This window comes from Castor canadensis, chromosome 16, assembly GCF_047511655.1.
Source record: "Castor canadensis chromosome 16, mCasCan1.hap1v2, whole genome shotgun sequence".
Lineage (NCBI taxonomy): Eukaryota > Metazoa > Chordata > Mammalia > Rodentia > Castoridae > Castor > Castor canadensis.
This window is the reverse complement of record NC_133401.1, coordinates 70810088-70954266: the sequence shown is the minus strand read 5'-3', so window position 1 is coordinate 70954266 and position 144179 is coordinate 70810088. Positions and strand designations below refer to the sequence as shown.

The 144179-nt window shown below is 37.3% G+C and overlaps 1 protein-coding gene and 3 pseudogenes across 1 annotated transcript; 3 read left to right on the top strand and 1 right to left on the bottom strand.

Moving 5' to 3' along the window:
• Nucleotides 1-9321: 9321 nt before the first annotated feature.
• LOC141417948 (olfactory receptor 2Y1B-like) lies at nt 9322-27868 on the bottom strand (annotated as a pseudogene).
• Nucleotides 27869-45973: 18105 nt separating this feature from the next.
• On the top strand, nt 45974-57155 carry LOC141417947 (butyrophilin-like protein 8; annotated as a pseudogene).
• A 251-nt stretch (nt 57156-57406) lies between these two features.
• LOC109678581 (butyrophilin-like protein 3) lies at nt 57407-103504 on the top strand. The gene is made up of 6 exons (XM_074057409.1): nt 57407-57526; nt 59219-59245; nt 89431-89560; nt 99978-99998; nt 101794-101820; nt 102395-103504. Exons 1-6 carry the CDS (start codon nt 57407-57409, stop codon nt 102928-102930), a joined length of 861 nt encoding a protein of 286 aa, XP_073913510.1. The 3' UTR covers nt 102931-103504.
• A 15815-nt stretch (nt 103505-119319) lies between these two features.
• LOC109678580 (butyrophilin-like protein 8) overlaps nt 119320-144179 on the top strand; it is a 479331-nt pseudogene continuing 454471 nt past the window's right edge.

Sequence of the window (144179 nt, the reverse complement as noted above, 5' to 3'; positions counted from 1 at the left end):
CTGTAGAGCAGTTGTTAAAGGTAATTCTCCAGAGAAGGGAATAAGGCCAGAAGGAAACTTGGAACACCAAGAAAGAAGGAAGAGCAATAGAAATAGTAAATATCTGAGTAAATAAAATACATTACCCTAAACATATCAATTAAAAGACAGATATTGTCAGAGCCAAAATATATATAATACCTAACTGTACTTGAAAAAAACCACCTCATGTAAAATACAATTGTATAAATAAGTTAAAGTACAAAGATGGAAAGTATGCCTAAATAAAAGAAAAACTGGTGTGACTATATTAATATCAATTAATATTAGACAAAATAGACTTTATTATTTGACCTCTATTTTTGTGGAGTGCCAGGGATGAAACCCAGAGCCTTGTGCCTGCTATACCATGCTCTACCATAGAGCCACATCCTAATATAGATGTTAGAAGAAAGAAAATTACCAGGGTTAGTAGGATGGTATAAAATCAGAATTTTTTTAACTCATCAAGAAAACATAAAAATCTCAAATGTGTATACACCAATAATAAAGTTCAAATATCATGATTACTTTAAAAATATAGGAGGAATACTTCCCAATTTATTTCATGCAATCAGCACTAAACTTCTACCAAAACTAAACAGCTATGAAAAAAAGATGCAGAGCAATATATTTTATTAGTATGGAAATGAAAAACCTTCAACAAAATCTTACCAGATTGAATTCAAAATATATAAAATAATAATACACCATAACCAAGATGGATCCATCTCAGGAATAGAAGGCTGTTTCAATGTTAAAAAATGAATCAATCTAATTCATTTTATTAAGTGTCTATTAGAAGACCTGAGAAAATAACCTTTAAGGAGGGAAGATTTATTTGGACTCACGTTTCAGTCCATTGTCACTTTACTCTGTTGTTTCTGGGCTATGGGTGGGAAGAATGTCATTTTTGGGTATCCTGGGCATAGCCGAACTGCTCACCTCATATTGGCAAGTAAGCAAAGACAGAGAAAGAGGGGAAGAGGCTAGAGAAAAATTTACTCTTCAAAACCAGATCCACAGTGACTTTCATTCTCCAAAGAGACTCCACCTCCTTCATTTCCAAAACTTCCCTGTCGCCCATTAAACTGTGAATTCATCAATGGATTAATCCAGACCTCTAATGATCTGATCACATCCCATGCCCTCCCTGGCCTCTGAACACTGTTTGCTGGGAACCGAGCCTACAGTACTTGAGTTTTCCAGGGACATTTCATAACCAGATCATAAAGAGTCCAAGAAGAAAAGACATCTGATAACATCAATTGATGAAAAAAAGTGAACAAAATACATAATCCCCCATGACAATGACATTATAGGAGAACTTACTCATTGTCATAAAGATTTCTGCAAAAAATGTCCTAACAGATAACTTTACATGCAATGGTGAAAGGCTGAATGCTTTCCTGCTAAGATCAGGAAAAAGGTAAGGCTATTCAGTATCATTACTTTTATTCAAAATCCTATTACACATCTACTACAACTACACAAGAAAAGGCAATAAAAGTTATGTAGATTTGAAAGAAATATGACTCTCTTTATTAAGAGATGTCATCATTTAGAACTGATGAGTCTATGTGTATATATAGACACACACACATAGACATATATGTGTATGTATACACACACACATATATATGTGTGTATATACTTATACCTACATATATAGCAAAACTAGGGTTTGAATTTAGGGTATGTCCTTGCTAGACAGGTCTTCTACCACTGAAGCACCTTTTTGCTTTAGCTGTTTTTCAGATAGGGTCTCCTGTTTTGATTGAGGCTGGTTGAGTTGAGATCCTCCTACCTATGGTCCCCTATGTAGCCAGTAGCACAGGTGTGTTCCACCACTCCCAGCTTATTCACTGCCATAAGAAATGTATATTTTAACCCTGAACTAATTCTAACTGTTCTCTGATGTACTCCTGATAAAATTCCAACAAATTTTTGATAGAATTTTAAAGAAACAAAGATCCCCAAAAAAAGAAAAGAAAATTTTGAAAAAAGAAAAATGTCATGTCTACAGAATTGGGCTGCAAAACTCCAACATATTGTAGAACTATGGATTCAAAAACAAAGGGAGTTAACAGAAGGAGAGAAAATGTACCAACAGACCCAAAGAACCACCAGAAACAGATCCATGCATATATGGAAATTTGGTACATGACAAAGTCCAGATATTTGGGGAAACCTTGGTGCTCTAGTAAATGTTGGTGAGAGAAGAGATTTTTTCTGGTACTGGGGGGAGTGGGAGGGGTTGGCTCAAGTGGTAGAGCACCTCTCTAGCAAACTTGAGGCCCTGAGTTCAAACCCCAGTATTGCAAACAAGAGAGAGAGAAAGAGAGAGAGGGTAAATGAGAGAGAAATTATCTAAAAGGAAACAAAAACCAAGTTGAATCCAACTATAATATATTGGGGAACTTTTAAATGTTACAATGTACCCCCAATACAAGAATAATAAAACAAATAAGTAACTATAAAATAAAATAAAATTAGAATTCAATGTTCAATAAAAAATAGAAAAAAATAAAAAGAGAAAATATGAATGGTAGAATAAGAAAAGGAAAGCCTCTTTTCAGCATTTTTAGGAAGTCTAACAGAATCAGACAGATTGTGCTTTCACACAATGGGAATGAAGACTGCTGTGTTAGGTATAAATTGTGGCATGTCTAAAATAACATCTAAGTGTGGATTCAGTAATAAATAATGCCTCCCCCCCACACACACAAGAAAAAGAAAAGTATTTTTCTTAGACTCTATGAGCATTCTCAGATGAGCTTTAAGACATCTGGGAAATCTTTCTCTACTTTATTTAAGAGGGTGGGACCTTCTGGAAAAGGTCTGACTATGTAAAGCTTCTCCCCTCTGGGTGGAGGAAACTGCCCATTAACCAACCCCACCCCACCCGAGCCAACTCTGCAATGGTCTGATCCAGCATGAGAGTTCCAGGCAGAACTTTGAGTGTTGTCTGTTGAGTCTCAGCCAGGCCTTGGCAACAGCCAAAGCAGCCTCGGAGCCATGGATGGGCCCAAGACTGTCCATCAGATGTACTTGGGGCTGGTCCTAAAGGAATTTTGCGGGGTTGTGACAGCAGATCCTGAAGAACCGAGACCAAAGCCCTGTGATTTTCCATGGGAGCTAGTGATATATGTAGCTATTATTGGACTTTTTTCTATTCTGTTGGTTTTGTGGAGAAGTTTTGAATCTGTTCGAAGCTGACTTTATGCAAGAAGAGAAAAACATCTTGCTGGGAAGCTTTCTGTACTAATTGAAGAAAAATGTAAGTTACTTGAAAAACTTAGTCTTCTTCAGAAACAGCACGATGCCTTAGAGTCATCTTTAAAGGATACAGCATATGCAAAGTTGGAAATATCCAAGTCCAAACTCCAGGAAGTTCTCCTTCTAGGAAACCAGCTGATAGAAGAGAAATCTAAACATTGTAAACAAGTTGAATTGAATGTGGAAATGTCAAAAATGATACATTCCCTGGAGGATGAGTCAAAACATCTCAAATCAAAAGTAGCTAAAGCCAAAATAACCTTAAGAATACTTCAGGTCAATGAAGCACATCTTAAGAACTCAACAACAGATGTTTTTAAGGAAAATGCCAAACTTCAAGAAAACTGTAAGCAGCTTTTATGAGACACTGACGCACTCAAGGAACAAGTGAGTAAACTTAATAAACAGAAAATTAAAGTTGAAGAGTCTGTGGCACATGCAGAGCAACTTGTAAATGCCAAGGAAGATCACATCAGGTCTCTAACTGAATGCTTGCTAAAGACAAAAGTCTGGGCTATTCTTGAAGAACACATGACATATAATAGTCACTTGCAATCAGCAATGAAGAGTGGATCAGGAAATGGTGCTCTCTTAGATAACCAGACAGAAGAATCTTTGTGAAAGCTGATATATGCTGTGAAGTTAAATGGTTCTCTAAAATCCTTAGAACAAGAAAGGAACCAAGTTTATACACAGTTGTGTGATGTTGAGAGAGCAAGTGAAGATCTTACAAAGTGTATTAAAAATGTCCAGTGCAAACAAGAAATTTTACAGTCTGAAAATACACAGTTGGAAGTTGAGAATAAGAAACTTTGGCAGAATATTAAAGAAATTAAAGAACTGTATGAAGAGATTGGAATGAAATTCTACAGGAAATTTATTGCAGAGGATCATTACCAGCGAGACCTAGAGAGGAAAGTTTCCAAAGCAGAAGAGAAGATGAGACAGGCAGCTGACGACCTAGCAACCTATAAAAATGCAGCCAGAGAGCTCAAAGAAAAATTGGAGAGAACCAATCATTATTATGAAAGGCAGATTGTTTCCTATGAACAAAAAGCTGACTTTAATTCATTGGAAGCCCAGGCTGCTGACAAACAACTCAAGTATTTTAGGAAAGTCAATGCCAGCAAGAGACAAAAGTTACTTAAAATGCATTTGGAATTTGAACATTTAGAGAAATGTGGTATTTCAAACGCAGCATGTGGCAGAGAGCATTTTCCATGTGATCCCTCACCACTGGGTAAACCTTCTTCAGAAAGGAGAGCTTTCCTGTCTCCTTCAGTTTTCTTGGAAGGTCCATTCAGATGTCCACCTTTTCTTCCTGAGGGAGGACAAGGCTCAAGAAGCCCAGAGAATCCTGTAGAGCATCACATTAGCAATGAAAGAAGACAATCAAGCAATGATAGGGTGACTGGCCCTCGTAGAGCACCTCCTGAGACTGGGTCCCTGTCTCCTCCATGCAATCGGGATAGAAGAATGATGGTCCCTCCATCAGATCAACCGTGTACTGATCCAGCTCTTCCTCCACAGAGATATATTTCATATGTGCCTGTTTCATCTCTGCCTGTTGAAAGGAAAGTAGTGGGTCCTGGTTTGGCTCCTCCTGTCCGAGGTCCATTCTTCCCAGTGGTTCCAAGCCCTGGACAGTATTTTGTCCCAAGGGATTACCGTGGCCCACCGTATCCTCCAGTTCCAATGAGAAGTGTCCATTCTTTGGGGTGTTTCCCAGTCATCTTCCCCCAAGATCTGCATATCCTCCCCGCTGTAGCCACATTCTTGAAGTAGAAGTGAGTTTTCTTTAGGGTTGATTCAACTTTCAGATGATCCTGCTGCTGAAGCTTTAGAACGATAAGAAGAGACTTGGCAGTGTTTTTAGCTCTTTGCATAACTTTTGACTTCTTTCTTGTTTTCAGTTTAAATGAACTGCTCTTACTTGGTCATTATTATTTACCTTATATTTAAGATTTAATACAAGTAAAATTCTCCAGATAGTATTGATGGTATTTTATGAACAGGTGATTTAAATAGGAATCTTATTATTTTATTTCCATTCTATTTTACTTAGATAGTGTATTTAATTTTCATTTTGTTCTAGATACTATATTTATTTTAACTTGATTATTTAATCCACTATTACATAAACAATAATTGGAGAGTTATGTATGAAATCTTGCAATGAGCTTCTCAACTCCAAAGGTTGTATATTTATGTCAACATGCATTTACTATAATTTTAGACCACTGTAAAAGTAAGGTCTATTTAATTCTTGTGACTTCTCTCTCATTTTCAGTTTAAATTACTACTGTTATTTAGTCATTCTATATTACATTATATTGAACCTTAATAAAATTTTCTTCTCAAGATAATATTTTATAAATATGTGATTTAATGTGAATTTATTTAGATATATTGATTTTCATTTTATTCTAGATAATGTAACTATTTTAATCTGATTATTTGATCTACTATTACATAAATAATCATTAGAGTTTCATGACTATAATCTTGCAGTGGGGCTATTTAAAACTCCAAAAGCTTTGTGTCTTTATGCCAAAAATGTATGTATTGTAACTGTAGACCAATGTGAAATAAAATCTGTTTTGAAAGTAAAAAAAAAACTCAAGTTGAGTCAAGGCCTAAATGACTTTCAGAAAAGCATAGAGGACATTTTCATGGTCTTATCTTAAAGGTATATGTTTTGATAAAATTCAAATCATCAAGGAAATGATTAGTATTAAGGCCTTTGGGCACACATGCAAACACACTCATTCCTCATGAGTAGTAAAAATCAAGCTAGAGATAAGAAAGTACAATGTACATAACAAATAAAGAGTTAAAAAAAAGTCAGAATGCGATGTGCAAGCTTCAGATCTTTCACAAAGAACAAACACTCTAGTAAAAATGGAAAAAAATAGATGATTCCAAAGTAAATTTTAAATAAACAATGTAAGCAGGTCATCCTCCTTGCTCATAATCAATGAAACACAATTTAAAAGGACAAGATAAAAATTCAGACCCATTAGATTAGCAAACATTTAAATGTTTGTATATTTTCCCATTTTTTAGGAATAAAACAAGCTACAGAAACTTTATCTTTCAATGTTGAAGAATCTCATTCCCTCTGAACCAGGGCGTTACTCTGTGATAATCTGTAGAGAAACTCCTACACGCAGGCACAAGAGCTAGATACAGATATGTGCATTGCCACAGTGTCTGAAGAAACAATACAGTAGTGTGTTCTTCAAATGTAATGGTGAATGTCGATGCCAATGAAATTCTATATAGCAATTAAAATGAATAAACTCCCAAATCCTTCCCCTCAGGGGAAAGCCATCTCAGGAGACCAGAGACACACACTTTTACTTATTGCTCATTTCCTCATATTTATCCCTTTTGCTGTATACTTCAGTACAGTGTGGGAAAGATTTTCACATTCAGAATCCAAAGGAATTTCATTTCAGCTATGGTTTGTATTAACCACTAATTTCTTGTTCACAGGTAATTTACGACATCATTCTGTGTTTGTGACTTTAGAGTGTCCATTGGACTTTTTACTATATGTAAGTGATGAAATAAAGATAAAGTTGTGAGACATACTCAAATTTCATCCTGGACATTAGAATAGGCCAGGAGGCATTAAAGTATGTAAAATAACCCAGACATTGAAATTTAATGCATTAGCCCATGTGTGCAGCATTTTTAAAAGTCATTATTACAGAGATGAAGAAGAAAACAGAGAATAGGGAGTTATCAATCAAAGGATACAAAGTAGAGTATATGTAGACCAAACAAAAGATCTAATGTACAAAATGAGGACTGTAGCAAGTGAAGTTGGGTTATGTTGGGTAATTTGTTTAGTGGGTGGATTTTATTCAACACTTTGGATCAAAACAGTGTGATGAGGATATATTCTGTGAAATGATAGCACATTAATTAGCTTCACCATAGTGATGACTATTGTCTCTATGAAATCATGAATCATGCTTTGAACTTCAAATATACACAATAAATTTATTTAAAAAATTAATAATGTAAAAAAAAAGAACAAGCAAAGGAGGTCTTAATATTCTAGTACATGCAGGGAAGTCACCTTGGACTACCTCTGTCACATTGGCAATGGAAGGGGCCTTGGTCTGCTGGGTCATTATAGAGAATGACCACCTCAGATGATCAGTTAGTCACTGTCCTGATGAGAAGCTCCAGTGAGACTCGAGGGAGTGCAGTTTTCCAGGAAAATGCAGGCTCCCTCCTACAAGACAGGAGTTGAAAGGTCACGACTATGTGCCCAGCAATTCCAGCTGCCTCTTAAAAGTGCTATAATAGGAGATGTGATAGCACAGTCAGCCCAATCTATTAAATTCTGTTCTGTATGTTCAAATAATGCCTTTTTTCCATTAGATTATACATATGATTGAATTATTTATACCTTGGCATTAATGGGTGCAGAGAACTAAATACATTCATTTCCTATGGTTTACTTCCTTGAACTAATAAATATATAAATATGGATTCCTGGGTAGTTGTAGATGGGTAAGGTTTGGAGTAAAATAGATTCAAATCCTGACTCACCACTTAGTATCTGTGTAATTTGAAATAAGTTAACACAAAGAAATCTGTTGGTCTCTTGAGAAATTAAACTAATGAAGAAAAAGATGAAATGTAAAAGGTAGAAAAATGTATATCTCTGTGTGTCAGCAATAATAAAGGTTCAAGAAATTAGAGCTATCATTATGGGTTATATTATATATTTGGAAGAGGAGAATGTGGCCTGTAAGCAAAGAATGAAAAACTCAGGAGAGTCTAGCACACTAGCCAGAATTGACCAAAGCAAAGCTATGAAGTACATTTAATTCCCTACCAATCACCTTTTGTTCCTACCTAAATCTCCTTCCACTAAGAATTAACACTCAGAAAAAGAAAAATGGGATCATTTGCAGTACTGGTTCCATTTAGGGCTTTACAAGCCCATGTCTCAGCTTCACCCTATATTTGATACATGAACTTTAAAAGTTGTTTAAGTCACTTGAACTTCTATCATGAATAAGCAGAGAATATAACAAAACTAACTCACTACGCTGTTGTAGGATTAATGAGTTTTGCAAAACAATTTTTGAAGTATTAAAGAAATAGAGTGATTGCTATTGACATAAAAGATGATTCACTCAATGTGAAATTAATGGAAACTACAAAAGGTTATTTTAAAAGATACATGCATTTTTGACATGAAACTGTTGTTTAAGCACATTGAATGAAATGGTAGAGTTGTATTTCTGAAACCAGTCTTCACACTTTGCTCTAATGATTCCTGTCCTTCCCAAAACAACACTCTTCTCTCTCTCTCTCCCTCTTTCACATACACACACACACACACACACACACACACACGTGACACTCTAAACTACTTTTTTTCCTATATCACTTGTTTGTGAGTCATTGTTCTACCATTTCTTCTCTCCTTGCTTCTCTTTTACTGAGAATTCCTTCTTTATAATACCCAGCAGCAAGTCGTGACACTCTGTAATTCATGAGGAATTAATGGCACTATTTACTGAATGCATCCCTAAAATTTTCGCTTTTTGCCTCTGGTAGCTAAATGGCATTCATGTGTGAAACTCTGCATGTTCCATGAGATACCTCTCATAGAGCTCAAAATATCATAGAAGGGTCACCACTGTAAGAGACCCTAAAAGGGGCCCTGAGATTTAAGTGGGCCTGGCGAGGGTCATAGGAAGTTGGAAGAGTAGGTGTCAACCTACTCTTTGTGTCTTGTCTTTTGTCATAGCATAATGTACAATGCACCATGCTAACATGGAAAGCTATTGTGATTCTGTATTAATGCTCCTTTGACTCTAAGGTTTGTCTAGAACCTAACCCTACTCTTCACAAATGGGCACAATGCATGCAATTCCCAAGCATTAATCTGTGGTACAAATCAATACTCACTCACATTGATCATAGACACTGAACTTGAAAGTGTATCTACACATTGCAACTTGTCACTTTCAACCAAGGAAGGCACTAAATATCTGAAGCCTTCTGAGGATCATTTTCTATAATTGACTGCCTTGCAAGGATAGGAAGGTTTTCTAAGTGTTAGATCTATTATAGAAATGTTCACTGGCCCTCCTTCCCCTCCTACCCTGAGTCTCTGCCTCTCCCTCGTCCCTTCCCCAGAGCTCCCTTTACACCCTTGTTTCTAAACATATAAATGAGAGGATTGAACACGGGAGTGATTGTAGTATAAAAAAGGGTAGAAACATTCCCTTGCTTTCACAATAACTACCCTTGGGTTGTAACCATGGATACATGGCTGAGCTATAAAGCAGAGAAGCCACCAGGAGGTGAGACCCACAAGTCCCAAAAGCCTTTCTGTGCCCAGCCACTGACTTGAATTTCAGCACTGCCCTGGAAATGTGTGCATAGAGTCTGGAAGTAGTGCTCCTGGAATAACAACAACTGTGACTCAAGCCACAAATTTTTGGCCTCAGCTCCTTCCGTCTCCTCATAAGTCAACGTCAGGAATACAGGCACGTCACAGAAGTAATTCAGATGATAGCCACGGGGAACCATGGCCATCATGAGGCTTGTCTGAATCATACAGTTCACAAGGCCTCCTGACCAGGAAACAATGGCCAGTGAAAAGCAGAGATGAGGGTTCAGAATGGTCATGTAGTGGAGTGGACTGCACACAGCAGCATAGCTGTCAAAGGCCATCACCACCAAAAGATACTCTCAGTGGAACCGAGGGCCAGGACAAGAAAGAGCTGGGCCACACACCCTCCATAGCTGATTGCTTGGTCATGTCCCTGAAGGTGGATTAGAAGCTGGGGCACTGTGCCTGTAGTGTAGCAGAGGTCCAGGAAGGAGAGGTAGCAGAGGAAGAAGTACATGGGTGTGTGCAATCGAAAGTCCAGATGTGAGAGAGTGATGATGGTTGTGTTGCTATTATCAGAATAAGTTCAAATTGAGGTCAGTCTGAGAAGCCCCCCAAAATGAAACCCTGCCCTGAACTTGTGTTCAATGTTCCTGTAGCCTTTCACCAGCACAAAGAGCAGAAGACAGTTTAATGCCACCTATGAAGAGCACAGATGAAAACACCGTTCCCAGTATTCCTCAGTAGACATAAGACAGGCACTTTATTATGTATTTTGATATTCACTTCTGTTCAGTCTTCTCCTTTACTCTTCTTTAAATGGCTAATTTCTGGATTAGGAATGAGGTTGTCTTTGTTTGAATCTGACAGCTCTGCTGCATTTGTATCCAGGACTTTAGAGAGGCACCTAAATCCTGTGGATGTGTTTTTCAATGTCTGAAAGCAGGGATGTAGTTCCTCCTTCATAGGATTGAGATGAGGACCTAACCCAGTTATGTGAGAGCTGCTTTTAACAATGTAAGGTGTAAAAATGTAGCATTAGTAATCGCTTTTGCTCCTCTTCTTGGTCTATTAGGTAATTTATTCCAGATTTTCATCCTGCTTCACAGGACTAGGATCACAAGCTTGAGCCCACTGTGCTATTTACTTCCTTCTGTTCAGTGCATATGGTCAGTGCCCCCATCCTCACAACCTCATTCATACCAGCTGCTTCTCTCAGAAAGGACAGACTAGAGTGTCGATTCATAGTTTTGGGGGAAAAGTTAGCAACAAAAATCTTCCTCATGATGAGTGAGCACAACTTTATCCCCCACTTTTTCAACTGACAAAACTATTCAATCCCACAGAAAAACCTGTTCTCTGCTTTCTACCCAAGATGTCTTTGTAGTTTCTTTTTAGATCTTGTCCACTCACCAAAATATTTTTTACATGTCAGTCTCTGAGCTTCTCAGTGTGGAAAACAAGTTGAATATATATATATATATATATATATATATATATATATATATATATATACACCTACACACACATATATATACATATGTATATAACAAATATTAGCTCTCCTTTTATGATAGTGAAAAGTGCTAAATTAATGATACTTTCATTCACGGCACATAGTAACTCAAATTTCATTTTATGAAATATTTGACTCTCCATCAAATCTCATAAAATTTATTTCCTTTAAGAAACCTGCAGATTAACTGCTAACCAACTTTAATAAATATGTTAGGGACACAATACTGCTGTCCTAAAAATGTTTGTATTTCTTGTTACAAGAAATCAAAATAAGATATATGTAAATATCAATGAAAGTTAAAAAGAAACTAGTAGATGACAAAAGCCCAGAATATGTTTAGTATAAAACATTTTTGCTTATTTAGCTAATTTCCCTTTTTGACCAGTTTACTGAACAATGAATCAATGATGGAGTCAAAGCCTTAGAGTCCATATGTGGTCCCTAAAATCAGCTCCACAATAGACTTGCTGTGTCACCTGTTCTGAAATATTCACATCTGTGAATCTCAGTTTACTAAACTGTGAAACAAAGAAAATAACTTATCATGAGATATTTTGAATGATATGAGATATTTTTATTGGTAGGAGATATTATGTGATATTTTGATTGACTATTAACTAATGAGATATTTTCATTGATGATATAATGCATTATGTAAATTATAAGAAAAAACAAATTGCCTTTACTCACTTTTATTCCTTTCTTTTATTTTATCATGTTTACATTTACTTACATGTGTATACATTGTTTGGGCCACCTCCTCCCTCTTCCTGACCCCCACTCCCCCACTTGGTGGCAGAAATTGTTCTGCCCTCTTCTTTTCCAACTTTGTTGAAGAGAAAACATAGGAGATAATAAGAAAGACATAGTGAGACTGCTCTTCCTGTCACTCCAATTGGGGTTGTGCAACTATGGTTTTGATAGGCTAGTTGGTGGTCTAATTGAGTGATTTCTTTCCTTGATTTAATTTTTGTGTTGTGACTGACTTCATTGTTAACTGGGTTGATGTGCTCTTTCTATCCCTGGCCTGGAAGTATAATTTAGCAATAACAAATTCACAAGTTCAATGCCAGACCAGCTGTTTACATATTATATAGAAAACCCTTTGATGATGATATCTATAAACAGTGGGAGTTGGGGCTGGAAATGGTTATTAGGTTGTTTATAATTTTGGGGAATTGGTAAAGGTGGCACTCAAAAGGGGGTTGGGAAAAGGGGTGGATGGGTAGGGGAAGAGGTATGGGGCTGCTGAGTTTTGTAGCCCTTGTGTGTGTTTGGGTGTATTTCGGTTGTTGTAGTGAAGGGTGCTTGTGTCAGGGATTGAATGGGGCTGGGGTTGTGTACAGTTGGTGCAGTAGTCTAGTCAGTGGGTTGTGATTGTTTAGGAGGGAGGGGTAGTGTGGTGACAAGTTGGGGGAGGGCAGAGGTGGGAGGTGAAAATGGAGGAAAGTGTGGATTAGAAGGAGCAGAAAAAGTAGTTGGAGAAGAGAATAGATTATAGTACAGGAGAAGTTTGGAGAGAAATGGCCTGCTTTTTTCAGTGCAGTCTAGGGAGGAATTCCATGGGCTAGCAGTCCAGGATGTCACAGAGTTTGATTCTGATTGATGGTTTGTCTTCTGCTTGTAGGGAGGCAAAAAGAAAAGAAAAGAGAAAAGGTGGTATGCTTTTTTTCCCAGGGCTGGACATGCCTTGCTGGCTGTGCCACATGGGATTTTTAGGGCTGTTACCTGCAATTAAGGGCTGATTTCAGGGTCAGTCTTTGAATTTTGTCTGCACCTAATGTGATGGCAGTTATTATTTTGGCTGGGAGCAATCAGAATTACACAGGTGAAGCTCTGATGTCTCAAGGAGTTTTCTGGGGTCACGGAACTTATGATTTCTTACTCCCTACGTTTGCTGCCATCTTGGATCTCCTTGCTATAGTGACTTTAGTACCTACTGTGCTTACAAGGAATGGTCCACATTCCTTGGGTCAGTGCATTTACTTCATGGTCTGATCCTGGCTAGTCTCTTATCTCATTTCACATCCTTTTCTTCTTGCACACACAGTCTAGAAATACCAAATGCTAGTAGGTAGTTCTTGGAAGCACTAGGCATATCCACTCCTGATTCCATGGTTTTTATTTGCAACTTTGTCTGGAATTCTTCTCTGTGTCCTCTATTTGTCCAGCTATAGAGCCACATTTATGTGATAAAGGGTATCAATGTCACCTCAAGGAAGCTATGACTTCTGCTAAAAGTCATGCATTCTCTTCCTGTGAGTAAGAGAGAGAACAAGAGGTAGACAGAAGGATTGTTTTGTGGATGGGCTTGGTGAACCTGGGTTAGGACACCTTGGGATATGACCTTTGTTTTAACTCTTTCTCTGTTCACTCAGCAGAGATGGGCTCAACTCCTCTCATTTCCATTGTGGCATACATTGGTAGAGGCATCCAGCTACTCTGTCAGTCTTCCAGTTGGTTATCCCAGGCCATAGTGAATTGGAAAGGTCCAGAAAGTCTTGAACTACCTGCTTGCTTCACAGCGGAAATTCTGGGATCATATCCTTTTCCATGCAACTCACTGACCAGAGCCCAGAAATGAAATCCAGAATGTTGATAGAAAGTGAGATGAAAAGGGGCAAGTACTGTGTAGCACTTTGGGGAAAAGATTACTTCAGGATTGTTTATTATTATCTTATTTAATGATTAGGTTTCAAAGTAAAGTAAATGAGGTATAAAAAGAAAGAATAAACATTTGTTTAGGTGGAAACAGAATAGCTTACCGTTCTTAGGATTAGAATTAATTATTTTCTTCACCACAAGATCACCCCCATTGGATCTGATTAAGACAGACTGTTTAAGAGGTAGAAAGGGGAGTGAAAAAGAGTGTGATGGGGGGAATATAAGTATCTTATATGTTTGTATTAAAGTAGAATAAAGAAGTTAATTAAATTGATTTTAAAACAAGGAAGAGGGCCGATAAAGAGTAAGACAGAGGTAAAACAGTTGGCAAACATGACCAAAGCACTTTATACATGTATATGGGGATGCACACTGATCACTTTGAATAATTAAGTACACAAATATCTCTCCATGGAGATAATTATAGTTATAATTATAGTTATAATTATCTCCATGGAGAGATAATATATATAAAACTTAAGAAAACTAAATTTCGAATCAAGAAAAAATATTGGCTACTCATTTATATAGAAAGTCATTAGTCTATGAAACAGAATAGAATAAAAATGTAATTTCAGGAATGATTTAGAAAGTAATAGAACAATTAGTGCTAACCCAAATATTCCAGTAATTACAATCAATGTGAAGAAGCTCAATTTTCTAGTTAAAACACAAAATTGTCAGGTGGGATGAAAATGACCAGTTATTGTACCCATAATACAAAAGATAAAACACATGAGTTACTTATTGAAACATAAAAGGGAATAAATATTTGAGACAAATAGTAATCAAAGAAAAACTGTAAGCCATATATTGTCACAAAATTTAAGAAAAATTACTATAAATGGAATTATTTTATAAATATGAAAAGTTAATTTACCAGAGAAATAGAAACAGTTTAAATATAAGTAAAACTTATATGTTTAACATACATAAGGCATGGAAATAGAAGGAAAAATTGGCAAATTGTGTCTTCCAAAAGTGGTTAGGTAAACATAAAGTTAACAAGAGTATTGACAATTTGAATTGTAAATAAATCAGCCTGAACTAATAATCATTAAAAGGCTGCATCTCAAGAAATTTTTTTTGCATTGTTGGAGATCAAACCGAGGACCCTATATATGCTAAGCAAGCACTCTACCACTGAACTACACCCCATAGCCCTTAAAACATTAATTGAAAGCACAAAGGGAACATTTACAAAATTTCACTATATATACAGCACATAAAATGGTTTTCAGGGGCTGGCAATGTGGCTCAAGTGGTAGAGTGCCTGCCCAGCAAAGATGAGGCCCTGAATTCAAATCCCAGTACTACCAAAAAATGATTTTCAGATATTTTCCAGGATATACTGACATTGAGACAATTCTCTCTAATCTCAATAAATAAAAATAAGTTAAGTTGCAATAAAAATAACTTAAAATTATTATATGTTTCAAAAGATAGGATCATTGAATGTATCCCAATGGCAATTAGAAAATTCTTAGAACTGAATGGTAATTCAATCACAATATATTTTAATATGTAAAGTTAAAGTAGTTTTTTAAGTCGAAAGTATACTCTTAAATGTCATATTAGAAATGAAAAGGTTGAATTTTATCTGTTCAATTTTGATATTTACCACTGAACAAACTGTAAAACAGAAAGAAGGAAGTGAAAAGGAGAATGGTTTACAGAAATAAAAGGACAGTGCAGTTTAACAGTTAAGGTTCCATGTCTTGATGTATTGTACATTAAGTAGCATAGGAAATAACTTGGAAGTAAAACTAAATGCAGAGATACAGCAGAGAGTGCATTGATTATACTAGGCAAGTGCATACCACTGACTTACATCCCTACTCCCATTCCAGAATTTATGTGGCAGAGAAACTGTTCAAGAATTGTCTAGAAACAGCCAAATCAAAGCAAACTGAGAGTCTATTTAGTATATCAAGACATGTTCTATGGCTGTGATGACTGTGCCTGTCAGAATTATGGGCACAGAGACAGACAAGCGGACCAATGGCATAGAACACACGTGCAAGCCTAAACAGAAACTTGATGTAGATAGATTGACACTGTGAGTGTGTAAGGAAAGTCCATTAACAAATAATGTAGGTACACTTGTTCATTTAGAAGAAAATGAAATAGAACCTGTACCTTATTCAGATAGAAACATAAAATCTAAATAGATCAAGACTTACTCAGAAATCCAAAGGTGTTTATTTCTTTGATTTTTGTTTGTTTGTTGCAATAGGGTCAGGCTGTGTAGCCCAGGATGGCCTTGAATTTGCAATCCATCAGCCTCAGCCTTTCCAGTTCTGGGATTACATGTGTGGCCAGAAATGCAAATTGTTAATGTATAGAAGAAATTGTAGAAAAACATCCTTGGGAGGCAAGAGGATTCCTTAAATGTGAATTGCATGGCCTTTGCAGTTAAACAAATGTTGAGATCTGACTCTGTTTTTCAGCAGAATTTTTCCAGACTTCACACTATTTAAAAGGTTCTATTGTGCTGGTGATCCTCTGCATTACTGCCATGGCTGAATATACCATTTGAGAGAGGATTTTATTCTCCAAATCCTTGGGTAAGTGATGGAAGGAGGCCAGAAGGGAGTGAGGAAAAGAGAGAGGCAGGGAGGGAGGGAAGGGAGAAAAGGAGGGAGGAAAAAGAGAGAGAGAGACAGAGAGAGAGAGAGACAGAGAGAGAGAGAGAGAGAGAGAGAGAGAGAGAGAGAGAGAGAGAGAGAGAGGGAGAGAGAGAGAGAGATTGAGAATGTTCCTGGCTGATTCATGATACAAAAGGGCCAGGGTCAGGCCGTACTCCCACCTTTCCAACTCAGGCAATTTCCTCCTGATATCCTCTATCATTACAACCACAGGATCCTAGACTTCCATTCTCTCTGCAGTGTGGATGATCCTGGTATCTTGTTTGATTCCAGATAGAGATGCTCAGTGTAAGGACCGAAGATTTGGCACAAAGGAAATTTCTAGGCGTGGTTCTGTCATCCAAAGTCCCAGCTTGTTCCACCAGAGCTATGAGCCATGTTTATATTTTTACTTTAAATATTACTCTGCTAAACACTAAATGCTCTGTTTGTGTTTTAGGAAACATTTGGAAAAAAAGTGTTAGTACCTTGCTATGCTTGGACCCTTTCATGCACAGTTCTCCTGGGGCCTAGGTGGTTTGAGCCAGCTGTTCTCTATTGTGTTTAACACTGGACAGTAAGGTTGAGTGAGGACTGTAGTCGGTTTGCTTTAACCATTTGTTAAGAAGAAAACAATCCTTAGATATCTGAGAGCATTTGTAAAAGGCATAAGATTCATATGATCTAAAGAGAACACAAAGTATTTTGACTTTAGTATGCAAATCTAGGTGTAGAAATATTCTATACCTCCTACAAATTTTGCCTATCGTTACATTTCATGCAGTAAAAGTCAGTAAGTTTTGTGTGAGCTCTGAGTATGTGTCAACCCAGATGCTGAGGAACCTTGTGGGGTGTCTTCTTTCACTCCCTCGAGCCTTTCTTTATTTAGTTCTGAATCAACACTGAATATTCTGCTTTCTCTTTTAGGGAACACCCAAAAATCCAGGATAAACTGGGTAAGAGTATTGTCACTTGCAGAACTCTCTTCCCACACGTTCACCTTAGCCTTGGTTTGTGATTTTATTCCATTCTGTGCTTTTGGTTTCAGATCAGAAAGACTATCACAGACAGGAAGGTAAGAGAAGCCATTCCTCCTCATCCTCCATTTGTCTCTTCCTTTTGTGTCCTTGGGTTTATGAACTCTTACACCTGAGGCCCATGGTTACTAAAAATGCAACCCTGTCTTCAAAGTTGTTGAGACTCTGAAGTTGTTTGTAAATCATTAATGAGGCAGAGTTTGAAACCAGGTCTTATTGGCCTCAGCAAATGTCTATTGAGTCAGTGTCCCGAAATGGGTAACCACCTTGGTCTCTCTCTTCTCCTGTTTCCTGCTTTTTACAAGAGTAATGACATGCCTGCTATGTCTGCTTGCTTTCAGAATGAATGGAAGCCTGTAAACATGCAAGAGCCAGGGATGATGTGATGGCAGTTGGACAAAGTCTTGGATGGGCACAGGAGAAGGAGATGATGATTAACAGATATGGGGTTGCTGAGTGACACTGAGCCACACAATCTGCATATGATGAATCTGTGATTCACCCCATGGTGCATCTCCCCCCAGACATACTTCTCAGCCCAGATCTAACATGCAAGAAGATCAGTAGGGCTGGGAATCACCAAGTTCCAGGATGTTGAGGGCACTAGAGTCCAGACTGATGGACAGGTTAAAAGTTGGGTGGGAATTGATAGATGGGAAGACATTGGATAGTAGAGTCATTGAGATCTCCAAACATCAAATAATGGATTTTTATTTAGGGACAATGGTGGGATCAGGGTGATACACAAGCTATGACCTCATAGCTAGACTTTCAGTGTTACTAAGTCCCCAGGCAATACTAGAGATGCAGGAAGGTTCTGAAAGGGCAGCTTCTAATGGAGACTGCATCCTAGACCTCACCTAATACCATCCTGAAACAGTGTGCTATGAGAACAGGTGACCTGTGAGCCTAGTTCAAGTTTCTTACCCTCACAGTAACATATTCCTTTTGTTCTTTCCCTAATGTGACTAGTGGAGTTGATGCTGGAGTCAGATGCAGCTCATTACCCAGCTTGACATTTCTAATATGAGAGCTGTACTTTCCTACTTGGAGAAAAGATTTTTGAGAATGTGTGTGGTGACTTCTCAGGGTTTCCAAGCAAGGAAACATTCCTTGGAAGTGACTGTGGGACACAATAAAATGTGGTTGCTTGGGAGTGTGCCAGTATAGTGTGGACAGGAAGAAGCAGTATGTGAATTTGTGTTCAGTCAGAGGATTCTGGATCATTGGATAAGAGTCAGAAAACTGGTGTGCTGAAAACAATCCTAATAGAATCTGTCTCTCCCTAAGAAACAACTCCACATGAGTGGGTAAATTCCTGGACTATGAGATGTGACACTCTTGATTTTTAATATGGATGACCAGTCCCTCATTTATACTCTGACACATCAGTTTGAAGGGTTACTGAGACCCTACATCCAGCATAATCCAAATGATGAGGAAAATGTGACTCCCATTTTCACCTGTCCAATGTCTCAGAGAGAGAAACCTTTTTTTCAAAATGTCTCCATACCATCCCCCACAGAAATAGAACCCTTCACAAGAGTGTTCATTCCCTTCATCTGTGGGAAGATGTCCAGAAAGAGTCACACTTCACACTCTCCTTTAGGTATTGAGGTTTCTTTACCAGACCCAGAACCTTGCACAGCCAGCAGAGGTGGGTTTTAGAAAAGAGGATGCTGGCCCATCCATGTCAGGGATTGTGGCTATCTTGAGGTATAGAATAAAGTTAGACATAGGATTTAGTTTGTGAAAACTCATTTGAGCTAAGAGATGTTGGATGAGTCTCATGCTTCTTACTTGTTAGTTGGAGACAGTGATTCCCACCCTAAAAAAATCACAGTGAAGTATAAAGAGAAAACAAATGTGCATCATGCTTGCATTTTCTCAGTGAGATAATGTTTACTAATCATGTATTCATAAATTATATTTACTCTAAATGACTTCTACCTCACATTAATAAATTTTCAAATAACCTGTGGTGTAGGTATTAAGCATTTATTCTGTGCTAGGCTGAAGAATTGAAGAAGGGTGAGAATTTCCTAACCCATTCTGTAAGATCCACATTAATGATACCCAAAGCAGCCAAAGACATTATAAGAATAAAAAACAAAGCTACATATTAATATCCCTGATAAATATTAATACAAAATTGCTTAGTGAAATTTAATTATCATATTTAACAATATATTTGCCAGATATGGTTGTAAACACCTAAATTCTAGAACCTGGAGGGCTGAGGTGTGAGGATCATGAGTTCCAGAACAGCCTGGGCTCTGTGGCAAGATTCTGTCTCAAAAAAAAAAGTCAAAAGGAAGGAAGGAAGGAAGGAAGGAAGGAAGGAAGGAAGGAAGGAAGGAAAGAAGGAAGGAATGAAGAGAAGGTACAATCTATTCAAGGACATTGAATCACTACTGAGTTTGATTAATCCTGATATTACATAATTGGTATAGTAATAATCAATACCAGCCAGTATAATTCACCACATTCCTAAGCAAAATGATACAAAAACACTTGAATGGCTACTAAGGATATTTTATTGAGGGAAAAAATTATTATACACTGTATGATACAGTTGTAAAATATTCTCAAAATGTAATGAAAAGAACAGATAAGTGGTTGACAAAGGTTGGGAAAGTAGAGGGTGGATGCTAATACAGTGAGGAATCATGAAGAGACCTTTTATGGTTAGGCATCCATATTTTGATCAAGATGATAGCTATGATCTATATATGTAGTAAAATTGTATAGAAATGCATACATACAGACATATACACACACAGCATGAATGAAGAAGCTGGTGAAGTCTACCTAAGTATTGTGCCAGTGTTAATTTTCTGCTTTAAATAATATACCATGGTAATGTAAAATATTATCACTGGAGGGTATTTGGGACTACAGTTTTTGAAACTATCATATCAATGTTTAAATAAAATTTAAAAAATTTCTTGCAAACCGACATTGTCTGAAAATTAAATATTTATTGGAAAAAGGGATTTTATTGGGATACAGGCTATTAAAAAAGTATTAGTAAACCATTTCAGAGATTTAACTAGTGCAACTCACATAAAACAATAATGAAACAGAGGTGTCTGCATAAAGGAGGAGTAGGATGTCCCCCCACCCCTTCTCCCACAGAAACCCCAAGATAAAAAGGATATGTGGATCAGAATGCCTCTCTGAGAGCTCTAGGGTCCATTTTAGAATCTATTGCATCCAGGTCATCATAAAACCAGGAAAGGGTTTTAGTGAGAGTGATAGGAAAATTCAGATGGTTTGTACATTCACCTGTGTCCCTCTCCTTATCCAACCTCATGCAGTGAAATTGGGATGAAGTGAACACACTGGAGATATTCCCTGAGGATGAAAACAAAAGACTAGTTGGTGAGTCTCACATTCTAGCATGTCCAGGAGATAGCCACGGTATTGGTTTCTCGATGACCTGACTTGGAGTGCTGAAGGGATGGTCAGCATTGCTTAGAAAGTGCTGAAAAGAGGAAGTGGTAGCAGGATGGTGGTAGTGTAGGCTGCTTTAAACATTTGTTCTCACACAGAGACACTACTTAACAATGTATGAACCAGAACACATGTGCGAGCTCTAGAGAAATATTGAAAATCTCTATCACCTAGACCAATGTAAAATCAACAAAATATCCTGGTGAAAGGAAAACTTTAGAGTATTTCACACCCATCTATGCCCACATGCACCATTGCAAAGTGTTGTGTCCCACACAGTGGGACTCCTCAAACAGGATGGAAATGAAAGATGGGCCCTGCATACATTGTTCTGGCTCACTTGAGGGGCAGCTCAAGTGACTTCTTTAGCTCTTGCTTAAATCAGAGTGTTGCTGGGACTGCTGGCATAATTTGGACCTCCACTCCTCTAATTATACATAGATTGATCCTGTTTCCAAATAAGGTAACTTTCTGGGGTATTTGGAGTTACAACTTCAACACATGTATTTTGAGGAGTAAATAATACAACTCATACTCCTACTTTCTGCCAAAAAATAGAAAGATAGCGCTCTTTATGAAATGATAGGAGCCAGGTGCTATAATGCCAGTCTGTATTCCTAGCTACTCCAGAGGCTAAGGCAAAAGGATCTCCAGAGCTCAGGAGAGTTTAGGCCAGCCTGCGCAAAATACTGAGGCCTGGCCTCAAAAAATACAAGAAAATCTCTAAGATGCATAATTGGTAAAGTAATTAACATGCTGTTGGTGATAGTAGCACATGCCTATATTCCTAGAACTTGCGGAGCTGAGGTAGTTAAGAGTTCAAGACCAGCCTTGATTACATAACCAGACTCATTTTCAATAGAACAAAGGTCAGATAAGAATGTGTGAAAGAGCATGAATGTATTTATGTACATTCATTTTAATCAGTCCCTAATAATTTGCACCTGAAATCACTAACATAGCTGCCTGTGGGTAAGTACCTGTGTTACTGGAAAAGAGGGGTGCGAAGGAGATTTTTCAGTGTATATCCTTCTTCTACTCCTTGCATTTTGAACCAGGGGTATATACTATGTACGTATTCTATGTATGATCTGCATATGATGAGTCTGTGATTCACCCCATGGTGCACCTCCCCCACACATACTTCTCAGTCTACATGTAGCATACAAGAAGATGAGTTGGGGGTGTGGGCAGGTGGAGAATCACAGATAAGGCTCCAGGAAATTGAGGGCATTAGTGACTGCACAGGGTGCGGAGCTGATGGAGAGTTAAATAAAGTTGGGAAGAAATTGATAGATGGGAAGAAATTGAATCATAAAATCCTTTGAGGTCTCACAAAACAAATAATCAATTTATTTTTAGGGACTGTGGTGGGTCAGGGTGATACACAAACTGGGATCTCACAGTTAGACTTCCAGTGTTAGTGAGGCCCCAGGGAACACTAGAGTTGAGGGAAGGTATGGTTTTAATGGGGCACCTTCTAACAGAGACTGCTTCCTAGATCTCACCTAATACCATCCTGAATCAGTGTGCTATGAGATAGGGTGACTTCTGGGTCCAATTCCAGGTCCTTTCTCTCACGGTAACATATTCTCTTTCTCTTTTCCCTAATGCAACTAGTGGACTTGACTCTGGACACGGCTCACCCCAAGTTCTATATTTCAGATCTGAATGCTGTATTCTATAAGGATATTCTTCAGTGTGTTTCTCACATGGGAAGAGATTTTTGAGAATGTGTGTGGTGGCTTCTCAGGGTTTCTGATCAGGGAGACATTGCTTGGAAGTGACAGTGTGACACAATAAAATGTCATGCTTAGGAGTGTGCAAGGATAAGCATGCAAGGAAAGAAGCAATAAGTGAATTTGATTTGGATGGAGAAGTATGTTGGGAGAGGTGCACAATGGGGTGAATCACCAATTCATCATATGCAGATCATGTAGCCCTTGGTATCACTCAGCAACCCCATGTCTGTCACTCATCAGCTCCCTCTTCTGTGCCCAAAAAAGACTCTGTCCCCCGTCACCCAGTCATCCCTTGGTACCTACATGTTTCCAGGCTTCACCCACTCGAAAACAAGCAGACAAAGCTGTCAAGTCATTACTCATGTGGAGACCAGGAAACAGAGAGAGGGAAGAGAACAAGTAGATTGCCATTTTTGGACATGGACTCAAAAGAAATTAGATGAAGCCAATAGAACGTCTTTTCAAATGTGCCTCACCCAGTATTTATTGACAGCTTTGGAATCTTGGCAATCGAAAAGCTCATCACAATTTTTCATTTTTTTATTGTTGTTGTGTGAGGGTACATTGTGGCATTTATAAAAGTTCTTACAATATATCAAATATGTCATAGTTGAATTCACACCCTCCACCATTTTCCTTTATTCTCCTATTCCCCGATTCCTGGAATAGTTTCAACAAGTATTATTTTTCCATTAACATCCATATGTACATTCTATCTGCATTGTATTCACCCTCCCATGCCCTTTCCCCACCTCCTCCCTGCTCCCAGTGGTACTAACCCTCCCACCCCAGTTAGGACATGTTCTACCCTCCTATTCTCTGATTTTGTGAAAGAAAGCAAAAATGACATTTTTGTTTAATAATGATAGCTACACAGGACAAGGTTGTATCTTTCAAGGATCCATGGCCTCAGGTATAAAAGTTCATATGCCCAGGACATAAAAAGAAGAGATGAATGGGGAGTGAAGAGGATTGGCTTCTCTCCCCTCCTGTCTGTGAAACTGTCACAATTCTAAAACACAGAAGAGAATCAAATCATAAGCAGAACCAAGCAGAGTGTGTGGAAGGAAAAGTTCTTCAAGTGACAATGCTCTTACCCAGTTTACGCTGGATTTACCCTGAAAGAGATAGTAGACTATTCTGTGGGGATTCAGACCTGGATCAAGGCTCAAATAAACAAGGACGTAGAGGGAGACACCCACAGGTTCCGCAGCTTTCTGGGTCCTCACACCCTCAGAGTGCTCAAGAAATCTACTCTTCTTCTACTGCATGAAATGTAACAGTAGGCAAAATTTGTAGACAGTTGTAGAATGTTCCCAAATCTAGATTTTCACCCTAAGCCAAAATATTTTGTTTTCTCTTTAGAGCACATAAATCTTTTGTCTTTAACAAAAGCTCTCAGACATCTAAGGTTTGGTTCCTTTTTAAAGAATGGCAAAAGCAACCCAACTGATGCCATCACTCAACACTTGTGTCCAGTGTTAAACACAGTAGAGATCTGATGGGTCAAACCAACTAGGCCTTGGGAGGACTGTGTATGGAAGGGTCCACACATAACAAGATACTTACTCATTTTTCACAAATGTTTCCTAAAACACAAACAGAGCATTTAGTGTTCAATACTACCAGAGTAATGTACAAACTACAAACACAAACATGGCTCACAGCTCAGAGAGACAAGCTGGGAGTGTGAATGACAGGGCCTCTGCTAGAACTCTCCCTTTGTGCCAAATCCCCATTCCCTATACTGAGCATCTCTATCTGGAATCAAACAAGATAGCCAGATGTGAAGGATAGAATTCTGGGATCCTGTGGTGGTAATGATGGAGGATATCAGGGAGAAGTTGACTGAATTCGGGAGGTGGGATTATGGGATGCACCTCCAGGAGGAGTGTCACCTTCAAGAAAGAGAATATTGACTCTTGGGGATGAAAACTCATGGCTGAATATTACTTCCTCTTGTTCACTTTTACATATATGCACATGTATGTGTGTATATATATTATATATACATATGTATATATGCATATACATGTATATTGATCTTTTCAATTATACTAAACCCTTTTGCATGAATTTTTTTATGACCCTCAGAGTATTTTAGCAACTCTATAGCTTCTGAAAGTCATTCTTTCCCACATCTAGGTCCTCCATAATGTAGGAAATGCCTTGATGATGTTTCTTTGAGGGAGTTATTTCAGGTAAACAGAAATGAGGTTGAAGCTGATCCCTGTGGACAAGATGATAGGGATCTGGAGCCCAGGGTTGTAAGAACAGATCCAAGAAATCAAACTCCCTGATCCTGACACTCTATAACCATAAGTCATCCATGAACCTTTCTATCTCTCTCTGCCTCTCTCTGTCTCTCTCTGTCTCTCTCTCCCTCTAATTCCCTCCTTCCCTCCCTCTATCCCTTCACTCCCCTCTCATTCTCTCTTTTTCTCTCTCCCTCCCTTCTTCCTTCCCCTCCTCCTTTCCTTACTTACTCAAGGTTTTGAAGAATAAAATACACTTCCAAATGAAAAGAACAAATCCAGCAATGAAGATGAACACCAATACAATAGAAGGCAGGTACCATGGTCAATTCTGGAAAAATGCCTCTGAAAAACAGTCTGAGACCTCTTAATGTTTGTTTAACTGCAAAGGCCACTTGATTTTCATTTAAAGAATCTTTATTGCAAGGATATATTTATATCAGTTCTTCTATATGCTAAAAGTTTTCCTGCTCTCTAACTAAATCTTCCATTCATCCCTGCTGTCTCTGGTTTCCAAAGCATAAGATTATCCCACTGGGACACATCCATGGCCCTTGTGCTCATGTTGCTTTTCAGTCTCCTCCATCTGGGGTCAGGTAAGCTATCCAGGACAGACTCTTTCTGTCCACTTCTTGTTGACTAGCAGTTTGAGTTCTTTACTAGCCATTGCAGAGCAATGGGGTAGGTGCATCTTTGTTATTTCTATTTCCCTGACTTCTCTTAGTTCAAGCTGGAGTTTAGCAATATCAGGGACTGCAGGAGGCATGGGCCAGTGGGAAGGATTCAGGCATATCTAAGAAATGCTGTGTGTGGAGTGTTGAAGAGAGGTCAAAGTAGTGGGGAAGGAAATTACTTGTTCTCAATGATGAGGTCTGAGGGTTTAAGCAAGGAAGGCCTCTAGAATATCTCGCTTGCTGATTTGGATGCCTGGGTGAGAGAAGACACTTGAGGAAAAGACAATGGTCAAACTGCAGGCATGCTGAGATAGAAACACTTGTGATATGTAACCAGAGGGTAGGAAAGATGTCCAGAATTTGACTCAGAATCTAGCTTATTTGGGGTAGAAATCCAGTCTTCTTTCTCCTCCCTGTTACCACTAAAAATAAAACCTACTTTATAATGCATTATGTAGTTGATTGTTTAAAAAAGGAAGTCTGAGTATGCAAAGGTATCTGGGCAGTCAGTGCTCAGCCGTATAAGGTTCGTCTGAGTCTTCCTTCCCTGTGTGAAGGATCCATCCATTGCCTGTCTACCTATGCCTGTTTTGCTAAACAACAGTGAGAAAATGGGAACAAAGGCATTCAAAACTTACTCAACATAACAACAGTATGACTATAATTCACAATAACCTATTACATTTTTTATGAAAAACTGTAAGAGAAGACCACAAATTCTCCAATCACAAGTTAATTTTACAGAGAAGTAATGTGAATTTTCCTGATATATAGCAATTATATTAAATTGTCACACAATACCCCATAAAGATACATATTTAAAATTCTAAAAATTAATTTTAAAACATGTGCTGACTTATTAGCCTATATTAATTATACAAAGTAACGGGTTTCATTATGATATTTTCATACATAAATGTAGCATACTTTGATCACATGCACTCCTTTATTACCCTTTTCTCTCCCCCTTTCCCTTTTGCATTCCCACATTCATAATTGTTCCCCTTTTACTTTCATGTACTTTTGCCCTATAAGTTCCACATATGAGAGAAAAACATGACATGTGTCTTTCTGATACTGGATTACTTCTCTTAGCATGCTGATCTCCAATTCCATCCATTTTCCTGGAAATAATACAGCTTAATTCTTTATGGCTAAATTAAACTATTTTGTGAATATATATGACATTTCCTCTATCTACACACCTGTTGATGGGCTTCAATAAAAAATATGATATAAAATGTTGGGGATGTGCCTTAAGTGTTAGAACACTTGCCTAGCAGGCTCAAACCCTGAGTTCTAAACACCAGGAGTAACAAAAATAAAAATAATACTAAAAATGTATGTTTTCACAACAAAATCTACATGTTATTATTAAGAGTGCCTCTCATCTAACTTCATTCTCACTCATTTGCTGGTGAGCTTCTCTGCTTCTGTGCTGTTTCAGGAGAGACACAGCAGGGAAATGAATACAGAGACAGAAAGCCTTCATTTTTAACATTCCCCTTTCCTCTGCATTTGAGCTTTTGGCTCAGAACTTCTCAAAGTGTTTGTTTGTTATGACATGGAGCTCATATCACTTTCCTGACAGGACCGTTAGAGGACTGCGTGAAGTTTACATAAAGATCCCTTGGTGCATTGTTCAACATCAGTTTTTTCTAGGGCTCCTCATTTAAAGAGACAGTAAAACACTTGAAAATGCTGCTACAGACAAGGGAAATGACAAGTGCAGCAAGGGCAGCACACATGGCTTAGATCGAAGATTCCAAAGGAGATCCAGTGACAAGGGATGTTCCATAGGTAATGGATTTAGGAGATGATCCTAAGAAATGAAATGAGAGGGTGGGAGAGTGAGCCTGAAGGCATGGAGGGTGTGCTAAAGAGCAAGCTGCAGCTGACAGCAAGAAGGCCCTTCTAGGGAACCTTTAGAGGAATAGTTTAGACAGTGGCTAAGAATCATCTCAGTGAGAATGAGGCAGGAATGGGAATTCATCTGTTGCCTCCCATCATGTTAAATCTCTGGACTTCGGAGTTTCCATACCCGTGGGTCACTAAGTTCCAAATGTTGGAGGAGGCCCTCAGCAGGGGAAGGGGAGAGTCCAATTTCGTAAGGTGGAGTTGTCAGCAGGTGTGGGGCTTGTCCATCCTCCTGCAGGGAGCTCAGATTCTGCGTGCATATTAAGAAGCAGGGCTCAGCCTCTGCTAGTTCAGGTTTTTTGGTCATAGACTATGCTACAAGGTCAAAGTTGATCTAATAACCATCTCCTTCAAGAATGTGTGAAAATCATTTCAGAAAAATATATAAAACATAGTTAAATGAGAAATAATTAGTGATAAAATTTTTCACTTATTTTGGAATTAACATATAAAACCTATTCTTGTGCACCACCTACACTTAGATGCATAAATTCATCAATGACTCCTTATGAATTAATCGAGAGAAAATGTTGCAAGTCAAAGAGATTGTGTACAAAGAAGTTGAAGGCTGTGGGCCCCCACCATATGTGAGCTCTCTAAAAAGGAATTTATTACAGAGTAGTAAGTGTGATTTAAGCCAGGAAAAATTTTTTAAATGATCATCAAACAGATGAGCAAGGGAAAAAAGAAAATGGCACTCACCATTCACACTTGAACCCTTGTTTGTGAAGCTCATGCTCTGTGTTGGATATGGGATCAATGATGAGCAAAACAGGACCTGTCCACATGGAGCAGAGAGATGTGCAGGGAAACCCTCAGAAAACAAATCATCATCACTCTTGACACCAGATGATGAGGAAAGTTTAAAAATGGAGATGAGAGCCAAGATGTATCAAGAAAATATGAACAAAACAAAGGTAAGGCATGTCAGTAAAGGATTAAATCAAACACTATTAAGGCCAAAATAATGAACTAGAAAGCTCTTATTACACAAGTGTAAAAGTGCATGTTGTAGAAAGTTTATGTCACAGTTTGAATGCACCAAAAGAGACATCTCTGAAATAAGTATTGGAAAATTTCCTTGTTATAGTGTATAGTACATCTTGCAGATGTTGACAGACCAAGTAAACAACAAAATATGGAAGCATCAATGCATGTTTGACTTACATTCAGAGTAGGATGTACATTATATACATTCTCCTTGTATCCATAAAATATTTACAAAACATACTCACGTTTGAAGGAAACTAATTTCCCAAAACTGGAGATTTATGGTCATACCAAACCTCATTGTATCATTAGAAGAGGGATGGTTGCTAGTTTTAAGTAAAGATGGAAAATGGGCTGTTGTGAATTTTAATGAGGCAGATATTAGGAGGAAGAGAATGTGGGTACAGAATCTCCTCTAGTCAGTGGGTCTGCATTTGCAAACTGCCTTCATTCATCTGCATGACAGTTTTACTGGAGCATAGTTTTTCATCTTGAAAATGGGAATATTAATACGATACACGTCTAGGGAGATCCTTGAGGACTGAGTGAGGTAGCTCATGTGGATATGTTCTGTCAAGTGTAAAGGCATACTCAAGTACCAGTCCTGCAGTGTGGTAAGGAGATCAAGATTAGTGTTCTACCCCTTACATGTCACCTCCTCCCCCAGTCCTGCACAGGACACACTGACATGGGTTTTGCTCAGTTACCATTTGTGTTTCTTTCCACAGGACAGTGGCAGGTAAATGGACCAGAGAAGCCCATCCAGGACTCAGGGGAGGGGGATGTAGGGTTCTCCTGCTTCTCTCTCCTGAGTCAAATGCTGAGGCCATGGAAGTGCAGTTCTTCAAAGATCACTTCTCTGACATAGTCCACGTCTGTCACGATGGGCAAGACAAGAAAGACATGCAGATGTCAGCCTATCAAGGGAGAACGGAGCTGGTGAAGGACTTCATTGTGGATGGGCATGTGTTCCTGAGGCTGAAGAAACTCACTTTCTCAGATGCAGGTCTGTATGGGTGCTGGTCCAGCTCCCAGACTCATGAGCAGGAGGCCATCTAGGAACTGCAGGTAACAGGTTACTTGCCTATTTCAGAGAACTCATAAAATCATCCTGGATTTTATAAACCACTTTATGAAAGAGCTGATTTTTGTATCATTCCTTTAGCAGACAGTATCCTTTGTGACCACTTTGTTATGTCTGTGTGTAGAGTTCTATCATCTTATCACCTGTGTAAATTCTTATAATTACCACATCAAATCATTGAACAAACTTTTCACCACAAACATCTCTCACTGGTGCCCTTTTTCACCCTCCTCACCACCCCACAAATCAGTGATCTGTTCATAATTATAATTTCAACAATTCCAGAATGTTATTAAAAATGGAGTCACACTGCATGTGACCTTTTGAGATTGACTTTTTTGTTTAGCATAATAACCCTGGGATCCATCCAAGTTGTTGCTTGTATCATTACTTCACTCCTTTAAATTGTTTTATACAATCATCGGCAGGTTTTTCTGTGGACGTAAGTTTTCATTTCTCTCAGAAAAATGGCCAGGAATGGATTTCTGAGATGTATGATAAGTGTATGTTAAGATTTTTCCTTTTAATTCATATCATGTCTTTGTCAGTTTTGTCTTCTATAACAAAATACCATAGGCTTTGTGGTTAGTATAGAACAGAAATTTTATTTCTCATAGTCTAGAAACTGGAAATCCAAGGTTAGGTTAGGTTCTGGTGAGGACCAGTATTCAGGTTGCCACCTATGGACTTATCTTTGTAAGTTTACAATTACACTAGGTCCCCGGAATCACAATTCATGAGAGCTCCAACCTCATGAACTAATTAACCTCCAGTATTCTAATTTTGTGATTTCCATTCTAGTTTAGATGTCCTTCATATCTTTCCCTCATTTACTGCTGTGGCTGAAACGTCCAGTGTTCTCTTAAACATAAATATCAAAAAGTGTTCATTGTTGTCTTGGGCCTGATCATAGAGGGAAAATTTTAGCTCTTTCCCATTGAGCATGATGTTCACTGTGGGTTTGACACATATGGCCTTAATTATGTTAAGAAACATTCCTTCTCTTCCTAGTTCACTGAGAATTTTTAAGGTGACAATGTATTGAATATTATCAAATGACTTTTTTTGCACCAGTTAAGATAACCACTTGTTTTTCTTCCTTTTTTCTGTTAATGTGCTGTATTATCTTACATTGAAGCATGAATAGGTGTTGAAGTTTTAAAAATACTTGTAATGCGTAAAAATGATTGTATACTTTTTATTCTTTAGTTTTGTGATATGTTGGATTATATAAATTGATTTTTGAATGTTGCATCACCTTTCATACCTAGAGTAACTCCCAATTGGTTATGTTACATAATTTTTATATGGACTGCTTAAATTGATTTATTAATATTTTTCAAAGACTTTGCCTTCCAAAATGAATTTGCAAGCATTTTCTTCTCTTCTACTTGTTAGGCAATATTGTGTAAATTTGTCAATTACTGTTCTTTATTTTATTTCTTATTGTCTTTGAGTGTTATGAGCTTTCTTTGTTTTGAAAACTGTTTTTTAGTTTTGGACAGTATTGGGGTTTAAACTCAAGACTTCAAGACTGCCTCAAGACCCTACCATCTGAGCAATGTCCTGAACACATAACTGTTCTTTAAATGTTTTTCTTGTCCTTGCCAGTGAAACCATCTTGAAATTTAAAAATCTTTAAAATGACATTTCAAGTTATAAATCAGACATTTTCAGTGGTTATACAACTATTCAGATTACATATGTCAACATGACTAAGTTTTGGTGGTTTGTGGTTTTTAAGGAATTAGTGTATTTCTTCCAAGTTGTCAAATATATGAGTATAAAATCTTTCCTAGTATATCTTATTATACTTTCAATGACTGCATGATCTGTAGTGAAGTTTCCTGTTTTATTTCTGACATTGGCAATGTTTGTAGTCTTGTTTTCATCTTTGTCACTTTTCCTAGAGGCTTGTCAATCTTACTAATTTTAAGAACCGTATTTTTCTCACTGATTTTCTTATTTTTTCCCTATTTGAAATTTTGTTGATTTCTGCTTTTATCTTCATTAGTTTCTTTCCTCTATTATTATCCCTGTGTCTCTCTACCTCCACTGTGTTATTCAAGAGCTTTCAGTGTGTTCACTGTGCCATCTTTATACATTGGAGCAGTACATTTGGATATTATTCACTATCATTCTCTTTTCCTCTCCCACATCTCTAAGTCCTGCAAACAGTTCCACTATATGTGTGTATGCATGTGTATGATCAAATATTTATTTGTGTACAAATTTATCTTTACCTTTCATGTCTAAATTCAACATTTGAGGGAGAACATCCAACCTTTGTGCTTCTGAACCTGGTTTATTTTGTTAATATGAGGATCCTCAGTTCTATCTATTTACCTGCAAAAGCCATACTTTCATTCTTCTTTATATCTGCATACTGCATTGTGTATATATACTGGAGTTTGAACTTAGGGCTTCACATTTGTTAAGTGAGAGTTCCACTTCTTGAGTCCTGTCTCCATCTTCTATGCCATGTTTTTGAGCATATCACTTTGCATAGTTCTCTTAACAGTTGCTCTAAATATATGGTACATAAAATTTATCACAATTTGTTGATACTGACTTTATCAATATTTTACTTTATATAAATGTAGAAACCTTACTTCACATGATTCCTTTTATGATCTTCACAATTGAATTAATATTGTATTGAGGATTTCTTTTACAGACATTCAGTATCACACTAGATAAGATAAAAATAATTTTTTATTTGAATCTTGAAAATGATTTAAGAAATATAAGGGTTATCTTTTGTATGTAGCTTTATTTTTCCAACTTTCAATGGTTTTTATTCATTAAGAATGTTTTACTATTCCTTCATCACTTTCTTTCAATTTCAGAAATTTCCTTTAGTGATCCTTTAAGACTTGGTTTGGTTGAAACCAAACCAAGAAGAATGTCCTGACAGTTCTTTCCTTTCAGAAATTGCAAAAAACTGGGCCACTTCCTTTAGGCCTCCCAGATTTCTGATGACATTAAAAAAAACAGTTTCTTAATATGTAAAGCAAGATTTCTTCCTGTTGTTTTCCAGATTTTTTTCTGTTTTTAGTTTTTTACAGATGAACCTTAGTAAGTCCAGGTGTAAATTTATTTTGATTTTTCTTATTCAGCATTCACTCAGCTTTTATGGTCACTCAGGTTTATGCATTTTCACCAATTTGAGAATTTCATCAAATGCTTTTTTAAAGAATTTGCCATTGAATATTTTGTCCTTTTGGGACTCTGATGACATAATACTGAATACTTTGAGATTATCCAACAGGCTCCTGAGGGTATATTTTAAAAAATCTTCTGATTCATTGTTGTTAAAATTCAGTCAGTTCTATTTGTCTATCCTCACATTCATGGATTATGTCCTGTATCAGATCTGCTTTACTATTGATCCCCTAAGTACATTTTAATTTGTTTTATTTTTTCAGTTATATAATATCCATATGATTTTTTTGCAAATCTATTTGGTGTTAAGTTTTTCCATATTGTTATATGTTTCAAGAGATATTATAATCATCAACATCATCATTAGTATTATTTGTCTGTACTGAGGATTGAACTCAGGTCCCTGTGCTTGCTAGGCAAGTGCTGTATCACTGAAGCCATGCCCCAAACCCTTTTAGCTTTTGCTTATTTTTCAGATACAGTCTCATTCTCTTTGTCCAGTGCTCCCTAGAACAACAATCCTCGTACCTCCACCTCTGGAATACGTGGGACTACAGGCATGCACCACCACACCTGGTCTATAATTATTTATTGAAGCATTTTTGTAGTAGTTCCTTAAAATTCTTTGTAAGATAATTTCCAACATCTGATTAATTTTGGTTTTGGTATTAGTTGATTGTTCTCAATGATGACATTTTCTTGGTTTTCAGAATGATTGGATAATTTTTGTAAAAAGGTGAACATTTTAAATATTATATCAACCTACACCATTCATTCATCCATTTCCCTCAAATAATATTTATAAGACTGTGTGAATTGGGCAAGATGTTGGGAGTTAACCAGAATGGCAAATTTCTGTCTGGTGTGGGGAGATGGGTAATACCAAATAATCAAATAAGCTTTAATTCTATAAGGAGCGCTGACCTTAGTGTCCAAATCATAAATGGAAGTTAAGCTTAACCCTCATTGGATCTAACTAGTCCTTTGAATCAAGATCCCAAACAACTCTTTTGTCAACCTCTCCTTTCTTATCTCTTCCACATCTGTTGCCCTTTTCATCTCTCATCTGAGTGATGCATTGATTGTCTGGGCACCCTTCTTTTTAGGAGTACCTGAAACCCAATTTCATGATGCTTTAGAGTGATTTTTTAGATAATGATAAATTGTAACAACCACCTGATGGAAACCAGTCATAGCCCTATAGTGGCTTCAGTACCTACTATGCTTACAGGGTATGCTCCACATTTCTGGAGTCACTGCATTTACTGATTCTGTGGTAGTCTCAGACCTCATTTCACATCCTTTTCTTGCACACTACAATCCAGAAATACCAAATGCTGCTAGATATTTCTTGAAAGCACTATGGCATATACACACTGGAGTCCATGGAATGTACTTACCCCTTTGCCTGAAATTTTTCTCTATCTCCTCTACTTTTCTAGCTATAGAAACACATTTATGTGATACAGCAGGGTACAAATGTCACCTCAAGGAAGCTATGTCTTCTCCTACAAATCGTTCATTTTCTCCATGTGAGTAAGAGGGAAAATGAGAAATAGAGGACTGTTGTGTGGATAGGCTTGATGAATCTGGCTTAGGAGAGTTGTGGTCTTGGGTTATGACCTTGGTTTTCACTCATCTTTTTTTCCCAGAGATGGGCTCAACTCCTCTCATTTCTATTGTGGGATACATTGGTGGAGGCATCAAGCTACTCTATCAGTCCTGTAGTTGAATATCCCAGCCCAGAATCAAGTGGGAAGATCCCAAAGGACTTGAACTACTCACAGACTCCAAAGTGAATAAAGACATACATGGTCATTTCCATGTTGAAACCTCCCTTATAGTTTAAGAAAATTCAGGGAACAAATCATGTTCCATGCAACTCTCTGACCAGAGCCCAGAAGTGAAATCGAGAATATTGATAGGAGGTGAGTAGAAAAGTGCAGGTGCTGTGTAGCACTTTAGAGGAAAAGAGTATCTCAGGATTGTTTAGTATTGTCTTATTTTAATGATTAGTTTTGAAAGTCAAAATAAATGAGATATAAAATGGGTAATAAACATTTGATTGGGGAAAATGGAATAGCTGACTGTTGTTAGCATTAGGATTAAATGTTTCCTTCATCAGAAGATACCCACATGGGAACTGTTTGGAGGGAAGCTAGCAGGAAAGGGGGAAGACAAAAGAGGGTGATGGGGAGGTGTGAGCTAAGTATATTATAGGCATGTATGAAAAGAGAATGCAGAAATCAATCAAAATTGTTTACAAAAGGGAAGGAAATGGATACAAAAGAGTAATTGAGGAGGTGAATATGTCCAAAGTACATTATATGCATGTATGGAAATACACAGTGATCACTTTGCATAATTAATATACACTAAAAACATCACTACATGTTGAACTTCTCCAAACTTAATATATACAAAAGTTAATAAAAATAAATTTAGAATCAATAAAAAATATTTATTACTTATTTTTTAAAAAGTTCTTAGTTTGTGAAACAGAATAGAATAAAAATATAATTTCAGGAATCACTTAGAAAGTAATAGAATAATTAATGCTACCCCAAATATTCCAGTAATTACAATCAATGTGAAGAAGCTTAATTTGCCAACCAAAACACAAAATTGTCAGACTGCATTAAAATGAACAATTGTTGCACTCATGAGAAGAAAGGTATAACATGTGAGTTATTTATTGAAGCATAAAATGGAAAAAATATTTGAGAGAAACATTAATCAAAGGAAAACCATAAGATAGATATTAGTGTCACAAAAAGAAAAAAGTTTTAAGTAAAATTACTAAAAATAAAATTATTTCATAGATATAAAAATTTTATTCACCAGGGAAATATAAACATTTTAAATATAAGTGAACCTCATATATTTAGCACCTATAAAGCAAATATACATGGAAATGAAGGTTGGCAAGTTGTGTGTTCCAAAAATGATTAGGTAAACATAAAGTTAATAAGAGTATTGACAATATGAATTGCAAATAAATCAGCCTGAACTAATAATTATTGAAAGGCTGACCTTTAAAACCTTTTTTGTGCACTGTTGGGGATCAAACCGAGGACCTTACTATGCTAAGCAAGCACTTTACCACTGAGCTACATCCCAAGTCCCCCTAAACTTTATTTTAAAGGGAACATTTACAAAATTGCACCAAGTATAAGCATATAAATTAGTTTTCAGAAATTATCCATGAAATAGTGACATTGAGTCAATGTTTTCTACTCACGATAAATAAAAATAAGTTGCACTAAAATTATTATATGTTTGAAAAAATTTAAATGTACTTATAAAAGGTAGGATCATTTAAAATACCCCAAAGATAATTAAAAAATTCTTACAACTGAAAGAAAATAAAATCACAATATATATTTTGTGTAAAGTTAAAGTAGTTTTCAGAGTCAAAACTATATTCTTAAATATTCATATTAGAAATGAAAGGCTGAATTTTTATATATTAGGTTTTGATATTTATGTCAGAACAAACTTTAAAAGAACAGAAAAATGGAAATGCTAAGGAGAATGGTTTATAGAAACAAAAGAACAGTGCAGATTAACACAGTTAAAAGTTAGATGTCTCAGGGCTGGTGGAGTGGCTCAAATGTTAGAACACCTGCCTAGCAAGTGTGAGGCCTTGAGTTCAAATCCCACCACCACTAAAAAAAAGGTCAAATGTCTCAAAGTATTGTACATTCAGTAGCCTAGGAAATAACTTGGAGGTGAAACTAAATGCAGAGATACAGCAGAGAATACATTGGTCAGGCTGGGCAAGTGCATCCCACTGACATACATCCCCACATCAATTCTAGAATTTATGTGGCAGAGAAAATGGTGAACATTTGCCTAGACACAGCCATACCAAACAGTCTTTTACTGCAAACCAAATAAGGAAAAAAGCAACTTAAAAATAGGAACCTTATCTACTAAGAAATCATTGGTGAATCAATTTAAGTAACTCATAGGTCTAAGAGAGTAGTTAGAATAAAACTGGAATGAAATACTATATTTAGCCAAAGTTCAGAACACTGGCAATTCCAATATATAAAGAGGATGTGGAGGGAAAGGAACTCTCATTTCTTGCAGATGGGAATAAAGGATGGAGTCATTTTGGAAGAGTTTGGCCATTTCAAACAAAGCTAAACATGCTGTATGATTCAGCAAACATACTCTTTGATATTTACCCAAATGAGCTGAAAATTTATACACACAAAAACGTTATACGCAAGTGTTTATAGCGGGTTTATTTACAACTGCCAAAAATTGGAGCAATCAACATGTCCTTCAATAGAAGAATGGATGAACAAAGTGTGATTCATTTATATTTTGGAATATATCCAGAAATAAAAAGAAATGAGCTATCGAGCCATAAAAAGACATGGAGGAACATTAAGTGTATACTGTTAAGTGAAAGTTGATAAGTGTGCAAAGCCACATACAGCATAATTGCAACAGTTAGAAGGGAAAACCATAGAGATTTTTAAAAAATCATAACTAGCTGAGAGTTTGGGGGAAAGAGTTAGAAAGAGAGAGAAATAAGTAAATTTCAGTAGAATAATGAGCATAGTAGTAAATGTACATGACGTTGTAAGGACAAGATGAACTAACCAGACTGTCTTGGAATGTCCAGCCTGATAAGAATGGAGGGGGCAGCCAGATGGTTGTGTTTGGCAAGAAGTTATTCAAACAGCCAATTATAGCTACAACTTCAAAGTAGAGTGGGGAGGGGTGCCTAAAGACAGACCCTGTTTAATCCTATAAACTTCAGCCATCCTTTGGCTTAGCTTTTTCACTAATTCCCACCTGTCAGGGTGCTTTGCTATTAAACAAAGTTCAATAAACTTTGTTCTTGCTTTATTCTTACCTCCTGGTCTGTGGCGTAAATTTGCTTTAACTCTTAACTGCTTGTCCGGAGCTTTTTGACTGCTGGGGAACAACAATCCAGTATGATATCAGTTGCAGGGAGCTGCCAAAATTTAAGGAGACAGGCTCCTGACATCCTTTCCCCTGGAGCTTTAACCCTAGTTGCTGTCATGGATCAAGGACCCTGCCGCCTATGCTGAAGAACCGTTAACACTAGGCACTCTAAGAACTGAGTGATCCATGATCCACTCAGGAGCTCTAACATTAGCAGAAATGTCTGTTGCTGCCACTCACTACTACTTGAAGCCACGGACTACAAAAGTTGCCAAGTGTCAGTTCTAGTAATGGTTCAAGTCCAGAGCAATAAACCACCATTATGACTTTGTAGAGCCATTAAGACTCTGGGTTCTATAGCCTGGAAAAATAAGCCTCTAGCTCTCAGATTTGGATCTATAAGCCAATAGGTCTACCAGTTCAGTCCCTAGACCTTGGAGACTCAAGTGCCCAGGACTGCCAGTACTAGCCAAGCCTCTCCTTTCCCACCCCTGATTCCTAACCAAGTAGAGCAAAAGACCCCAGCTAGCTGATTGGTAGTAAGAAACTTGAAAACTTTGCCTATCTCTCTGCACAAATTTTGTTAAGATCATGCAATTAGAGGGGGCAAAAGAAGGTTGACAGTCACATTTTTAAACTACTGATAGGATGCTCCAGCTTTTACCTGAATATGAGTAGAAGACTCAGAGTTTTGGGGAAAGCGTTTATGTACTGACTGGAAAAAAAAAGTAAGGCTGAAGAAATCATGAAGAAAGGCAAAAGATTTGAGTGAATAGTGATGTACTATTGTCATGTCTATAACAAATCATGTTGCAACATCATTTGGTCAAAGTATAAGCATATCCTCAGAACTATGTAGTAAGTAAAAGAAGTAAAAATCATGTAAGCTGGCCTACTTAAAGTGGTGCTAGTAAGTAATGAAAGGGAGCTAAACTTGCTTGAAACTTAAAGAACTTTTTGCTTATAAAAGTTACAATGCACAACTTCTTACTTCAAGTGTATTTTGTTTCTCTCTTGCTTACTTTATTCTTTAAGTTGTACAGGATGTCACAAATATAAAATTTATAAAGTATTAATGATCTTTTAAGAAAAAAAAATTACAATTTTTTACAATGGTTCCCACCTCTTTGCTGTTTTATTACCTCAGAAGTTTAAATTCGAGCTTTATTTGCCATTGTTGTAGCTGTCCTGTGCATTAACACACTCTCTGATGTGCTTTAGACTCTCTCCTGGAATTAACTGGAGTGATTAAATGGTTAACAGTAGACTAAGATAATCTTCAAGTGGTAATGTCACTGTTTTCCTGCTATGTCATTAGCTTGATGATTAGGGTACAATTTTTGGTTTAAAACCAAATGGCATTCATTATTATGCTTCACAATTATTTTACTTAATAATTTACAGAAATATTAAAAGAAATGTGAAGGCTTACAATCTTAGTAGCTTTTATGCTCTGAAGTGGTAATTATTAAATTAATAAGGTTTGTTTCATTATGCTTAATATGGGTAATTTTTTCACCTCCATTAAAAAGGAATATTCACTTATTACTTAAAGGTGAGAAATGATAGTTAGGACACTGATTCAGTGTCAAGATCTTTGACTACATAATGTGTTGCATAATGAATTTCTTTTTTTCATGAAATGTCTTAATTTTCCTACTCATGAAATAAAGGCAATTATTTTTAAAAAGAAACTAGAAAGGGACTGGTTTGTTAGTTAGTGTGGGTCAGACCACAGTTATATAGTTGCTTTATACTAGCTTTGTTTCCTAAGCAGTCCTGGGAAGGTCATCAGGTTGGCAACGATAGCTCTTTTGATCAAGTACACAGGCTGACCGGGCTCTGTCTTCTTTAACAACTGGCTTCTATGATGATTAATTTTGTGTGTCAACTTGATTGAACTCTAAAGTGCCTAGACTAAGCATTATTTCTTTGTCTGTCTTTGAGTGTATTTCCACATGGGATAAGCATTTGAACCTGTGGACGCAGTAAAGATTTCTCTTTCTAATGTGAGTGAGAATCATCTGTCTATTGAAAGTTAACTAGAACAAAAGGGAAGGAATAAGGAAACCTCCTCTCTTTCTTCTTGCCTAGCTGCTTAATCTGAGACATTAGCCTTCTCCCTTGGAATGGGATTTATACCATTGTCTATCCTGGTTTACAGGCTTTCCAGACTGATTTGAATTACACTGTTACCAGGCTGAGTGGTCTAAAAAGCTACTTATCCAGAAGATTCCACATTCTTGTGTCACCTGAATAGAGAAGTAGACAGAGACATGGATTGCAAAACAGTAGCAAAACTTTATTGAAAGAAAAAGAAAGAGTAGGAGGAAAGCACCATAAGGGAAGCAATGGCCCCTCCCGGGTGGCACAGAAACATTGATTTCTTTGTTCAAGAACAATTCATAAATTGTAAGGTGGGAAAAATCTGGGCAGTCATTATGGAAGAGCTAGGGTGGCTGGTGGGTTTACTTAATCTTATCACATAACAAGGAGTATTCTAAGCAGGTGCTTATGTTAATTTTTGGTTTCTGATTGTATGTATTAGATGAAACCAATTTTCCCAAGATCCTAAGAAAGAGCACTTAGCCTGGGAGGTCAAAGATACAATGATTTCTATTGAAAGCTGTTGAAAAATGGAGAGGAAGGGGTAAGAGAAAGTAATGGAAGGGGTTGAACAGAGCAAAGCAAAGTACACTCACAGCATGGATACACTGTGAAACCCCTTTGAATACTGAATTGAAATTAGTAATGAAAAACACGACATAAATAGGTATATTGTGGCAGGTACTTGTGGGAGGGGGCTAGAGAACAAGTAAGTAATGGAGAGGAGGGGTTTAATTTGATAAAATCCTGAAATATACACACCTGAAATACCAAGACAAAACCCCGTTGGACTGTCAATATACACCTATTTTAAAAATGAAGGGCAGAAGAGAAAAATAAATCTTTTTGGGGGGTGGATGCCAGTGTGAGGGGGTGGGCACAAGGAAAGGATGAATGAGTGTGTATATGATGGATTCATATTATATCCATATATTAAAATAGAAGAATGAATTGTTCTAAAAAGAGGAGGAGGAAGAGTGAGAACGATGGAGGGGGTAAATCCAACTAAGATATACTTTAAACACAGTCATAACTATCATAGTGTATCCCTCTGTACAACTGTTATATGCTAATAAAATCTTAAACAAAAAAAGGAGGAACGATACATTTTTGGGCATCCTTAGTTCAAGGTCAGGAGGCACATGTTCGGTAGGTTAAAATGGGAGACAGGAACATTTTGGGGCTTGCTCAGTTGTGTCATAAAGTTTTAGATGAAAAAAAAGGAAAGGACATTTTGAAGATGATTCAAATACTAATCCCATCTGGAAATACACTCAAAGACAGTCACAGAAAAAATGCTTAATCTGGACACTGTGGTGCAATCAAATTGACACGTAAAATTAATCATCACAGAGCACAATTGTTAGAGAAGTCAGAGCACTGTCAGCCTGTGGACTTGAGGAAGAGCTGACCAACCTGATGACCTTGCCAGGATCCCTTGGGAAACAAAGCAAGTGTCTACATGCATAAAGCAGCTATGGAACTCTGACCTGACCTACCCTAAGGAACTTCTCCCTTTCTTTCACCACTCAAGGTGAAATAGGCCGAACAATTGATGCCACCCCTGCTAAAATCCACTTTAAAGACTCTACAGCTTTCTCCACCAGCGACAAACTGTTGTAAGGCCTAATGCAAAGCGAGGATTACAAACTATCTGCTATCAATCTTCTATACTGTTTCTATGAATGGCAGATGCTTTCAGTAGACTTTATACATTTTTCTTAATGTTTTAATGATTAAATTTCCTTTTCAGCTTTTCAGTTTGAGATTAAAATGGAGCCTAAAATAAAAATCTTTATCTACTAGGGACCCTTAGATAGGCCTCTGTGAGAAGACCCTGACTGCTGTCCCCTACCAGTGCCCCTTTCTAGCTCAAAGCAACCAAAGAGTGGTCATTGTCCTTTTTCTATAAAGGCAGTTAGAGTTACTTCTTCAGAGGGGGCAGTGAGACAGAAAGACCCATGGAAACCTCCATTATGACCTCCCTGAGACTTTAAAGGGTGGAAAGAAGGAAAAGCAGAACTGACTAGAATAAGGACGGTATGAGGATTAGGGCATGGCCAGTCAGAACATTGCAGGCACAGCCAACCAGAATGCTGCTTCCTATACACTCAGTTAGCATAGAGATTGAGCAATGCCCCAGAAAAAATGAACACACACCTGACACCACGTCACTTTTCTGGCACCCTATCTTCAGATTTCTCCCAGACCTGGAGGCTCTACTATTTCCGACTTTTTTATGTCAGTAAACTCTCCCACTTTCTCACTCTTGTTGTCCATGAAGTTTATTCTTTGGCTTCATGAATACTAATCCTCCCTCTGGCTAATCACCTAAGCCAGCAAGGTTGAATGGGGGATTTCAGACCTACACAAATCTTCCATATCAATACCAGCCTTTTTTTTTTAAAGGGAAGTAAATTAAGACTTCCATTAAAAAAGAAACTCATTGTGCAACATATCACTTAGTCAAAAATCTTGAAATAGAATTGGTGTCTTATTTGTCATTTTTCACCTTCAATTAGTAAATGAATATTCCTTTTTAATAGAAGTGAAAAATTGCCATATTAAGCATAATGAAAATAAACTTTACTAATTCGGTAATTGTCACTTAAGAGCATAAAAGTTAGTGAGTTTTGTATGACCTCACATTTCTCTAAATAGCTCTTTAAATTATTAACTAAAATAATTGGAAAACATAATAATGAAAGCCATTTGGTTTTAACCCAAAACTTGTACTTTAATCATCAAGCTAATGACATAGCAAGAAAACAATCACATTAACACTTGAAGATTGACTTAGTTTACTGATAACAATATCGCGCACTCTTAAGTTAATTCCAGCAGAAAGTCTAAGAAATTCATTGATCAAACAAGCACATAAGCGAGAGTGCTAATGCACAGGACAGCTAGAAGAACGGCAAATGAACCTCTCATCTAAACTTCAAGCTAATAAAACAATAGAGAAGAGGGAGCCATTGTGAAAAATTTTAAAAGATCATTAATAAGATCATTGATACTTTATGGATTTTATACTTGTACAGCTTAAAGAATAAAGTAAACAAGAGAGTTTCAAAATATGCTTGAATTAAGAAATACTACATTGTAACATTTATTGGCAGTTCAGGTGTGTACACCTGAACTGTTTTATAACTAAATTTTTCATCCATGCCTGCTGTCTCTGGTTTTCAAAACATGAAATCATCCCACTGGAACACATCCATGGCACTTGTGCTCATGCTCGTTGTCAGTCTCTCAGGCAGGTGCCAGGTAAGCTATCCAGGACAGCCTCTTTCTGTCCATTTTGAGTTCTTTACTTGATACTGCAGAACAAGGGGGTAGATGCATCTTTGTTGTTTATATCTCTCTGGCTTCTCTTACTTCAAGCCTGGAATTTACCAATGCCTGGGGCTGTGGGAGGCATGGGGCAGTGGGAAGGATTTAGGCACTGTAGACACCATTAAAGTATCTAAAAAATGCTATGTGTAGAGTGTTGAAAAGAGGTCACTGTAGTGGGAACCCACCAGGTACTTGGAGTTGAACAAATTAGATCTTGTCAATGATGAAGTCTAAGAGTTTAAGCAAGAAAGTTCTCTAGAATACCTAGCTTTATAATTTGGGTGCCATGGTAGAAGAAAACACTTGAGGAAAAGTGACAATGGTTAAACTGGGCATGCTTAGATAGAAACTCTTGTGATATGCAACCTGCAGGTAGGAAAGACATCTAGAATTTGACTCAATGTGTCTTATTTGGGGCATAAATCCAGTCTTCTTTCTCTTCCCTGTCACCATTCAAAATAAAATCTACTTTATGAAATACTAAGTAGTTGATTAAAAAAAAGAGGAGTTAGAGTAGCCACAGGACTCTGGGCAGTCAGTGTTCAGCTGTATAAGGTTCAACTGAGTCTACCCTTCCCTCTATGCAGGATCCATTCATTGACTGTCTACCTATGTCTCTTTTACTAAATAAGAGTAAGAAAATGGGAACAAAGGCATTCAAAACTTAATTTACATAACAATAGTGTAATTACAATCACAATAACCTATTACATATTTTATGAATAACTATAAAAAAGGACCCAGAGTATCCAAACACAAGGTAATTTAAGATAATTTAAGGTAAGAGGAAAATTAATTATTCTGATGTATAGCCTAATTGTCACACAGTACCCCATAAAGATATACAATTAAAATTCTAAAAATTAATTTTTAAACACATGTTGATTGATTAGCCTATACTAATTATATAAAGTAATAGATTTCATTATGACATTTTCATACTTGCACATAACATACTGTGATCATATTCACTTCCTTTATTGCCAATTTTCTCCCGCTCTCTCTCTTCCTTTTCCCTTTCTACATTAAAAATTCTCCCCATTTTGCTTTCATGTTCTTTTCCTCTCTAAGTTCCACATATGAGAGAAAAACATGATATTTGTCTTTTTGATTCTGGATTACTTCTTTTAGCATTATATCTCCAGTTCCATTTTCCTGCAAAAAATACAACTTCATTCTTTATGGGTAAACCCAAACATATTGTGAATATACATCACATTTTCTTTATCTATTAACCTGTTGGTGGGCTTCAATTAAAAAATTTGGTGTAAATGTTGGGGATGTGGTTTGAGTGTGAGAATGCTTGCCTGTCAGGCTCGGAACTGAGTTCTACACCCCAAGAAAACCAAAAATAATAATAATGCTAAAACAATTTATAGGTTTTCACAATAAAATCTACATGTTACTCTTAAGGGTGCCTCTCATTTACCTTCATTCTCACCCATTTTCTTATGGCTTCTCTGCTTCCTTGCTGTTTTCAGTTCAGGCACTGCATAGAAATGACCACAGAGACAGAAAGACTTCATTTGTAACATTCCCTTTTCCTCTGCATTGTGGCTTAGAACTTTTCAAAGTGTTAGTTTGCTTGTTATGACATGGAGCTAGTATCATATTCCCAACAGGAAAGTTAGAGAATTACATTACTTTGTAACACTAAACTCCCTTGGTTCAGTGTTCAACATCAGTGTTTTTCAGAGCTCCTCAGTTAAAGAAACAGTGAAAGACTTGAGAATGCTGCCACAGTCAAGAGAAATGTCAAGTGCAGCAAGGGCAGCCCAGCATAAATTAGTCAACAAATCCTGGTGAATTAAAAAGAGAAAAATGTCTCAAGTCAAAGAGATTGTGTGCATAGAAGTTGACAGGTATGGGCCCACACCACGTGTGATGTCTCCAAAGTAGATGCAATGACAAGGGCTGATCTGCAGGCAGTTTGTTTAGGAAGTGATTCTGAGAAACCAAATGAAAGGGTGGAAGCATGAAGCCTCAAGCAATGGAGAATGTGGTAAAGAGCAAGCTACTACTGACAGCAACTGGGACTCAGGCCCACTGGGGACTTTCTGAGGAACCTTTAGAGGACTCATTTAGACAGAGGCTTAGCGTCATCTACAGTCTCTCATTATAATAAATGTGCCCTCAAGGTTGTTAAAATCTCAGGACTTGTGAACTTTTCTACCCCTGGAATCAATATGTTCCAAATAGGAGAGGATGCCCTCAAAAGAGTGAGGGGAGAGGCGAGTTTCCTAGGATGAATCTGTTAGCAGGTGTGAGGCTTGTCCATCCCAGTTCAGGGAAATCAGAGGCTGAGTGCATATTAAGAGTCAGGACTCAGCCTCCTCTATTTCAGGTTAGTTGGGAGAGACCACACTACAAGGCCAAAGTTGATCTAATAAGTTGATTTTATGCTTTAAGAATGTGTAAAATACATTCCAGAAAGATATATAAAATGTTTAAAAAATAGAAATAATTGGTGGTAAAATAAAAAATTTCACTTATTTTGTAATTCACATATAAAATCTGTCTTGCTTCCTGTTCATATGCACCACCTACGCTTAGATGCATAAATTAGTCAATAAATCCTTGTGAATGAAAATGAGAAAAATGTCTCAAGTCAAAGAGATTGTGTACAAAGAAGTTGAAGGCTGTGGGCCCCCACCATATGTGAGCTCTCTAAAAAGGAATTTATTACAGAGCAGTAAGTATGATTTAAATCAGAAAAATTGCTAAAATGATCAACAAACAAATGAGCAAGTGAAAAAGGAAAACAGCGCTCAATGTTCACACTTGTAGCCCTTGTTTGTGAAGCTCATGCTCTGTGTTCGATATGTGATCAATGATGAGCAAAACAGGCCCAGTCCACATGGAACTGAGAGATGTGCAGGGAAACCCTCAGAAAACAAATCATCATCACTCTTGACACCAGATGGTGAGGAAAGCTTAAAACTGGAGATGAGAGCCAAGATGTATCAAGAAAATATGGGCAAAACGAAGGTAAGGCATGCCAGTAAAGGATTAAATCAAGCACTATTAGACAAAAATAACGAACTAGAAAGCTCTTATTATACACGTGTAAAAGTGCATGCTATAGGAAGTTTATGTCACAGTTTGAAAGCACCAAAAGAAACATTTCTGAAATAAATATTGGAAAATTTCCTTGACATAGTGTATAGTACAGCTTTCAGATGTTGACAGACCAAGTAAACAACAAAACAAGGAAGCATCAATGCATGTTTGACTTACAGTCAGAGTAGGATGTACATTATATACATTCTCCTTGTATCCATAAAATATTTACAAAACATACTCACATTTGAAGGAAACTAATTGCCCAAAACTGGAGATTTATGATTTACCAAACCTCATTGCATCATTAGAAGAGGGATGGTTGTTAGTTTTAAGAAAAGAAGTTGGAAAATGGGCTGTGGTAAATTTTAATGAGGCAGATATTAGGAGGAAGAGAATGTGGGTACAGAATCTCCTCTAGTCAATGGGTCTGCATTTGCAAAGTGCCTCTCATTCATCTGCATGACAGTGTTACTGAAGCATAGTTTTTCATCCTGAAAATGGGAATATTAAAAAGATACATGTAAATGGGCCAGAGAAGCTCATCAGGGTCTCTGTGGGGGAGGATATAGTGTTCTCCTGCTTCCTGTCTCCTGAGACAAATGCTGAGGCCATGGAAGTGCAGTTCTTCAAAGATCACTTCTCTGACATAGTCCACCTCTATCAGGATGGGGAAGACAAGGAATATATGTAGATGCCAGCCTATCAAGTGAGAACAGAGCTGGTGAAGGACTTCATTGTGGATGGGCATGTGTTCCTGAGGCTGCAGAAAGTCACTCCCTCAGATGCTGGCCTGTATGGGTGCTGGTTCAGCTCCCAGACTCATGAGCAGGAGGCCATCTGGGAACTGCAGGTAACAGGTCAGTTGCTGATTTCAGAAAACTCATACCTTCCTTGTCTTGTAGAGTCATCCTGGAATTTATAGACAGTTTTAAGAAAGAGATGATTTTTATATCATTTCCTTAGCAGACAGTATACTTTGTGAGCCCTTTCTTATGTCTTGTATGTAGAGATCTATCATTTTATCATGTGTGTAAATTCATGTACCTACCACATCACATCATTGAACAAATTTTCACCACAGTTTCTCTCTCTGGTGCCCTTTTATAGTCACACCCTCCTCAATCACCACCATCCTCTACCCCACAAATCAGTAATCTGCTCATCAGTGTAATTTTGACAGTTCAAGAATGTTATTAATGATGGAGTCATACTGCATGTGACCTCTTGAGACTGGCTTCTTCATTCAGCTTAGTGACTTTGAGATCCATCAAAATTGTTGCTTATATCAGTAATTCACCCTTTAGATGCTGAATACAATCATGAGTAGGATTTTCCGTGAACATAAATTTTCATTTTTCTGAGAAAAATGGCCAAGTGTGAATTACTGGGAAGTATGATAAGTGTATGTTTAAGATTTTTTCCTTTTAATTCAAAGCGTATCTTTGCAACTTTGAGATTACAGAACAAAATACTATAAACTGTGAAGTTAGTAAAGAACAGAAATTTTATTTCTCACAGTCTAAAAGTTGAAAATGCAAGATTATGGTGCAGTAAGGTTAGGTTATGGTGAGAACCCTTATTCAGGTTGCAACCTATGGACTTTCTATTGTAATTTTATAAGGCACCAAGTCCCTGGAATCCCCATTTATGAGTGTTCCAACCTCATGACCTAGTTAACTTCCAATGTTATAATTTTAAGCTTTCCATTATATTTTAGATGTCCTTCATATTTTTCCCTGATTTAATTGCTCTGGCTGAAACTTTCAGTGTTCTCTTGAACAGAAACTTCAAAAAGTGTTCATCATTGTCAATATCCTGATCTTAGAGGGAAAATTTTAGCTCTTTCCCATTGAGCATGATGTTCACTGTGGGTTTGACACATATGGCCTTAATTATGTTAAGAAACATTCCTTCTCTTCCTAGTTTTTTGAGTATTTTTAAGATGACAATGTATTGAATATTATCAAATGACTTCTTTTGCACTAGTTAAGATAACCACTTGTTTTTCTTCCTTTATTCTGTTAATGTGCTGTGTTATCTTACATTGAATCATGAATAGGTATTGAAGTTTTAAAAATACTTATAATGCATAAAATTATTGTATACTTCTTATTCTTTAATTTTGTGATATGTTGGATTATATAAATTGAATTTTGAATGTTGCATCACCTTTCCTACCTAGGGTAACTCCCAATTGGTTATATTACATAATTTTATATGCACTGCTTAAATTGATTTATTAATATTTTTCAAAGACTTTGCCTTCCAAAATGAATCTGCAAGCATTTTCTTCTCTTCTACTTGTTAGGAAATATTGTGTAAATTTTTCAATTACTGTTCTTTATCTTATTTCTTATTGTCTTTGAGTGTTATGAGCTTTCTTTGTTTTGAAAACTGTTTTTTAGTTTTGGACAGTATAGGGGTTTAAACTCAAGACTTCAAGACTGCCTCAAGACCCTACCATCTGAACAGTGTCCTGAACACATAACTGTTCTTTAAATGTTTTCTTGTCCTTGCCAGTGAAACCATCTTGAAATTTAAAAATCTTTAATATGACATTTCAAGTTATAAATCAGACATTTTCAGTGATTATACAACTATTCAGATTACATATGTCAACATGACTAAGTTTTGGTGGTTTGTGGTTTTTAAGGAATTAGTGTATTTCTTCCAAGTTGTCAAATATATGAGTATAAAATCTTTCCTAGTATATCTTATTATACTTTTAATGACTGCATGATCTGTAGTGAAGTTTCCTGTTTTATTTCTGATATTTGCAATGTTTATAGTCTTGTTTTCATCTTTATCACTTTTCCTAGAGGCTTGTCATTCTTACTAATTTTAAGAAGAACCGTATTTTTCTCACTGATTTTTCTTCCCTATTTGAAGTTTTGTTGATTTTTGCTTTTATCTTCATTAGTTTCTTTCCTCTATTATTATCCCTGTGTCTCTCTACCTCCACTGTGTTATTCAAGAGCTTTCAGTGTGTTCACTGTGCCATCCTTGTATATTGGAGCAGTACATTTGGATATTATTCCCTATCATTCTCTTTTCCTCTCCCACATCTCTAAGTCCTGCAAACAGTTCCACTATATATATATATATATATATACATATGTGTGTGTGTGTGCATAGATATGATCAAATATTTATTTTTGTACAAATTTATCTTTATCTTTCATGTCTAAATTCAACATTTGAGGGAGAACATTCAACCTTTGTGCTTCTGAACCTGATTTATTTTGTTAATATGAGGATACCCAGTTCCATCTATTTACCTGCAAAAGTCATACGTTCATTCTTCTTTATATCTGAATACTGCATTGTATATATATATATACTGGAGTTTGAACTCAGGGCTTCACATTTGCTAAGTGAGAGTTCCACTTCTTGAGTCATATATCCATTCCCTATGCCATGTTTTTGAGCCTATCACTTTGTATAGTTTTCTTAGCAGTTGCTCTGAATATTATGGTACATAAAATTTATCACAATTTATTGATACTGACTTTATCAATATTTTACTTTGTGTTAATGTGGAAGCCTTACTTTCTCTTGATTCCTTTATGTTCTCTACCTTTGAATTAATGTTGTATTGACAATTTCTTATACATACATTCAGTATCACATCAGATATACATACATTCAGTATCAGATTCATCAAAATCATAAGAAATTCAAGGTGATCTATTGTGTGTACCTTTATTTTTCTTGCTTTCATTGGTTTTTATTCCTTAAGGATGTTCTAAAATTCCTTTCTTTATCATTTCCTTTCAATTTGAGAAATTTCCTTTAGTCTCCTTTAAGGCTTGTTTGATTGAAACAAATTCTCTTTTTCTCCAACAGGAGAATGTCCTGACAGTTCTCTTCTTTCAGTAGTTTGAAAATATTGGACTGTTTTTTTAGGCCTCCAAGATTTCTGTCATTCCAAAGTAAATTTCTTTACATATAATGCACAGTTTCTTTCTGGTTGCTTTCCAGACTTTTTCTTTATCTTTAGTTTTTCATAGTTGAACTATACTAAGTCCAGGTGTGAATTAATTTTGATTTTTCTTATTCAGTATTCACTCAGCTTTTTTGAGCTGTAGTTTATGCATTTTCACCAAATAAAAAATTTGTCAGGCACAATTTCAGCAAGTTTTTTTTTTTAGAATTCTTCATTGTATGTTCTGTCCTCTGGGATTCTGATGATATAATGTTGAATACTTTGATATTTCCCTACAGTCCCCTGAGGGCATATTTTTAAGGATGTTTTGATTCCTTGTTGTTAAAATTCAGTTTGTATATTCAAATTCACAGATTATTTCCTCTATCAGATCTACTTTACCATGGATCCCAATCAGCATATTTTAATTTGTTATTTTATTTTTTAGTTATAGAATATCATATGATTTTTATTTTAATATTTTTGTAAGCTCTTCTAAATTTTCATGTTTCAAGAGCTATTATAATCTTCAATACATTTATCTACTAATATAATAATTATAATTATGATTATTATTTAATAATTACAATAATAATAATTCTTAGTGTGTTTTGTACTCAGGACCTAGTGTTTGCTAGGCAATTGCTCTACCACTGAAACCATGTCTTCAGCCCTTTTAGCTTTCACTTGTTTTTCAGATAGCATCTCATGCTTTTGCCTAGGATAACCAAGGACCACAATCCTATATCCACCTCCCAAATAACTGGGACTGCATGCATGCACCACCACACCTGGTCTATAATCATTTACTGAAGCATTTTTGTTGTTACTTAAACTCTTTGTCAGATAATTTCTGGCATTGGAATAATTTTGTTTTGGTATCAGTTTATTGTCTATTCTCAATGAAGTTGACATTTTTCTGGTTTTAGAACAATGGATGATATCTTTTGAAAGGTAGACATTTTAGATATTATGTCATGATACACTGGATTTTTTATTATTATTTTTGTTATACTGGGTATGGGGTACATAGGGGTATTTGCAAAATACACTAGATCTTATTTAAAGCTTTTATTTAATCAGCAAATCACTGTTTTAGGTTTAGTACTTAGATTCTGGTCTTTCTTTTTATCAGGTGTGGTTCAAAGACAATTTTTTGTTAATTGTTTATACATTTATTCATATGGGTATACATTGTTTGGGCTGTTTCTCCCCCCTGTCCCCTGCCCCCACCCCAGCCCTTCTCACTTCCAGGCAGAACCTGTTCTACCCTCCTCTCCAATTTTGTTGAAGAGAAAACATAAGAGATAATAAGAAAGAAATAGAGTTTTTGCTAGTTTGAGATAAACATTGCTATACAGAGAGATTCCTAGCATTGCTTTCATGCACATGTGTATTACAACCCACATTGATTCATCTCTACTAGACCTCCTCACTACTTCCCGGTCATCTTCCCATAGTGGCCTCAGCCAGTTTAAGATTACTGTATGAGCTCCTCTACAGTGGGCACATCAAACACTTTCAAGGTTTATGTTTCCTTCCCTTATCCTGTTCCTCCCATGTGTGTGTGTGTGTGTGTACTCTCCCCTTAGTTTGTGACCATATCCAATAATATTTCTGCATTTGTTTTATGTCTGTAATCTGCAAATGAGAGAGAACATGTGATTTTTTTGGCCTTCTGAGCTTGATTAACTTTGCTTAAGATGATGTTTTCCAATTCCATTCATTTGCTTGCAAATGAGAAAACTTCATTCTTCTTTGTGGCTGAGTAAAATTCCATTGTGTATAAATATCACATTTTCTTAATCCATTTGTTGGTAGTGGGGCATCTTGGCTGTTTCCATAACTTGGCTATTGTGAATAGTGCTGCAATAAACATGGGTGTGCAGATGCCTTTGTAATAACCTGAGTCCATTCCTTTAGGTATATCCTTAGGAGTAGTATTGCTGGATCATATGAGAGATCTATGTTCAGTTTTTTTAAGAAGCCTCCATATTGTTTTCCAGAGTGGTTGCACTATCTTGCATTCCCACAAGCAGTGTATGAGTGGTCCTTTTTCCCGGAAGCCTTGCCAATATGTGTGTTGGAGGTGTTTTTATTTGTTTATTTATTCACATGTGCATACATTATTTGGGTCATTTCTCCCCCTTCCCCCCCCAACTCTCTCCCCCCTCCCCTTTGCTTCAAGGCAGAACCTGTTCGTCCCTTATCTCTAATTTTGTTGAAGAAAAGACATAAGCATAATAAGAAAGACAAAGTGTTTTTGCTAGTTGAGTTAAGGATAACTGTACAGAGAGATTCCTAGCATTGATTCCATGTACAAATATGTTACAACCCAAGTTGATTCATCTCTAACTGATCTTTACACTGGTTCCTGATCCCCTTCTCATGTTGACCACTGTTGCTTTAAGGTTTCTGTATTAGTTCCTTTGGAGTGCGGACATCAAACACTTTCATGTTTGTGTGTTTTTGATGATTGCATTTCCTTTAAGGTCAGGGATGGTGAGCATTTTTTCAAGTGTTTTTTGGCCATTTAGATATCTTCCTTAGAAAAATTCTGTTTAGTTCAGTTGCCCACTTCTTTATTGGTTCATTGATTTTTGGGGAGCTTAGTTTTCTGAGTTCTCTGTATATTCTGGTTATCAGAACTTTCTGTGATGTATAGCTAGCAAATATTTTCTCCCATTCTGTGGGTGGTATCCTCAATTTAGAGACTATTTCTTTTGTTGTGCAGAAGCTTTTAAATTTTATGTAGTCCCGCTTTTTCCATCTTTTCTCTTAGTTTCTGGGCTGCTGGAGTTCTACTGAGGAAGTCCTTTCCTATAGCCATTGCTTCCAGAGTATTCCCTGCTCTTTCCTGTACTAACTTCAGAGTTTCAGGTCTGATATTAAGGTCCTTAATCCATTTTCAGTTGATACCAGTATGGGGTGATAGGCATGGATCTAGTCTCAGTTTTCTGCAGGCAGATAACCACTTTTCCCAGCGACATTTATTGAAGATGCTGTCTATTCTCCATCATATGTTTTTGGTGCCTTTGTCAAAAATAAGGCGGACATAGCTGTGTGAATTCATATCCGGGTCCTCTATTGTGTTCAACTGGTCTTCATATCTGTTTCTGTGCCAGTACCATGCTGTTTTTGTTGCTATGGCTCTGTAATGTAATATGATGTTGGATATTGTGATACCTCCAGCATTGCTCTTTTTGCTGAGTATTGCCTTGGCTATTTGTGGTCTCTTGTGTTTCCAAATGAACTTTAGGGTAGAGTTTTCAATCTCTGTGATGAAAGTCATTGGGATTTTGATGTAGATTGCTTTTGGTAATATATACATTTTTACTATGTTGATTCTACCAATCCATGAGCACAGGAGATCTTTCCACCTTCTGTAGTCTTCCTCAATCTCTTTCTTCAGAGGTTTGTAGTTCTCCTTATAGAGGTCGTTCACATCTTTTGTTAAGTTTACTCCTAGGTATTTGATTTTTTTTTGAAGCTATTGTAAATGGAATTGTTTTCCTATATTCTTTCTCAATTTGTTCATTGTTAGTGTATAGAAAGTCTACTTATTTTTGTAAGTTGATTTTGTATCCTGCTACATTACTGAAGCTGTTTATGGTGTCTAGGATTTTTTGGGTAGAGTTTATTGGGTCTTTGAGGTATAGGATCATGCAAAGACAATTTTTAAACAGCTTTTGTTGTTTCCATATACTTAGATAATTTGCAAATCCTGGGATTCTTACTGAGTACTTCTATTGCTGCCCTTAGAAATAGGATCTGCTTCTCCAGGGTGAGACTTCCTGTATCTCTAGGTGAGTCCTGTGGGGGAGAAGTGAGACTGCCTGAGACAACTCTTGTGTAGGGAGCAGTTAATAAGCTCTCAGTTGCAGTATTGTTCCTTCCATCCTTGGACACCTGCCATTCACCTTCCTCTTCCCTTCTCATAGTTGCCCTATGGTTGCCCTTTGTGTTATTTCCAAGGTTTACAATTTTACTTAAATGATCAGAGAGAGATGAGTCTACACTGTGTTAAATGGACCCCTTCCTTACAATCTACATGACTCCTTCATCCATTCCTTCTATTAACATTTACAAGACTGTGTGAATTGGGCAAGACATAGAGAATTGCCTAAAATGGCAAACTTCTGTCTGGTGTGGGGAGATGGATAATAACAAATAATCAAATAGGTTTTAATTCTATAACGAGTGCTATCCTTAGTGTCCAAATAAGAAATGGAAGTTAAGCTAAACCCTCATTGGATTTAATTAGTCCTTTGAATTAAACTCCTAAACAATTCCTGTGCCCATCTCTCCTTTCTAATAGTCTTCCACATCTCTTGCCCTTTTCATCTCATCTGCGTGAGACAATGACATGGCTGGCTGGTCATTCTTCTCTTTAGGAATCCCTGAAACCCTATTTCATGATGCTTCAGAGTAGCTCTCTAAGATAATGATCAAGTCATATCTACCACCTGATGGAAACCAGTCAATAGGCCTATAGTAGTTTCAGTACCTACAGTGCTTAAAACATATGCTCCACATTCCTTGGGTCAGTGCATTCATTCCATGCTTTAGTATGATTCTGTGCTAGCCTCAGATATCATTTCAAATCCTTCTCTTCCTGCACACTTCAGTCAAGAAATACAAAATGCTAATAGGTATTTCTTGAAAGCACTTTAGCATATTCACTGTTGATTCCATGGTGTATACTTGCCACTTTCCTGGAATGCTTCTCTATCTCTTCTTCTTTTCCATCTAGAGAACAACATATATGTGATACAGCAGGGTACAAATGTCACCTCAAAGATACTATGATGTACTCTAATAGTCATTCATTTGCTTTATGTGTGCAAGAGAGACAAAAACAAATAGAGGCTAAGTTGTTTTGTGGATGGCTTGATGAACCTGGTTTATGACACCTGTGGCCTTGGGATAGGACCATTGTTTTCACTCTTTCTCTGTTTGCTCTGCAGAGATGGGCTCAACTCTTCTCATTTCCATTGTGGGATATGTTGGAGGAGGCATCCAGCTACTCTGTCAGTCCTCTGGTTGGTTATCCCAGCCCATAGTGAAGTGGAAAGGTCCAGAAGGACTTGAATTACCTGCAGACTCCAAAGTGAAGAAAGATGTACATGGTCTGTTTGGTGTGGAGACTTCCGTGACAGTTCAAGAAGATTTTGGGATCATACCATGTTCCATGCAACTCATTGACCAGAGTCCAGAAGTGAAATCTAGAATATTGATAGGAAGTGAGTAGAAAGGGGCAGATACATGTAGCACTTTTGAGGAAAAGAGTCTTTGACTCGGGATTGTTTAGTATTGTTTAGACAGTTGTCTAAACTCAATCCTAAGTTTTGAAAGTCAAAGTAAATGAGGGATAAAAAGAAAATCATAGACATTGATTAGGTGGAATCAGAATGGCTTACCACTCTTAGGATTCGATTTACATATTTTTTCACCATAAGTTCCCATGGGAGCTGTTTGGGATGGAAAAAGCAGAAAGGTGGGGGGGGTGAAAGAAGAGGGTGATGGGTGGGAATATGATCTAAGTATATTATGTGCATGTATGAAAATGTAACAAAGAAATCAATTAAAATGGTTTTTAAAAGGAGGGAGAGGAATAAGAAAGAGTAAGACAAAGTTAACAGAGGTGGTGAATATGATCAAAGTACATTATACACATGTATAGAGATACACAGTGAACACTTTTTATAATTAATATACACTAAAAATATCACTCCATGGGACACATCTCCAAACTTAATATGTACAAAACTTAATAAAAATAAATTTAACTTAAAATATATTACTTACATATTTTTATAAAAAGTCATGAGACTATAAAACAGAATAGAATAAAAATATAATTTGAGGAATGATTTTGAAAGTAATAGAACAATTAACGCTAACTGAACTATTCCAGTAATTACAATCAATGTGGAAAAGCTTAATTTGCCCGTTAAAACACAAAATTGTCAGAGTGGATGAAAATTACTAATTGTTTCATTCATAAGACAAAAGGTAAAACATTTGAACTATTTATTGAATCATAAAATGGAAATAAATATTTGAGACAAATATTATTCAAAGAAAAACCATAAGAGATATGTTAGTGCCACAAAAAGTTTTAAGAAAAATTTCTATAAATAGAATTATTTCATAAATATAAAAAGTTAATTCACCAGGGAAATGTAAACATTTAAAATGTAAGTGAATCTCAGATATTTAACACATATAAAACAATCATCCATGGAAATAGAAGGAAAATTGGCAAATTTTGTGTTCCAAAAGTGATTAGGTAAACACAAAGTTAGTAAAGTAGGGACAATTTGAATTGCATATGAATCAGCCTGAACTAATAATCATTAAAAGACTGTACCTCAAAAAAGTTTTTTTGCACTGTTGGGGATCAAACCCTGAGCCCTGTATATGCTAAGCATACACTGTATCATGGAGTACACCCCAAGGCCCCAAAACATTAAAGCACAGAGGGAACATTTACAAAATTTCACCAGGTATAGGCACATAAAATAGTTTTCAGAGGCTGGTGGAGTGGCTCAAGTGGTAGAGTGCCTGCCTAGAAAGTGTGAGGTCCAGAGTTCAAACCTTAGTACTATGAAAAAAAATGGTTTTCAGCAATTTTCCAGTATATACTGACATTGAGACGATGCTCTCTAATTACAATTAGTAAAAATAAGTTAAATTGCAATAAAATTATTATGTGTTTGTAAAAATTTAAATGTACTTATAAAAGAGGATAATCATCACGAAAGTAATTAGAAAACTCTAAGAACTAAATGGTAATTCAATTGCATTTATAATGTGTACAGCTAAAGTAGTTTTCTGAGTCAAAATTATATTCTTAACTGTTCATACTAGAAATGAAAAGGCTGAATTTTAATCTTTTAGGTTTTGATGTTTATCCCAGAACAAACTGTAAAAGAACAGAAAGATGGAAGTGATAAGGAGAATGATTTACAGAAACAAAAGGACAGTGCAGATTAACAGTTAAAATAAGATGTCTCGAAGTATTGTTCATTAACTAGCATAGAAAATAACTTGGAAGAGGTAAAACTAAATGCAGAGATACAGCAGAGAATACACTGGTCAGGTTACACAAGTGCATACCACTGACCTACAACCCGACCACAAGTAAAGAATTTATGTGGCATACAAGATGTTCAAGAATTTCCTAGACTCAGCCAAATAAGAAAAAAATGATATTTTTTTGTTTAGTATCTATCAAGACACACTCTATGGCTGTGATGAAAGAGCCTGTCACAATTATGGAAAAAGAGACAGACACATGGACCACTGGCACAGAACACATGTGCGAGCCTAAACAGAAACTTGATGTGAACAGATTGACACAGTGTGTAAGTCCATTAATAAATGATGCTGGCACAGTTGTTCATTTAGGAGAGAATGAAATAGATCCTCTATCTTATTTAGATAGAAAAAGAAAATCCAGGTAGTTCAAGACTTACTCAGAAATCCAAAGGTTTTTATTTCTTTGCTTTTTGTTTGTCGCAACAGGGTCTGGCCATTTAGCTTAGGCTGGCCTTGAACTTACAATCCTTCTGAGTGCTGAGGGGTGGCCAGAAATGCAAACTTTTAACATATAAAAGAAATTATAGAAAAATATTTTGGGATGCAAGAGGTTTCCTTAAATCTCAATCAAATGACCATTGTGGTTAAACACACATTAAGAGTTCTCACACTGTTTTTCAGAGGCATTTTTCCAGACTTCACACAGTTTAGTGACTTTTATTATACTGGAGACCTGCATTGCTGCCTTTGCTGTAGATATTTATATCAATAGGAAGAGGATTCCATTCTCCAAATCCTTAGGTAAGTGAGGGAGGGAGGAAGAAAGGAAGGTGACAGCTTTGGGCTCAAGAGTTGCATGATCTTGACCACAGAGATTAGTTCTCATCCTCCTCTGTGTATTACCAGGCTTTTCCTGCGTTTTCCAGATGTAAGGAAAGAATGATTTTTCAGAAGCTACAAGGCTGATAAATATTTCTGAGGATGACACCAAGTCTTCTTAAAAAAGAGTTCACTATATTTGAAAAGAATGTGTATGTGTAGGTGCGTAGAAGTTAAAGTGGACAAGATGAGGTAATATTCAGCCTCAAGAATAGTTTTCATCCCCAAGAGTCAATTTTCTCCTTTTTGGAGGCTATATTCCCCTCTGAGGGTGCATGCCATAATCCCACCTCCCCAACTCAGTCTACTTCTCCCTGATATCGTCCATTATTACAACCACAAGATTCGAGAGGTCCATCCATCTCTGCAGTGTGAATGATTCTCATATTTTGTTTGATTCCAGATAGAATTGCTCAGTACAGGGACTGGGAATTTGGCACAGGAGAGTTCTAGGAGAAACCCTGTCATTCAGACTCCCAGCTTGACCCACCTTAGTTGTGAGGCATGTTTGTTTTTGTAGCTTATACATTACTATGTTGAACCCTAAATGCTCTGTTTGTGTTTCAGGGAATATTTGGAAAAAAAGTGTAAGTATCTTATGTTTTGACCCTTCCACACACAGTTCTCCTGAGGCCTAGGTGGTTTGGCCATATGTTCCCAACTGTGTTTAACTCTGGACAGAAAGGTTGAGACATGACAGCAGTTGGTTTGCTTTCACCATTTGTTAATAAGAAAGCAATCCTTAGACATTTAGGAGTCTTTGTAAAAGATAAGATTTCTATTATCTAAAGAGAAACCAAAGTATTTTGGCTTTAGGATGGGAATCTAGGTATGGAAACATTCTACAGCTGTCTATAAATTTTGCCTATTGTTACATTTCATGTAGTAGAACAGTAGATTTTGTGAAAACTCTGAGGGCATGTGGACCCAGAATGCTGAGGAACCTATGGGGTATCTCCCCCTCTCCCTTGATTAGTTGAGCCTTTATCCAGGCTTGAATCACTACTGAATATTCTGCTTTCTTTCAGAGAAAATCAAGGAAAAACTCAGTAAGAGCACTGTCACTTGCAGAACCTTCCTCTCACTTACTTCTGGTGGCCCTGTTCTGTGATTTACTTCTCTTCTGTTTTTGGTTTCAGATTGGAAAGAGTATCACAGGCAGGAAAGTAAGTAAAGCCATTCCTCCTCACCCTCCATTTGTCTCTTTCTTTTATATCCCTGGGTTTATGAACTCACCTGAGGCCTATGGATCCCTAAAATGGCAACCTTGTGATGGGCTTCAAAGTTGTTGAGACTCTGAAATTTCAGTAAATACTGGGTGAGGCATGTTTTGAAAAGAGGTCTTACTGGTCTCAGCAGATTTCTGGTGAATCTGGGTCCCCAAAAGTGCAGTCACCTTGGTCTCTCTCCTCTCCCTGTCTCCTGCTCTCCACATAAGTAATGACATGCCTGCTCTGTCTGCTTGTTTTCAGAATGGACAGAGCCTGCAAACATGCAAGTACCAAGGGATGACAGGGTGGCAGTGGAACAGAGCCTTGGATGGGCATAGGAGAGGGAGCTGATGAGTGACAGATGTGGGGTTTCTGAGTGATATTGAAGGCCACATGATCTGCATATGATGAATCTGTGATTCACCCCATGGTGCACCTCACCACAGACATAATTCTCAGTCCAGATCTAGTATGCAAGATCAGTCAGGGTGGAGATCACAGACAAAGTTATAGGAAATTAAAGGCACTGGTGACTAGATAGGGTGCTGAACTGATGGAAAATTAAGTAAAGTGGACAGGAATGGATAGATGGGAAGAAATTGAATAGTCCTTTGAGGTATTATGAAACAAATAATGAATGTATATTTAGGGAGCATGGTGGGGTTAGGGTGATACACAAGCATGACCTCCCAGACTTTAAGTGTTAACGAGGCTCCAGGTTGTACTACAGTTGAGGAAAGGATCTGGAAAGATAGTTTGTAATGGACACATCTCCTAGACCTCACCTAATACCATCCTGAGTATGTTCTAGAAGGCAGAGTAACCTCTGGGCCTAGTTCAAGTTCCTGTCCCTCACAGTAACATATTCCCTTTCTCCTTTCCCTAATGTGACTAGTGAAGTTGAAGCTGACCCCAGACACAGCTCCACTCCAGCTCCACATTTCTGATGTGAAAACTGTATCTTATAAGGATATTCCTCAGTGTGTTTCCTACTTGGAGAAGAGACCTTTGAGAATGTGTGGTGGCTTCTCGGGGTTTCTGAGTAGGGAAGCATACCTGGTAAGTGATGGTTGGACACAGTAAAATGTCATGCGGGGAAGTGTGTGAGGATAAGCACAGACAGGAAGAAGCAGTATGTGAATTTGAATCCAATCAATGGGTACTGGATCCTTGGACAAGAAACAGAAAATTAGTATTTTGTAAACAATCCCAACAGAATCCATCTCTCCCTAAGTGTCAATCCCACACAAGTAGGTGTCTTCCTGGACTATGAGGTGGGACACTCTCACTCTTTAATACAGATGATCAGTCAGTCATTTACACTCTGACACATCAGTCTGAAGGGTTACTCAGGCCCTACATCCAGCGTAATGCATATGAGGTGAAAAATGTAGCTCCCATTGTCATATGTCCAGTGTCTCAGAGAAATAAGCTTTTTTTCAAATTGTCTCCAGACCCTCCCACATGGAAAATCAAACCTTCTATCAAAACATCCATTCCTTTCATCTGCAGGAATATGTCCCAAAAGAGTCACACTTCACACTCTCCTTTAGGTACTAAGGTTTCTTTCCCAGACCCAGAACCCTGCACAGCTTACAGAGATGGGTTTTAGGAAAGAGGACTGGTCCATCCATGTCAGCGATCACGTCTTTCTTGAGGTGTATAGTGAAGATGTTAGACATTGGTTTTAGTTTGTGAAAACTCCATCCACCTAAGAGATCTTGGATGAGTCACAACTTCTCATACTCCTTCCTTGTTAGTTGGAGACAGTAAGAATCACAATGAAGTATAAAGAGAAAATGAATGTGAATTATGCTTGCATTTTTTCAATGGCATAGTGTTTGCCAACGGTGTATTCATAAAGTGTATTTACCCTAAATGACCTCTATCTCACATTAAAATAATTTTCAAATAACTTATGGTGTAAGTATTAAGCATTTATTTCTGTGCAAGGCAGAAGAATTCAAGAGGAGTGAGCATTTCCTAACTTATTCTATAAGATCCACATGAACAATACCAAAATAGCCAAAGACATTATAGAAATAGAAAACAGAACTATAGATTCATGTCCCCAAAGAACACGAATAGAACATTATTAAATGAAATTTGAGTAAATCATATTTAACAATATATTCACCAGTTACTGTGGTACACACCTGATTCCCAGCAATTGGAAGACTGAGGCATGAAGATGATAAGTTTGAGGTCAGCCTAGACTCTACAGCAAGATTCTTTCTAAAAAAAAATAAGAAAGACAGAAAGGAAGGAAGGAAGGAAAACCCAATCTATTCAAGGACAATGAATTACTATTGAGTGTGATTTATCCTGTTAATACAGAATTGGAACACTAATAATCAATATCAGGCAGTATAACTCATCACATTCACAAGAACCATGATACAAAGAACACTTGAATGGCTTTTAAGGTTATTGTATTGAGTGAAAAAAATAGTTATCTCAAATGATTATACATGGCATGGTCTTATTTATAAAATATTCTAAAAATGTACAGAAATGGAGAACAGATAAGTGGTTGACAAATGTTGGAAAAGTAAACGGTGGGTATCCACATAAAGAGGAATCATGAAGGAGTTCTTTTATGATGATGGATCCATATTTTGATTAAGAAGATGGCTATGAACTATACAATAATAAAATTTCATAGAACTGTAATACTGTCTAAGTATTGTGCCAATGTTAATTTCCTGCTTTGAATAATGTACTACAATTATGTAATATATTACCATTGGAGGGTATTTTTGCAACTCCTGTGACATTGTTTTTTTTTTATTGCTCTGTAGGGTGTTTCTCTATTTTAGACCAGATAATTGTTGTTTTATTTTATTTTATTATTCATATGTGCATACAAGGCTTGGGTCATTTCTCCGCCCTGCCCCCACCCCCTCACTTACCACCCACTCTGCCCCCTCCCTCTCCCCCCACCCCCTCAAAACCCAGCAGAAACTATTTTGCCCTTATCTCTAATTTTGTTGAAGAGCGAGTATAAGCAATAATAGGAAGGAACAAAGTTTTTTCCTGGTTGAGATAAGGATAGCTATACAGGAAGTTGACTCACATTAATTTCCTGTACGTTTGTGTTGCCTTCTAGGTTAATTCTTTTTGAGCTCACCTTTTCTGTAGATCCTGGTTCCCTTTTCCTATTGGCCTCAGTTGCTTTTAAGGTATCTGCGTTAGTTTTCTGCGTTAAGGGCAGCAAATGCTAGCTAGTTATTTAGGTGTCTTACCTATCCTCAACCCTCCCTTGTGTGCTCTCATTTTTATCATGTGCTCAAAGTCCAATCCCCTTGTTGTGTTTGCCCTTGATCTAATGTCTGCATATGAGGGAGAACATATGATTTTTGTTCTTTGGGGCCAGGCTAACCTCACTCAGAATGATGTTCTCCAATTCCATCCATTTACCAGCGAATGATAACATTTCATTCTTCTTCATGGCTGCATAAAATTCCATTGTGTATAGATACCACATTTTCTTAATCCATTTGTCAGTGGTGGGGCATCTTGGCTGTTTCCATAACTTGGCTATTGTGAATAGTGCCATAATGAACATGGGTGTGCAGATGCCTCTGGAGTAACCTGTGTCACAGTCTTTTGAGTATATCCCCAAGAGTAGTATTGCTAGATCAAATGGTAGATCAATGTTGAGTGTTTTAAGTACCCTCCAAATTTTTTTCAAGAGTGGTTGTGCTAGTTTACATCCCCACCAACAGTGTATAGGGGTTCATTTTTCCCCGCATCCTTGCCAACACCTGTTGTTCATGGTGTTGCTAATGATGGCAATTCTAACAGGGGTGAGGTGGAATCTTAGTGTGGTTTTAATTTGCATTTCCTTTATTGCTAGAGATGGTGAGCATTTTTTCATGTGTTTTTTGGCCATTTGAATTTCCTCTATTGAGAAACTTCTGTTTAGTTCACTTGCCCATTTCTTTATTGGTTCATTAGTTTGGGGAGAATTTAGTTTTTTGAGTTCCCTATATATTCTGGTTATCAGTCCTTTGTCTGATATGTAACTGGCAAATATTTTCTCCCACTCTGTGGGTGGTCTCTTCAGTTTAGAGACCACTTCTTTTGATGAAGAGAAGCTTTTTAGTTTTATGAGGTCCCATTTATCTATGCTATCTCTTAGTTGCTGTGCTGCTGGGGTTTCATTGGGAAAGTTCTTGCCTATACCTATTAACTCCAGAGTATTTCCTACTCTTTCCTGTATCACCTTTAGAATTTGAGGTCTGATATTAAGATCCTTGATCCATTTCGAGTTAATATTGGTATAGGGTGATATACATGGATCTAGTTTCAGTTTTTTGCAGACTGCTAACCTCTTTTCCCAGCAGTTTTTATTGAAGAGGCTGCCATTTCTCCATCATATATTTTTACCTCCTTTGTCAAAGACAAGTTGGTTATAGTTGTGTGACATTATATCTGGGTCCTCTATTCTGTTCCACTGGTGTTCATGTCTGTTTTTGTGCCAGTATCATGCTGTTTTTATTGTTATTGCTTTGTAATATAGTTTGAAGTCAGGTATTGTGATACCTCCTGCATTGTTCTTTTGACTGAGTATTGCCTTGGCTATTCGTGGCCTCTTGTGTTTCCATATAAATTTCACAGTAGATTTTTCAATCTCTTTAATGAATATCATTGGAATTTTGATGGGAATTGCATTAAACATGTAGATTACTTTTGGGAGTATAGACATTTTTACTATGTTGATTGTACCAATCCATGAGCATGGGAGATCTCTCCACTTTCTATAGTCTTCCTCAATCTCTTTCTTCAGAAGTTTATAGTTTTCCTTGTAGAAGTCATTCACATCTTTTGTTAGGTTTACACCTAGGTGTTTGGTTTTTTTTTTTTTGAGGCTATTGTAAATGGAATTGTTTTCATATATTCTTTTTCAGTTTGTTCATTGTTAGTGTATAGAAATGCTAGTGATTTTTCTATGTTGATTTTATATCCTGCTACCTTGCTGTAGCTATTGATGATGTCTAGGAGCTTCTGAGTAGAGTTTTTTGGGTCTTTAAGGTATAGGATCATGTCATCTGCAAATAGGGATATTTTGACAGTTTCTTTACCTCTTTGTATTCCTTTTATTCCTTCTTCTTGCCTAATTGCTCTGGCTAGGAATTCCAGTACTATGTTGAATAGGAGTGGAGATAGTGGGCATCCTTGTCTGGTTCCTGATTTTAGAGGGAATGGTTTCAGTTTTTCTCCATTAGGTATAATGCTGGCTGTAGGTTTGTCATACATAGCTTTTATAATGTTGAGGTACTTTCCTTCTCTTCCTAGTTTTCTTAGAGCTTTTATCATGAAATGGTGTTGGATCTTATCAAAGGCTTTTTCTGCATCAATTGAGATGATCAAGTGGTTTTTGTCTTTGCTTCTGTTAATGTGGTTTATTACATTTATTGATTTTCGTATGTTGAACCACCCCTGCATCCCTGGGATGAAGCCTACTTGGTCTTGGTGAATAATCTTTTTGATGTGTTGTTGAATTCAGTTTGCCATTATTTTGTTGAGGATTTTTGCGTCAGTGTTCATTAAGGAGATTGGCCTATAGTTCTCCTTTTTGGAGGTGTCTTTGCCTGGTTTTGGGATAAGTGTAATACTGGCTTCATAAAATGTGTTTGACAGTTTTCCTTCCCTTTCTATTTCATGAAACAATTTAAGGAGGGTTGGTATCAGTTCTTCTTTAAAGGTCTGATAGAATTCAGCAGAGGATCTATCAGGTCCTGGACTTTTATTTTTGGGGAGACTCTTGATTGTTGCTTCAATTTCATTCTGTGTTATAGACCTATTCAGGTGATTAATTTCCTCTTGGTTCAGTTTTGGATGATCATATGTATCTAGAAATCTGTCCATTTCTTTAAGATTTTCAAATTTATTTGAATATAGTTCTCAAAGTACTCTCTGATGATTTCCTGGACTTCCATGGTGTTTGTTTTTATCTCCCCTTTTGCATTCCTGTTTCCACTAATTTGGGTTTTTTCTCTCCTCATTTTAGTCAGGGGTCTATTGATCTTGTTTATTTTTTCAAAGAACCAACTTTTTGTTTCATTAAATCTTTGTATGGTTTTTTTGGTTTCTATTTTGTTGATTTCAGCTCTTATTTTTATTATTTCTCTCCTATTTGTTTTGGGATTTGCTTGTTCTTGTTTTTCTAGGAGTTTGAGATGTAACATTAGGTTATTGATTTGGGATCTTTCAGTCTTTTTAATATATGCACTAATGGCTGTAAACTTTCCTCTCCGGAATGCCTTAGCTGTGTCCCATACGTTCCAGTAGGTTGTGTTTTCATTTTCATTGACTTCCAGGAACTTTTTAATTTCCTCTTTTATTTCATCAATGATCCATTGTTCATTAAGTAATGAGTTATTGAGTTTCCAGCTGTTTGCATGTTTATTGTCTTTACTTTTGTTGTTGAGTTCTACTTTTACTGCACTGTGATCAGATAGTATGCATGGTATTATTTCTATCTTGTTATATTTGCTGAGACTTGCTTTGTGCCCTAGGATATGATCTATTTTGGAGAAGGTTCCATGGGCTGCTGAGATGAATGTATATTGTGTAGAAGTTGGATGAAATGTTCTGTAGACATCAAGTAGGTCCATTTGATCTATAGCATATTTTAGATCTTGGATTTCTTTATTGATTTTTTGTTTGGATGACCTATCTATTGATGATAATGGGGTGTTAACGTCTCCCACAACCACTGTGTTGGCCTTAATATATGCTTTAAGTCTTTCAGGGTATGTTTGATGAAATTGGGTACGTTGACATTGGGAGCATACAGGTTGATGATTATTATTTCCTTTTGGTCTCTTTCCCCTTTTATTAGTATGGAATGTCCTTCTTTATCTCATTTGATCAAATGTAGGTTTGAAGTCTACTTTGTCAGAGATAAGTATTGCTACTCCTGCCTGTTTTCAGGAGCCATTGGCTTGGTAAATCTTCTTCCAGCCTTTCATCCAAAGCCTATGCTTACTTCTGTCGGTGAGATGGGTCTCCTGTAAGCAACAAATTGTTGGATCTTCCCTTTTAATCCATTTCTTCAAGCGGTGTCTTTTGATGGGTGAATTAAGTCCATTAACATTGTGTTAGTACTGATAGGTATGTGGTGATTCCTGTCATTTAGTTGTCTTAGTTGTTTGAAGGTTTGATTGTGTGTACCTAAGTTGAGGTTACTCTCTACTGTCTTGCTTTTTCTTTTCCTGTGGTTTGGTGCTGCCTGTCTTTTCATGGTTAAGTTGGGTTTCACTTTCTGTGTGCAGAATCCCTTGAAGAATCCTTTGTAGTGGTGGCTTTGTGGTCACATATTGTTTTAGTTTCTGTTTATCATGGAAGACTTTTATTGCTCCATCTATTTTGAATGATAGTTTTGCTTTGTAGAGTATCCTGGGGTTGAAGTTATTTTCGTTCAGTGCCTGGAAGATCTCACCCCATGCTCTTCTTGCTTTTAATATTTCTGTTGAGAAGTCTGCTGTGATTTTGATGGGTTTACCTTTGTATGTTACTTGTTTTTTCTCTTTTACAGCCTTCAATATTCTTTCCCTAGTTTCTGAACTTGTTGTTTTAATGATGATATGTCCTGGAGTAGTTCTATTTTGATCTGGTCTATTTGGTGTCCTGGAGGCCTCTTGCATCTGTATGGGAATATCTTTCTCTAGATTTGGGAAATTTTCCGTTATTATTTTGTTGAATATATTGCGCATTCCCTTTGCTTGCACCTCTTCTTCTTCGATGCCCATGATTCTCAAGTTTGGTCTTTTGATGGAGTCAGTGAGTTCTTGCATTTTCTTTTCACAGGTCTTGAATTGTTTTGTTCCTTTAATTACCATTTCATCTTCAGGTTCTGAGATTCTGTCTTCTGTTTGTTCTATTCTGCTGGATTGGCCTCCTGTTTTGTTTTGCAGTTCTGTTTCATTCTTTTTTCTGAGGTTTTCCATATCCTGGTTGGTTTCCTCTTTTATGTTGTCTATTTTTTTCCTGAGTTCACTTATTTGTTTATTCATCGTGTTCTCTGTTTCACTTTGGTGTTTATACAGTGCTTCTACGGTTTCCTTTATTTCTTCTTTTGCTTTTTCAAATTCTCTATTTTTGTTGTCTTGGAATTTCTTGAGTGTCTCCTGTACATTTTGGTTGACCCTATCTAATATCATCTCTATAAAATTCTCATTGAGTACCTGTTGTATGTCTTCTTTTAAATTATTCTTGTGGGCTTCATTGGGTCCTTTGGCATAGTTTATCTTCATTTTGTTGGAGTCTGGATCTGAGTATCTGTTTTCTTCATTCCCCTCTGGTTCCTGTACTAATTTTTTGCTGTGGGGAAACTGGTTTCCCTGTTTTTTCTGTCTTCCCGTCATTGTCTTTGGTGTTGTTACTGTCCCTGTACTGTGTGCAATTAAGTATTTTCTAGCTTGTAATAATAACAATGGTATTATTTAGAATGGAAAGGTGAGATTAGATGGAAAGCAAGAAGTTAAAGAAAGGGGGAAACAAATAAACAGACAAGAAGGAGAAAACAGAACAAGGAATCAGACAAGAAAGTTTCAAATGTATAAACAGGGAGGGTTAGTGTACTAATCAACAGTAAGCTTGTCCACATCTTCCCAAGCTGTCTGGTCCCGGGCGACTGTCGGCCCGTGGGGACCTCCTTGTTTCTCCGCTTAACATTAAGTGGAGATCCTTTGCACCAGTTGGAGTTGTGGAGGGGTCAATGTTTTGCCTCTTTTTGGTGATTTTGCCTGCAAAGTGTGTCTCCAGCGTCTTGCCAAGATTTCACTAAAGGAGGCTCGCTTTCTGCTTTCTCCCTCTAGCCACCATCTTGGAATCCCGACATTGTTTTTTAAATAAAAAATATTTTTAGTTCCTTGTAAACCTACATTGTCTGAAAATAAAATGCTTATTGGAAAATTTTTATTCCCATCCTTATCTAACTGGAAATTCCAGGAGAGTCTCGTGAGCTCTTCCTGGCCTTGAGTGCCACTGTTTAAATTTTATAGTTACCTTTTGTTACCTTGGTGAGAGATTTGCTGTTTTACTTATTTGTGAACCTGCTTCTCATGTCTCATTAGATGTTTGTTTTCAAAGATGCCTCCCTGTCTCCTTTATCTAAGATAATGGCAACTGCATTTTATTATCTTGGTGAGAGGCCAGAAGTTTTACTCCTTTGAGGAGCCTCCTCCCCATGTCTCCTTAGATGCTTACCTTTAAAGATGCCTTCCTGTCTCCCTTACCTAAGGTAAAGTCACTTATGTTATTTCTTTCCTTCACACTTCCATGCAAAACACAAACAATTTTTGGAATCTTCTGATCAGAGAATGCATGAGCCTAGAACACACTCCAAGTCAAAGCTGACCAATGACCTGCCCAGAGTTGAGCTAGCTCAGATATCAACTAATCAAGGCCACACAACCTCTGAAAGTTTCAGTCTCTCTTTTGCATGGAGGACCTGGCACTGACTAGTCAGGACCAGACACTCTCTGTAAGTTTATTTGCATGAGATAATCTGGATGGGAACCATTGGCCAGAATTTTTCCTATAGAGGATATCCCTTTTCCTTTATTCAGGAACAGGTCTGAATTGCTCTTGGTCAGAACTTAACGTTCCTCTTAGCTCCAATAGATGTCCTAAGAAAAGCCTTGCCTGTATACATTTGGGTATAATCTTGTTTCTACCATTTCTAGATGTAAGAACCTGGCTCTGGTAACACTGCCTCTTGAGTCTCATTAAGGCAGGTTGGCTATAGAGATTTTTTGGGACTCTGGTCTGCTGTGCCATGAGGCATGGCTTTTCCCAGTGCATTTCATGCTCTCAGCCCAATGATATCCCTTACAGTTGTAAATTCTAAAGATTATAAGACAGAATACCTTAAGGCCATTCCTCCCCATTGTCCTTTACCCCTCAGGTAAAAGCATTTTGCTTGAAACATGAACATTGATTGCACCTCATTCATGTAATTTAAATACTTGAGAGTTAGTTTGAGTGCATGGACAGAGTAAATCAAAATTGTCAATCACCATAGCACTTCTCACAGAGACCACCCAGATTTTCCCCACCATTTGTCTTTTGAATTTATAAAAGGCGTTTTGGACAAAGAACAGCTCAAGCTTCTATCCCACCTGGCCAGAGTCCATCACTGATTTCTCTCTGATAAATTTCCCTTACTTCTAATAAACTTTACTACATTTATGTGTCATGTTTGGATTCTTTCCACACAGGACATAAGAGGCTAGACATCTTCTGACTACAGCTTTCCAGAGACTACCCATCCAGTAACAGTTATGGGTCTAAAATTAAAGAAGAGTAATGGAATGAGGAGTAGTGCCGAGGAGAATCAGTGCTGTGTTTCATGGAAAATGCCTGAGGGGAGATCATTACCATTTCCTCAGGCAATGCAGAAAGAGGTGAGTATATACTTGTATGACTGTGTTGGGAGGTTGATAGCACTAGGGATGAGGAGGACACCACCACTAAAGGTGGGATGCTGCTGCCACTGGGGATGTGGAAACTTCTTCCACTGGAGAAAAAGATTTATCAGAGTTTAGGAACTCAATGTCCCCAGCTTCATCAGCGTCTTCCTATACATTCCCATCCCTAATGATAAGGTCCCATTCTTTCCCAATCAATGCCCCCTCACTTTAACAGTAGACATTATGTGAGGCTGGGAGTTTATCTTACATTGTAATTAAGTTGATCATGGAAGGAACTTCTGTTCTTCAGAGCACATATAAAAGCTCTCAGGTCATTTATATAATGATTGATTTGAACCACTGAGCTCTTTCTTGCACTACTTTTTCAAGCAGCCAATGTCATTTTCTTTGCTATTTTTCACAATTTTTTATGGTTGTACTGGGGTTGGAACTCAGGCCTTCATTCGCACAAAGCAGGCACTCTACTAATTGAACCACAGCTCCAGTCCTAACTTTTTGGTTTTTTTCAAAAAATTCTAAAGTTCAGAAAGTCATTCAGATCTTCTCTTAACAACACTTGATTAGAATCAGTCAATGCAAACACTTTGCAAATCTCTATTGCCAGATCATACCATGAACATCAGTGCTTTTTTTACTACTGGAAATAGATTTGGTATCATTTTAAAATCAAGTTATATTAGAGAGTTCCAAAACACTAGAAACAATTCAGAAAGTATCCTTAATTTTCCGTTCTTCTAGAACCACTCTTGGTACTAAAATCTGTATAAGTCAGCATTCTCTAGAGAAGCACTATATATAAACAGCATATCTATGAGAAATGGTTCATGATGTTACAGAGGCTGAAATGTCCCATGATCTATCCACTATAAACTGAAGACTCAGAGTATCCAGTGGTATAATTCTGGTCTGAGTCTGGAAAGCATATAAACTAGAATAGACACTAAAATTGTAAATCCCATTCCAAAGGAGAAGGTTGATGTTCCAGCTAGGCAGGAAGTAAAAGGGGGGAGTCCTTATTCCTTTGTCTATTGTTCTATTCAACCTTCAATAGCAAGAAAGAGAAATCTTTACTGAGTCCACAGATTCAAATGCTATCATCTGGAAATACACTCAAGGACAGACACAGAAGTAACGCTTAATCTGGGTACCTTGTGGTGCAATCCAGTTGACATATAAAATTGTGATCAAAAGCTATGCATGCCAAACTGATGACCTTCTCAAGACTCCTTGGGAAACAAAAGTAAATATCTCCATACATAAAGCAGCTACATAACTGCCTGGTCTACACTAACTAATAAACCTCTCCCTTTCTTCCTATTTCTTTTTTTAAAAATAGCTGCCTTTATTTTATGAGAGGGAAAATTTAAATTTTTCAAGAAAAAAGAAATTCATTATGCATGCAATACATCATCTAGTCAAAGATCTTGATATAGAATTGTTGTCCTATCATTTCTTGCCTTTAATAAATAAATGAATATTTCTTTTTAATAAAGGTGAAAAATTACCCATATTAGGCATAATGTAAATAAACTTCATTAATTTAATAACTGCCACTTCAGAGCATAAAAGCTTGTGAGTTTTGTATGTTTCACATTTCTTTAAATACTGCCTTAATAATTATTAGCTAAGATAATTGGAAAGCATAATAATGAATACTATTTGATTTTACACCAAAAATTGTATCTTAATCATCAAGTTAAAGACATAGCAAGAAAACAATGACATTATCACTTGACCACCCACAAATAGTCAATGCTAGAGAGAGAGGAAAGATGAATTCAGTTCCCCACAGTTGATGAAATTGCTTTTATTCCAGGGACCTCTTTTCTTATCTTTCTACACTGGTCAGTATTGACTGCTTTTTATCATGAACTGGTGAAACACAGACATGGACCTCTGGACTTATGAGGCTCTGATTGATGTCTGACCTTGGTGAGTTCTCCTCAATCTGTATACCTTGGAGCTTCACCTTCTTTTTCCTTGTTGTCCAGAGGCTCTTCTGAGACATTTCAGGTTCATATGAACCCTTTGAACATTTGCTGTTCATCTGATGAGGGATTTTGGATATCTTCTTCTAGCATTCTCTGAGTATTTGGGGTCATTTGAGAATTTTGTGTTAGCAATTGTCAGGGAAGTAATGTAAGATAACAGAAAACCCATGGTGTTTGTGTTAGAAGTCCCTGTTTAAGAATGAAAAGCACTAAATTCATATTGCCCACTAGGGAGAATTCTAGCTGACTAGTCTACTAAAAGAGAAAAAGACAATGTCTGAGAATGCACTCAAATTAATATAGTGTTTTTGTGTGGATGTGTGTGTGTCTTTTATTGTCTATTTTGGAAAGACTGAGAGAAGCTTTGACCAAATATACTGGCATGATCTCTGACTCCTATGAGGGGAAATTAATACTGAGAGAGATAAGTTCATAATGCACTCTGCTCTGCTTACCTGGAAGAAACTTCAAAAGATTCCATTAGTACCTGAAAATATCTTAAACAGTCTTTAAAAAATGGCCACAGAAATATTTTATAACATGGATGAGAAACAAGCTTCTAAGAGTGAATGCCATCAAAAAGAAAAAAGGCAGACCCTAGTTGCCCTGAGAGAGGCTAATATAAATGGCAGGCCCTCTCCACACATACCACTATTAATAGGGTGGGAGGATCCAGAAGATCCTGCTTTAAATGCAGTCTGGAAATCGTTTCCAGTGAAAATGTACCTGGACAAAGGAACCCCCAAAGCTCTGTTGCATTTATAAGGGAGAACACTGGAGGTCTCACTGTTCCCAGTGATGAAGGTCTCTGGTCTAGACTCCTCAAAATAGCTCAGCAACAGGATTGAGGGAGCCTGAGACATCATCAATTAGCTCTCATTCTTTGGACTGACATCTCTGAACTGGAACATTGGGTGATTTTAAAAATGGAGGGTATAACTTTAAATTGACTCCTTAACACAGGAGCTAGTTATTTAGTCTTTCTCTGAAACCCTGGACTCTTCTCTACAAGTAAGTATAAAAGGTGTACCAGGAAAGCCTCTAACCAGATACTTCTCTCAGCCTCTCGGTTGTGAATGGGATGACTTCCTTTTGACACACACCTTATTAATCATGCCAAAAATCCCAATTCCGCTGTTGGGGAGAGACATTTTGGCTCATATGCACACTACTATTCCGACAGCACCAGGGCAATTATTGTGTCTACGCTTAATGGAGATAGATGAGGGTTCAGAAGTATGGACCACTCAAGGCAGAACAATTGATGCCACCCCTGCTAAAATCCATTTTAAAGACCCTACAGCTTTCTCCACCAGAGGCAAACTGTTCTAAGGCCTAAAGCAAAGCAAACTATCAATCTAGCAAACTATCAACTATCAATCTACTATGCTGTTTCTAAGAAGGGCAGATGTTTTCAATAGAGTTTATACGTTTTCCTTAATGTTTTAATGATGAACTAAATTTCCTGCCAACTAAATTTCCTTTGTTACCTCTTCAGTTTAAAATAAAAATGGGAGCCTCAAACAAAAACCTCCATTTATGGGGGACCCTTACATAAGCCTCTGTGAGAAGACCCTGACTGCTGTCCACTCCCCTTTCTAGCTCATAGCAGTTGAAGAGTGGCCATTGCCCGTTTTCCCCTAAAGGCAGTTAGGGTTACTTTTTCAGAGGGAGAAATAAGACAGAAAGACCCCTGGAACCCTCCATTATGACCTCCCTGTGACCTCAAAGGGTGGAAAGAAGGAAAAGCAGGCTGGACCAGAATAAGGATGGTATGAGGATTAGGGCATGGACAATCAGAACGTTGCAGTCACAGACAACCAGAATGCTGCTTTCTATACACCTAATTACTATAGAGGTTGAGCAATGCCCCAGAGAAAATGGATTAACACCTCAGTCCACGTCACTTCTCTGGCACCCTCTCTTGGGACTCCTCCCAGACCTGGGAGCTCTACTTATCCTTGTTTTCTATCTCAATAAACTCCCAATTACTCACTCTTATTGTCCATGAAGTTCATTCTTTAACTTTGTGAGATATGAGCCTGAAATGCTGACCTCCCTCCGTCTGGATAAACACCTAAGTCAGCAAGGTTAAGTGGAGGCTTTCAGACTGACACAAATCTTCTGTATCAATAGCATCCTTTTTTATGAGTAGGAATGTTAAGACTTTCATAAAAAAAGAAGCTCATTGTGCAGCACATCACATAGTCAAAGGGTTGAAATGGAATTTGTGTCTTAGCTATCATTTTCACCTTTAATCAATAAATGAATATTCCTTTTTAATGGAGGTAAAAATTACCCACATTAAACATAATGAAATTAAACTTCATTAGCTTAATAATTGCCACTACATAGCATATATGCTACTAAGTTTTGTATGACCTCACATTTCTTTAAATATTTCCCTAATAATTATTAAGTAAAATAATTGGAAAACATAATGAAAGCCATTTGGCTTTAACCCAAAACTTGTACCTTAACCATCAAGCTAATGACATAGCAAGAAAACAATGACATTATCACATGAAGGTTGCCTTAGTTTATTGTTAACCATCCATTCATGCACACTTAAGTGAATTCCAGCAGAAAGTCTAAGAAATTCATGGATCAACACTCAAAGCATATCAGAGAAAGTGCTAATCACAGGACAGGTAGAAGAATGGCAAAAGTGAACCTCTCATCTAAACTTCTGAGCTAATAAAACAATAGAGAAGAGGGAACTATTGTGAAAAATTTTTAAATTGGTAACAAGATAATTAATACTTTATAGATTTTATACTCATACAACTTAGAGAATAAAGTAAGCAAGAGAGCTTCTAAATACACTTAAAGTAAGAAATGATGCATTATAACATGTATAGGCACAAAGTTTAAGTTCCAAGCAAGTTTAGTCACCCCTCATTATTGGAGGGGTGTATTGGAGTATCCCATCCATAGTTTAACAATGTGACCATCAGTCATCTTTCACCCCCCTCCTAATGCATGATTCAAACAAAAGTTGTTCAAGGCAGAGGATAGGCAATGTTTTCAAGTCTTCTTGTTACCAATCAGCTAGGTTGGGGTTTTTTTTGTGTGTGTGCTATTTGAATAGGAATCATGGGTGGATAAGGAGGGACTCTTACAGTATTAGGAGTCCTGGGCCCTTGATTGTCCAAGGCCTGAGGGCTGAACTGGCAGACCCAGAGGCTTACAGCTCTAAACCTGGATGCTGGAGGCCTGTTTTTTCAGGTATAAAAGCCAGAGACTTAATGACTCTATGTAGCCATAATTGTGGCTTATTACTCAGGGCTTTAACTACTACTAGACCTGACACTTGGCAACTATATTGTAGTCCTTGACCTCCAGCAGTACTGAGTGGCAGCAGCAGGTGCTTCTGCTAGTGTTAGAGCTCCTGAGTGGGTCTTGGGTGTTGGGACCCTCAGCTCCTAGAGTGCCTAGTGTTACAGCTTGTGAGCATAAGATGTCAAGGTCCTTACCCCTTGATAGCCACTGTTGTTAAAGCTCTCAGGATTATGATGTTACCCTTGCCCTGAAGTTTTGACTGCTCCCTTTAATACTTCTAGTGACCAGCACACGCATTTTCATAGCTGGCTCTTCACAGCTTTCTATCTTTCTTTAGGTAACATTTATACACTTTGGCTGAGGGTATACACTTAAAGGTGGCACTTTTTCACTTCTATACTGGAAGTATAGTATACTCTTCCCCATTATTTATATCCCATTTTCTCTATGGAACTCTTCAGCTGTCCTAATGCTGCTGCTGCCACTGAGGTTGTGACCACCTTCAGTGTTACTCTGCTTCACTGCAATTTCTACTCTATCCTCTTCATGTTACCAACTCAGCCTGCTCTCCTAATGACAAAGATCAAAAGTAATCAAGAAAACACTACTTGAGAGAAGCCTTCTGTTAGGCTTAATGTTGGAACCATTGTGGCAAAAGAGGGTGTATTCCAGCTGACTGGAAAAGTGAGCCAAACAGCCTGCTTATATAGCCAGACAGGGTGTATAGCAAGGGTGTTTGCACCAATCATACCACAGCCCTTCATGTAAATGGAAGACTGCATTTTCACCCATCACATCCTTCTGCTGGGCCACCAGGGGAAGGGCTCCCCTTTGACCTGGGTTAAAATAGCTGCTAGAGTTTACCAAGGCTTGTGATAGCAAAAGTCCTTCACAAGCTATTTTAAAAACATTTATGGCTGGAATAGTGCCTTCTAGGCCAGAGTTGTGCCATAGCGGCAATCAGCTATGGTTGCTGTGTAACTTCCTCAAGGTGTTTGTGGTACTCCACAGACTGAAGCCTTTAGGGCAGTCTGTCTGACTGCTTAGCTTACAACCCGCAGCTCAGGGCAGATGGGGTGCCAAGGTAGGGCCTAACAACTGTCAATGAGGGAGTCAAATCACCTCCAAACCCAACATCTTAGTTTATTTTAAGGAATAATAAACATTTAAAAGGGTTCTTACAATAAAGGCCAATTATTAACATTAACAGTGTGTCAATGGTATCTAAATGTGCTTTGACAGTATTTACAGTGCTCTTCTCTTAGCCAAGCACCCCTGGGGAGAATCAGATAATTTCATCTGTCTTATCCTTGCCCCTAAGAACTGTGGGAGTGTCAAGTTTCCTTGATGTGAAACTTTATTTGGTGATGACCCTTGGCACTTCATCATCTTGGTCAAGCTGGGATTTCATCAACGGTGGGTTGTACAAGCAGTGCAGGAAGAAAGTCATGTGGAACTAGTTGCATCCATTATGTCTTGAGTCATATATGCAGTTGTGCAGCACCCGGATGTCAGGCATGCAGTCCAGGTGTGCACACAGGTGCAAGAAGTGAGGAAGGTTTCTGAAAATGCACATAGATGCCTATGTTCCCAGGTCTGGTGAACCAGCCCCTCGTCTTGGCCATTAGGAGGCTCCTGACAGTTGGAGCAATAACTTTTACTGGTGTTATACATTGGTTATGATTGATGAACCAATGTTAATTTATTCTGTGAACTAAGCAACTCTTTGTGTTGTGAAATTCATGGGGTTTAACAAATTTCTAATGTCATGAACTCAGCATTACAACATATATAGACTAGTGCTGCAAATTATCTATTGTACTCATTATTGTTCTTCCTCCCTCATCCCTCACACTCTTGGCTATTTGTGATTTTTTAAAAATCTCTGTGTCTCTCTGGTTTTCCCTTCTAGATGTTATATAGTGGGAATCATGCCGTATGCAACATTTGCATACTATTTACTTTCACTTAACACTATATACTTAATGTTCCTCCATATCTTTTTGTGACTTGATAGCTCCTTTCTTTTTATTGGTGAATATATTCCAATATATGAATGGCCACACTTTGTTTATCCATTTTTCTATTGAAGAACATGATGGTTGCTCGAATTTTTTGGCAGTTGTGAATAAATTGGCTATAAGCACCTATGTACAAGATTTTTGTGTGTATAAATTTTGAGCTCATTTAAATAAATACCAAAGACTATGTTTGCTGAATCATGTGGCATGTTTAGCTTTGTTTGAAATGGCCAAACTGTCTTCCAATGTGACTATAGCCTTTATTCCTATAAGCAAGGAATGAGAGTTCCTGTTTCTCCACATCCTGGACAGATGTTGGAATTGCCAATGTTCTGAAATTCAGCCAAATATAGTATTTGCATTCCTGTGTTAGTCTAAACACTCTCTAGTACTTTTATGATTTCTTTTAGACCCATGAGTTATTTAAATTGATTAACAAATGATTTCTTAGTAGATAGGGTTCCTGTTTTTAAGTTGTTTTTGTCCTTATTTGCTTTGCAATAAAAGACTATTCTGTATGATGTCATCCTGGAAATTAGCTTTCCAATCAAGTAAATGATTTATCATTTTGAGTTTCATGTGAGTAAAAAGACCGTATCATTTCCACTTGTGGATAACCTGATTTGCTCTATGAAATGAATGGCTGATGAATGCGTCTTTTCCCATTCCCTGTGTCTGATCTGGTATTGGATTATTTTCTAATACTGAGTCTCTTTACATTATGATGTCTGGTCTTACAATCAGAGTCCTGACTCTGAAGTCAAGAGAAGAAATCAGTGGGCAGGGTTACCTCACTACCCCCACAGAGTACCATATTTTGTCTAAGACTCTACTACCCTCTTCCAGGATGACTTCTCCTTCAGAACTAAATTTCTACCTCCATCCTCACAAACCTCTCCCTGCCAGACTAGTCACGAAAAATATCCCTACATCTGGTATTTCCCTGACACCACTCACAGTAGAGACCTATCCAAAGACAAGGTTCTCTGTTAGTTTGTCCCATCCACTTATATATTGATTTCCCTGGATGGAGAAATATTTATGGCTTGCCAATAAGTGCAAGGATTCTAAGTACAGAGTCGCCATTCTTTTAACACATACAGCCATGTGAAGAATAGTGGGAGAAGAATAGCACATTTTACCATCAGTTCACAATGATCTCCTCCATGGATCCTGACCCTGGAACAGCTGCCTTAGTTCCTCTACTCTCTTATTGGTTGGATGAAATCTTTCATCCAACCCTGCTGGTTTCCATAATATACAATCATCCTGCTGGAACACATCCATTGGCCCTCGTGCTCATGTTGGTTGTTAATTTCCTCAAGCTGTGGTCAGGTAAGCTATCCAGGACAGCCTCTTTCTGTCCACGTCTTGTTGACTAGCAGTTTTATTTCTTTACTTGATCCTGCAGAACAATGGGGTAGGTGCATCTTTGTTGTTTATATTCCCCTGGCTTCTCTTAGTGCAAGTCTGGCATTTGCTAATATCAGGGGGTTGTGGGAGGCATGGGGAAGTGGGAAGTACTCAGGTAAGGTAGATATCATAAAAGTAGCCAAGAAATGCTATGTGTGAAGTGTTAAAGAGGCCACAGTACAGTGGACGGGACCCACCAGAAACTTTGAGTAGAACAAATTGGATGCTGTCAATGATGAGATCTGAGGGTTTAAACAGGAAAGTCTCTAGAACACCTGACTTTCTGATTTGGGTACCTGGGTGGAAGGAGACACTTGAGAAAAAGACAATTTTTCAAGCTGTGGGTATGCTGAGATGGAAACACTAGTGATATGTAAACAGAGGGTAGGAAAGATGACACAGAATCTTTTAGCTTTTGGGGGGCAGAAATTCATTCTTCTTTCTCTTCCCTTTCACCACTCATTAAAACCTACCTTATAAGGCACTAAGTAGCATTCATTAAAAAACAGAGGAAGTTGGAGTAGGCAGAGGTATCTGAGCAATCACTATTCAGCAGTACAAGCTTCAGCTGAGACTTCCTTTCCCTCTATGCAGGATCAATCCACTGCCTGTCTACCTATATCTGTTTTGCTAAACAACAGTAAGAAAATAGGAACAAAAGCATTCAAAACTTGCTCTACATAACAGTAGTATGACTATAGTTCACAACAACCTATTACATATTTTATGAATAACTGTAACAGAAGAACACAAAATCTCCAAACACAAGGTAATTTAATAAGAGGAAAATGTTAATTATCCTGATTTATAGCATGTAATTGTATTAAATCCTCAGAGTACTGCACAAAAATATACAATTAAAATTCTAATAATTAATTTTAAAACATATGCAGTTTTAATAGCTTATATTAGTTATTTCAAAGTAATGGGTTTCATTTGACATTTTCCTATGTGCATATACATACCTTGATCATATTCACTCCCTGTATTACTTTTTGTTCTCCCCCTCCCCCTTTCCCTTTTTCTTTTCCACATTCATAATTGTCCCCTTTTTACTTTCATGTACTTTTGCACTCTAAGGTCTACATATGAAAGAAAAACATGATATTTGCTTTGTGATTCTGAATTGCTTCTCTTACCAGGATAATTTCCACTTCTATCCATTTTCCTGAAAATAGCACAATTTCATTCTTTACGGCTAAATTCAACTATACTGTTAATTATTTCACATTTTCTTTAACTATTCACCTGTTGATCACTTATAAAAATGTGGTATAAATGTTGAGGATGTGGTTCAAGGGTTAGAACAGTTGCCTAGCAGATTTGATGCCCTGATTTCTAAACCCCAGTACTACCAAAAATAAAAATAATACTAAAAGGCATACAATCTATTTTCACAACAAAATCTATACTGTGCCTCTCATCTAACTTCACTCTCACCCATTTTCTAATGAGCTTCTCTGCTTCCGTGCTGTTTCGGGACAGGCGCAGCATGGAAATGATCACAGAGACAGAAAGACTTTGTTTTTAACATTCCTTTTTCCTCTGCATTGGATCTTTGTGGTCATAACTTCTCAAAGTGTTAGTTTGCTTGTTGTGGTATGAAACTAGAATCACATTCCTGACAGGGCCATTAGAGAGCTAAACAAGGTTGTAACACAAAGTCCCTGGGTGCAGTGTTCAACACCAGTTTATTTCCGATATTCCCCAGTTAAAGAAACAGTAAAAGCATTGAAGATTCTGCTACAGGCAAGAGAAATGTCAGGTGCAGCAAGAGCAGCCCAGCTGACTTAGACCTGGTTCTCCAAAGCAGATCCAGTTACAAGGGCTGATCTCCAGGGGGTTTGTTTAAGAGATGATTCTGAGAAACCAAATGAGCAGGTGGGAGAGTGAAGCCTCAACCCATGGAGGATGTGCTAAAGAGCAAGCTACTGCTGACAGCAACTGGTACTCAGGTCAACTGGGAACTTCTGTGGAACCTTTATAGGAATCATTTAGACTGTGGTTCAGCATTATCTTCTGAGAAAGAGGAGACATTGGGAATTCATCCATTTACTCCCATCATCACAGATTGGTCTTCAAGGTTGCTAAAATGCCAGGACTTCTGAACTTCCCTACCTCTGTGATCACTAAGCACCAAATGTTGTAGGTGGCCCTCAGCAGAGAAAGTGGAGAGTCTAGTTTCCTAGGGTAGAGCCATCAGCAGGTGTGGGGCTTGCCCATCCTACTACAGGGTACTCAGAGGCTGAGTGCATATAAAGGGACAGGGCCTCAGCTTCTGACTTTCCAGCGGAGTCAGAGACCACACTACAAATTCACAGTTCATCTTATAACAGTCTGCTTCAAGAATGTGTGAAATTCATTTCAGAAAGATATCTAAAATATACTTGAGTTAGAAATAATTGGTGCTAAAATAAAAAATTTCACTTCTTTTAGAATTCACACATAAAACCTGTCTTGCTTGTTATTCATATGCACCCTCTACACTTAGATGCATAAATTCATCAATGAATCCTTATGGAAAAATCAAAAGAAATTGTCTCTAGTCAAATAAGTAGTGTACAGAGAAGTTGAAGTGTTGGGATCCCACAATGTGTGAGCACTCTAAAAAGAAATCCATTACAAAGTGGTAATTGTGATTTATATCAGGAATGTTGAAGAAATGATCATCAAACAGATGAACAAGTAAGGAAAGAATATGGCGCTCACCATTTACCCTTGTAGCCCTACATTTACCCTTGTAGTATCCCTTTGTCATGTTGCACTTCTATAACAAAATACCGTAACCTGTGTAGTTAGTAAAGAAGAGAAATTTTATTTCTCACAGTCTAGAAATCCAATATGAGGATGCAGTACATTTAGGTACTAGTGAAGACCCTTATTTGGGTTGCAACCTATGGATTACGCAAATACTCCCTGGAATTCCCATTCATGAGGGCTCCAACCTCCTGACCTAGTCAGACTCCCATATTATAATTTTACTTTTTCCTTTTTAGTTTAGATGTTCTTCATATTTTTTTTCTTTTTTAATTGCTTTGGCTGGAACTTCCAGTACTCTGTTGAACAGAAAAGTGCTCATCTTTCTCTTGCTGTTGATCTTAGTGGGAAAAATTTTAGTCCTTTCCCATTGAGTATGATGTTCACTGTGAGTTTGACACGTATGACCTTAGTTATGCTAACAACATCTCATTCTATCCATTATTTGTCAAGTATTTTTTATGATTACAATTTATTGAATATTATCAAATGACTTTTTTGGCACCAGTTGAGATAACCACTTTCTTTATTTGCTGTATTATATCACATTTCATCATGAAGAGATGTTAGATTTGTCAAATACTTTTTAATGCACATATATATATATATATATGAGTATATGCTATTTATTCTGTACTTTGTGATGTGTTGGATTATATAAACTGATTTTTGAGTGTTGTATCACCTTTCATACCTAGAATAACTCTCAATTGGTTGTGGTTTATAATTCTTTATATATACTGCTTAAATTGATTTACTCATATTTTTCAAAGGTCTTTGACCTTATGGAATGAATTCCAAACATTTACTACTATTTGCTAGGAAAATTATAGTTCTTCATTTTATTTCCTATTATTTGAGAGTTATGGCTTTTCCTTCTTTTGAAAAGTGTTTTTTGGTAGCAATGAGGTTTGAACTCAAGGCCTCATACTTGCTAAGCAGAAACTCTACCATTTGCACCATATCCCCAGCTTACAACTATTCTTTAAATGTTTTCTAGTACTTGCCAGTCAAACCCTCTGGAAATTTTAATATCTCTAATATTAAATTTTAAGTTTAAATAAAAAATTTTCAGTGATTGTAAAACTACTCAGATTACGTATTTCCTCATGACTGAGCTTAGGTCATTTGTGGTTTTCAAGGAATTAGTGTATTTCTTCCATGTTGTCAAATATGAGCATGTAATTGTTCCTAGCATGACTTATCCTTTTAATGGCTTCATGATCTGCAGTGATACCTCCTGTTTAATTCCTGACTTTAGTGATATTTTTATATTCTTTGTCTCTATTTTTGTTCATATTGTCAATTTTTATTAATTTTAGAAGAAACACACTTTCACTGAATTTCATTATTGCTTTCCTATTTTAAATTTCATTGATTTATGCTTTTATCTTTATTAGTTTCTTTCCTCTATTATTATCTCCTTCACTATCTACCCATACTGTGTTATCCAACAGCTTTCAATGTGTTCTCTCTGACATCTTTATAACAGAAGCAATGAATTTTATTTTATTCACTCTCCATCTTCTCTTTTCCTATCCCACCTCCATAAGTTCCCTGTAGTTCCTTTAGTGTGTGTGTGTGTGTGTGTGTGTGTGTGTGTGTGTGTGTGTTTATATACAAAATCATGTCTGTATTTATATATAGATTATCTTTATCTTTTATGTCTATTTCATATGAAGGAGAACATTCAACTTTTGTCTTTCTGAACCTGGCTTATTTGCTTAATACGATGATCCCCAATTCCATTGATTTACCTGAAAAAGTCATAATTTCATTCTTCTTTATATCTGAATAATACTGCATTGTGTATATACACACTGGAGTTTGAACTCAGGGCTTTGCATTTGCTAAGCAGGAGCTCTGCTTCTTGAGTCATGTCTCCATCCCATATGTCATGTTTCTGAGCATATCATTTTGCATAGTTTTCTTAGCAGTTGCTCTTGGTATTATGGGATATACATGTAAGTTATCGCAATTCATTGATACTGACTTTATTAATGTTTCATTTTGCATAAATGTGGAAACCTTACTTTCGCTTGATTCCTTTTACATTCTCCACAATTGAATTAACATTGTTTTGTCAATTTCTTGTACATTCTTTCAGTGTCATATCAGATAAGAGTTATAATTTATATTTCAGTCATCAAATATGATTCAAGAAATCCATAGAAGGGTGGTCTATTGTAGGTACCTTTATTTTTTGCTCCTTTCATTGGTTTTTATCCCTTAGGGATGGTCTAAGATTCCTGCCTTTTCATTTCCTTTTTGTTTGAGAAATTTCCATTATTTATCTTTTAAATAATAAAATGGCTTGGTTGAAACAAATTCTCTGTTTTTTTTTTTTCTTTTTCCTTCTGGAGAATGTCCTGACAGTTCTTTTCTTTCAGCAATTGAAAGATATTGAGCCACTTCTTTTAGGCCTCCAAGATTTCTGATGAGAAAACCTGTTGTCATTAAAGGAAGTTTCTTCATATGTAATGCATGGTTTCTTTCTGGTTACTTTCCAGACTTTTTCTTTGTCTTTAGTTTTTCGACAGTTGAACTATAGAACATCAGATGTGAATTTATCTTGATTTTCCTTATTCAGCATTCACTCAGCTTTTCTGGTTTGTAGTTTTATGCCTTTTCACCAAATTGAGAATTTATTAGGCACAACTTCTTCAGATCTTTTAATCCCTATTCTTAGTCCTGTCTTTCTGGGGCTCTGATGATAAAACATCAGATACTTTGATTTTGTCCTTTAGGACCCTGAAGGTGTATTCTTAAAATGCTTTTGATTCCTTGTAAAAATTCAGTGAATTCTATTGTTCTATACTCAAGTTCATGGATTATGTTCTCTATCAGATCTACTTTACTTTTGATCCCAGTTAGTACATTTTAATTTGTCATTTTATATTTCAGTTATATAATATCCATATGGTTTTATATGGATCTTGTCATATGTTTCAAGAGATATTATAATCACCAGCATTATTATTATTATTATTATTTGGCTCTACCTGGGATTTAACTCAGGGCCTGGTGCTTGTGAGGCAAGTGCTCTACCACTGAGGCCATGCCCCCAACACATTTACCTTTAGTTTGTTTTTCACCTAGAGTCTCATGCTTTTTCCCAGGACAGCCTAGAACCACCATCTTCCTACATCCACCTCCCTAATAACAGGGACTATAGGTTTGGATACCTGGTCTATAATCATTTACTGAAGCATTTTTATAGTAGTTATGTTAAGACTCTTTGTCAGATAATTTCCAACATCTGATTAATTTTTGTTTTGGTATTAGTTGATTGTCTATTCTCAATGAAGTTTCTATTTTCCTGGTTTTTCAAATGATGGATTTTTTTTTGTAAAAAGTGAATATTTTAGATATTATGTCAGGATACTCTGGATCTTATATAAAGCCTTTGTTTAATCAGTTGATCACCCTTATAGGTCTAATACTGAGATACATGTCTTCTTTTGTCAGTTGTGGTTACAAACACAATTTTTAAAAGAGCTTTTGTTGTTTCCATCTATTTGGATAATTTGCAAATCCTGTGGTTCCTACTGAGTACTTCCTGTGCTGCCTGTAGAAATAGAACCTGTTTCTCCAGGTGAGACCCCCTGTATCTCTAAGTGAGCCCACAGGGGAAAAAAGTGCTTACCTGCTTTCTTATCAGTGAGGCTGATACTCAATTCTTCTCCCAGTGCTACTGGGTCCCCCCTGCTATTGTCAGTGATGTGGGGAGGAGTGAGGCTGCCTGAGACAACTTCTGTTTCTGGATGGGGGACTGGTAATAAAGATCTTAGCTGCAGTGTTTTCCTTTAATCTTAGGACTCTAGACACTCACCTTCCCCTTTTGCCCTCGCAGAGTTTTTCTGTGGTTGCCTCTTGTGTTATTTCCAGGGTTCACAATTTTACTTAGAAGATAAAAGAGAGTTGAGTTTACACTGTATTATATGGACCCCTTCCTTACAACCTACATGGTTCATTCATCCATTCTCTGAATTATCATTCTCTAAGACTGTGTGAATTGAGCAACACCTGGGAAATACCCAGAATGGAACATTTCTGTCTGGAGTAGGGAGATAGATAATAACAAATAATTAAATAGATGTTAACTCTGTAACAAGTCCAAATTATAAATGGAAGTTAGGTTAATCCCTCCTTGGATCTAACTAGTCCTTCAAATCAAACTCCCAAACAATTCCTGTGCCTGTCTCTCCTTTCTTAGAGACTTCCACATCTCTTGCCCTTTTCTTCTCTCATCTGAGTGAGACACTGATGTGTCTGGCTGGTCACCTTCACTTTAGGAGTCCCTGAAATCCCATTTCATGATGCTTCAGAATGGCTCTATAAGATAATGGTCATAACTACCACCTGATGGAAACTAGTCAATAGGACCATAGTGGCTTCAGTACCTACTATGCTTACAAGATATGCTCCACATTCCTTGGGTCAGTATATTCACCTCATAGTCTGATCCTGTGCTAGTCTCAGATCTTATTTCACATCCGTCTTTTCTTGCACACTACAATCTAGAAATACCAAATGCTAGTAGCTATTTCTTGAAAGAACTATGGCATATCCACTCTTGATTCCATGGTATGTACTTGCGCCTTTACCTGGAATGCTTCTCTATCTCCCTACTTGTCTACATATAGAACCACATTTATGTGATACAGCAAGGTACAAATGTCACCTCAAGGAAGGGATGACTTTCCCTAAATGTTATTCATTCTTTTTAATAAGTAAAAAGTAAGAGTAAGAGAGAGAACAAGAAATAGTGGGAGAGTTGTTTTGTGGATGGGCTTGATGAACCCACTTTAGGATAGCTGTGACCTTGGGATATGACCTTTGTTTTCCCTCCTTTCCTGTTTATTCTGCACAGATGGGCTCAACTCTTCCCATTTCCATTGTGAGGAATGTTGGTAGAGGCATCCAGCTACTCTGTCAGTCCTCTGGTTGGTTATCCCAGCCCATAGTGAAGTGGAAAGACTAAGAAGGAGTTGAACTACCTGCAGACTCCAAAGTGAATAAAGACCCACATGGTTGTTTTGATGTGGAGACCTCTCTTGTGGTTCAAGAAAATTCTGGGATCATATCATGTTCCATGCTACTTACTGACCAGAGTCCAGAAATGAAATCCAGAATATTGACAGAAAGTCAGTTAAAAATGGGAAGGTACTGTATAGCACTTTGGAGGAAAAGATTATCTCTGGATTGTTTAGTATTGTTTTATTTTAATGATTTTGAAAAGTCAAAGTAAATGAGGCATAAAAAGAAAATAATAAACATTTGATTAGGTGGAAACAGAATGACTTACCATTCTTAGGATTAGAATTAAGTATTTTCTTCATCAGAAGATCATCCCCATGGGAACTGTTTAGGAGATAAACTAGCAGAAAGGGGAGTGTTATGGGTGAGAATATGGTCTATGTATATGTATATTTATGTATGAAAATAGAACAAAGAAATCAATTAAAATTGTTTTAAAAAGGGGGGAGAAAGGTAGAAAGAGTAAGGCAGAGGTAAAATGGTTGGCAAATATGACCAAAGTACATTACACACATGTATGGAGATATGCAGTGATCACTTTGCATAATTAAATTAACTAAAAAAATCACTCCATGGAACACTTCTCCAAACTTAATATATACAAAACATAAGAAAATTAAATTTAGAATCAAGAAAAATATTGGTTACTCATTTTTATAAAAAGCCATTAGTCTGTGACACAGAATAGAATAAAAATATAATTTCAGGAATGATTTAGTAAGTAATAGAACAATTAGTGCTAACCTAAATATTCCAGAATTAGAATTGAAGAGGCTCAGTTTTCCAGTTAAAACACAAAATTATCAGACTGCATGAAAATTACCATTTGTTGAATCCATAAGACAAAAAGTAAAGCACATGAGTTATTTCTGAAACATAAAAAGGAACAAATATTTGAGACAAATATTATTCAAAGAAAAGCCATAATATTTATATATATATATATATATATATTAGTGCCACAAAAAGTTTTAAGAAAAATTAGTGTAAATGGAATTATTTCATAAATATAAAAAGTTAATTCACCAGGGAAATATAAACATTTTACATATAAGTTAACCTCATGTATTTAACCATCTGAAGCAAACATCCATGGAAATAGAAAGAAAATTTGCAAATTGCGTCTTCCAAAAGTGATTAGGTAAACAAAGTTAGTAGGAACATTGACAGTTTGAGTTGCAAATAAATCAGCCTGAACTAATAATCATGAAAAGGCTGTACCTCAAATAAAATTCTTGCACTGTTGGGGATCAAACTGAGGACCCTGTTATGTTAAGCAAGTACTCTACCACTGAGCTATACACACTGGTCCCCAAAACATTAATTTAAAGCACAGAGGGAACATTTACAACATTTCACCATGTATAAGCACATAAAATGGTTTTCAGGGGCTGGTGGAGTGGCTCAAGTCATAGAGAGCTTGCCTAGATAAGAAAATAAAATCTAGATAGATAAACTTACTCAGAAATCCAAAGACTTTTTATTTCTTTGGTTTTTGTTTGTTTGTTGCAACAGGGTCATGCTATGTAGTCCTGGCTTGCCTTGAACTTGCAATCCTTCTGCCTCAGCCTTCCCAGCACAGGAATCACAGGTGTGTCCAGAAATGCCAATTTTAACATATAAAAGAAATTATAGAAAAACATCCTTGAGATGCAAGAGGATTCCTTAAATGAGAATCAAATGACCTTTGCAGTAAGCAAACTTTAAGAGGTCTCATTCTGTTTTTCACAGGCATTTTTTCAGAATTCACACTGTTTAATGGTTTCTGTTGTTCTGGTGATCTTCTGCATTGCTGGCATTGCTGTTTATTTCATTTGGAAGAGAGTTTTATTCTCCAAATCCTCTGGTAAGTGAAGGAGGGAGGCAAACTGGAAGGGAGGGAGGAAAGGGAGAGATAGATAGATAGAGAGAGAGAGAGAGAGAGAGAGAGAGAGAGAGAGAGAGAGAATGGGGCTCTAGCTGGTACAACAGAGTCAGGATCAGAGATTTTCACTATAATTGAAAAGAATGTTTGTGTGTGTGTGTACACAGAAGTAAAAGTGGACAACAAGATGAGGTAATATTCAGCCTCAAGAATAGTTTTCATCCTCAGGAGTCAATTTTTTCCTCTTTGGAGGTGACACTTCCCCTGAGGGTGCATGCCTTAATCCCCCCTCCCCAACTCAGCAACTTCTCTCTGATATCCCCATCATCACAGCCACAGGATCCTAGAGTCCAATCCCTCTCTTCAGTATGGATAATTCGTCTGATTCCAGAGAGGGAGAGAGAGAGAGAGAGAGAGAGAGAGAGAGATGTTCAGTACAGGGACTGGGGAGTTGGCACAGAAGGAGAGTTCCAGGAGAGGCCCTGTCATTCACACTCCCAGCTTGTCACCTGAGCTGTGAGCCATGTTTGTGTTTGTACCTTATACATTACTCTGCTGAACACTAAATGCTCTGTTTGTGTTTCAGGAAACATTCAGAAAAGAAGCGTTAAGTATCTTATTTGGACCCTTCCATACATAGTTCTCCCAAGGCCTAGGTGGTTTGAGCCATCTATACCCTATTGTGTTTAAGACCAGACAGAAAGGTTGAATAAAGACAAGCAGTTGGTTTTGTTTCACTATTCACTAATAAGAAACCAATCCTTACATATCTGGGAGCATTTGTAAAAGGCCTAAGATTTATATGATCTAAAGAGAAAAAAGTATTTTTATTCATGTATTCATATGTGTATACATTGTTTGAGTTATCTCTCACCCTGTCCCCACCCCCCCCACTCCCTTCCTTCCAGGCAGAACCTGTTCTGCCCTCTTCTCCAATTTTGTTGATGAGAAGACATAGCAATAATAAGAAAGACAATGCGGTTTTGCTAGTTGAGATAAGGATAGCTATACAGAGAGATTCCTAGCATTGCTTCTATGCACACGTGTATTACAACCCTAATTGATTCATCTCTCCCAGACCTAAGAAAAAAGTATTTTGGCTTTAGTATGGGAATCTGGGTATGGAAACATTCTACAATTGCCTGCAAATTTTGTCTGTTGCTATATTTCATGCAGTAAAAGAATAGTAGATTTCTTGAACACTCTGAGGGTATGTGGACCCAGAACACTGAGAAAACTGTGGGGTGTCTCCCTTCACACCCTTGATTATTTGAGCTTTTCTTTATCCAGGCCTGAATTCCACAGGATGTTCTGTTCTGTCTTTCAGGAGAAATCCAGGATAAACTGGGTAGGAGCAATGTCACCTGCAGAACTTTCCTCCCATACACTCCCTGTGGTCCTGTTCTGTGACTTGCTTCTCTTCTATGGTTTTGGTTTCAGATTGGAGAGACAGGAAGGTAAGAGTAGCCATTCCACCAACCCTCCTTTGTCTCCTCCTTTTATGTCCTCAGGTTTATGAACTCTTACACCTGAGGTCCATGTATTCTTAAAGAGCAACTTTGTGATGGGCTTCAAAGTTGTTGAGACCTGAAGCTGTCAGTGAATATCGGGTGAGGCACATTTTGAAAAGAGGTTTTTTTGGCCACAGGAGATTTCTGATGAATCTGTGTCCCAAAGAGGGCAACCACCTCATTCTCTCCCCTCTCCTTGTTTCCTGCTCTTCACATGACATGCTTGCTCTGTCTTCTTGTTTTCAGAATGTACATATGACTGCAAATATGCCAGTACCAAGAGATGATGGGATGGCCGTGGGACAGAGCCTTGGATGGGCATAGAAGAGGGAGCTGATGAGTAACAGATATGGGATCACTGAGTGATACTGAGGGTCACATGATCTTCATGTGATGAATCTGTGATTCACCCCATGGTACACCTCCCCCCAGACATTCTTCTCCATCCAGATCTGGTATGCAAGTCAGGGTGGTGATCACAAAGTTTCAGGAAATTGAGGGCACTAGTGACTGGACAGGTTGCTGAGCTGATGGAGAAGTAAGCAAAGTTAGGAAGGAATTATAGATGGAAAGAAACTGGATAGTAGAGTCTTTTGAGGTCTCACAAAACAAATAATGGATTTATATTTAGGGACAGTGGTGGGGTCAGGGTAGTACACAAACTGTGACCTCACAGTTAGACTTCTAGAGTTAGTGAGGCATCAGGCTGTACTAAAGATGAGAGAAGGGACTGGAAAGAGAGTGTCTAGTGGAGTCTGTATCCTAGACCTCACTTAATACCATCCTGAGTATGTGCTAGGAGATAGGGTGACCTCTGTACCTAGTTCAAGGGAAACGGAATTTCCCTCACAGTAACATATTCTCTCTCTCCTTTCCTTATTGTGATTAGTGGATTTGTGTCTGGACCCAGACATGGCTCACCTCCATCTCCCCATCTCATCTCTGAAAGCTGTATCCTATAAGGATATTCTTCGGTGTGTTTCCTACTTGGAGAAGAGATTTTTGATAACCTGTGCAGTGACTTCTCCAGGTTTCCAAGCAGGGAAATATTTCTGGGAAGTGCTGGTTGGACACAATAAAATATCATGCTTGGGAGTGTGCGAGGATAAGCATGGACAGGAAGAAGCAGTAAGGAAATCTGAATCAAACAAATGGGTACTGGATCATTGGACAAGAAACAGAAAATTGGTATTTTGTAAATAATCCAAATAGATTCTGTCTCTAAGAAACATCCCCACATGAATGGGCATCCTCTTGGACTATGAGGATGGGATATGATCAGTCCCACATTTGTACTCTGACACATCAGATTAAAGGGTTACAATTGAAGGCCCTACATCCAGCATAATCCATATGATGAGGAAAATGTAACTCCCCTTGTCATCTGACCAATGTCTCAGAGAGAGAAGCCTATTTTCAAAATGTCTCCACACCCTCCCACCTAGAAAACAGAACCCTCAATTCCTTTCATCTGCAAAAGAGTCACACTTCACACTCTCCTTTAGGTGCTATGTTTTCTTTCCCAGACCCAGAACCCTGCACAGCCAGAAGAGATGGGTTTTAGGAAAGAGGATCCATCCATGTTAAGGATCAAGGCTGTCCTGAGGTGTAGAAGGAAGAAGTTAGACATAGGATTTAGTTTGTGAAAACTCCATTCAGCTGTGAGATCTGGGATGAGTCTCATGCTCCTTGTTAGTTGGGACAGTGATTTGCACCTCAAAAATCACGGTGAGGTATAAAGAGAAAATGTGCATCATGCTTGCATTTTGTTAATGGCATAATGTTTACAAATGATGTATTCATAGATTACATTTGCCCTAAATGACCTCTATCTCACATTAACACAATTTTCAAATAACCTGTGTAGGTATTAAGAACCTATTCTGTGCTAGGCAGAAGAATTGAAGAGGAGTGAGCATTTCCTAACTCATTCAATCAGATCCACATTAACAATACCAAAATTAACCAAAGATATTATAGGAATAGAAAACTACCATGTCCCAGTGAACGTTAATACAACATTACTGGGCAAAATTTTAGCAAATTATATCAAACACTATATTTAGCAGTTACAGTGGTATACACCTGATTCCCATCACTTAGAAGGCTGAGGCATGAGGATGATGAGTTTGAGGCTAGCTTGGGCTCCATAGCAAGATTCTTTCTCAAAAAAGATGAAAGAAAAAGAAGCAAGGAAGAAAGGAAGGAAGGAAGGAAGGAAGGAAGGAAGGAAAGAAGAGAGGGAGGGAGGGAGGGAAGAAGAAAAGAAGGAAGGGAAAAGGGAAAGGAGAAAGGAAAGGAAAGGCAAAGAAGGAAAGGAAAGGAAAATGAAGGGAAAGAAAGACTAGTCTGTTCAAGGCCAATGAATCACTACCGAGCGTGACTTATCCTGTTAATACAGAATAGGTATAGTAATATTCACTATCAGCCAATATAATTCACCACACTGACAAGCATCATCATACAAAGAATACTTGAATAGCTTTTAAGGATATTGTAGTAAGTGAAAAAAACGGCTATCTCAAATGGTTATACATGCATGATCTTAGTTATAAAATATACTCAAAATATACATAAATGGAGAATAGATAAGTGATTGAGAAAAAGGATGAGAAAGTAGAGGGTGGGTGTCCACATAAAGAGAAATGAAGATGGAGATCATTTATGGTGATGGATCCATATTTTGATCAAAATTATGGATATGAAATATATATGCAATAAATTGCAGAGAACTGCATAGACATATGCACATACACACACTGTGTGGATGAAGAAGCTGTGATGTCTGTCTAAATATTGTGCCAAGTTTACTTTCCTGCTATTAATAATGTGCTATAGTTATGTAAAATGTTATCATTGGAAGGTATTTGGGATTACTATTTTTGCAACTCCCTGTGCCATTTATTTTTAAACAAAAAATTTGATTATAACCCTACATTGTCTGAAAATAAAACGCTTACTGGAAAAAGTGATTCTATTGGGATACAAGCTATTAAACAAGCATTGGTAAACCAGTTCAGAGATTTAACTAGTGTAATTCAATAAAACAATAATAAAACAGAGGTGTCGGCATGATGGAAGAGTAGGGTGTGCCGCCATCCCTTCTCCCACAGAGATAACAAGATAAAAAGAATATGTTGATCAGAATGCCTCTGTGAGAATTCTCAAGTCCATTTTAGAAATATAGCATGCAGGTCATCATAAAACCAGGAGAGGATTCGGTGAGAGAGACAGGAAAATTCATGATGGTTTGCACATCACCTGTGTCCCTCTCTCAATCCATCCTCATGCAGTGAAACTGGGATGAAGTGACACACAGAACATACTCCATTATGATGGAAACAAAGGATTTCTTGGTGAATTCTACATTCTAGCAAGTCCAGGAGGTGCCCTGGGTATTGGTTTCTGTGTTGTCTAACTTGGAGTGCCAAAAAGATGGTCAGCATTGCTTAGAAACTGCTGAAAAGATGAAGTGGTGTCAGGGTGGTGGTAGTCTATGAAGCTTTAAGCTCTTGCTCACACAGAGACACCTAGTTGACAATTTATGAACCAGAATACCCTGTGAGAGCTCTAGAGAACAGCTGAAAAATCTATATTACCTAGACCAATGTGAAACCAAGAAAACATCCCACTAAAATGAAAACTTTAGAGCACTTTACAACCACCTGGGCCCTACATAAACACAGCACAGTGCTGTGTCCCACACATTGGGGATCCTCAGTCGGGATGGAAATGAAAGATGGGCCCTGTATTCATTGTTCTGGCTTGCTTTAGGGGCAGCTCAACTGACTGACTGCTTTATCTGTTGCTTTAATTCAGAGCATTGCTGGAACTGGCAGCATAATTTGGACTTCCATTCTTCCAATTATATCTAAATTGACCCTGTTTCCAAATAAAGTAACTTTCTGGGGTATTCGGAGTTAGGACTTCAACATATATATTTTGAAGATAAACAATACAACATATACCACTACTTTCAGCCATAAAAAAGAAGAACTCTCTATGAAATGATAGGAACCAGGTGCTATGGTGCCAGTGCATTTCCAGCTATAAGCTAGGGCAGGAGGATCCCATGAGCCCAGGAGTTTTGAGGCCAGTCTGGGCAGCATAGTGAGATCTGGCCTCAAGTAATATAGGATAATTTCTGAGATGCATATTAAGTATGGTAGCAAATGTCTGTATTCCTAGCACTTGGAGAGCTGAGGCAAGAGGATCAAGAGTTCAAGGACAGCTTTGGCTGCATAGCCAGACTCTTTCTCAAAAGAACAATGTTCAGGGCTGGTAGAGGGGCTCAAGTGGTAAAACTGACTGCTTAGCAAGTGTGAAGCCCTGAGTTCAAACCCCAGTATCACCACACACACACACACACAAACCAAAAGCAATGTTCCAAGTAATAATATTTTATAATTTGTGTAAGAAAGTCTGAAAAGAACATGAGCTAATTTGTGAATATTCATGTCCCTTAAAAAAAGTCCTTAAAGTTTGCACCAGACCACTAATATGGCTGGCTGTGGGAAGTACCTGGGTTTCTGGTAAGGAAGGTATACAGGAGATTTTGCAATGTGTACCCTTCCTCTACTCCTTGCATTTTGTACCAGGGGAAAATACCATGTATTCAAAAACAAAATTTAAATGTAATAAACCTAAATTGGATCATATTGCTAAGCTGAGGACACAAACCACTAAAGAGTTTCCCAGAAATTGGGTTTCGTAGCTTGCTTTCTTCTCTAAATTTGCAGATTATTTAATATGCTGTTATACAATTCAATGATCTGCTCTGGGGCTGTCTGTCCTGACTGTAGGTCAACCAATGGTCTTTCTTACATTCTTTGTGGCAGCTTTTTTAATTTGCAGGAGTATTACTTTTCTCTTTACTGCTTTCCCTTCAGTGTGGATTTCCTTTCACAACTGGAAGCTTTACACTGCTGTGCAAAACCTGTATGGCAGGTGGCGCTGTTGAGCTTGAGCTGAAATGGAGAGAGGGATGGATCTGAGAAAGTTGTCATCAGCAGCTCTGGAAGGCTAAGTCACAATTCCGAGGAAAGGTCTAGAAGGAAAAGTAGCCGCCTGCTGTCCTCATTTCTGAAAACTGTGCAAAAGGAGTTGTGTCTTTTTTGTTTTTACAAGTCCTGATTGAAACTTGCATCTGAAATAATAACAGCAAGAACTTTTATGGGGCTGTGTGTGTGTGTGTGTGTGTGTGTGTGTGTGTGTGTTTGTGTGTGTGTGAAACTATATATTCCCATTCTGCAGATGGGTAGACAAAGAAAGTAAGCAAATTACCCATGGACACAGATTGGCAGTTTGAAGCTGGGATCTTTGACATCTTTGAAATATTCTGTTTTCAGCACCTGCAAAGTTGCTTGTTCTCCTGGAGAAACTATCCCACAATTGTCACTCAGAGACCACAAAACACAGAGCAGTGGCTGCTGGGTTACCATACAAGCAAGAGGGAAAAGGTATCAACAAAAACTAGTACATATTTGTAATTTCCAACAGCCTTTGGAATCAGTGGGAAGTCCACTTGTTAGTCTTCAAAGGTATGTCTCACAACACTGGGTCCTCTGAGTTTTTGGAAATTTTTCTGTTTTCAGGTTGTTTTTGGCACAAAGTTGGCATCTCTGGGTCACCTCTTGAATCGCTTGATATAATTTTAGTTCTGGGAGACATGGCCTGAAAAATTCAGTTAGTGCATCACGCCCATAATTAGAGCCTCAGAGAAAGTAGTTATTGCTAACATGAACTTCTCAGGTAACAAGAGGACTCCATGAGAATTTATCTTCCAGTGAGAGGAAGGGTCCCGTTCTTTAAAGCTCTGTTCTTGGGCTCTTCTCTTACTTGCTCTGAATATTCAGGCAGAAAGAAGGCAAGTCAATTTTAGGTAGCAGAGGGGAGAAAACCACAGTTCTGCACACAGCTGCTTTGGCAGATTGATGAGTCAGGTGGTTGCCTTGAGATTTTACAGTTTCCCCTTTGATGCTCAGGGCAGTGCATGATAGCCACCTCTTTTGGTGTGAGGACAGTTTTCATATCTCTTGAGGATGTTTTTGTCCTTACTATTACAGATTAGAAATTTTCTTTCTCTCCATATAGCTCCATGGACATGAATAATCAAGAAGACATACTTTGAGTCATTATAATTGTCACCCTTCTTCTCTTATGAAAGCTTAGTGGCACTGGCGAAGGCTACTAGTTCAGCATTTTGGGACGACATATCTTCTGGGAGAGCATTTGATTTCATGACCTCTTGTAGAGTCATTACTGAATACATAGCATGTTTTTTTCCATGATCCATGAAGCCTTTTCCATTCAGGAAGAGTTTCCAATCTGTGTGATCAAGTGATTGGCCCATCAGCTCCAGCAAAGACAGCATCAAGAACTTCCATGTATTTGTGGTGTGGGGGTAGAAGCTTAGGTCCTGCAGGCAGCAGGGTGGCTGGGTTTGAAGCTGATGTTGTTTGAAGGATTGCATTAAGATCATCTAGCAATATAACCTGATATCTCCCCAGCCTCCCAGCAGTTAGCCAGCATCTGCTCTTCTGCTCCAGCAGATATAAGACCTGATGTGGCACATGCACAGTAATAGAATTTCTCAGCTTCCTTCAGAACATCACAACTGGCTGCTACTGCCTGAGACAAGGAGGCCATCCCTTGGTTGTGGGGTTCAGTTGTTTTAGGAATTATGTTGCAGTGTGGGAAACTTAACCCAGTAACTGAATAAGAATTCCCAGTCCAATTCCTTGTTGCTCATGCATTTACAGTTGAAATGCTTTTTAAGTTTAAGCAGTCCCAACTGGGGGCAGACATCAATTGGTTCTCTCAAGTTTTATAAGTAGTTACACATACCATTAATCAAAGTAAAGGCCCAAGCTCTGTCACAATTAAAGCCTCATATAGAGGCATTACTAAAAGTCCAAAATTTGCCTAACCTCCAGAGCGGGACCATCATGCCAGCTCCACCAATAACTAGATGTGTGACTTTAGGCGACACTCAACACAAGTACCTCAGTTTCCCCAGGCATAAAATGGGGAAAAGGATAGTGCCCACCTCCCAGGGTCATGGGGACCCTATCTATGTATATGAATCCTAGTTAAATCAGCAAAGAGTTCATTCCTGACACCGATTCTCCTACCTGACAAGATAAGGTCAGTATGAAAGATGTAAATACGACAAAGAAAACTTCAGTCTTACACTAAATCTGAGAGGAAGCAGAATAGGAAATATTAAATCCATTTTATTTTATTAATATAATTTTAATAACAAAATAAATAAGGACGGATAGAAAAAGAAACAGTGTTGACAAAACTTACTCAGAAACAAAAATGTAGTAGTCTTTTGGAACTTTTGTAAGTTTAAATCAAAAGTATGTAAAAACCATAATACTCAGTGACTGAATTGAGTTTATTCTGGAATGAAACGTTAGATCAGCACTGGGATATAAACTAATATAATTATTAACTTAATGATTAAAAGGAGACCATTAATTTTCTTAATTGTTATAAATAAAACAAGGAGAAAATTTAATACCTATTTATGGCATAAAACATAGTAACACAAAAGTAAAAGAGGGCTTGAAGTTTAGGTCAGTGGTAGAGCACTCACCTAGCATACATGAGGTCCAGGGTTCAATCTCCAGCACTGAAAAACAAACAAATAGAAACATCTCAAATATTTAGGAAAAAGATATATAAAAATAGCTATAGTAGGAATCATGTTATTTAAAATAAGGAATTTAATAAATTGATTGTATTAAACATTTCTGCTCAACATGAACACACTAGCCATTGTAATCAGAAAAGGTTGTAACTTTTAGAAAAGAAGTAATATGTGTGTGAATAATATGGCCATTATTCACAGATTATATGATATATACATATATAAACTTAAGGAATATTCAGATAAAGTACATTCAAATAAATTTATTTAGTTCATAATAGTTCATCATGACATGTGGTATAAGATTAATAATAAATTGCATCTGTAAACACAGGAAAACAACCATGCCATTTGCAGTACCAACATAAATATGTTAACGAAGTCTGATAAAATTTACAAACCCTTATCAAAGAACATTATAAAACTTTATTGGAGACACTAAAGAAAAGTGATATAGGAAGAGAGATGTAACATTTTAAAGAAATGCATATTTTAAAGTTATCATTTCTCCCAGAATTCATCTATAACTTAAAATTCCATTCAAAATCTCAGAGGAGCTGGGCACAGTGGCACATGTCTGTAATCTACCACTTGAGAGACTGAGTGAGAAAGATCAATGTAGCCTGGGCTACAACACCACCAAGACAAATGTCAGAGGACCTCTTTTTGGAATTGGACAAGTCAATTGCAAAATTTATATAACAAAGCAAGTGACCAAGTGATAGGAAGACACAGTTGCAAGAACAAGTTATATATAGTCTTTGATATATAAAGACATATCTCTGAGCTGTTATGAATAAGCCAGTCAACAATTACTGCCAGAGAGATAGACAAATGGAACAATGTACAGAACAGAGAGTCAGGAAAAAAATCCAATCCTAAACATAAGAATAAAGGTGACATTGCACGTGTAAAGGACAGTCCATTCAATAAATGATGCTGTCACAGTTACTCATTCAGAAGAGAATAAAATCAAAACTGTGTGACTGGGGTCCTAAGACAGAGGCTCAATTCTAGGGGATCCCAACATATCAGTCTTAGTCACTCACCCCAATTGACCAAGCAGGTCAATACAGGAAAGGTATTTATTCAGTACAGCCATACCAGGAAGGAATTCTAAACCCTGTCTTTGGAATACTGACAAGGGCTTTGGTGTATAGGACAGTAATAAAAGCAAGTGTTGGGGGTTTGAAAACCTGGTGGTCTTGGTCAGGAGAGGTCTTGTTAATCATTATCTCAAGATTGGTCATTTCCTTGTTGGCAATAAGAAAGTTGTTACTGCTTAGGGAGGTAGTTTAAATTCTTATCACAAGATGTTTATCAATCAGACCTGTTGTTCCTGGTCCAAGGAGACTGCAGGAAAGAATAACTTATAAAAAGAACAAATCATAAAGGTAAGATGGAGTCAGTTAGGTCAATGATTGTGCCCCGCTTTGAGCTTAGGGTAATGATTAATGATGACTAACTGCTGCTCTGATAGTCTGGAACAGGACATTGTAAAAGCTGGCAATTGACAATCTGTTGATTATAGCATCCCTGCAAATCTTGAAAGTATCTTAATTATTCTTATCTTGGTGTTTGTAACCTGAAGAGGGATGATTACCACTTTTAGAAGAACACTCCTCAAATAATTAACATGTCTGCAGGCAGGGGTGAACAGGAATTGGACTCAGAGTTTAAGGTAGCAAAAGGATACAGATGCAAATGAAAGCAGACATGCCAACCTTTTATCCTGTTTTTTAATTATCCAGCAGGTATCCACAGGCTCAAATGAAGAGTTAATGCCTTTAGCCAAATTAGCCTCTAACTTTCTGTTACAACTCTACCTCATTTTTATATGTAAAATAAAATCCAGATGGTACAAAACTTATACAAAAATACAAAGTTTTAAACCTGAACAAGAAATTATAGTTAAATACCTATTTCTTCTTTGGGTATAAGGAGAGTCCTTAAATGAAAATTAAATTATCTTTGCTGTTCAACAATCACTACAGGGTTTATGTGACTGTTTTTCAGTTTTTCTAGCCCTCGCCCTGTAGACTCATTTCTATTTTACTGCTGATCTTCTTCTTTGTCTTATGTGGTGTTACCATTTGGCAGAAAATTTTGTCCTCCAAAATTCAGTGTAAGTGAGGGAGAGAGATGTGTGGGCCCATGCTAATTCATGCTTGTAGCAGCGCTGGAGTCACAGATGCTCCTGGGCACCTGATCTTTTATTCCAGATCTAGGATCCTGGGACTTTTCACTTGGGTCATAGGGACAACAGTCTTTCTGACTCCTTCAGAAAATGCCTCACCCTATCAACAACAAAAACCCCAAAACCAAAACCCCAAACAATATTCCAATAAGAGTTTTTATCCTCAAGAAACAATTTCTTCCTCCTGGAGTGTGACACAGCCTTTTGAGAACACATATCATAACTCTGTATCTTTTACTCACACACCTTCTCCTTCCCTAACCTCAATTTTCCCTTCCACAGAATCCTAGATAGCAGTTTCTCTCTTCACAGTGAATGTTCCTTATATCTTGTCTACCCCAGGTAGAGACACTGGCAAAGGGATTGGGGGTTGGGTGGAGCACAGAAAGAGTACTAAGGGATCCCTGTCCTTTAGATCACAGATTATCCCATCTGAGGAAGGTGCCATGGTTGTATTTACGTCTTTCACACTCCTGTGTTGACCATTAAGCATTCTGCTTCTGTTTCAGGGAACATGCAGACAGATTTAGGTAAGTGCTTCATGTTTTGAGCCATCCATACACACCTGTTCTGGATTCCTCTCTGCTCCACTGGTTGAGCCATCTATATGCAGTTGTGGCTCCAGACTAAATGGGAAGCTTGGGCAGAAAATGCAAAGAGCTGACTCACTCTCTGCATCAACTAATTATTTTATTACCAGATAAATAGGAGTTTTGTGCTTAAGGTGGGCAACAGGGTCTCTAAGCTCCTTACAATTGTTTATAGTTTTCCTGCTGATGTATTTTATGGAGGGAACTCTCCATTCATGAGTTTTTTTTAAGGGTATGTGAATTCAGGATGGTAAAAATGCTGCAGGACATTTCCCTGGCTTGATTCTTTGAACCTTTATTCAGATCTGTATCACTTCTGAATATTCTTTTTTGTTTCAGCAAATCTCCAGGAAAGTCTAGGTAAGAGCACATTCATAATTTTCCTCCCACACTTTGCCCTGGACCCCAGTTCCAAGGATTGAACCTTCTCTGTGTTTTGGTTTCAGATGAGAAAAGAAGACATACACAGGCAGGTAAGGAAATATATTCTTCCTCCACTCCCCACTTACCTTTCCCTTCCAAATCCATAGTTTAGGGAATCTAACAACAGGCCCATGGGTCCCTGCAGATGCTAGCTACTGATGGGGATCCTGAAATTGTTGCAGACATGGGTAGGTGCACTTTGTAGAGATGCACCATAATCTTCATCAGAATTCTTATGGATCTGGAATACCCCAAAAGGGCAATCAATGGAAAGCATTATGGAGATGTCTCAAAAAAGCTAAAGATAAAACTGTCATATGATCCTGTTATACCACTCCTGGGCATCTACCCAAAGGAATGTAAGTCAGTATAGAGACAGCTGTATACCAGTGTTCATTGCAGCACTATTCACAATAGCCAAGCTATGGAAACAACTCAGATGCCCTACAACTGATGAGTGGATCAAGAAAATGTGGTATATATACACAATGGAGTATTACTCAGCCATAAGCAATAATGACAACATGTGGTTTGAAGGGAAATAGATGCAATTGGAGGACATCATATTAAGTGAAGTTAGCCAGGCTCAGGACACAAAGGCTGCATGTTTTCTCTCATATGTGGAAGATAGATCCAAAAGATAGAAATGTACATAAAAACAAACATGATCAGACACAAACTCATATGCAGAACAAGTTTGTAATAGGGGAACTACTGTATGGAACTTGGGGAAGGAGGGAAAGGAAAAGAGAACAATAGAGCAGCAACAATATTGTGAAGCATAACATCTGTGAACATAGAGGAAATAAGGATATGTACCGAAAGCTGTCGAAAAATGAGGGGTGGGAGGTAAAGGGGTAAGGGAATGTAATGGAAATGGTCAACTGGACCAAAGTAAAGTATTCTCACAGCAGGGATACCCTTTGAATATCAACTTAGATATTAATAATGAAGAAAGGACTGTAATATAGGTATACAGTAAGGGGGGTACTTGGGGGGGAGGAGGGTGAATGAAGTAGATTAAGGTGATAAAATATGATTGATTGATTTCATATACAAACTAGAACAGTAAAATCTCTTGCAGTACTTTTAAGTGAGACAGGGAAGGGGTAAATGGGGAGAGACAGTGAAGGTGATCTAACCAATGTACCTATTTGTAATTGTCACAATGAATTCCCCCTATACAACAAATATATCCTAATAAAAAATTAATGGGAAAAAGAAGGGAGATCACCCTTGGTCTTTTCACCTCTTTCTTCCTCCTGTTTATCATGTGAGCACTGAACTGCCCAATCTGTCTGCTTGTTTTCAGAATGGAGAGATGCCCGGAAATATGCAGGTACCAACACCTAAGGAGATGACAGTAGGACAGAGCTTCCAGTGGGCATTAAAGAGGGAGTGGGCCAGTAACAGATTTGGGAAACACATGACCTACAGATGAGAAATCTGTGATGTTCCTCTTCAACCCCAGAGTGCAGCTTATCTCAGACACATTCTTGATTCAAGTCTAGTAGGGGAAAAGGCAGGGCCCAAGTAGACAGTGTGGGGATCATAAGCAAAGCTTCAAGAAATAGAAGGTAGGAATAAGGGGAAGAAAGTACATTTGGGCAGACTAGGTAGATGAGAGGATGGTGGATAGTGGGGTCCCTTGGGTCTCACAAACCAAAGACAAGATTAAGTATAGAGAGGTTGGGGTGATGGATAGGAGTTATGACCTCACAGTTGGCATTTCCAGTAATTGATGAGGTTACACAAATAATGAGGGAAGAGTCCCAGTGCACTGTCTATTGGAGACTCCAGCTCTGGGACCTACCTGATCCCAACCTTAGACAATCAACATTGAAAGGGGTCAACCTACTGTCCCAGGCAAAGTCCAATAACTCATGCTCCCGCTCTTCCCTACTATGCCCCAGAGAAAGTGACTCTGGACCCTGACTCGGCTCACCCTCACTTCTACACTTCTGATCTGAAAATTGAATCATCTATGACTATTCCCCAGGAAGTGGCTTTCTCAGAGAAGAGATTCAGAAGGACATGTGTGGTGGCTTCTGAGGGTTTCCAGAACGGCAAACATTATTGGGAAGTAGATGTGGGATTTAACAATAGATGGTATCTGGGAGTATGCAGGCATGATGTGGACAGGAAGGAGACAAATGTGAAATTGTCTTCCAACAATGGGTACTCGGTCCTTAGACTGTGGACAGCCCAACAGTATTTCACAGTCGGTGTTAATAGAGAAAGTGTATCTGTAAAAACTCCCCCTAGGAGAGTGGGGGTCTTTCTAGACTATGAAGGTGGGTCCATCTCTTTCTTCAACATAAATGATCAGTCTTTAATTTCTACCCTGAAGCATCAATTTGAAGGCTTATTGAGGCCATACATCCAGCTTCAGATACATGGAGAGGAACTTTTAAATCCTATATTAATCTGTCCAGTGCCCCTGAAATAAGAGAAGCTTTTTCTCAAAGGGTTTCCATGCTCTGACACAGACAAGTGAGTGGACCTCTCCATAGGCAATAATCACACCTCTCATTCTCATTTAAGATATTAATTTTTCCCCTGAATGAGAGTTCTACAGTAGCCACAGTGATGGCTGCTACATGAGGTGAGAAAAACCCATCCATGTAGAGTCAGGGTTCAATGCTGGTCTGAGGTGGAGAAGAAAGAAGGTTGTTGTGGATTTAGTTTGTGAAAACTTCATCCAGTTAAGAGACTTTGGACCAGCCACAGCCTCATGGGTCTGAATCTGTTACAATAGGATGATGACTCCAACCTCAGGAGCCATGTTAAAGATTAAAGAAAGTGATTGTGAAACATTTGCATTTTGTTAATAGCATAGTGTTTATTGACAATGTCTTCTTTAATTAAGAGTATTGTAGCAGTGTCAATTTATTGGCTTAACAGTGTGCTATAGTTATGTAAGTTGCTACCATTAGAAAAAGATAGATATAAGGTATACAAACTATTATTTTTGCAATTTCCCATGAGTCTGTAATTATTTCAAAATAAAACATTGTAAAAGTCAGCTGTGAATCTGTAATTATCTCAGATTAGAAATTTTAATTATACAAAGGTGGTTCAAGTGGGAAGCAGTTCAATGTGTATGGCAATTAAAATAAGAATATGTTAGAGTTTCAGAGATTTGGCTAGTGTTGGCCCACATGAAATAATAGTTATGTAGAAAGCTTTTGAGGATTTCCGTACTTAGCGATCTGAGACAGGCATTCTAGGATACATAGTGAGAACTTGTATTAAACCAAACAAAACCTAATAAGTAAATTTTAAAAAAGAATATCAGAATAATCATTCACTCAAGAATGTTGTATAACATCCTCAACATGACAAAATTACAGTAATGAAGAATAGCTTGTAGCTTCCAGGTTGAGAAATGGGTGGTAAAGTGTGGGTATAAGAGAGCAGCATGAGGTAGTTCTTTTTTGGTGATAGATATCATCTTGATTATATTGGTGCTTAAACAAATTTATATATGTATTAAAAAGAATAATGGTTGTCTACAAATTGAAACCACAGGATGCCACTCACTGTGAAATCCACAATACATGAGGTTTAAGATAATTAATGAAAAGTCTTGTATGAATAAGTGAAAAGGTTCATGTTAATATAATATAGTTGTATGGTTATACCTTCATTCCAACCATCATGTTGCTTTTCATAATAAAGATGATTAAAGTAAAACAAAATAGCCAGAGCTACAGGACTGCAGGCTAAGGGCTGTTACTTAGGTCCAGGACAATGTTGGAATCAAACTGCAGACCTGGATTATTGGAAGCCCTGAAGACCCTTTTCTTCTGAGGCATCCTTCTGAACTTTCTCTCCCTAGGATAGCAGTGAGCAATAGTGCTATAGGACTGAGTCAAAGTCAGGTCCATCCACTGTGCCACAGGAAATGGGCAGGGTTCCTGAGCAGCCACAAGCAGAGGAAGCAGAGCAGGTTCTGAAGAATGGACTGAGTCCAGGAGTTAGAGGAAGTCCGGGGTCCAGTAGGACTTGGTCAAATGCAGGGATTAATAAATAAGGAGGATGGTTGAGAGAGACATAGTGAGGTGTGGGGGTGGATGGGGTTGTCTAGGGAGACAATAGCTCAAGGGGTGCTTGGAAGGAGATGCCAGAAGCTTAGCTCCTGGGAGGAAAAGAAAGATTCAGAGAAGACCTTGGCTACACATATGCATACACATACATTTGCAATGCTCAGAGTTATTTTGTGTGAATATGAATGTGTATCACTAAGAGAGAAAGAGAGAGGCAGAAATATAGAAAAAGATTTTTGAGTTCCTCTCTGGGTTTTCTCTGTTCATATTGAAAAGAAAGCCTAGTAATACAGAAAGCTTGACTGAACATTCAAGATCTGATTGGGGCTAAGAAACCCCTTTCTTTTTGTTTTTTGTCTTTTATACTAGTAGATTCAATTTTTTATCAATTTTTTGGATTTATTTACTTTGGATTTATTCATTTTATTATAGGGTTTGAACTTAGGGCCTCATGCTTGCTAGGAAGATATTCTACCACTTGAGCCACTCCACCAGCCCAGATTTACAGAAAAATTGATTAGGAAATATAACTATAAAATTATGTACATATAATGCGTATATAAAAAATTTAGTTTTGTATTAGTGTAGTACTTTTGTTGCAATCAATGGACCAAAACACTGTATTAATATTAATACAATAATGTATTAATTGATTATGTTGGTGGTTATATAAATCAATACAATAATATATTAAGAATTAACACATTATTAATAAAGTACATAGTTTGCCTATGTACTATGTACTTTTGACAAATGTTTATTGACATATATTTATCATTACTATAACCAAATTTAAAGGATTTATATCTTGATGAGTGAAAAGCCAAAACAAGCAAGGTCAAGAAATAAGAGTAAAGAAATATTTATTATCTATAAGAGATAAGGGAAGTATATGAGTTATTTACAAAGCAAAGGAATTTATTCTGGGAGCCTGTATGTATTTGTATTAGGAAAGCAATTTAGGGTTGGGCACATTCCTGAGCATGCTCAGTTAAGGAGTAGATTCCAAAACATGCTGAGGTAATGTCGTAGTTTAGGAAGGAAAGATAGGGCACACATTTTCAGGGCATGTTCAGCTTAAGGTCATGGAGCACATGTTCACAAGTTTAAAATGGCAGACAAGAACACTTTTGGGCATGTTCAGCTTGCGTCATACAGATGGTGGAAAAGAATGCCCACTCAGTTTGCATCATAAAGTTTTGGCTGAAAAAGGGAAAGGACACTTTGAAGGTATATTAATATAGGAGTTTGTACCTAAAGGTTCCTGCCTCATGAAGTGACTAGTACTACTCCTTCGTACAGAATAGTTTCACTGTCCTATAAATCACTTGTGTTCTACCTGTTGTAGAGTCTAGCAACCACTGTTATTTTTGCTTTCTCAACAGTTTTTCCTTTCCTGACATGTCATATAGTTGGAATCACTTAGTGTAACTCTTTTTGGTTTGACTGCTTTCATTTAGTAATATGTATCAAATTTTCATCCATGTCTTTTTGTGATGATAGATCATTTATATTGCTGAATAATACTCTAGTGTATGGATGAACCATGTTATTTTTCCATTCATTTATTGAAGGAACTCTTAGTTGCTTCCAAGTTTTGGTGCAAAATGGCTATACATATTAATGCATAGATTTTTATGTGGACATAAATTCTCAACTTATTTTGGTAAGTGTCATGGGGCAAGATTGCTGTGCTATTGGGAAGAATATGTTAAGCTTAGTAAGAAATTGCCATGCTGTATACTTATGTGGCTGTACTAATTTGCATTTCCACTAGTAATGAATTAGAAGTTCCTGATAGTCACAAAATAACGTGGAATTTTCACTGGAATTTAATTGAATCTATAGAGTTGTAAAGAACTGACATCTTAATGATATTGAGACTTCCTATCATTAAGCATGGAGTATCTTTCCATTTATTTAAATTATCTTTGATTTCTTTCATCAGACTTTTATACTTTTCCTCATTTAGGTCCAATACATATTTTCTGAGAAATACATAACATTTTTATTTTTCGTGCTGAGTAAATGGTATTGTGTGTTTAATTTCAAATTCCAATTGCTCATTACTTGTATAGGGAAGCAATTGATTTTTGTGTTAATTTTTAATACTGAAACATTACTATAATTACTTATTTTTGAACTTTCATTTTTATTACAAAAATATTGTACACATTTGTCCTGTACAAAATGTTATTCTGAAACATTCATACATGTGGAATTGTGGAATAACGAAATGAAGCTAATTAGCATATGTATTACTTTACATTTGTATCATTTTTGTATGTAGTGAGAACACTTAAATTTTTCTTATGGCAATTTTCAAAAATACAACATATTGTTATTAACTATAGTCACCATGTTGTACCATAGATCTCTTGAACTCATTCCTGATATTTAACTGGAATTTTATGTCCTTTGACAAACATCTCCTCAACCCCACTCCCAGGCCCTCTGGATTTCTATGAGGTCAACTATTTTACATACCTCATAAAAGTGCCAACCATGTGGTATTTGGGATTTTTAATAAATCTGTCTTTAACTGATGCATAAGAAAGGAAATGTTATGGGTCAACATACAAAATGTACAATGTTTTTATGATCTACATTATATGTTTAGTCAGGTTAAATATTTATCTCCTCAAATATTTATCCTTTTTTTGTGGTGGTGGTTTGAACTCAAGGCCTTGCACTTGCTAGGGAGGCACTCAATCACTTGATTCATGTTCCCAGCCTATAAACATTTACCATTTCTTTATGGTGAAGACCTTCAAAATCCTTTCACCTAGCTTTGTGAAATGTACAGTACAGCATTGTATTTATTGTCACCTTATTGCTACAATTGCTTATTAATCCTGGGAGATTTTCTGTTTTTTTATTATTGTTGTGCTAGGGGTGTATTGTGACACTTACAAAAGTTCTTATAGTTGAATTCAACCCCTTCATCATTTTCCTTTATCTCCCCATTTCTGGAATAGTTTCAACAGATATCATTTTTCCATTAACATACATGTTGCACAATATTTGCAACATATGAATCCTCTTACACCTTCTTCCCATATCCTCCTGACTGCCAGGGGTACCAAACCCCCAGACAGGACCTGTTCTGCCCTCCTGTTCTCTGTTTGTGTTTAAAAAATGATATTTTTGTTTGCGTAAGATAGATATACATTGGTTTACTTGTGACAATTCACTTACACATGTATTATAACTTGAATTGGTTCATCTCTATTTTTCTCCTTTCTGCCTTAGTCCCCTTCTCATGGTGATTTCAACAGGTTTAAAAATTCTATATTCATTCTTGTATAGGAAGTACATAAACCATATTCACCTTCTTAACTTCCTTCTTTTACCCTCCCTCTCCTGTTATTGACCTCTCCTTAGCATGATCTGTTTTTCATAATACTGCTTGTATTTGTATTAGGTCTATATTCCACATATGAGAGAAAATGTGGCTTTTGGCTTTAACTTCACTTAAGATGATGTTCTCCAGTTCCATCCATTTACCTGCAAACAACAAATTTCACATTTCTTTGTGGCTGAATAAAATTCCACTGTATATAAACACCACATTTTCTTAATGTGTTCATTAGTAGTGGGGCAACTTGGTTGTTTCTGCAGCTTAGCTATTGTGAATACTGCTGTAATAAACATGGGCATGCAGGTGCCTTTATTGTAAACAAACTTACATTCCTTTGGTTATATCCCTAGGAGTGGTACTGCTGAGTTTTGAGATTCTGTACATTGACAATCATGTTTACCATCAAAAAAAAGTTTATTTCTTCCTTCCCATAGTGTATATAGTTTATTTCCTTTTGTTTACTTGTTTCATTAACTAGGACGTCTAGTATGATGCAGGATTTTTGTTCTGAAATTTTAGACTATTTTAATCGAATGATAACAACAAACAAGTTTGCTGGAGATGTACCTCAGTGGTAGACCATGTTGCCTATATGCCTTATTACTACCACTGCTGAAAAACAATGAAACCCTGACAGTTTATTAATATTGTAATACAGAAATTAAAGCAGTACATAAAGGGAATTCATAAAATTTAAATATCTATATTAAGCCAGGCATGGTACTACACACCTATAGTCTGAGATACTCAGGAGGCTTGATAAGCTTGTCTTGGTGGCTCAAACTGGCTAGTCTTTCTGCAGTTTTCTATATGGGCAGGATTGCTCCCAAGCTGCAGTGAGAGGGGATGAAGCTAATAGGGTCCCTTCAGGATCTACTGCAGAATGGAAGTTGTCAAGCCTGTCCTAGTGTCTCATATGGGTGTGTCTGTACCTTGGGATAGTTTCTTGACTGTGGTAAGAGAGACTGACTCTGAGGCAGAGACCCTTTGGAATCTGCTATGGGATCACCTGTCCCAGAAGTTCAAGTGGACCAGTCTCCCTCTGGGATCTTGTGTAAGCTGGTACCACAGCCAAATAGGGCTGGGTCCAAGTTACAGGGTAATTTTCAAGTCCACTGTCAAGACCAATGAGGCAGACAGGTCTTTCTGTTGAGGCACTTGTGGGAATGATTACTCCCCGACCCCTTATCGGATGGTTGCAGTTGCCCAAGAGTAAGTGGGGCTAAAACCAAGTCCTTTTGGGAATCAGTTATTTCCATGTTTGAGCTCAGGATCACGACAGGCTGGTTTGCCTTCTGATTGCATGTCTGCACTGTCACCATGAGTTTCTTAGCTCTTGGGCTACACTGAGTTTTACCTCCTACCTGAGCCTCAAACCTTCTTCAAAGAGTCTTTGGTCTGTGGTTTGAGTGAAGGTTTTTGTTTCCATGGAGAATACAAGTAGGTGTCCTCATATTCCACCATCTTGCTGACATCATTCTTTATCCTTTGAATGTGCTCCACTATGTGAAACCAAGTCATGTCTGGCATTTCCAAGTCACTCACCACCTGTTGCTCCATTTTCAGCAAGCCAAACTCACAAAATTTTAGAACTCTTTCTAACTCCTCAAGCTGTGACAGAAAGTGCAGAAACTTTCCTTACTATAAAGTTAAACTCCCAATTTCTCAAAAAAAAAAAACTGGAACTCCCATATTATCCAGACATCCCACTTCTAGGTATACACCCAAAAGTACCAAAGTCAGCTTACCAAAGAGATACGTATATGCCCTTGTTTATTATGGCCCTATTTACAATAGCAAATAGCAATAGCAAATAGTGCTTTTGAACAGTTGAATTGATAAGCCAAGTATAGTGGCTCATGCCTATAATTCCAGCTACTCAGGAGGTAGAGTTCAGGAAGACTGTGGTTTGAGGCAAGCCCAGGTAAAAAGTTCAGAAGGCCACATCTCAATCAACAAGTCAAGTGTAGTGGCATGCACCTGTGATCCCAGCTACATGGAAGGCATTGGTAAGAGGATCATGGTCTGAGGCCAGCCCCAGGCAAAGGCACAAGACCCTATGTGAAAAATAAAGCCAAATACGCATGAAGCCCTGAGTCCAAAGCCCACAATGAGTTGAATTGATAAAGAAAATGTGACATATATATATATATATATATATATATATATTCACACACACAAAGTGAGATTTTACTCAACCATTAAGAAGTTATGTCATTTGCTGGAAAATGGATATGAGGCTAGCTAAATTAGGGACATTGAGGCATGAAAACAAAAGCAGTTTAAAATTCAGGGCATTAACAATGTGAAGTGAGCTAACAGCCAGGACTTAAAAATAAGCACTATACTAAGAACTAATTTGAAGTCTCTCACCCTTCATTAGGCTAATCATACTTTTAATCTTGTGTTAATAATTTGAGCTAGATGAATATATCCTGAGTAAATATCTCAAGAAAAACGTGGTAAAACTCACCCTTGGACCCAGGAGACCTTGTTAAAGGAAAACAGTATCTCCTAAGAATGGACTTTTCTGTCCTAAATAATATCTTTTATTTTATTTTTTTTCAACAAAATTGGTTTTATTTATAATTCCATGAATTTTTCTTTTTGAGACAGGATCTTGGTATGTAGCCCAGGCTGGCCTCAAACTTGTGATGCTAATACCTCAACGTCCCAAGTGCCACCATGCTGTCTTGTAGTCCGATTTGTGTTATGCATTTAAAAATAATGTTTTACAACAATGGGATTGGACTTTGAGCACATGATAAAAGTGAGAGCACACAAGGGAGGGGTGAGGATAGGTAAGACACCTAAAAAATTAGCTAGCATTTGTTGCCCTTAACGCAGAGAAACTAAAGCAGATACCTTAAAAGCAACTGAGGCCAATAGGAAAAGGGGACCAGGAACTAGAGAAAACATGAGATCAAAAAGAATTAACCTAGAAGGTAACACACACACACAGGAAATTAATGTGAGTCAACTCCCTGTATAGCTATCCTTATCTCAACCAGCAAAAACCCTTGTTCCTTCCTATTATGGCTTATACTCTCTCTACAACAAAATCAGAAATAAGGGCAAAATAGTTTCTGCTGGGTATTGAGGGGGTAGGGGGGAGAGGGAGGGGGCAGAGTGGGTGGTAAGGGAGGGGGTGGAAAATAATATCTTTTAATAGAAAGTAACTAGAAGATACTCAAACATACATCTCTGTTAATTGAAAAGACTTGATGTCTGAAAGTCTCAAATTTATTAATTTAAAAACATAAGATACAATTAAAGGAGAGTTGTCACAGCAAATGATTGACATGCTAGATGGTTGAAGTGAAATAGCACACACAGAGATAAGTGCCTATATAATTATAGATTGACTTGAGTCTTATAAATATGCCTTTCACAAAGGACATGGCTGCTTCTTATATGTCCACATCAACAGCCTATTTGGATGTGCTTTGTTTCCTGATTTTTTGCTTTGCTAAATAAAACTTCTATAAACTTCTCACCTAACTAGACCTATTCTTAAACTCTTTTCTGTGATAATGTCAAGAAATTTGTTGGCAAGGGAACCACAAACATGGCACAAGCTCGGCACCCTGAGCTGAGGTTCATGTCCTGTGGGAACTTCCTTGGGTTTGAACAGGTTCTTGTTCTAGCAACATTTAATGGTAGCCCATAAGGGACACTTGAATGATGGTTCCAATGACAGATGGAGCTAGGATCATCATGTTAAGTGAGATAAGCCAGTTCCATAAAGACAGTTTTTCTCAGGGAAACAAAACTGAAAAGAAAAATGAAAAAATCCCAGGTCATGAAAATAAAAAAGGGGAGGAATGAACAGAGAAAAGAAACAGCAATAGAGGGGAGTGATTATGATCAAAGTTCATTTGCTTGTATAGAAATGTCGATGAAATCCTTTAATATGTACAATTTAATATAGGCCAATAAAAAGTTGAATTCTCAGCCTCACACAATGTCTATTGTTAAAGTGAGGGCATTAGTTGGGAAAGAATGGGATCTTGTAAACATGGATGGAATGTGTAAAGACAGCAAGTTAGTCAATAAATTTGAGCTTCCCAACTTTATGTTCCTTTCACCTTTATTCTGTACCTTTAGTATTTATTCCCACATACAACCCCAAATTTATATGTATATAAATTAGAAAATTCAAATAATTCATTTGCAGTATACTCTTCTTCCTCATGGGTCACACATTCTACCTCACTTTGGAGGCTTGTTGGTGAGATAGTTGGAAACTACCCAAAAGAGGAATAAAATGATCAGATACAAGAAAGGGGCCTGCAGGAATCATCCCTAGTCTGCTTTTTTCAGAGAAAATCCAAACAAGGGCACAACTGGGAACCCATGTCTCACAGATGCAGCCCCAGAGTTAAAAACACAACTGTCCTACCCACACATATATAAGCTAGGGTAAGCTTCTTGTGAATCTACCTTACCCTGCTAGTCAAAGTGTTAGCAACAATGGTACAGTCTGTGATCAGATTCCCAAAGTCTTTGTGTCTTTCATGGAAGAATCCATAGCAGGACACGTGGGTGTAACTGGATTTTATTAAAAGTTAGGGAATAGAAATATAAAAGGGAGCATGTCCGTATATCCCGTATGGGACAGACAATTAGATTTAATTAAGCCCAGCCTAATATCCATTTTTAATAAATCTCTCTGCTGCTTAATTTGGTCAAAAAAATGTCACATTGGCACTGACTTCTAATCTTTCTGATGTGTTATTTTTCCTCCACCATGGGAAAAGTCTGCCTTTCCAGGAAAAGCTATTCCTGGTTCTAAGGGACAAAACTGCCAAATTGGCAAAATCTTCAGAGATAACTGTTCAGAGAAACAGGTTAAAAGGACTATAGTTCAAAAGGACTATAAAAATGAGTCAATTATGCCAGATTTCTAATAGTAACCAAAGCCGAGAGATTTTAAAAAGGGGCTCCTATGTGTGCTCTTAATATTTAAGTCTTACTGGCTTCTGGAAAAAAGGCAAAATCATGTCTTTGGCTGATGCCTTTTGTTTAAGCAAAGATGGTATGACCATTTCTACTAGCTCCAGATCTGTCCTTTTAATAGTACTCAGAGTTGCTTATACTCTCTTGTACTCTACTTTCAATTGTACCTAACTTCTGCTTAGGGACACTGAGAGTCTTCTTTCTGTACAGACTGGCTCATTGATGCTTACCCTCTAATTGTACTGGCACCTGCCCCCAGTACACCTGGCCCCTAATGTAGACATTGCCCCAAATAATTGCAGTCCTTAACTGCCCACTACTGGATAGTCCAAACAGAGGGCCATCCAAGAGTCATAAATAGTAACAGTTATAGACACCTATTGAAGAAATAACCAATAGATTCTTGTTGTCACTTTTCAAAATAAAAAATTAGATCCTTTATCCTTCCTGTTACACCTGGCAGGCCCCTCCTGATGCTCCTATCAATGTTCATGTTCGGGTCATGCCTTCTAAACCAGATTTATGTCTTCCAGGATAAAAGCCCTTAGGACCCAAATTGGGAGGCAAAAGGGCTGTCAGTGTCTACAGATGAACAAAGTCTCCATGAACAACTTAGAGCTCCATGAGAAACCTTGACTTTGCTGGACAATTCAGACACCTTGTGTCCAAATGAGCCTCAAGGGACAGAAATAGGAGAGACAATTTCCCCTTGTAGGTAGAGTCTTCTGCCCCTTGTCAGCTCAAAGATTCAGAAGAAAAAGCAAACTCCAGCCCCTCAACAACCTCAAAAAGATTTTTGGGGATCTTTTCTCTCAGGGGGAAGTTGAGGCAGGCTAGAGTTAGGGAAAGTTCAGGACTCTTAGAAAATATATAACTTAATAACTGCATTTCAGATGAATCATGCCCTGGCTCAGGGACCCCCTCAACTGGCCAGGGGACCACTTGTGATCCTCTCCACTCATTGATTATTGGATGGGAATCACCTGGTTCTTCCCTTCCCATAGGTTTGGGTAGTTTTAAAGGCACCTAGTAAGAGAAACATACTCTCTCTGCCTCCAGATTCCACCTGAGCCACCATGCTCCCTTTTGTATTTCCCTTCCTTAACTTTTAATAAACTTCAATTACACCTGTGTGTACTGCTATGGATTCTTCCATGTGGGACACAGACTTTGGAAATCTTCTGACCGCAGACTGTACCATTGCCATTAACAAAAGCTGACCAACTGAGCTCAGTTCAGTTCACATCAGGGCAAACACCCTCTGCAAGTTTCACTCCCACTTTTGCATGAAGGACCTGACACTGATCAGTCAGTACTAGATACTCTCTACAAGTTTGAATCCCTCATTTGCATGAGATAACCTGGATGAGAACTACTGGCAATTTTTCCTATGTATAGTACCTTTTTTCCTTTGCCTGGGGAGTCACGGGCCTGATTTGCTGTTGGTCAGAAGTGCATCTCCCACCTATCTACATTGGATGTCCTAATAGTCTTGCCTATATAAATTTAGGTACAGGCTCATCTCTATCATTTCTGGACCCAAGAACCTGGCTCCAGTAAACATTAGGACTTGAATATAGTTATATCTCTACAAGTAAAGAGGAGTGGCAGGGGTGGGTGCTAAGGAAAATCAGCATTGTTTTGAATGGAAACATTCTAAGACAGACCATTACAGTTTCCTCAAGCAATATAAATGGTGATGGATATAGGCTTACATCACTGTGGGTGGGTTTGACAGCAGTGGAGATGAGGAGACCACTGGAACTAGGTGTGGGATGCTGCTACCACTGGGGTAGGGGAAGCCTCTTTTGTAAGGGGAATGGAAAATTCTTTCACTGGAGAAGAAAATTCATCAGAATTTAATAGCTGAATGTACTCAGCTTCATCAGGGTCTTCCCACACATTCCCATTCCTATTCTTTCCCAATTAATGTCCTTACTTTAACAGTAGATATTGTATAAGACTAGGAGTTCAATTTTCAATGTAGTTAAGTCAATCATGGGATGAGTTTCTGTCCATGGGGGCACATATGAAAGCTTTTAGACCATTTATACAATGCTTGACCTGGGAATTTGAACCCCTAATTTTTTCTTTGTCTTCTACTACTTTTTCCAACAACATTAGGGGCAACCAGTTGATGCCATTTTCAAAAATATCATGAACAGAGTTATGTGGGTCCCTTCTTATAAGTGGCTGATTAGGATCTTCCAATGCAAATAGTTTGTGAATCTCTAGTGCCAGATCATGCCATGAACTAACAATGCTTTCTTAATACTAGAAATAGAATCAATAAAATTTTTAAATGAATTCATATTAAAAACAAGTCCAGAATAATCATCCTTAATTTTTGTGCTTTTCTAAAAGCCACTCTAGATATGAGAATCAGCTATTAGTCAGGGTTATTCAGACAAACAGTGCATATTAACAGCATATCTATCTATCTATCTATCTGAGACTATGACGGTTTTAGAAGACAGGTACTCATGTTGGAGGCTGTTTCTGGGTTTGAACTACTGCCAGTCCTGGCACTTGGCAGCTATTGTAGTCCTTGGGTCCAGTAGAAATGAGTGGCAGCAGTAAGCAGCAGCAGGCAGTTCCTGATAGTATTACAATGCCTGAATGTGTCTTGGGTGTTGGGACCTTCAGCATCTACAGTGCCTAGTGCTATAGCTCTTAGGCCTAGGGTGTCAGGACCTTTGGTCCTTAAAGACTAGCAGCTCTCTTAAACTCTTCCAGTGACAAGCAGTTTTGCATCTCTGGCTCTATATAGCCTTCCATCTGTCTTCAACCCCAGTTCTCTGTCCTCTTTTTCCTCCTCTGTAATTTCACCATACCTCATTTTTTCTGTTACCACTCATCATTTCTGCCCCAATCACTTTATGGCACTCTTCGTCTCCCCTCTTGATACTACTGTGGCTGCTGCTACTATCACCAGGGTGGTGAACACCTTCACTGCTGGTACTGCCAATTCTTCTGTCTTCTTTCATGTAACCAGCTTATTCCACTCTACCAATGATAAAGATCAAAAGTACACAAGTACAGACCACTTGAGTAAGACTTGACAGAAGCCTTTTTGGCCTTATTGGGCCTATTGGAAAGCACAATAGAGTACCACCAAGCTGACTAGAAAGTTGAGCCAACAGCCTGTTTATGAAGCCAGAAAGGGGGTGTAGCAAGCATGTTTGCACCAATCACAGCACAGTCCTTTGTGCAAAAGAAGGACTGTGTTTGCACCAGTCATAGCATAGTCCTTCATGCAAATAAGACTGTTTGCACTAATCACAGGCCTTCTTCTGGGCCACTAAAGAAATTGTTCCTCTCTGGCCTGGGTGCAAATGGCTACTAGAGTTCACCAATACTTATGATGGCAAAATGCCTAGCACAAATTGTTTGAGGCATTTGTGGCTGGAATAGTCTTTCTGGATCCAGAGTCATGCTTCATCAGCAAGCAGCTGTGGTTTCAGGAATTCAATCAGAAGTGGATCATGCAAGCAGCACAGGAAAAGGATCATTTTAAGCAGTGACAACCATACATGACTTGAGCCAGACACTCTAGTCATATAGGGCCTAGATGTCAAACATGTAGTCCAGGTGCACATACAGGCACAGGAAGTGGTACAGGTGGCTGCAGATGTGGGTGGTTGCATAAGATGTCTTGGCCTAGTGGTGGAACTTTCTTCTTATTATCTTCCCCTCTTCCTCCTCCTCCTCTTTCTTCTTCTTCTTTTAGTGGTATTGTGGTTTAAAATTAGGGCCTTGTGCTTACTAGGTAGTAGTTCTAGCACTTGAGCCACAACACAATCACTAGTGCTGACACTAGGGTTTGAACTCAGGACACTGTGCTTGCTAGATGTCTGCTCTACCACTTAAGCCCTACCCTAGTGTGGTGAGAGGTTCTAGAGCTGGCTTCTCAGCTTGGCCATCAAGGAAACTCCTGGATGTAGTAACGGCATGCTGCCTCCAATAAAGGTCTCTCCTCATCTTGCTTGTGTCTGATAATAGCATCACCATATACAATTTACCTGTATTAATTGTGTTCCACATATTCTACGTTGTATAATGTTTTGACACCTTAAAGGGCTAATTGGTTGTAGAGTTACTACTTTTCCTTGACAACCTAATTCCCATGATAATAAATGACTCTCCTTTTAGCATGCCTTTCATGAGCAAACAAACAAATCTTAAGTCCATTCCTCTAGCTATCTCCTTTATCCAACTCCTACAAGCAAAGACAACATTTCTCTTTCTGAACATAGGGTCTGATACCAGACAAAAAGAAACTACTACCATATTAGTGCATTTTGAGTTGCTACAGCAAATATCTGAAGGTGGATAACTCATAAAATAAAAAGGTTTATTTGGATGGATGGTCCCAATAGCATGGCTCTGACATCCTGACAAGGTTCCCCCGGCTGTGTCACAACATGGCACAATAACAGAAGGGAAAACAGCTACATGTAGAAGGGGCCAAATGCACATGGTGGCTTCAATTTATAACAACCTGCTCTAACAAGAACATGATAGCAAAATCCAGTCTAAGGGTGGTGCATACATGACCTAATTACCTTCTTCTAGTCCCCACCTCTTAAAAGTTTCACCATCCTGATACAACCACACAAGAAACCAAGACTCCCATACATGAAACTCTGGGCAACAAACCATAACACAGCCCAAATGGACCAAGACACCGAAAAACCCAGCATTGCTTACATTATATTGACTTGGTGATACTTCTTAATACAAAGCTAATCACACCACTTTCTATTTTTAAAACTTATTAGACAGTCTCCATAAGCTTCAATATAAAGTTTGAATGGATGGTATTAGCACTCAAGAGGTTTTATGTGTACCCTTCTAGTCTTTTTCTCCTGAACTTCCATTATATGAAGCTTGTATTATACCCATAGAATTTATTTACTGTTTTCCAATTACATGCTATTGTTTCATTCCTTCATGTAATCACCCATGGTGACTCTTGTGCCTAATTATAGTTTCTTCTTAGTCACAAAGATCAGCTCAGGCATTCCCTCTTCTGGAATTTCCCCAGACCAGGTTATTGTGTATAGGACCCTCTGTGCTTCAGAAGTCAGCACACACCTCTTTCAAGCACTTAGTCTTTTTTACTAAAGGCATGTTTTCATATTACTGCTCATATCCACTCTAGTCTGTAAGCTCTGAGAGGTCAGGGACCTTCACCCACATCTGGAATGTCAATGTGAGGTCCCATTTACTTCTGCCTTTTGAGTCAGGTGCTTTTCTCAGACACTTTTCAGAGTCATTTTATTTCTTAATATAAATATTTAAGTGCAAACATTTCAGAGAACTGACTTACATGAAGGTTTTGGAATCTAGCATCATTTTTCATTTTTGTAAAATCACCAGACCTTTTAAAGAGCTCTTTTACTTTTATAAAGAAATAGGGCAGAAAATCCAGTTTCCCAAATGCCCCTCCTCCACAGTTATACCTGTTATCAATATATTGCATTTGTGTGGTACATTAAATAGAGTTGATGAACCAATATTGATTTATTCTATTAACTAAAGTCACCCTTTGTGTAGTATAATTCTATGGGTTTTGACAAATTTCTAATGTCATGAATTCAGTATTACAATCTTACACAGAATAGTTTTGCTGAAAAACTTTCCGGCTTTATCCATTTATCACTATTCCTCTCTAAATCCCCACACCAAGCTCTTGGCTATTTGTGAGTTTTTAAATCTCCATATCTCTATGGTTTTCCCTTCTAGACGTTATATAGTTGGAACCATGCTATATATAGCATTTGCACACTGGAAACTTTCCCTGAGCAGTTTGCATTCAAGGTTCTTGCATGTATTTTTGTAGCACGATAACTTGTGTTTTTTACATTGGTGAATATATTCCAAGATGTGAATTTACCATACTTTTTTCATTCCTTTATTGAAGGACATATTGGTTGCTCCAACTTTTGACAGTTGTAAATAAATCAGCTATAACATTTGTGTGTATGTATTTTAAACTTATTTGGGTAAATATCAAAGAGAATGATTGCTGAATCATATGGCATGTTTAGCTTTGCATGAAATGGCCAAACTGTCTTCCAAAGTGACTGTACCTTTTATTCCCACCAGCAGAGAATGAGAATTTTATTTCACCACATCCTTGCCAAATGTTGGCATTGCCAAGGCTCTAAACTTCAGCCAAATATAATATTTTTCATTCCTGTTTTATTCTAGCTTTTATTGTGATTTCTTTTAGACCCATGAATTTTTTTTAAATTAAAAGATTTAAAGTTATTAAAATTGAAAAATCAATGATTTCTTATTGTGTAGGGCTTCCTATTTTTAATTGCTTCTTTCCTTAATTTAATTGTAATAAAAGAATATGTTCTTTGTGGTAGTATCCGTAGAAGCATACTTTCTGATCTAGTAAATGGTCAATCATTGCAAGTTTCCTTGTGCTTACAAGGACAACCATCGCTAATCACGGATGTCCTGGCTTACCGTATTTAATGAATGACTAATAAAAGCATCTTCATCTTTTCCCTATGTGTGAACCTGCATTAGATTCTTTCCCAATACTGTGAATCTCTTAACATCAAGATACCTATCTGGTCTCATGGTCAGACTGTGAACTCAAGACATAAAAGCAATGGGGCAGGATTACCTCAGTAACCTCACAGAGTTCCACATTCTTGTTTAAGATCCCACTACCCTCTGTCTGGATGACCTCTCCTTTAGGACTAGATCTCTGCCCCTACCCTCACAAACATCTCCCTGCCAGAAAATAACCTTGCATCTGACGTTTCTCTTCCACCACTCATGGTACAGAACTAAAACAGGACAAAGTCCCCTCTCAGTGTGCACCACCCTATTTCTACTTTCATTTCCTGGTTTGAGATACACATTTATTGCCTGCCAATAAATGCAAAGATTAAAAGTCCAGAGTCTTCATATTTCTAACACATGCAATCATGTTGATATGAGGGAGGCTATGAGAAGAACAAAACAATTTACCGTCAATTCCAAATGAGCCCCTCCATAACTCCTGATCCTGGGACAGCTAGCCTGGTTCCTCTGATCTCTAATTAAAGTATCCATCCATCTTGCTGTGTCTGGTTTTCATAACAAGAAATCATCCCTCTAGAACACATCCATTGCCCTTGTGCTCATGTTGCTTGTCAGTCTCCTAAAGCTGGGGTCAGGTAAGCTATCCAGGACAGCCTCTTACCCTTACTGTTGACTAACAGTTTGAGTTCTCTACTTGCTAGTGCAGAACAAAGAGGTAGTCATATCTGTGATGCTTATATTTCCCTGGCTTTTCTTAATCACAGCCTGGAAATTACCAATACCAAGGAGCTATGGCAGGAATAGGGCAGTGGGAAGGACTTAGGCATGGTAGATACAATGAGAGCAGCCTAGAAATTCTGTGAGTGGAATGTTGAAGAGGGGCTGTAGTAGTGGGGAGGGCACACACAAAGGATGCTGAGGTGAAGGTATTAGGTGTTTGTTCCTAATTGCATGTGTGGGGTTAGGCAAGGGAAATCTCTAGAATACCTAGACTTCTGAGATCAGTGCATAGATGGAAGAAGACACTGGTGCTTTTAAGAAAAAAACAGTGGTCAAACTTAGGGCATGCTGAGTTAGTAAGCCCTGTGATATGAAATCTGAGGGTGAAAAAGATCTCTAGATCTTTGACTAGATATCTGGCTAATTTGGGACAGAAATCCAACCTTATTTCTCCTTCCAATTACTATTTAATACAAAGCCTACTTCATAAGATATGGAGTAGTTGAACAAAAAAAAAATCAGAGGAATTTTGAGTAGGCACAGGTCTCTGGGCAGTCAGTGTTCAGCAGTATAAAGTTCAGATGAATCCTCATCTTCTCTCTATGCAGGACATATGTCTGTTTAGCTAAACAACAATAAGAAAGGGGGAACAAAGGCATTCAAACTTGCTCTAGCCGGGCACCAGTGGCTCACTCCTTTAATCCTAGCTACTTAGGAAGTGGATATCAGGAGGATCATGGTTTGATGCCAGCCAGGGAAAAATAACTGATGAGACCCTATCTTGAAAAACCCTTCACAAAAACAGGTCTGGTGGAGTGGCTCAAGGTGAAGGCCCTGAGTTCAAACCCCAGTACCAAAGGAAAAACAAAACTTGCTCTACATGACAATAGTGTGACTATAATTTATAAAAACCTACTACATATTTTATGAATGACTGGAGGAGAGGAACTTGAAGTCTACAAATGCAAAGTAATTATAAGGAAAGGGAAATGTGAATTACTCTGATGTTTGTCAGTATACTTGTATACATGCATCAAATAACCACACAGCAAATTACAAATATGTACAGTTAAAATACTAAAAATAATTTTAAAACATGGACTTTTTACTAGCATAATTAATTATATAAATGAAGGATTTCATTACATTTTCATCCATGATTATAACAGACTTTGATCATACTTACCACCTCCATGCTCTTCCTCCTCCCACCACATCCTTACCAGTTCCTCTTTTTATTTTCACGTGCTTCTCTCCCCAGTTCCACATATGAGAGAAAACATTTGTTATTTGTCTTTCTGGTTTATTTCTTTTAGCATGACAATTTCTAGTTCCATCTATTTTCCTGACAATAATATAATCTCATATTTCTTTATAGCTAAATACAACTCCATTGTGAATATATATCACATTTCTTTATTCTTTCATCTGTTGACAGGCACCTAGGCTGATTCCATAACTTTAAAAACATACACTCTGTTTTCACAACAAAATCTATGCATTTCTTTGCAGGGGAAATACTGAGGTTTGGACTCAGGGGCTTGTGCTTTTGCTAGGCAGGTATTATAACACTTGAGCCATGTCCACAGGTGCTTGCCATTTAAGCTGTGTCCCCAGCCCATTTTTGCTTTTAATTGTTTTGGGGGTTATGGTCTCACACTTTTTGCCCAGGCCAGCCCTATACTTTGTCTTCCTAGCTATACCACTCAAATGGATGAGATTACAGTTAGATATCAGCTTTCTGGTTTGTTGGCTGAAATATGTCTTGTTTTCTATTCCTCCTAACCCCCTGGGTAGCCTCAAACCACAATCTTCCCAGTCTATACTTCTTGAGTAACTGGTATTACAGGCCTGCTCCATCACACCAACTATACAAGTACTCTTAAGAGAACCTCTAATTAAGTCCATTCTCATCCATTTCCTGATGAGTTGCTTTGCCTCCTTTCTGGTTTCAGGAGAGGCAGCAGGGAATCCTGAAAATGACACAGAAGCAAGAAAACTTCATTTTTTAACTTTCCCCTTTCCTCTGCTTATGAGCTTTGTGGCTTATAACTTCTTCAAGTGTCAGTTTGCTTGTTCTGACATGGAGTTAGTATCACATTCCTGACAGGACTATCAGAAAACTGCATGAGTTTGTGCATGAAAAGCACATAGTGTACAACTCCCTTGGTGTACAGTGTGTCCATCACCATTTTTCCTCAGTGCTCCCCAGTAGAAGGAAAAGTGAAGAGTGGAAGTTTCTGCTACAGGCAAGGCAAATGACAGCAACAAAGACTGACCAGAGAAATAGAGACATTCTGAAATATTTTCCCTTAGCTCAGGAGCCCCTCACAACCCTGCAGGCAGCACTAACAGCATTCCAGCTTCCCCCAAGCAGATCCAGTGACAAGAGCTGGTTTGCAGGCGGTTTGTTTAGGAGATGATTCTGAGAAACAAAATGAGTGGTTGGGAGAGTGAAGTCTGAAACCATGGAGGGTGTGCTAATGAGCCACAACTGGGACTCAGGCCCACTGGGAAACTTTTGGGGAACCTTTATAGGATTTTAGCATTTAGTGGTTTAGCATCATCTCAATCAGAATGAGAAGAGTTTGAACTTCATCTGCTGCTTCCCATTCATCATAGGGATGCCCCCAGGGTTATTAAAATCTCAGGATTTCTGAGTTGCCTTACCCCTGGGATCATTAAATTCCAAATGGGAGAGGAGGCCTTAGCAGAGGGGAGAGGCCAGTTTCCTAGGGTGGAGCCATCAGCAACTGTGGAGTGTACCCATCCTACTGTGGGTTACACAGAGACTGAGTGCATGGTAAGGGGCAGGGCCTTAACCTCTGCTATTCCAGATTAGTTGGTCAGAGACCATGCTACAAAGCCACAGTTCATCTAATAACAGTCTCCTTCAAGAATGTGTGAACTTCGATAAGACATGCTTAAATTAAGAAATACTTGTGCTAAAATAAAAAATTTTTCACTTATTTGGGAACTCACACATAAAACCTGTTTTGCCTCCTATTCATATACACCCTCCCACACACACTTAAATGAAAAAATTGGTAAATGAATGTTTCTAAATTAATCAAGAGAACATGTCCCCAGTCAAAGGGGTTGTGTTCACAGAAGTTGAAGGAAGGAGACTCTATAATATGTTGTCTTTCTAAATAGGTAACTATTACACAGCAGTAAGTGTGATTTATATCAGGAAAGTTACCTGAAATGATCATCAAACAGATGAGCAAATGAGAAGGGAAAATGGTGCTCATCATTCACACATGTAGCCCTTGTTTGTGAAGCTTGTGGTCTGTGCTACACATGGGATGCAATTCTGTGCAAAACAGCCCCTGTCCACATAGCTGAGAGAAAAATTTCTAGAAAACAAATCAATTTTAAATCCTTGTAACCAGATGATAAAAAGTTTTAAAATGAAGGTGAAGGACAACATGTATATGAGGACTAAGAAAATATGAAGAAAATGAAGGTAAGACTTGTCAGTGAAGTGTCAAATCAAGTACTATTGAATGCCAGAATCACAACGTGGAAAAAATACTGTTTAAGTGTAAAAAGTACATGCTATACAAAGATTATGCCACAGTATAAATGTACTAAGAAGAAAGCTCTAAAATAAAAACTGGAAAATCTCCTTCTCACAGTGTCATAGTGCATCTTTCATATTTTGACAGACCAAGTAAATAAAACAAGGAAGCACAAATACAAGGTTAGACTGATGGTCAAAGTGTGTGCATTCTCCCATTGAAACAAAATTTAATCACATGTATGAAGGAAAGAAACTGGCCCAACCTGAAGATTTATGGTCATACCCATTCCCCATGGGTCATTGCAAAAGGGGCAGTCCTTTATTTTTAGTTAAAAATTGGAAAGGGGCTGTTGTAAGTTTTAGTGAAGCAGACAGGCAGAAGGGAGAGAATGTGGGTATAAAATGTCCTCTAGTCAGCAGGTCTGCATTTGGAAAGTGTCTTTCATTTGTGTGGGTAACATACTTAGTGTCCCTGAAACAGTTTTTTACCTTGAAAATGAGAATATTAATAATATACATCTTTTTGGATGTTTGGGAGGGCTGAGTGAAGTACCTGATGAAGATATGTCAAGTGTAAGGAGACATGAGTCATAGCTATGAGTCCCTTGGTTTAGTAGGGACATTGTAATAAGTGTTCCACCCCCTTGCACTCCAGGTCTGAGTAGGATATATTGATAAGGGAATTTCTGTTATGTGTCATCAGTTATTTGGGTTATTTTTCTTCCCACAGGGCAGTGGCAGGTGGTTGGGCCTGACAAGCCCATCCAGGTCTTGGTGGGAGAGGACGTAATAGTCCCCTGCTTCATCTCGCCTGAGATAAATGCAGAGGCCATGGAAGTGAGGTTCTTCAAGGAAGAGCTGAGTGCTGTGGTCCACCTCTTCTGGGATGGGAAAGATCAGAAGTATATGCAGATGCCAGTCTTTCAAGGGAGAACAAATTTGGTGAAGGACTTCATCATGAATGGGCATGTGTTCCTGAGGCTGAAGAAAGTCACTCTTTCAGATACTGGCCTATACGGGTGCTGGTTTGGCTCACAGACATATAGCCAGGAGGCTACCTGGGAGCTACAGGTGTCAGGTTTGTTGCTTATTTCAGAGAACTCACAATTGAGTTATCTTATAGAATTATCCTAGACTTTACAGTTTTTTGAGTGAAATTTTTTTCCATCTTCGATCATTTACTTAGCAAACAGTACCCTACATGATCATTTTGTTATGTCTTATGTGTATAGTTCTGTCATTTTATCACATGCATCGTTTCATGTCAAAACATTGTATTGTCCCATCACCACAAAGATGTCTCTCTGCTGCCTCACTCCCCCAACCCGCTTTTTTGGCAGCACTGAGGTTTGAACTCAGGGCCTCAACACCCGCTAGCCAGGCACTCTACCACTTGAGCCACTCCCTCTGATAGTCACATCCATTCTCCTCCTTGCCACTGCTATCCCCACTCCTAGAAATCACTAGTCTGCTCTCCATCACTGTAATTTTGACAATTCAAGCATGTTACTTAATAATGGAATATAGCATGTGATTTTTTGAGATAGTCTTTTTCATTCAAAATAATGACTTTGAGAGCCATCCAAGTTGTTGCTTGTATCATTAGTTCACTCCTTTTTATTGCTGAGTAGAATCATGCATAGGTTTTTACGTGGATATAAGTTTTCATTTCTCTCAGATAAATTCCCAGAAGTGTGATTTCTGGGATGTATGTTAAGGATATGTTTAAGAGTCTTTTTCCTTTTAGTTAATATAGTCTTAGTTGGTTTAGGTTGCTATAATGAAATAGACTGGGTAGGCAATAAAGAACAGAAATTTATTTTTTACAGCTCTAGAGACTAGAAATCCAAGATTAGATGTGGTATGGTTGGGATCTGGTAAGGGCCCTCATCCATTGCAACCTGCTGACTTTTCAATGTAATGTTATATGGCACAAAAAAGGCACAAGAACTCCCTGGAATTCTCCTTAATGATGGCATCAACTTCATGACCCACTTATCCTCCCAATTTATAATTTTATATTTCCCCTTCCAGTTTAGATGTCTTTTGTATCTTTTCATCGTTAATTTCTCTGGATGGAAATTCCAGTACACTGTTGAACAGAAGTGTCAAGTTCATCTTTGAGGTTTTCCTTTTCTTAGAGGAAAAAATTATATTCCTTTCCCATTGAGTATGATGTTCACAGATTAATAAGGACTTAATTATGTTAAGGAAGTTTCCTTCTATTCTTAGTTTGTTGAGTATTTTTATGATGAGAATACTAGTTGAAATAATTATGTGTTTTCTTCCTTTATTCTGTTAATTTGTCGTATTACATTACATTTAATCAAATAGTTGTTAATGAACAGCTATACATGTTCAATTATTTTATTCTCTAACTTTTTGATATGTTGGATGACATAAATTACTTTTTGCCCATTGTATTACCTTTCATACCTAGGATAAATTGCAGTTAGTCATGGTACATAATTCTTTATATACACTACTTGAATTGATTTAATAATATTTTTGAAAGACTGGCCTTTGAAAGTGAGTTAGAAAACTGTTACTTCTCTTCTATTTGCTAAATGTTTTCAAGTACTTGTTAGTGAAACCTTCTTGGATTTATAATTTATTATGAAATTATAAATTATAAATTAAGCAATTTTCAATGGCTATAAAAATATGCTGAATACATATTTCATTATAATTAAGTTTTTGTAGTTTGTGGTTTAAGGCTTCAGTGTATTTCTTCCAAGTTTTCAGGTGTATATGTATACCTTTATCTACCTTGTTCATTGTATACCTTTATCTTTTTAATGGCTGCATGATCTGTAGTGATGTCTCCTGTTTAATCTGATGTTGGTGATATGCTCATTCTTTCTTTTGATTTTTGTCAGGATTGCCAGATTTTCTTTACCAATTTTCTTTATTTCAAGAACCAGACTTTTTATTTCACTGATTTCCTCCATTATTTTCCTATTTTAAATTTTATTAATCTCTGCTGTTATCTTTATTACTTTCTTCTGTCTTCTTCTTTTCTTGTTTATTGATGTAGGAAATGAAAATATTGCTTTGAAAAACTTCTCACTTTTCTAATAAAAACATTTAGTGTTATAAATCTCCCAACCAGTACTGCTTTACCTACACCCACTTTTTTTTTGTTTTGGGTAGTTAGCTTAGAATTGTTCTCCCTATTTATATGAAAAATGCAATTTGATAGGGCATATATTTAATCTGTATATTGTTTTTGGTACTATGAGCATTTTAACAATCTTGATTCTTCCATTCTGTGAACATGTGATATCTTTACATTAATTGCTGTCTTCTATTTCTTTGATCACTCGTTTATTGTTTTCAGTGTATATCTTTCATCTCCTTGGTAAAATTTATTCCTAAGTATTTCAATATTTTTATATTATATTTTTGTCTTATTGTTTTCTTGATTTTTTTCTGGATAAGTTATTATTGGAATAAAGAAATGCAATTGATTCTTATATATTAATTTCATATAATGCATTTTTACTGAGTTCATTTACAACTTCTCATAGTGATTTTCTTGGCATATCTAAGGCTTATACATACAGAATCATGTCATCTACTAACAAGGATAATTTTACTTCTTTCTAATCTGAATTCCTTATATTTCTTTTTCTTGTCTGATCTCTTTCTTTCTCACATTTCTAGTACTTGGGTGAACAGAAGTGGAGATAATGGCATTGTTGCCTTATATCACCAGAGAAAAAGATTATAGTTTTTCCCCATTGACTCTCATAGGAGCTGTGGGTTTTCACAATGACCTCTGTTGGGTTGAGGAAATTTGTTTTTGGGTTTTTTAATTATGAAATTATATTGAACTTTGTCAAATGCCTTTTCTGAATCTATTGAGATGATCATACTATTATGCATTTTGTTAATGTGTTTTGTCATATTAGTTGATTTGCTTATATTTGCATGTCAGAGATAAATTTCACTTGGTAATGATGTATAGTCTTATTGATGCCTTGTTGTATTTGGGTTGCTGTAATTTTGGAAGATTTTTGTATCTATATTCAGCAGAAATATTGGCTTATAGTTTTTCTGGTGGAATGTATTTGTATAGATTTAGTATAGGGGGAAATGAGCTTCATAATAAATTTGTATTACTCCTCAACTTCTACTTTTTTGAAATATTTCAAGAGGAAGTAGTATTTATTCATTTTAAATGTCCGATAGTATTCATTTATAAAATCATCTGGTTCTGGGCTTTTTTTAAATTTATGATTGGTTGGCTCAGCTTTCTATTTCTTCATGATTTGATCTTTGTAGGTTGTTTTCAGATAGTTATCCAATTTTTCCAGGATTGACATGTAAGTGCCTTATTATTTTGACATATAAGTGCCTTATTACCCTTCTTTATTTCTGAGGCATGTTATGTTGTTGCCTCTTTCATGTCTTTCTCCTTTTTATTAGTGTATATTAATTGTGCAAAATAGTGGGTTTCATTAAGACATTTTTCAAACATATATAATACATATCAATTGTATTCATCCCCTATTACATTCTCCTGCCTGCTCCCTATTCTTTCATTTCTGATTTTAATCTTCTCTCTTTCTTCTTTCTTCTTTAGACTTGTTTCATGACCTGACATATGATCCATCCAGAAAAATGTTCAATGGCACTTGGGAAGAACATATATTCTGCTTATGTTGAGTAGACTGTTCTGCATATGTCTGATGGCTCCATTTGGTCTTTAGTGTAGTTCATGTGCAATATTTCCTTATTGATATTTTTGTCTGGATGACTTATTTATTATTGAAACTGTGGTATTGAAGTCTTCTAATATTATTGTATTGATGGTTATTTTCCACTCATGTCTGTTAATGTTTGTTGTATATATTTAGGTGCTCAGATGTTGGGTGCATACTACTTACTATTGTTATACCTTCTTAATAAATTTCTATTTTCCCATTATATAATGGTTTCCTTTGTTTCTGACATAAAGTATATTTTGTCTGATATAAATATAGATACCATTGCTCTCTTTTGGCTTCAATTTGCATGGAATTTGCTATTCTTTTGTTTTTAGGTTTTTTTTTTTGTTAATGGTTTCTGACAAGCAGCATGTAGTTGGGTCTTTTTAAATCTTTGTTTATATCTTTTTAAATTTTGTAACCTTGGTCTGGAGATGTGGCTCAAGTGTACAACATTTGCTTTGCAAGCATGCAGCCCTAAATTCAAACCCCAGTCCCACCAAAAACCCAAAGAAAATCCACCCACCCCCACAGAGCTAAAGACAATATATTTTGTAAGCTTCATCAAGTGTAACTATATTTCCTTTAAGTAAATTTAATTTTTCCATGTCTTTTTAGGTTTAATTGAAAAAATAAATCTGTTTCTATGTACAATATATTTCTATATGCAATGTGATATTTTGATATAGGCATACATTGTGAAATGATTATCACAATCATTTAACTTAAAACCTCACATAGATTTTTGCTTTTGTTCGTTGGTTTTGGTAGTGACAACATTCAAGATCTATGCTCTTCACAAATTTCAATGTACAATACAGCACTGTTAAACATTTTGCACCATTCTGAACATTAGATCCCAGAATTTATTCATGTTTTAACTGAAATTGTGTATTTTTTGACCAATATATTCTCATTTCTCAATTTCCCTAGTCCTGACAACTGTGTTCTAATTCTACTCTCTGTTTCTAGAAATTCAGCTTTTTAATACTCTACATACAAGTGTTAGTTGCTATTATAAAGGTTTAGTGTTCAGGATACAATGAGATTTTTCTTAATGAATATGTTTTATTGTTTTGTATATCAATCCCAGTTTGTGTAACTTAAAGTATTTTCATATGTCTATTCTTCTTAGTGTTTCATTTTCTACTTATTTGTCTTATTTTTAATTGACAAATAATTGCATATATTTATGGAATGCAGGATTTCTTTCCTTTATCTCTCTCTCTCTTTCTCTCTCTCTCTCTCTCTCTCTCTCTCTCTCTCTCTCTCTCTCTCTTCTCTCTCTCTCTATCTCTCTTTTTGAGAAAGGGTCTCCCCTTGTAGCTCAGGCTGGCCTGGAACTCATGATCCTCAGATTTCAGCCTTCCAATACTGGAGTTATAGCATGCCTGACTTTTCCTTTCTCCTTTGTGTATCTACTTCATGTTTTTATTTTGTAGTTAACATGAAGCTTATATCAACTATACAGTTATACCCTTCTACCATAAGGTGATCACAGTTTGATTTTGATTTTGATCACATACAAAAACTCTGCACTTTAACTCCCCCTTTTTTATGTTTTTTATATCATAATTTACATCTTTTAATATTGTGTATACATTAATAAGTCAATGAAGCTACATTTACTTGATATTTTGCCTTTTATTCTTTGTACTATAAGTGATTTACACACCATCATTACAGTGTTAAAGTATTGTAAATTGAACTAAATAATTATCCTTAGCAATGAGTTTTATGCTCTCATATGTTTTCAGGTTATTAAATAGCAGATTTTCACTTCAGTTTAAAGAGTTTTTCTCCTTTAGTACTTTCTTGCAAGGCATGTCAGTGGTGAACTTCCTCAACTTTTATTTGTCTTTTATTCTCAAGGTTTATTTATCTGGTGATGAATAAGATTGGGCTCCATTTGTATTTTGGCTCATTTTACTTAATGTAATGTCTTTCCAGGTCCTCCTTACATATCATCACAAATGACAGGATTTTCTTTTTCTTAAAGGATGAACAATATTACATTATATATATTCATACTTTCTTTCTCCATTCATTTGTGAATGGACAGTTATGTTATTTTTTCCATCCTGGCCATTATAAATAGTGTTCCAGTAAACATGGAAGTATGAGTATCTCTTCAATATACTGATTTCATTACTTTGGATCTAAACCCAGAAATGGGATTGGTGATCATGTAACAGTCCTATTTTTAGTTTTTTGGAGGGATTTTTTTAGACTGAGTCTTTCTTTGTAGCCAAGACTGGCCTCAAACTCTCAATCTTCCTGCCTCAACTTCCCAAGTGCTGAGATTACAGATGTGTACTACCACACTAGGCTTCTAATTTTAGGGTTTTTTGGAGATTCCATTCTATTTTCTTTGATTACTTCCTTACATTCATCTTAATTACATTCCCACCAACAGTGCATAAAAGGGTTCACTTTTCTCCACATCCTCACCAGCATTTATTATCTTTCATCTTTTTTGATGCTAGTCAAAAAGAAAAAAAATGTGAGGCAGTTTCTCAGTGCAGCTTTAGTTTGCATCTCCCTAATAGTTAATGATGTTAAACTTTTTCTTTCATTTTTTTCTTTCTTTTCTTTTTGATTTTTTTCTTTTTTTTTTTTTTTTGGTGTTTTCAGAGAGGGACTTGGTAGGTACCTCAGGGTATCCTGGAATGCCTTATGTAGCCCATCTGGCCTTGAACTCATAAACTTCCTGTTTTAGCCTACCAAGTGCTGGGATTACAGCTGTTCACCACTAGACTTTGCAGGACATTTTTTTCATATACCTGTTTGCCATGTATCTCTTCTTTGAAAAATGTCTATTCAAGAACTTTAACTAATTTTAAATCATGCTACTTATTTTATTGCTGCTAAGTTGTTTGAGTTCCTTATATATTTTTTATATTAACTCTCTGTCAGATGTATGGTTTGAAAATATTTTCTCTCCTTTTTTAGATCATCTCTTTCTCCTGTTCATTGTTTCTTTACCTGTGTACAACCTTTGAGTTTGATGTGAAGCCATATGTATATTTTTGCGCTTTTGCCTGTGCTTTTGATGCATACCAAAAACATTTTTCTCCAGACTGATTTCTTGAAGCTTTTCTCTAATTGTTCCTTAAGAGTATTACAGTCTCTCTAATAAGCTTACATTTAAGTATCTCATCCACTTTTCACTATTTTTATATAGTGTGAGATAAAGTTCTTGATTTCATTCTTCTACATGTGTACATCAAGTATTCTCAAAATCATTTATCAAAGAAACTACCCTATCTTCTTTATGTGGTCTTGACACCTGTATCAAAAATTAATTAATTAACCATAAATGAATGGATTTATTTCTGTGTTCTTTATCATGTTACACATATCTATTTGTCCATTTTTAAAGTCTGTACCATGATTTTTCACTATCACATCTTTTTAGTACATTTTGGAATTAGTGTAATATATCCAGCTTTGCTCTCAATTTTTTTGACTGAGATTTTCATGGTTCTATGAAAATTATAGTATTATCTCTTCAATTTCTGTGAAAAAGCCACTAAAATTTGATAGGGGTTGCCTGAATCTATATCTTTGTGTAATATGGATATCATAATATTAATTTTCTAATTCATGTTCATGCGGTATCTTTCTATTTGTTAGTGTCACCTTCAATTTCTGTCATCAGTGTTTTGTAGTTCTCATTTTTTTTGTGGGAGAAAATCTTTATTTCATTACCTCAGCCCAAATGGCATTGGTAAACATGCAAACTAATGAAGGATGTTAAGTAGGAACAAAAACACCTTCCAATGTTATGAAAGGGTTTCTTTTTTTTTTTCCTTTTTCTTTTATTATTTATATGTGCATACAAGGCTTGGTTCATTTCTCCCCCATGCCCCCACCCCCTCCCTTACCACCCGCTCCACCCCCTCACTTCCCCCCACTCAATACCCAGAAGAAACTATTTTGCCCTTATTTGTAATTTTGTTGTAGAGAGATAAGCAATAATAGGAAGGAACAAGGGTTTTTGCTGGTTGAGATAAGAATAGCTATACAGGGCGTTGACTCACATTGATTTCCTGTGCATGGGTGTTACCTTCTAGGATAATTCTTCTTGAACTAACCTTTTCTCTAGTTCCTGGTCCCCTTTTCCTATTGGCCTCAGTTGCTTTTAAGGTATCTGCTTGAGTTTCTCTGTGTTAAGGGCAACAAATGCTAGCTAATTTTTTAGGTGTCTTACCTATCCTCACCCCTCCCTTGTGTGCTCTCGCTTTTATCATGTGCTCATAGTCCAATCCCCTTGTTGTGTTTGCCCTTGATCTAATGTCCACATATGAGGGAGAACATACGATTTTTGGTCTTTTGGGCCAGGCTAACCTCACTCAGAATGATGTTCTAAAATTTCATCCATTTACCAGCGAATGATAACATTTCATTCTTCTTCATGGCTGCATAGAATTCCATTGTGTATAGATACCACATTTTCTTAATCCATTTGTCAGTGGTGGGGCATCTTGGCTGTTTCCATAACTTGGCTATTGTGAATAGTGCCACAATAAACATGGGTGTGCAGGTGCCTCAGGAGTAACAGTCTTTTGGGTATATCCCCAAGAGTAGTATTACTGGATCAAATGGTAGATCAATGTCCAGCTTTTTAAGTAGCCTCCAAATTTTTTTCCAGAGTGGTTGTACTAGTCTACTTTCCCACCAACAGTGTAAGAGGATTCCTTTTTCCCCGCATCCTCGCCAACACCTGTTGTTGGTGGTGTTGCTGATGATGGCTATTCTAACAGGGGTGAGGTGGAATTTAGCATGGGTTTAATTTGCATTTCCTTTATTGCTAGAGATGGTGAGCATTATTTCATGTGTTTTCTGGCCATTTGAAATTCTTCTTTTGAGAAAGTTCTGTTTAGTTCACTTGCCCATTTCTTTATTGATTCATTAGTTTTGGGAGAATTTAGTTTTTTAAGTTCCCTATATATTCTGGTTATCAGTCCTTTGTCTGATGTATAGTTGGCAAATATTTTCTCCCACTTTGTGGGTGTTCTCTTCAGTTTAGAGACCATTTCTTTTGATGAACAGAAGCTTTTTAGCTTTATGAGGTCCCATTTATCTATGCTATCTCTTAGTTGCTGTACTGCTGGGGTTTCATTGAGAAAGTTCTTACCTATGCCTACTAACTCCAGAGTATTTCCTACTCTTTCCTGTATCAACTTTAGAGTTTGGGGTCTGATATTAAGATCCTTGATCCATTTTGAGTTAATCTTGGTATAGGGTGATATACATGAATCTAGTTTCAGTTTTTTGCAGACTGTTAACCAGTTTTCCCAACAGTTTTTGTTGAAGAGGCTGCTATTTCTCCATCGTATATTTTTAGCTCCTTTGCCAAAGATAAGTTGGTTATAGTTGTATGGCTTCATATCTGGGTCTTCTATTCAGTTCCACTGTTCTTCATGTCTGTTTTTGTGCCAGTACCATGCTGTTTTATTGTTATTACTTTGTAATATAGTTTGAAGTCAGGTATTGTGATACCTCCTGCATTGTTCTTTTGACTGAGTATTGCCTTGGCTATTCGTGGCCTCTTGTGTTTCCATATAAATTTCACAGTAGATTTTTCCATCTCTTTAATGAATGTGATTGCACTTTTGATGGGAATTGCATTAAACATGTAGATAACTTTTGGGAGTATCGACATTTTTACTATGTTGATTCTATCAATCCATGAGCATGGGAGATCTCTCCACTTTCTATAGTCTTCCTCAATCACTTTCTTCAGAAGTGTATAGTTTTCCTTGTAGAGGTCTTTCACATCTTTTGTTAGGTTTAAACCTAGGTATTTGATTTTTTTTGAGGCTATTGTAAATGGAATTGTTTTCATACATTCTTTTTCAGTTTGCTCATTGTTAGTGTATAGAAATGCTAATGATTTTTTATGTTGATTTTATATCCTGCTACCTTGCTGTAGCTATTGATGATGTCTAGAAGCTTCTGAGTAGAGTTTTTTGGGTCTTTAAGGTATAGGATCATGTCATCTGCAAATAGGGATATTTTGACAGTTTCTTTACCTATTTGTGTTACTTTCATTCCTTCTTCTTGCCTAATTTCTCTGGCTAGGAATTCCAGTACTATGTTGAATAGGAGTGGAGATAGTGGGCATCCTTGTCTGGTTCCTGATTTTAGAGGGAATGGTTTCAGTTTTTCTCCATTAAATATAATGCTGGCTGTAGGTTTGTCATATATAGCTTTTATAATGTTGAGGAACTTTCCTTCTATTCCTAGTTTTCTTCGAGCTTTTATCATGAAATGATGTTGGATCTTATCAAAGGCTTTTTCTGCATCTATTGAGATGATCAAGTGGTTTTAGTCTTTGCTTCTGTTAATGTGGTTTATTACATTTATTGATTTTCATATGTTGAACCACCCCTGCATCCCTGGGATGAAGCCTACTTGGTCGTGGTGAATAATTTTTTTGATGTGTTGCTGAATTCGGTTTGCCATTATTTTGTTGAGGATTTTTGCATCAATGTTCATTAAGGAGATTGGCCTATAGTTCTCCTTTTTGAAGGTGTCTTTGCCTGGTTTTGGGATAAGTGTAATATTGGCTTCATAAAATGTGTTTGGCAGTTTTCCTTCCCTTTCTATTTTGTGGAACAGTTTAAGGAGGGTTGATATCAGTTCTTCTTTAAAGGTCTGATAGAATTCAGCAGAGAATCCATCAGGTCCTGGACTTTTCTTTTTGGGGAGACTCTTGATTGCTGCTTCAATTTGATTTTGTGTTATAGATCTATTCAGGTGATCAATTTCCTCTTGGTTCAGTTTTGCATGATCATATGTATCTAGAAATCTGTCCATTTCTTTAAGATTTTCAAATTTATTTGAATATAGGTCCTGAAAGTAGTCTGTGATGATTTCCTGGACTTCCATTGTGTTTGTTGTTATCTCCCCTTTTGCATTCCTGATTCTACTAATTTGGGTTTTTTCTCTCCTCCTTTTAGTCAGGTTTGCCAGGGGTATATCGATCTTGTTTATTTTTTCAAAGAGCCAACTTTTTGTTTCATTAATTCTTTGTAGGGTTTTTTTGGTTTTTAGTTCGTTGATTTCAGCTCTTATTTTTATTATTTCTCTCCTTCTATTTGTTTTGGGATTTGCTTGTTCTTGTTTTTCTTGGAGTTTGAGATGTATCATTAAGTCATTGATTTGGGATCTTTCAATGTGTTTAATATATGCACTCATGGCTATAAACTTTCCTCTCAAGACTGCCTTAGCTGTGTCCCATAGGTTCCGGTAGGTTGTGTTTTCATTTTCATTGACTTCCAGGAACTTTTTAATTTCCTCTTTTATTTCATCAATGATCCATTCTTCATTAAGTAATGAGTTATTTAGTTTCCAGCTGTTTGCATGTTTTTTGTCTTTATTTTTGTTGTTGAATTCTACTTTTACAGCATAGAGATCAGATAGTATGCATGGTATAATTTCTATTTTCTTATATTTGCTGAGACTTGCTTTGTGCCCTAGGATATGATCTATTTTGGAGAAGGTTCCATGGGCTGCTGAGAAGAATTATATTGTGTAGAAGTTGGATGAAATGTTCTGTAGACATCAAGCAGGTCCATTTGATCTATTGCATATTTTAGATCTTGGATTTCTTTATTGATTTTTTGTTTGGATGACCTATCTATTGATGATAATGGGGTGTTAATGTCTCCCACAACCAGTGTGTTGGCGTTAATATATGCTTTTAGGTCTTTCAGGGTATTTTGATAAAATTGGGTGCGTTGACATTGGGTGCATACAGGTTGATGATTATTATTTCCTTTTGGTCTCTTTCCCCTTTTATTGGTATGGAATGTCCTTCTTTATCTCGTTTGATCAATGTAGGTTTGAAGTCTACTTTGTCAGAGATAAGTATTGCTACTCCTGCCTGTTTTCAGGGGCCATTGGCTTGGTAAATCTTCTTCCAGCCTTTCATCCTAAGCATATGCTTATTTCTGTTGGTGAGATGAGTCTCCTGTAAACAACAAATTGTTGGATCTTCTTTTTTAATCCATTCTGTCAAACGGTGTCTTTTGATGGGTGAACTAAGTCCATTAACATTAAGCGTTAGTACTGATAGGTATGTGGTAATTCCTGCCATTTAGTTGTCTTAGTTGTTTGAAGGTGTGTTTGTGTGTACCTAACTTGATGTTACTCTCTACTGTCTTGCTTTTTCTTTTCCTGTGGTTTGGTGCTGCCTGCCTTTTCATGGTTAAGTTGGGTGTCACTTTCTGTGTGCAGAATCCCTTGCAGAATCTTTTGTAATGGTGGATTTGTGGTCACGTATTATTTTAGTTTCTGCTTATCATGGAAGACTTTTATTGCTCCATCTATTTTGAATGATAGTTTTGCTGGGTAGAGAATCCTGGGGTTGAAGTTATCTCATTCAGTGCCCAGAAGATCTCATCCCACGCTCTTCTTGCTTTCAATGTTTCTGTTGAGAAGTCTGCTGTGATTTTGATGGGTTTACCTTTGTATGTTACTTGTTTTTTCTCTCTTACAGCGTTCAATATTCTTTCCTTAGTTTCTGAGCTTGTTGTTTTAATGATAGTATGCTGTGGGGTAGTTCTATTTTGATCTGGTCTGTTTGGTGTCCTGGAGGCCTCTTGCATCTGTATGGGCATATCTTTCTCTAGATTTGGGAAATTTTCCGTTATTATTTTGTTGAATATATTATGCATTCCCTTCACTTGCACCTCTTCTCCTTCTTCCATGCCCATGATTCTCAAGTTTGGTCTTTTGATGGAGTTGGTGAGTTCTTGCATTTTCTTTTCACAGGTCTTGAGTTGTTTAATTAATAGTTCTTTGGTTTTTCCTTTGATTACCATTTCATCTTCAGTTTCTGAGATTCTGTCTTCTGTTTGTTCTATTCTGCTGAATTGGCCTTCCATTTTGTTTTGCAGTTCTGTTTTGTTCTTTTTCTGAGGTTATCCATATCCTGGGTTGTTTCCTTTTTAATGTTGTCTTTTTTTGTCCTGAGTTTATTTATCTGTTTATTCATTGTGTTCTCTCTTTCACTTTGGTGTTTATACAATGCTTCTATGGTTTCCTTCATTTCTTCTTTTGCTTTTTCAAATTGTCTATTTTTGTTGTCTTGGAATTTCTTGAGTGTCTCCTGTACATTTTGGTTGACCATATCCAGTATCATCTCTATAAAATTCTCATTGAGTACTTGTAGTATGTCTTCTTTTAAATTATTCTTGTGGGCTTCATTGGGTCCTTTGGCATAGTTTATCTTCATTTTGTTGGAGTCTGGATCTGAGTTTCTGTTCTCTTCATTCCTCTCTGGTTCCTGTATTAATTTTTTTGCTGTGGGGAAACTGGGTTCCCTGTTTTTTCTGTCTTCCCATCATTGTCTTTGGTGTTGTTACTGTCCCTGTACTGTGTGCAATTAAGTATTTTCTAGCTTGTAATAATAACAATGGTAATATTTAGAATGGAAGGGTGAGCTGAGATGGAAAGCAAGAAGTTAAATAAAAGGGGAAAACAAATATACAGACAAGAGGGAGAAAGCAGAACAAGGTATCAGACAAGAGAGTTTCAAAGGTATACAGGGAGTGTTAGTGTACTAATCGACAGTAAGCTGAACAGTCATTAGAGAGACAGAAGATTGAAAATCAAAGATAAAAAAATAAAAAATAAGTAAATGAAAGGAATATCTATATATAAAAATGAATAAAAATAAAATGGAAAATAGAAAATTTAAAAAAAAAAACAAAAAACAAAAAACAAAAATCTTCCAAGTTTATATGCAATGCAGTTTCAGTCTTAATAATTTGGGTGTCGTTCTCAATCTCCAGTCCTGGAGTTGGGGCCTCAGATGTTGTTCTGTAGTTGTCTCATCAAAAGGGATCCATAAAGTAGAACAAAACTACACACTCACACACACACACACAAAAAAAGCCCCACCAAGTGTCCCAAGTTCAAATGCAATACAGTTTCAGTAAGTTTTTCGGCTTGCAGGTGTAATTCGGTTGTTCTCTCATCAAAGGTAGGGAGAAAAAGAAAAAAAAAGAGTCTGGAGACCATTCTGAGAGTGGTATCTGCAACTGTGGCTTGCCTGCCTGCTGCTCTCAGCCTGTAGCTGGCGGCGTTATTTATGCAGATCTCTGGGGTGAGCTAGCACTCACCTGGTCCCACAGGCTTTGTTTGCTCAGAGTTCTCCTGTGTGGGAGCCTCTGCTACAAGCTTTCCCCTTTCCATGCACTGGGAAAGGTGACACTGCCCCCGCATTGTCAGGCCTGCGTGTTTATTTACAGTTCATGTGGAAGGTGGGTCTTCCCCCCTCTCCTGTGGAGTTTTTCTCCCTCCGCCACTCTCACAAGCTTCCCCACTCCTGGTTGCTGGGTGCGTGCCCTGCTCCTGCCAGAGCCTCTTCGACCCACCCAGCTTGTTTATTTACAGTCCTGGGAAGGGTTCCCTTCCCCCAATCTTCAGCGTTCAGGGCGCCCCACCCTCCTTCCAGCGTGTCTTAATTGTTCTTATTGCTTATTACTCAGTTTCTCTTTTTTTCCCTGGGTGGAGGTCAGTCTGTCCAGGGGGCTATGCTGCTCTGGCCCAGGCTTGTCTGTGGGAGAACCGCGGTACCGTGAAGCTCACCTGGTCCGCGTCTTCCCAGTAGGTGCCGGCCACTGGTGGCCCGGGGGCCCTCCTCGTTTCTCTGTTTAACATGAAGTGGAGATTCTCTGCGCCAGCAGGAGGTGTGAAGGGGTCAAAGTTATGCCTTTTCTCAGTGATTATGCCTGCAAAGTGTGTCTCCAGCGTCTCTCCAAGATTTCACTATAGGAGGCTCGCTTTCTGCTACCTACCTCTAGCTGCCATCTTGGAATCCTCCATTAATCTCCTTGTTAAAATTTATTCTTAAGAATTTTTAGTCACTGTTTTAAGTAGAATTGTTGTCTTTTTGTGGAGATCATGTTAATGTATAAAATTCTACTGATTTAGAGCTTAAAATGATGCTAGCAGTCAGAAGGTAGAGGCAGAAGTATCCCATGTTTGAGGCCAGCTTGGGCAACATAGTGAGATCCTGCCTCAAAAAAACAAAAACTACTTATTTTGTGATAATTTGTTACTATAACTGTTACTGATTTCATTTATTAGTTCTAGCTGATTGTTTGATGGAGTAATTTAGATTTATCTTTATATAAGATCATTTTTCTTCTTACAGATACAATTTAGCTTCTTAATTTTTGATGTGGATCCTTTCCTTTTATTTTTGTCCATACTGGAGTTTGAATTCAGGGCCTTATAGTTGCTTGGCAGGTACTCTACCACTTGAGCCACTCTGAGAGCCATGTTTATTTCTTTTTTTGACTAATTTCTGTGTTTAGTTCTGTTTAGTCCAGTAGTAGGAAATTATATATTTAGTCTGATGTTGGGTCCACCTACGTACATATCTGACAAGATTGGGCAAATTTGGTTGGTGTGGCATCCTGAGTCTGTCTATCTATCTATCTATCTATTTATCTATCTATCTATCATCTACTTATGTATCATCATGTGCAGCATAATGACATTTTGGGTTATGAAAACTCATGTATGATAGTGGTCCCATAGTGGTCCCATATCACCTAATGATACCCCAACTGTCTTAGTATGTATAAGTACGCTCTGATATTCTCCCAGTGACAAAGTTGTGAGGATAATGATGCATTTCTCAGAATGTATCCCCATCATTAAGTAACACATAACTGTCTGTGTGTATATATCTACACACACATACATATACACACAGAATATATATTTGCTAAATCATATATAATTATATATTTATAATTGTTATATCATCTTGATGAATTGAACCCTTTAGCATTATATGATGACATTTGTGCTTTTTTGCAGTTTTCTTTACATCATCTGGTATAAATGTAGCTACCTCTGCTTTCTTTTGGTTTTTATTTACATTAAACATCTTTTTTCCTTCTCTTTACTTCAGCCTACATGTATCCCTAAAGGTGGAGTGAGTCTCTCATAGGCAGTACATATCCGGGTATTTTTATTTTTACATGTTTATCCACGCTGTGTCTTTTGATTATAGATTTTAATATTTTTACATCCAAGTAATAATCGATAGGTAAAGACTTTAACAGTTTTTGTTTTGTTTTCTAAATCCTTTGTTCTTTTCATCTTTTGCTGCCTTCTTTTGGATTTGATGATTTTTTTATAGTGGTATGCCTTGATTTTTAAATTTTTATCTTTAGTATACCTACTACAGATTTTTTCCTTTGTGTTTATCATGAAGATTAAATAAAACATCTAATAGTTTAACAGGACACTACAGGCTAATAAATAGAATTTCAAACAAAAACTCCATTTTTACTACCCCATATGATGGTTTTGATGCTATAGTGTATGTTTTTTATATTGTGTAGCATAAATATTTTAATTGTTTAGGTTTTAACATTTTTACTAAAATATAAGTGATTCATATATTGTCAGAGTATTTTAAATTTGACTAAGATGTATTTTTATCATTGGTTTTATATTATCATATGATCATATGACTAATAAGGAGATTTTATTGCAGTTGAAGAACTATCTTTAAGCTTTTCTTTTTAGTTAGCTTGAGTGGTAACAAATTCCCTCAGCTTCTGTTTGGAAAAGTATTTCAACTTCATTTCTGAAAAAACAGTTTTGCTAGATATAGTACTCTTGATGGTATTTTTTTTCTTTCAGTGTTTTAAACAAATCTTCCCCTTCCTTCCCAAAAAGGCTTCTGCTGAAAAATTTATTGATAGTTATATTGACACTCTTTTGTATTTCATCAGTCACTTTATCTTGCTACTTACAGAATCCTCTTTGTCTTTGACTTTTAACAAATTATAATTTACTCAGTGTAGATTATTTTTATTCCATTCTATTTGGTAACATTTGTGTGTCATGAATCTGGATTTCAATTATTCTGCTCAAATTTGGTATGTTTTCAGCCACTATTTTCTTAAATGAAATTTCTGTTCCTTTCTCTTTCTTGTCTCCTTTTTATATTCTATAATGTGTATATTGTTTCTTTTGGTGGCACCACATAGATTCAGTTGGATTTCCTCACACTTTTTTATTCTTTTCTCTTTTTTGGCCCTTTATTTGGATAATATCAAATAACCTATCTTCAAATTCACTAATTATTTCTTTTGTTTAATCGTGTCTGTCATTGAACAACTCTGTTGAATTTTTAAGTATAGATGAATTCTTCATCTTCTTTATTTCATCATTTTTGTTTCTCTTTGTTGAACTTTGATTCGTATATTGGTTTCTTAATTTCATTTGCCTGTCTATCTTGTTTTCCTTTTTAAGAACACTAGTCTCAATTCTTTGTCAGTCAGATCTTAGATTTCCATGCCTTTATGGTGTGCTATTGGGGCCTCATTAGTTTCCTTTGGTAGAGTCATATTTCCCTGATTCTTCATGATCCTTATATATCACATTGATGTTTGTGTATTTGAAGGAGTGGCCATCTTTTTAGGCTTTATAATTCTACTTAGCAGGGATATATCAGTCATGAAAGGATATATAAGCCTAGTCAGTCCAGCCTTAGGTTATGTATGGGCCAACTGGTAGTGACTATATAAGGTTGAGTCTTTGTGTTGGGTTTTATAGCTGTACAGGACAGCAACCCATGCTAAGATGTTTGGTACAGCTTTTGGCACATTTCTGCTGTCACGTTAGAGTGCTGGCTAGGCTCTATGTTCAGACCAGGCCACTGACTGGACTCCCTGGGCCAGACCCATTTCTGGTAACTTCAGTGATGTGAACTCGTTGGCTGCCTTCTATAACTGCTTTCATCTGGGCAGAGTTTCAGGCTGTATTCCTGACAGCCTGGTTCTGCTAGCTGGACTCTAGATTTGGGCTAGATTGCAGACAGGGTTCCACAATTACTCTTGGTCTGGTGGGGTTCCAGGCTGTATTTCCTGGCCATAGGGTACAGGTGGTATGCTCCATGTTCAACTGAGACCACAGACTGGGTTCTTTGGGCCTCAGGTCAGCCATTATTTTTTTAAACTTGCTTTCTGTCTCTTCCTCTTTCTTTTCTCCTCCTTAATTCTTATGATATGAATGTTACCTTTCTCCCATAGATTCTACAGACTGTTTTTATTCCTTATTTTTTGTTTCCTCTCTTACTGGATGATTTCTATAATAATCTCTAAGATCACTGATTATTTCTTTTACTTAATCTAGTCTGCTCTCAAAGCTCTCCATTGCTTTTTCCTAAGTTTAGTCATTATATTCTTTTGCTCCAAATTTTCTCTTTGGTTATGATTTCTTTCTTTTTGAGATTCTTATTTGCTCTTGTCTTGTTTTCCTTATTTCAATAAATTATATATATTTGTGTTTTATTGTAGTTCACTGACTCTATTTAAGACAATTATTTTTCATGCAATTTATGGAATTGTAATTGTTTGGGACCAGTTTTAGTAGTTTATTGTGTTGTTTTAGTGACCTTTCATAGGTGTCTGCACATTTGAAGAAGCAGCCACCTTTTCCACACGTTAAAGACTGGCTTCAGTAAGGAGAGGCCTTCAACTTTGAACTTCAGCTTTGAAAGGAAAGAGTATGCTGTGATAAAGGGTGCCAAGCCTGAGGCAGTTCCAACTTTGAGAGAAATGTGTTTTCTTATGGGCTCAGGAAACTCGTGCCAGTAATATCTGAAAGTGTGTGGTCCTTGATGTCAAGGGTGATGGGTTATCTATAGTGGCTGTGAAGAGTGTTGAGGTTTCCAAGTAGTGCATCAGAGTCCAACAACAAGAGACCAGGCAGGCAGCAAGGAGGAGGGAAATGAGAGCTGGCTATGCTTAGTTACAGCAGACAGCTACAGACAGCTGCATGTTGGCAGGTTCCTTCTACAGGCTCACACATGATGTCAAGGAACACGGCCAGAGTCAGGACCCAAGGCTAAGTATAGATTCAGGTAAGGTGGTAGGGGCTGACATTATATGTGTGCATGATTTTAAGTGCCGCTTTGAGTTACTGAGAGGGGACATTCGGCTCTGATGCCATCATTCATGACATCTGAGCCACATTTAATTGGAGGGGAAAGGGTCCATTCCACCTTTGAACAGTGAAGAAAATGGCATACATTTCTCTACCATTTTACTTTTAGGTAAATATATCACTGAATTATATATGGGTTCCTTATAAAGAACATTTAGTTTGATCTCATTCTTTTAAATGTGTTATACCAATTTTTGACTTTTAATTGGTATATTCAGATCATTTACCTTTAAGGTAACTGTTGACGTATTAACACTGAAGTCTTCCATTTTATTTTTTAAGCTTTTTTTTACTCTTTGTTTCAACATTCTCTGCTTCTTTTCTCCCTCGTAATTTTCTGTGGGATACTAGAACATTTTCTGGATTGTATCTTTCTTATATGTCATGTGTTTGAGTATATCACTTTGTATATATTTCTTAGCAGTTGCTCTGGGTATTATGGTATTCACAGGTAATTTATCACAATTTCTTCATATTGACATCTTACACTTTGTGTAAAATGTGGAATTTTCACTTGACTCATTTTACATTCTCCACATTTATGTGACATTGTCTTGAGGATTTCTTGTACATATATTAAGTTATAATTTTTGTCTTAATCATCAAATATGGCTTAAGAAACCAATGAGAAGGACATTCTATTGTATTTATCTTTATTTTTGTTGTTTCATTGTTTTCTATTTCCTAGTGTTATATTAAGATTCCTTCTTTTGTCTTTTCCTTTCTTTTTTTTATTGCTTTATTATTCATATGTGCATACAAGGCTTGGGTCATTTCTCCCTCTTGCCCTCATCCCCTCTCTTACCACCCACTCTGCCCCTCCCTCTCTCC

Excerpts from the sequence above, each read along its gene's own strand:
- LOC109678581 (XM_074057409.1), top strand. The coding sequence starts at position 57,407 with ATGGCTGTGATGAAAGAGCCTGTCACAATTATGGAAAAAGAGACAGAC. Across the intron at positions 89,561-99,977 it reads CAGATTGGAGAGACAGGAAG|GGAACATGCAGACAGATTTA; the intron begins GTAAGAGTAGCC and ends CTTCTGTTTCAG. Across the intron at positions 99,999-101,793 it reads GAACATGCAGACAGATTTAG|AATGGAGAGATGCCCGGAAA; the intron begins GTAAGTGCTTCA and ends GCTTGTTTTCAG.